This window comes from Mus caroli, unplaced genomic scaffold (genome assembly GCF_978045245.1).
Source record: "Mus caroli unplaced genomic scaffold, Mus_caroli_1 scaffold_16, whole genome shotgun sequence".
In the NCBI taxonomy this organism is placed as follows: domain Eukaryota; kingdom Metazoa; phylum Chordata; class Mammalia; order Rodentia; family Muridae; genus Mus; species Mus caroli.
In genome coordinates, this window is record NW_028227271.1 from 29,352,530 (window position 1) to 29,494,028 (window position 141,499).

A 141,499-nucleotide genomic window follows, 5' to 3' on the forward strand; every position below is an offset into this window, starting at 1 on the left:
CCTCTGGAGGAACATGTTTCCAGTCTCCATGGTAGTCCTGTGTGCTCAGTCGTTGGTACTGGATATATCAATAACTTCAATAATTAGGTCTTTTGAGTAAAACATGTCATGTCCCAGGTTGTCACTACACTCTTTCAGAAGTTAGGACAGCAATAGGCTCACATGTGCTCCAGTTTGAAAGTCACAAGAAGAAAATAAAAGACCAAGGCAGGAGGGGCTAGAGGGGAAGGCATAAGTCTTTTCTAGTAAACACACACACCCCTTGTAGCTAATTCCTAGGTGCTCAAAACAAAATAAAAAAAAATGTCTGCCCAGTGGCCCTGACCTCAAACACAACCTCCACAGACCTGAGCCTAGGTGACTCTCCATGTTCTTAGGGGACCATTAAAAACAGTATGGGGGACCCTCTGTGGTAGACAAATAAAGTTTCAAGTGTAGGGGAATCTGTGGGCTGTTGGGTGTGTGGGAAGAAGTTGATTCACATACCCAAGCTAGCTACACATATGCTCAACGCTACCGTGGCTCTAAGGATGTGTTAATGTCAGTTCTCAAAAGCAGGGCTCAAGGAAGGTGCAGTGACTAAACAGTCTAGGAAGGCCCTCTGTCTGTCTGGACAGGAGGATTATTCTTAACACAACCCCTCATTAAAAGGTTGCAGCCACTGTTATGGTCTCACAAGTAAAATGAGGTTCTGTTTCAAGCTACTCCCCAGACCGCAGGTCCCCCGAAGTTTTGGTTAGAGTTTCTGGCTTGCCCCATCCCCTTTTGGAGAGTAGGGAAGGGGAGGTGTGCCAGAAAATACATCACAATATTTTCATGTTGGTGTGTTAGGTCAAATCCTGACTGGCATCATAGAAGGGAGGCAACTTGGATCTGCGATATAGAAGACTCTACTCTCCATGGAGATTTGGGACAGTTAAAAGAAAAATCTCCCCCCAAATTCAACCTGGTTTCAACCAGGGCTATGGGGCCCCCAGTAGCTCTCGTAAAAGTTCTGGTATAGACCTTGCCCCCTTTGCTGCCTACTACTTTTCTTAGATGGAGATGAGAAATCATGTCTTGGGGTACAAACTGGCATGTTCCCTAAAAATCAAACTTATCTCATGCTAGATAGGCACTTGACACATTTAACAGTGATCCCCGAGCACCAGAGGAAGTAGTTTCGGAAGGAAGGTCTATATCCCTCAGGAAGGAAAGCCCAAAATGTCTCAGGGAAGGGACAGTGTGCAGTGTGCAGAGACAGTTTCGGTGGTGGTGGTGGTGGTGGGGGTTTCTGCAGAGGAAATAAGTCTTTCAAGAGGGCCTAAGGCAGTCATAGCAACTACCCTGGAGTTTCTCATTCAGAGGTTTGGCTGGGGACCTGAGACTAGAACCAAGCCCTAGACCCCAGCTCTTCTCAGAGGTACTCTTTCTCTCTCTCCAACAGATGGACGTCCCTCAGCCCTTCACAATGGTAGCCACTATTCTCCACACCAGTCTGACCTGCTTCAGCAGAGTGGGGCCTGCCTCTTGTTCTCCCAGGGGTAGGTAGCTTTGCATCCAGAAAGACCCTGTCTTCCTTCCTACAAAGCTTCCACCTGCCAGCTTTTGTCTGTCTATCTCAACTTATGGAGAGTCAAACTTGTTCATCAGGATTCCTGCCAAAGTCCCCAAAGCCTAGCTGTGAACGGGCCCTGAGTTCCAGAAGCACACTCAGGGACTCAGTATCCCTCATTAAAGAAACGAAAAATAAGCAATCGAAAACCTCGCCACTGATGGGTTATCTATCACACCTATTGAAGCAAGGTTGTTGGACAGGAGCCAGGCCTGTGCTGAAGCCAGCTCCAGATCATAGATTAATCCTGAGGCCCAGAGAGAGCAGGGCCAGGGACTACGTAGGGCTGTGTTTCTCTAAGACAGCTAACCTTTCTTCCATCAGCCTGCATAGCTGTTGTCTGTATACTGGGGTGGGGGTTACTGGTGATCTTTCAGATCTTCCAGTGGCAGTTGGCTTAGCCACACCCCTTCCAACTGTCATTCTGAGGGAAATTGCAGATCTAAGAGTAGACTAGTCCAAATGCCCTGGGGTAACCACAGTGATTATATGTCCTAAGACCACCTGGACAGTGTTCATTCTTTGGCCATCAGGTCCTCAAGTCAGACTTGGAGGAGCTCAGTGGAGCAAGCCAATAGCAGAGGTGCAGATATTACAGGGGCTCTAGGTAGGGTCCCCCCAGGCCATCTAAACCATGAAGCAGGTGCTGTCAAGCAGCTGTACATGTTCAAGCCTTCTAGGGGGACAAAGTCTATTCTTGAGACTGTCAGATGGGACAGAGGTTTTACAAAAGGAGCTCCCTCTTAGATCTCCTCTGGGACTATTCCAAGTAGCCCTTACTGTTTTTCAGATGACACTGACACAGATAATGTGTCTTGCCCCTGTCTAATTTCCATTGCTCCTCAACTGCTCTCAGTGTCGGTTAGGATGGAATCCTCAGGGCTGAGGTTCCCTCCTGACCTGAACACCCAGTGGCTGTTGGGAACTTGTCACTCAAGCCTTTGGGGGCTTCTGGTTGGATTTCTTGGGGGCACAATCCCCACTGAGCCTTGGGGATAGTAACTCAAAGACAGGTCTGTCTTTGAGGAGGTGTTTCATCGTAATTAAGCCCCAACTGGGGACTAATCGAGATTTTGTCATCTCAGGGAACCTTTTGAGTCTGTCCCCTGCCCCCAGACAACCAGATCTCACAGTGGGGGACTGGGGTTTCCTTCAGAAGCTTCAATAGTAGATGGCAGAAGGATCCTGAGTGGATGAGAAATACTCTCTCCCTCTTCTTCCTTAACCCTCTAGGTTCTGAACACCTGCCCTATTTTATACTCTTCTGCTGTCTCTCCCCAGTCGAGGGCAGTCTCTGGATTGCCAGGCAACAATGAGAATCTCAATAAACGTCTCCTTAGGAATGGGGTGGGAGGCAGGCGAAGGAGGGGAGACACACCTAGTGGAAGCAAAGTCTCCTTTTTCCCTCCAGGGAGCTGTTGGGAGTCCCAAGAGTGCTCCTCTACTCTTGGCTAACTCTAGCCGCCTTTCTCCCTTCCTTGAATCTTGACGCAGGCAGGGCCCAAAGTCTTCAACTTTACCCTTGGCTAGGCACAAACAGCCCCCAGTCACATTGCCTCCCTTCTTCTCAGGCTGCCCAAGGCCACCAGGCTCAAGACTTCAGGTGCTAGCAGAGCCCTGGACCAGGTCCTGTCTCTCAGTTTCCTGCCCCAAAGCCATAGGTATGGTTTTACATCTTCTGCTTGCCTTTCAAAAACCAACCAACCAACCAAACAAATCCTCACGGCTTTTTAAATTTTAAGTAGCATTTTTTGTTGTTTTGTTTTTCTGACAGTAGTAAAATAGACTCCTTTGCACTGCCCCCCCGTGAAAGTCTGGAATCACAATATCTTGGGAAAGTGGATCTTAAATTAGAATTTTGGGTCTTTGCCCCTGAGCCAGACAACATCCGTGTGATCAGTCGACATTCTGGGAGCAGGTTTCCATCATTGCCCACTGAGCATCTGTCTCTCTTTGACCCTGTGGCTATTTAAGACCTAGGAAGAATCAGTGAACAGTGATTTTTGGGCATTTCTACTTTTTAATCCTTGGACTGAATTCCTGAAAGTGGGAGTCTAGGACAAGCAGACCACGATGCCCCAGGATAAGAGAGTCTTTGACAGCAAATGACCTACACAGGTGCAAGTTGACCAGTGGGGTTCTCTGGGGCTCTTGGTGACGACTGTCATCTGTGTTATCACCCAAACTGTGTGCATGTGTGAGTAACAGGTCTTTTCCATGTTTTTCTGTTTCTTTGAGTAGCCTGGAGGTCACCTCTGCGCTGCCTTCCAGCACGCAGAAGTCTTTCTTCATCTACCAAAGACTGCTTCGCTGCAGCAGCTGCAGAGTGCACTGATATCCTGGTGGCCCTCAGAAGTTCACTGTGTGCCCAGCACTAACCCAGAGCCAGAGAGTAAAGAGACAGCTGGAGAACTCAGGTGGGAGAGGCCGAAGCACAAAGGGATGGAAAGGTGACAACAAAGGATCGAGGGGCGTGTAGGCAGTCAAGACAGAAACATTCCAGGTAATAAAACAGTTTATACCAAGCCAGTGATGGGACCCTCGTGCCCCCTTTCAAAGAACTAAAGAGGGCCGTGGCTTCCTTGAGACTGATGGGACTGTGGCTGACCACAAGAGACTTGGCAAGGAGCTGGCGCTGAGTAAACCAGGTTTCAGAAGCTGTGCAGGGGCTCTGAGGGTTTGTGGGGTTGAGGACTAGAGAGTTGAGAGAGAGGAGTTGAGAATCCCTAGATACACAGAAGGATCTGAAAAGCTGGTCTCTAGGTTCCTTGGGGTAGCCCAGCTAAGTGCAAGCTGATTGTATTAGGTTGGAGAGGAAAAAGAGTTTGCATGGGAGAAAGCACAAGCAAGGAACAGGAGGGGGAGGGTGGGTAGAAGAGATAACAGTGTCTCCTCTGTTCTCTGCAACCTCTTGTTATAGACCTATCTGCCATCTGTAGCCACACTTGACCCCCCCCCTTTTGCTCTCAGTGGCCCCCTCACCTTGGGTCACTGTCCAACCCTTACTTTAGTCTCTGTGTCTTGACCCATGTCCTCCATGTAGCCTTCTAGTCCCCTGTTTCCCTCCACTTCTATCTACCCCAGGCTCGGGAACAGTCACTTACAAATGGCTTTTGTGGCTTCCATGAAAAGATTGTAAGGGTCCAGTTTGCAAAAGAGAGAGGTTCAACATCCCTGGACCCTTTTCAAGGCCTGAGGGCAACCTCCCGCTCTAGTTTGATAGGCAGAGCTACTAAGAGGTCTAGGTGATGGAAAGAATTCAAGACAGAACAGCCTAAAGTTGCTAAGGCCAGATGTGGCATGGCCAGACAATGGCATGGCCACTGTGGCTTGGAAATCCAGAGTCAGCTCTGGCTAGGGTGGACAATAACTTAAAGCAGATGGGAGGGGCTCTAGCTGGAGTCATAGCAGGGCCAGACAGTTGGGTTATCAGGGAGAACCTTGAGGCCCCAGATGGGCAACAGACTTTTCAAAATGGGGTGATGTTAAGGCCACCAACACTGGGCCACACTCAGCCCCTGGCACTGAGCAGGATGGGGCACAAAATGGCAAATGGGCCAGAGTGGCACCAGAGGCTCTCCCCTCAGCTAGAAGGCAGGCCCTCATGCTTTTCCCCACTCACAGCCATGTTTGCCCAGCCGATCACTCTCTAGCTCTCACCTATAGTCAGTCAACACATTGCTTATCTCACAGCATCTGTTCCTTCCTGGTACCATGAGTGCACACAGTGCCAGGCCCATGGAGCATATAGGTCTGAAGGTAAACAGAGCCTTCTTTTCAGGAGAGGTAGGTGCTCAGTGGCCTCTCCGACCCCCACCCCATGCCACAGGGTTAACGGAGAAGCTATGAGAAGCCGTAGGACAGAGGTGATAAAGAAACCCCAGCCAGGCCGGAGCCAGCAGAGCTTGCAAAGAACTGCAGATAGGTGGATGGGTGGAGGAGAGTGCTCAGAACAGGGAGCCTCAGGATGCGAGGGAGTAGGCTGGGTGCTAAGAGCTTGACTAATACTTGACAGAAGCAAAAGAGGGAATTTTGGCTCACAGCTTCAGAGGTCTCAGTCTGCCAGAGTGAGGAAAGGATGGCAGAGAGGAACAGCTTGAGGACAGGGCACTGTAGGATGCTGGCACCTGCATCCTTTCTCCTTCCCTCCCTTCATTTCGTCTGGGAGGCCGGCCTATGGAATGATGCCACCCAACCTTTGGGTCAGGTCTTCTCCTCTCGACTGATCTGTTTTGGAAGCACTGGCACAGACATACCTAGAGGTGTCCTTGGCCAAACTCCCGAGTTGTTCAAAATCCTTTTAACAATGAAAGTGGGGTAGGGAGCCTGGCGTGAATGCTTTACAATAGAGTTGCAAGACCAGGGGGAAATGCCAGAGAGTGGCTCTCAGAACACTTGGGAGGTTCCCAAACTGAGCAGGGATGTGGATAGACAGCAGTGAGGTGAGCTAAAGGGGGAACTGGCTAGCTTGCTGCCTAGGGGTCTGGTATACACCCCAAATTGGCAAGGCTGGACAGATGGGACATTTGCTCAGAGTTCTGAGATGTCCCAAGCATGGGGTGAATCTGTAGCCAATACCTGCAACCAGACACTCTAGACTGTGGGCCTTAAGGCAGCCTTGGTGACACATAGAGTCCCCAGATCCCTGCACCATAAGGTACATTTATTTTAACAAGGAGAACATCTGAAGCCTATGTGTGGGTAGGATGGCTGGTTCACAGAGAAGGATCCAAGTTCTGGGGATGCCTGAAGAAAGGATTGACAGGGTAAAGGCTGCAGAGTGGGATCAGAGACCCCACCACACCCATGTTAAGTAGCTGTCTTAAAGCTGTCTTAGTCACTGTTCTATTGCTGTGAAGAGACACCATGACCAAGGCAACTCATTTGACGAGGGGCTGGCTTACAGTTTCAGAAATTTAGTCCATTATCATCATGGAGGGAAGCAGGGCTGCGTGCAGGCAGGCCTTAGAGCAGTAGCTGAGAACTTTTCATCCTGATCTATATCGAGAGAGAGAGAGAGAGAGAGAGAGAGAGAGAGAGAGAGAGAGAGAGAGAGAGAGAAGAGAGAGACTGGCATGAGTTTTTCAAAATTCACATTTCCTAAACCTTCTCAAATAGTGCCCCTCCCTGATGACTAAGAACTCAAATATTTGAGCCCATGGGGACCATTCTTATTCACCCTACCTTGTGGACCACCACAGTAGCTGAGCAGAAAAGGCTGGACCAAGGCTTTCTGAACATCACACTGCTGCCTCCAGGACCAACTGTGTTGTCTCTGGAGTAAATAAGGGGGACCCAGAAGATGCTTGAGTTGATCAAGAGAAAGGGGGTTAGGAAGGCTTGGGGAGGTTGAGAGTCTCTGTGGTCCTGTTCTGTCTCCAAGGTAGGTAAGAGATATGGATATCCTGTCCTTGCCAGGTCCTGTCTTCCAAAGAATCATTGGTTCCATTTTGGCTATGCTTGACGATGGCTCCTGCCAGCTCCTCAAAAAGATCCTCTCCCCGTAGGAAGATCAGTTGCCCATTGCCCAGGAAGGAGCAGGAGCTGGAGCTTAGTAAGTAGGGTGCAACAGTAAGTGGGAGTTAGGGGGTGGGCACACTGCTGAGGGAGGCCAAAGCCCCTTGGGATGAACAGGGGCTGAGAGCAGGTACTCACATCCGAACAGTGTGTGAATTGAGGGTCATTGAGACCCTGACTTGCTGAAGTAGGGAACTGGGCAGAACCCACTCATTTACATGTCTCCATCCCTAGGAAGGACAACTGAAATGGTGCTACCATTCCTACATCCAAGAAGTTAGGTGGCGTAGACTAGGTACCATTGCCACCCAGATGGATAGGGACCTCACAGTTTCTCTTGTGTTGTTCTTATGGCTCTAGGGGCATAAGGGGTAGCCTGTTAAGAAATAGCTATGCTTACTGAGGGTCTCAGTGCTTGGCAGGTAGATAGGCAAAAGTTTTTACTGCATGGCCAAATGTGTGTGAGCATGAGCGAAGGAATTATTGACTTCCAGTGGGTTGTGCAGTGTCTTGGTTACCAGCTCAACATAGGGTAAGTGATGCCCTCAAATGCCAACAGCAGGACCCTTTCTGCCATAACTGAACAGGGCCAAGACCAAGGCTCAGGTGAGGATCCTGTATAGCACTTCTGGTACCAGGTCCTATAGGTCATGGCTTGCAAAGGTTGAGTCTGACAAGAGCCCTATGATGAGGCAACCCTTGTGTGTGAATCAGAGTGAAGCTTTAGTTCCACTTCCATCATGACTGGCTTTGTATATCATCTTTGTAAAAACAATGGACAATGTACAAGTAACATACAGCCATCAAGAAACCTCTAGGATTTTCCTGTTGGTGAGGAAGGGGACTTTTATACATACATATGTTAGCTCTACATGGTGTTTGCAAAAATACCTGACATAAGCATAGGAGGGCCTATGTGTTTAGGCTCATTTGGTGCACAGTGGGGCTACTTCTGTAGCCATGATCTATGCTAAGCATAACAGCATGGTGGAAAGTCCGGGTGGGCAAAGCTTTTGACCAGATGGTGGCCAAGAAGCAGGGACCAAGAAGACACCCTTCCAGGGGTATTCCAGTGACAACCTTGTTCCATCCAGACTTCATCTCCCAATATCACCACCAACACTGACACCATCAGCAGCAGATAAGTTCACTCACTTAGTGGGTCAGATCCTTCATGACCATAGGGGAGACATCTGTGTGGACCAAGGCTTCAGCCCATGAGTCTTTTGGAGGGACAGATGGAAGCCATAATGGTGTGGCTCTAGACATGCCTTTCTGTTTGCACTTGGAGATAGCTACTGAGAGGGTTTTCAGAGAAGGATTCACTTCTCAGCCACATGTCTGTAGGATGCAACTGTCTTCCCTCACACATTCTTGTCTTTGTCTCACAAGTAGATAGAAAATTACAGCTCCAGGATTCACCTTCCCACCCCATTGATAATGAACGTGCCTCTTTTGGATGTTTATGGCAGTGGGAGCCCTGACTGGCTGGCAAGGTAGAGGCCTCCATGAGTCCACATAGCTCCTACCATAGATGCAGCCAACTCCTTTCCAGCTCTTCCACACTGTAGGGGATGGCCAGGTCCCAGGAAGTCTGTGGCTGATGACTGCGGAAATGCCTGCTCTTTAAGTTCTGTTTAGGCTTATAGAAGACAAACCCCATGCTGATAGTCTATTGAATGCTTACTTGCAGCTTTGTGATTTAAACATGGGCCGAGCTAGCCGTTTCATTACTGAGGCTAGGCTGGAACTATGTCAGTATGTCACTCTAAATGACCTGCAGTTGAGGTCACATTCCTGGCCTCTGTGAAGTCTCTGCTCCCAAGCCAACTGGATGAACCCTAATCCAATGCTGAGCTGGCCACCAGGCCTCCTTGATGCATCCGTGTTGACAGAAGCAAGTCTGCCTCCAGTGTCTGTCCTTTCAGTGTGCCAAGCATGGCCCTGGAAGGGCAGGTGTTAGGTGGCCCCCAAGGTGGTCCTCTGCACCCAGCTCAGGAAGGCTGCTCCTTAGGTCTTGAGGGACCGGTGGATGTGGCTTGTACTGCCCACCTCTGCTTCTGGAACCTCTACAGATAACTTGGATGTGGGGCTCTTGGGGGAGTACTTGAATATCAACCCATCCTGGGAGGACATGGTGGTCAATAAGATCAAGAACATGATGGTCATGGAGCAGGGCCAAGTACTGGACACCATCTGCCACTTCCTAGAGAAGGAAAACCAGGTATGTTCAGAGAGACTGATAGTCCCCACTGGTTGGGAAATTCACGGGGCCTGGGAGGAAGTCAAGGAACTCTGTGGAACCTGTCCCAAGCCACTACGCTGAACTCATCGATGGCCACTCCTGGACTCCCAGAGGTCTTGGTCATCTCTGAAACTCCTAACCCTCTATGGGAAGGTGTTGGCGGGCTTTGGGGAGTTTGGGTGGATGTCTTACTTCCCACCTACTGGTGGAAAGGCACAGAGTCTACCCAGGGTCCCAGGCTGTCAGGGTTGGCCAATGCATTTCCAGGCCCATGACTACTCTGAAAGCCTTCATGGCAGGGTGCTTCAGGACTGTCCACCTGGAACTTTTCTGTCCTCTAATGCCAGCTTGAGGACCACAGACAATGCCAGGAGTGTTTGAGGTCTTGGGATATATGGGGCTATTCCTGGTGCGTGACTATCAAATTAATTTTTATGACCAATATCCCTCAGCTGTTGCCCACTCCCTCTGGGCTAATCAGAGTGGAACATTCTTTGAGGGCTACAGCAGGCCTGTGTGCTTATAGAGGGAGGGTAGGGAGGCTACCAAAGCATTCATAGGCGTAGGGACTGAGAACCTAAGCTCAGGTGAGCAGGGGAAACCATTCAGTCAGAACAGAATGGGCAAATGCCCAGTAGGGTCAATCAACACAGAGGCACAATAACCAGGGACATGCCCAAATGCCAATAGGACTTTCTGTGTCTGCTAAGAATGTCAGCTTCTAAGAGTCTCAGGGCACTACCACAGAGATAGGCACAGCCAGATTTACCTACGATGGAGGCTCTGGCTCCCAGAGGGGCTTTGCCTTTGACTTTTCCCTGCCTATTTAAGAGCAGGCTGTCCTCCATCCTCTCAGGATCCTGGTAGGACTGTATCTGTTCTGCTAGTTCTAAACTCTGTATTACCCTGGAGGTTGGGTAGGGACAGGCAAGGCCTGAGTACCCGTTTTCCCACAGCTCTGGGAAAAGCCAGAGGTCTCATTCTGGAATCCCTCTGTTCAAAAGCTCCTAGAGTTTCTCAACCTGGACCCCAGGAAGGCTACTGATAAGGTCAGTGCCCCACAGGCAAACTGCAGCCGTTTCAGCCCTGTGGAAATGCTTCAGGGAGGTGACCTCCCATGCTTTGTCCCACACAGTGGGACGAGAAAGGGCTCCCTCTTGGGGATGGAGTAGCTCTGACCACACAGCCCTGCCTTGCTCAGATGGGTGTGTTTCTGAGCAGCATTAGCCTGCTCTCCACCCTACCTTGCCACAGGCCTTCTTCTTCCACCTCTACGGCATAATCCTGCGTGAGTGCCCCAGTGTGGAGAAGGTGCAGTGCCACCTGGCCAGCCTCCTGGATTTGTCCCATCAGCACTCCAGACAGCGGGAGGTGGGTTCAGCATATTGTCTTGTGTCTCTATACTAGTCCCCACCCCTCGTGCCCCACTCAACATCACTGTGGTATCATGGTATTGTGGTATTGTCTCACTGCATTGGATACTTCACCTGCTTTCCACCAGCCCAGACCCTGGGAGGCAGCCCTGGTGGAAGAACAGGTCCAAGAGAGCTGGCCGAGGACCTGTGCCGTTCACTTGTGGGCTGCCTCACAAGGGTGCTCTGGTATACAGGGCATTGCACTGGCTGTGGGCCTGGCCTCCACTAGGCACTTGGAGGAGGTGTGGGCCCTGTTGGAGCACCTGGGCCGTACCAAGTTTCTGCAATCAGTTGCTGCGACCGAGGACAGCCAGGTAGGGAGGTCCCGAGTACCGGAGCATGTTGAACAGGACAGCCCTGGGCATAGAGGGTGCCAGCTTACACATACCCATTGGTGACACTAAGACTCTTGCTTGGCCAACTTCCCTTAGGGGCTAGTGTAGGGGACACGGGATGGATGAAAGGTCTACTTTGTGCCCATGCTTCCTAGGAGACCCCCCTCCAAGACCTTAGGAGTGGAAACTATTGAGCTAAGGATCTTGAGCCAAGGAGCCTCCCATGCCATGCCTGGGCCTCAAGTTCTCAGATGTGCCCTAGTAGCTTCACTGAGCAGCTCTTCTTTCCTGGCCAGCATCCCCGTCCCCCCACTCTGCCCCGCCCTCACCCCTGTAACTGTGCTGGGAAGAATCTACAAAGTAATCCCAAAGGAAGAGGGACTCCCTTGATGAGAGGACTAGTGTCAGCCCTAGGCCTGAGCCTATGGAGGAGAGATAGTGATGGCCAGCACCCTAAGTCACTACAGGGGCTTCAACTTTCTCCTTGGCCAGAGGGAGGTGGGGGCCGGGAGGGCTGAGAAGGTGGCACCCTCCAGCCTAGCTGTCACCCACCCACAGCCATCAGACAACCTTCGATGGAAATGGGTCAGCAGCACCTCCCTGTTGTGCTATGGTCAGATAGCCAAGCATACCAAGGAGCAGATCCTGCCCTGGGTGGACAACATCGCCTCGAGGATGGTGTACTACTTCTCCTGCGGCCCCTGTGTGAGGCCTGCCCCACCTCTCCATAGAAAGGCAGGGTGGGTGGGCAGAGCACCTGGATTAACTCACAGAAGCAGTTCTCACGCATGGCATCCCTGGTGTCTGGGGAACAGAGCCCACTCGGGGTCTTCTCCTTGTACTCCTGGGTCCAGTGCTCTGGCAGGCAGGTGACTGGGATAAGACTGTGTATTTCCAGGGTAGTGAGGCTGACCCAAGGGAGAAGGGAACCCTGTACTTAGCTTCCTCAATTGGCAGAGAAGTTGTATGTGTGAGTAAGGTTGCCAAGTAAATGCGTTAGCTCTGTGTACTTGTGTATGAGGGGGTTGTGTATGTTGTATGCGTGTGGTGGGTGCCTGTGCATGTGGTGTGTGTGTGTGTGTGTGTGTTACACACCTTCCTGGTCCCCCGATTAAGGGAGGGGGGCTGCTTGGGTTGTGTGACAGGATTTTAGGGAAGTGTCCCCTGACTTGACCTTTGGGTCATCTATGGGGGACAGGATGAGATCCTGAAGTCCAGCTTCCTCTCTGCGACCATCCTGCTCACCAGATCGCTCCAGGCAGAGTACAGCTCCCAGAGGTACAAGTTCACACAGATACCAGAGCTCATCCAGTGCCTCTTGGTGAGTGGCACTGGGGTCCACACTGGGTACTCCCAAGGACCCAGGGTAACCAGCCAGAGGCAGCTGCCACACTTGCTCTTCCTCTGCCCTCCAGGGCATCCTCCAGAAAGAGCCCAACTCCCTGACCAATTTCTTACGGCAGAAGATCATACTGGTCATCATAGGCCTGAGGTAACTCACTGTCACAGGGCACGGGAAGGGAGATAGGCCAAGTCCTGAGTTTATGGTACAGTCAGTGTGTGAGGGGCTGGGGCCTGGGGCCTGGGAGGTGAGGGGCGTTAGACCAGTGGATTGCTGAGACCTTGCGTATTCTGCCTAAGAGACTACATTTGCTTTCAATCATGGCCAAGATAAATTAACACTGGCAAAACCTAAGCATTGGTCATAATTGCACACTGAACACAGTCCTGAGCATAGACTGGGCCCTAACCCAGGTTATACACGAAGCCTGGCTTTTCACCCTTGGTCCCTGATCTCACTGCTGTCTATATTTGTACATATGCTGACCTACTCATAGTGTTGATTCTGACCCCAGAAAGTGTCTAGGTTTCCCCCAAGCAAGTGCCAATGAATCAGAACAGCTCACCATAACCCGTGTTGTTAGCCCCTGCCATTGCTCTGAGCCAAGACAGTGCTTATTTTCACATTCTAATTGTGCTGACATGTTTTTTTTTCGGGGGCCCCTTGGGCCAGCATTGCACCCTAGCCTGTCACTTTGTTCTCTTGCAGTAACCTGCGGCCCAGATTCAAACCCCTTCTCAAGTCCCAGATCCTGAAGACCTGTCTGCAGAGTGTGATTATGCTTCCTCCTGCCAAGGACTCGAGGAATGACTTATTTTCAGTGGAGCAAGCCTCAGATACCACGGTGATGCCCTGGGCTTAGCATGTCTCCCTCCCAGAGGTGTGGGTTCCTGGTGTTAGGCCAGGGGTTAGCCTTGTCTGGTGATTGGCAGGAAGAGGAGCTCTGTCTGGGTGTAGATCCATCTTGCCTGGAGCACAAGCTCTCTTCAATCTTAGGAAGCCCAGGACCTTCAAGGTTTTCTGCTCAAACAGACCCTGGTCTCAGTGCTGTGCTGGCTCCATGCACAGTCTTCCTGTACTTGGTCCAAAAGCTTACTAACCAACCAACTAACTAACTAAGATGTTTTATTTGTATCTGCTAAGTATTCAGCGGCTGAGACATCAGCCAAAAATCCTCCTTGGGAAAGAGCAGGAAAGAGTGCAGAACAGCAGGCATCAGGAGAGGGGTACAGGAGAGGGGTGAGCCAAGCTGGGGAGGACATACCTGAGGGACCTGTGTGTTTGTTCACACCACCCACACCTCCCCTTAAACCAAACCCTTCAGGAAGCAGGTCTTACTGTTCCAGACACTGTCAGTGTGTGGTCTGGCCTTAAGCTGCCAGAGTTAGACCCAGGAAAGTCAATGATTCTCAGCCCTCGTGGAGGAGCTGGAGAGACCACGAGGTGGCCTGGCTATGCGACACTAGCTAGCCCTGACCTTTGCCAGGTGCTGTACAAGAAGACAGTACGTGCCCTCGACCTTCTTCTCCAGAACTTCATCTCCGAGAACCCAAGCATGGACGAGGTCTGCTTCCTCCTGCAGGTGAGGCTTGTGAGCCAGCCTGGGCTACTATGGGATGGGCAAGTGGGCAGTGTGTGTGTGTGCCTCTGTGTGTGTGCCTCTGTGTCTGTACCTGTGGTGTGAAGAGACAAAATAGATCAAGGTAGGCAGAAAAATGAGAAATATACAAAGGTAGAGATGAGAAAGATAGAGACATCGTCAGAGATATAGCAGAAGGGAAAAAGACATAAAAAACAGAAACATAGACAGATGGACAGAGATAAGGAGTCAGAGCAAGGAAGGGAGAGGGAGCGAGGAGAGGGAGAGGGAAAGAGGAGAGAGAGAGGGAGGAGAGGGAGAGGGAGGAGAGAGAGGCATCACTACCCACTTACCAACTGGAAGCAGGGTCACAATACTCCTTCCTGGCACCCCTTATGGCCTCCCTGTTACCTGTATGGGCTCACCACGTGTCTTACTTAGGGTTTTACTGCTGTGAGCAGACACCATAACCAAGGACACTCTAATAAGCACAACATTTAATTGGGGCTGAGTTAAGGGTTCAGAGATTCAGTCCATTATCAAGGTAGGAGCATGGCAGCATCTAGGCAGACATGGTGCAGGAGTAGCTGAAAGTTCTAATTTTGCATCTGAAGGCTGTTAGCAGAATACTGGCTTCCAGGCAGGTAGGGTGAAGTCCTTAAAGCCTACACCCACAGTGATACACCTACTCCAACAGGACCACACCTTCTAGTAGTGCCACTCTCTGTGCCAAGCATACACAAACCATCACATCACTCTTGAAAAATATTGTGTGGGGGAGTGAAGGGCCTTAGGACTAATACAATTGAGAAATCTCAAGAAGAAGGGCTCCACTGCATGGCCCCATATCCCTCTGCTTTGTTCCATTCTATCCTGGTGGGTGTGGGCAGGCCGGACTTCTCATTGAAGGGTAGCAGGTAGCAGCATCCTTGTCAGCCCTGGGCACCCCACAGGCCAGGAGAACACACTAGCTTCTGCTTTACAGCTAAGGAAATTGGTTTGAGTGGGCCTTGTTGGCCACTGACTCCAAGATGTAAGCCCTGGTCCCACCCTCCCCCTAGCATAGCACCAGAATAAAGCTCTGAAAGGTAGGAGCTATGCTGTTCTTTGACATCAGGTGAGGTTGGGTGTGGATTTCAGCAAGGGGGAGATGGAGGTCAGGGTGGGACTAGAGGCCTAGGCACTCTGAGATTGGCTTCTCTTTATAGCTCTGATGAGTACATCAGAGAATATGAGGGAGGCTGAGCTGAGTCACCAACAGAGTCAGAGTCTAGGTAGGAGTATGGCAGCATCCTTCAATAGTCAGACTATTGAAAATGTCTTTCAATTTGTGGTTGTACCAAGTCAACAATGCCACTGTACGTACCACTAGCCAGAGTTTCATGCTGCCCGGAAGCTTGACCTGATCCCAAGCAGTGACCCCTGGTGACCCATTCTAGTTAGATAGACTTCTCCCTGTCCTAGCCATGCTGAGCGGGAGCTTTGTCAGACCCCCGCCCCCGGGAGGGGTGGGCACATATCAATCATAGTCAGCATATATCCCTGATTGTCTGAGGCTAGTGATAGGATCAGCATCAGGGAACTGGCCCAGAACATAGGACTAAAAAGGAAGGGTCAGGTCACTGGAGCAGTTGGCCCCAGGCATCTGAAAAACTTCTGCTCAGCCCAGTGGCTGTCCCTGAAGCACCCAGGGGAGAAAGGCTCTCCCAAGTGCCAGTTCTGTGTCAGACCCAGTGGTAAGCCACTCACCTACAGAGTTTACCATGAACTCAGGGTTTCCTAAGCATTCGGAAGGTGTCATGTTTCTGCATGGTTTTGAAGTAGTATCTGGTCCTCACCCTGCCCCTCACACAGTCCCTCTCCTAGGCTTGAGGATGATGTGTGTGTGAGGCCTGGCAGCCGGGGGAAAAGGAGACAGCTGAGTCATCAGAGGACTTTGCAGTTTTGTCCCTTCCCCACCCTGAGAGCATGACAGGTTGGCCTGGTATGTGCACCGCAGCTGTGTGACCAACCATGAATATATACCAAAGCCTTAATCCCCAAAGCTCAAGCCTTAGGAGACTTTCCAGTGGCTGAACCTTTGAGATCCAGACCTGGCACAAGACCAGGAACAACATGAGAGCTTTGTGGCCTTATGTGTTCTTTCTGTGTGATATCTGTGGTGACCTTGTCATGCTGTCTATAATAAATGGGCAAACACACCAGAGTGTCCCCAAGTTGTGTACACTGTTCCAGTAAATTCAATGACCCTAAGGAAGGAGTGGCAGGGGAGGTCCCCATGGGTGTGGTAGAACACAGATTTATTGTCCTTTGGTATCTGTTGAAACCTGGTCTCCACTGTGAGGCACTTTAAAGGCTACAAGCCTAAGCTAGTATTGGGAATAAGGCAGAAAACTACATGGCTGAACCCTGGTAGCTGTGTGTGTGTGTGTGTGTGTGTGTGTGTGTGAGAGAGAGAGAGAGAGAGAGAGAGAGAGAGAGAGAGAGAGAGAGAGAAAGTACTAGGTAGAGATTGTTAGAGCACTAAGTGCTCTAACACTGAGCCCCAGCCCTCCTGTGATGGCCTTTATGAGAGGTGGGGGGGAGCTGGGAAGAAACAGGCACATATGTGTTTCCAGTCTCTGTGATGTGGTGTCCCTTAGCACCTCAGGACTGTAACCAAGGCCATCACCAAGTCCCCCAGAGCATGTGCCATTATAACCAAACAGCTTTGTAAAGTAGTCAGCTTTGAGTATTTTGTTATAGTAATGAAAGGTGGCCTAACATAATTTATAGTGGGTTGGACTGAAACATGAGCCACAGTTGGGGCTTGTGACTGGCTCCGCAGTTGGGGAAGTCTTGGGGACAGAGCCCTTAACCTGTGGGACCTGACATGGCGTGCAGGTTGATAGTATTAAAGTTTAGTTGAATTGAAGGATGCTTGTGTTTATCCTAGGATGTTTTTTAGCTGGTGCTAGCAGAATTGTGTTGGCTGTGAAGAACATGAAGGTTTCTTAGGTTTTCTCTACATCTAAGATGGTCCAAAGCTGTGAGGTACCCCAGAACTGAAGGGGTAGATTGATGGACAGGCAAGGAGGCCAGTGCTCTGGCTGGGTAGCTGTTTCCCTTCCTTCCTGGCAAGCCCTACTCAGGGCTCATCTAGAGCTGGGAGCAATGTGGTCTGTGGGCCCAGGTTCTCACCCTCTGCTCCATTCATCCCAGCACATAGAATACTGGCTGATGTCTGACAAGATCCATGAGCGCAGTCGGGCCGTCCAGTCCATCTACCTGCTTCTGCAATACGTGGTGGACTCTTTGAAGCTTGCTGTGAGTTTCCTATACCCCCAAAACCATGGGGAGCACCTGATGGGGGGAATGAAGGTCAGCATCCAGGGACATGGTCTTGCCATAGCCTGTCTCGGAGCCCTTAGGCTGGGGGCTATGACTATAGCTCAGTGGGGTGGCCTGAGGAAATCCCAAGAACAGAGACCCAACAGAGGGCAGAGACTGGAGGAGTGAAAGGGGTAGGGGCTCTGGGGAAACAGCCTGTTTCCCCAGGAAAGCTGCAGTGTGTCAGGAAGGCTGCAGTGTGGAGGAACACCATGTCTTAAACAGTCCCAGAAATAGCTGATCTGAGAGCCGGGAATGGAGAAGCTGAGAGAAAGAGAGTCACCCTGTCCCTGTGTCCTCCTTCATCTCCAGCTGCTTCACATGGAGGCATGTGGCTTAGATGGGAAGGTCCGAGACAAGCCAAGTTCCTTAGGGCAGTAGGTATCAGCTACCACCCCACGCCTCAAGGAAAACCATAAGCAGGCTTTTCATGGGCCAAGTGTGGGTAGCTCAGCACTGAGAAGAAGGGCTGCAGGATTATATGAAGCCAGCATGAACTATACAGTGAAATCATGTCAGGAAGGAGAGGGGAGAGGAAGAGGAGGGACAAAAGGAAGGAGAGGATAGGGTGACTAATTCAAGCTGAGAACTTTCAGATCTCTAGAAGTCAGACCCTCCTCATAAAGGAAGGGCAGGCAGATTGGTGGTACAGCGTTCAGAAGGCAGAAGCTACCAATGAGATAAAATGAGTGGTGGGGGCATACGTAGCTCAGTTAGTAGAGCAAGTCCAAGGCTGGAGCCCTAACACTACATGAAGTGGGTGTGATGGTGTATGTCTGCCATCGCAGAACTCGGAAGGTGGAGGCAGGGAGGCGAGCCATTCAAGTTTATCCTTGGCTACATATCGAGTTTGAGACCAGCCTGGACTATATGAGACCCCCATCTCCAAACCAAAAATGATAAAATTGACTTCATCAAAATGAGGAACTTTTGTGCACCCGGCAGCCAAAGGACACAGATAGTCATCACAGAGGACTTGTGTCCAGACAAGGTGATCAATTATAAAAAGTAAAAAGCTAGCCAGCCCTTAAAATGGGCAAGCAGATGAAAAAAAAGGGGGGGACATTGCGGAACCCATGAAAATGAATGTGCCCCCACATAACTGGTCAAAAAGGAAATGCAAATAAAACCACACAAGGTACCACTACCCACCCACTGGAAGAGTAAAATTAAGACTGGGAACAGCAAGTGTTGGCCAAGGTGTGGAGTCCCGGAAATGTCTCACCCAGCATGGGGAGTGTAGGATGTTAACACTGCCTGGCAAAAGTTTCCGCAGTTTCTTTGAAAGTTAAATAACACTTATGCCCTACATGCATAGGTCTGATCCTAGCTGCTTACCAGAGAGGAATGAAAAGTTATATCCATAAAAAGGCTTATGCAAGAACACTTATATGGTGTTATTCATACTGGAGCAGATCTGGGAGCCCTGTAGATGTCCAGCAATAATAACAGGCAAGTAACTATGGCAACACCCGCCCAGCCATTCACAGGCCTGAACTGAAGAGATACAGCTGAGAAGCCGAGTGTTGGGTGCTGTGGCTGAAGTATGGAAATTGATGAAGATGTTGGAAGATGAGTTTCGTCAGAGGGAATTATGTCTTTACCTTGAAACTGGCCCCTCTCAGGAATTGGTTACCCCTTGAGAGACCGGAAGTCTCTCTTATCATCCACACGCTGAGCTGGCACGCACTAGTGCCAAGTGTCATCCAGCGCACAGTGAGAGAGGCCCTCTCCAGAAGGCACTACCTAGTGTCTACACTACTGTGAGCTAAATAAACTGCTCTGTCAATCATCCAGCCTCAACTACTCTTACAGCAGCAGAAAGAGGATACAGACGTGGGAACCTATTCAAATTTCCAAAACTATTGAATTTTTCACTTACTTGTAACCTCTCTGTAACTACAATCTTAAATAAAAATTACCATAAAAACTGCTAAACATTCTGTAGTTTGGGTTTTGAAATATTATTGGTTTGAGACTTTATTCTGTAAAATACTCTAAATATTTTGAAATTTAATTTATGAATGGTAGAAGGGGTATTTGTTTGGGGTGGGGGTGTCTGGAAGGAAGGGTGTCCTGCAATCAGACGAGGACCTCCATCAGAGAAAGAGAACGTGGCTTTGTACTAGGGTTTCTCTCTCTCTCTCTCTCTCTCTCTCTCTCTCTCTCTCTCTCTCTCTCTCTGTGTGTGTGTGTGTGTTTAGTGCTGTGTGTGAAGTATCCCTGTATCGGGACAAGTGATGAACTTTGGATATAGACTGTGGATTAGATAACGATGCTGATGTTGAAATAGATTTTTGTGACTGTGACTGTTGCATTTGTCACTAAGTTTCCTGATTAGTATGGACTAGACAGTGGGGGTATTTGAGGTAAAATGCCTGGTGTCCCCTGTCAGAAGAAGGGAGGGGAACGGAGGGATCCAAAGCGAACAGACGGTAGCTAAGGGGAAGCACTGGCCAGAGAGCACACAGGAACCCTGAGCTATTCTTCCATGCTTGAAGTGAAAATTGAAGCTCCAGTATTGAAGATGAAATGGCTTTTAAGGTCCTCCTGCGTGTGCAGTTAGGCCTGACCAAGGTTTGATGCTAGTGAGAGCTTTACCAGAAACTGTGGGTTGGACCTTGTGAAGCTGGCTTTGGGGATCCAGGCTGGGGCAGGCTGGGGCAGGCTGGGGCTGGCTGGGACAGGCCTGGGGCAGTGAGGCCTGTTCTACTCAGGACCTAAGGGTTGGGCCTTAGAGAGGGATGAGAGGACACTGTTCTGTGCTCAGGGTTACACTCAGGGGCTCAGACCCCCCCCCCAGAAGAGAAGGGACAGTCAGGGCAGGTGGAAATGATGCTAAGGAGCCTCATGAGAGAGGACTTGAGTGAGTCTTGGGTTGGTAATGGTGTGTGGTTAGATCCTGGGCACAATACAAGTAGAGACCACAAGAGGTCCTTCTGAATAGGCACCAGCCTAGACACCTAGCACCAGCTGAGGTGGCTGCTGAGTCTGCACTTGGTGTGCTCCCTCCTGGGTGGGGCTGGCTGGCCAGGTGTGTGATGGCTGCTGCACATGCTCAGGCCGCAATGCTAGTCTGGGTGTTGGGATCTGGCAGGTAGCTGAGAGGCTCAGCCTGTGGACTTCAGAAAAAAAGCATCCTATGATACTAGGCTTCCCAGAGTGATGGATTCCCCAATGATACAAAAAAGTCCTAGGCTGACAGTAAGCAGGCTGCTCTGCTCTGTCATCCCCCAAGTCTGGAGCAGAAGCTTCAGAGGACAGCAGTGTGGACCACAGAGGGAGAAAGAGACTCTACAGATCAGGGCTGCTCCCATCCCAAGGCCCCGTCCCCAGTGCTTCACAATCCTCATCAGACCACTTTCCAAACCCACAGACACCACCAGTGTAGAATGCCCCAGCCTGGGATGGCATCAGCTTGGGTGTAACCTACTCGGGCACCAGAGACTTACCAAAGTCAAGCTCCAACAATGTGGCCCTCCAGACCTCATAGGCTGGACATTCAGAGAAGGGAACATGTGCCCTCCCCATCATCTCTGGGAGGACTGCCAGGAGGTCTCTGTCACCACTCGTCTGCACCACTTTGTCTATGGTAAAAGGAACCAAGGAAACATTGCATGGTGTGTGGCTGTGTTCCCGAACTTAAAAGAACACACAAGTGTGAGGGAAGTCGATGATGCTAAGAAACATGCGGCAACCACAAGAAAGAGTTAGAGGGACATTCTAGAACTGCAAAGGAAGCACACATCCGAGATGAAAAGCCACTGGTTCTTTTAACCAACAGCTCAACCAGCACAGAAGAAAACAGAACCGGAACCAGGACAAAGGGACAAGAAAGCCCCGAGGGACAGGACAAAAGCCCAGTGGGTGTGGAACTGTGTGGAATGCAAGCAGGATCCCGGGAGAAATGAGATGACGGAGGCAGAGGAGGTGGTGCTGCCGTGGTGGGAACTGCTCAGTTTGGGCGAGAAAGTACACACCTCCAGATAGGGATATCAAGAAATCCCAAGCAGCACACACTCAAAGGAAAACATCACAGCCCAAATTATTGAAGACCAGTGAGAAACAGGAGAATCCTAAAAGCAGCCAAGAGAAATGAATCTCAAACAACACACATGGATATATGTTGGCAAACACATACACACAGACATATAGGCATGCATAGGCATGCACACACGCACACACAAGACTACACATATCCACACAATCATGCATGTATATATATACCGGCATACATACATGCACATTATCATCATGCAGGTACATATGCACACTCTGGTAAGCCTGCATGCATACTCACGTACTAGCACACACGAGTGCACACACACACACACACACACGCACACGCATGCACATGAACATAATGCACATGCACATATGTGCCTGCAGGCACATATACATATCCACAGGCACACCTGCACACAGTCGCCTGAAGGACCCAGCCTTTTGTTAAAAACAGAAATGCCTTTTCCAGATGAGAAGACAGGTGAGGGAGGTGAAGGTCAAGTGAGACAGGAGCCCCTCTCAAGCCCTAGTCAGTGTGTCTCCTAAAGATGCTGGGGACAGGAGTGGAAGCAAGAATCGTCACAAAACAAGCCAGACCTGGCTTTGCTAATTGCCTCTCTCTCCCCAGAAAGAGGCCGTGCCGTCCATGCTGGGTCACCAAATAGGCATCCTGATTCTGCTGTGGCGGGACAAAGACAAGATCACACAGCAGCATTCTCACTTCTGTGTTTACCTGCTCATGGAGCTTGTTTTTCAGCAGAAGGGTGAGTGGGGCAGGGGCAGGGGTTCGGGAGTAGGGGCAGCGGGGAGAAGCAGCCCTCCTGAGCACAACTGTACACAGGGAAATTGGTGGAGTCTGCGCAGTGGAGTAAGATGAAGCACTTTGAAAGCAACGTGTTTAGAGAGTGGGAGATGAAGCTCTACCACCTGGTGAAGGTGAGCTTACTCAGGCAGGGCCTGGGCCTCTGATGGCCCCAGAGCACAGTGGTTAAATGGTTCCTTCCTTTCCACTCCCAGGCCTGAATAGATGGGGCCTCAGGGTCCCAGGGACCTGAGCAGGCAAGTCAGTTGGGCAGAACCAGGATGGGATGGACTTCTGCTCTTTCCAGGGAAGTTCTCTGTACCTCCCTTCCCAGCAGCCTCTGCTCAGATGGGACCTTTAAACCCACGGGGCAAAGATTCTCGCTTGTATCTCCATCTGGGGACAAGAGAAGCCAGCTTATCCTGTTCTTCTGGGGATACACTGTTCTCAGCACTGCCCCTCCCCATCCTATGTAAGCTTGACGAACATCCGTTCTCTGGACTTTCTGCCACCTCCCTGCACCCCCATAGTTTTCTCAGGCTCCATCTGCCTATTACACTGGATAGAGAAGATCAGAGCTGGGTTTGTGTCAAAGCTCCATCACTGGATGACCCTGGGTCAGTCGTCCCATTTTACTGAGCCTCAGTTGTCTTACCTTCTAAGTGAGGGTCACTTGGGTAGATGGATCCAGCTGCTCCTGAGACTGGCTGGGTCAGAAGCAGTGACACTTTACAGCATCTGGTGTCTCCTGGGCCATGCACTAGGCTGAATCTGTTGTCCTAGTGGCACCCTTCCTAAAAGAAAGCAGGTTGGGTTCCATCCTTAAGAGGTGGTGGGATAGGGAAGCAAGGCAGAGGAGGGCTAGATCTGGGCAGGAGCCGGTCATCATTCCGACACAGTCAGACTCCTTACAAGACTGTTTACCACCATTGTCCCTTGGGAAAGTCTTCAGAGAATAGGCAGCTGAGAGCTTATGGAATGCACACGTACAGCCACGGAGCAATGGCCTCAAGGTGGAGGAACTATACAGTTCATAGCAGCCTGGGGTGAGGGCAGGATGGGGCCTTTGGAACCCTGCAAACCTTTGTCCATAGCTATGACATAAGTATCTGTATACAAGACCATCATTCCCTCTATGGTAAGAGGTTGGAGGAGCCCCTGCCTGGCTTGATTTATTGCTGACCAGAGATTTCCCCCTCCCTGGCCTTTGCCTCTACATAGGTCTTCAAGGAAGACCTGACAGTGGCACAGCACACACAACTGATCCTCACGCTGGTGCACAGTCTAGGCAGTTATAATCATCTCCACTGTGACCTTGCTGCCAAGCTCCTGCTGCTGATCTGTGTGGAGCCTGGCTTCAGGAAGGAACAAGTGAGGCTGGGTGGCTGTGGCTCCCTTCAGACTGTGTGTACATGCTCATGCAAGCAAGCGCCACACCCTCTCATTCACATGCAATCACGGAGACAATGAGTGACCACCCTAGTAGCCCAGGAGTGGTGTCCCAATGAACTTCCGGCCAGGTGGCTTAGTCCAGTAGATTCCCGGCCCATCTTCTGCTGCCTCACGGGTGACCTGTGGGAGAGGGCAGCTCTAAACTGCTGTCCAGTTTGGTTTCACCAACTAAATTGAAAATTCATCCTTGGGCACTGCCAAGCCCCATCCACTTGGGTCCTCTTACAGGGTCAACCACATTGTACCCCTTGGCTTGTTCACCCTACTTTTGTTACAATAGTGATGGCAATGGGGGAGCTGAGCTATAAAGCTAAGTCCTACCAGGAACTTAGAGGGCTTTGCCCCATCTGAAGCTGCATTCCACCTTGCAGATAGCTGAGCTCTTGCAAGGCCTGTTCCAGGAACTGCCGAACATCCAGTCCAAGAGTGTCCAGCAGGCCATAAGTCAGGCCACCTTGGCTCTGGGGACCCAGCATATTCAGGAGGTGGTGGAGGTGATCTTATCCCTATGTCAGCCCTCAGAGAGGTATATCTTCCCTTGACCCAGACACCCCAATGTGGTCCTCATCCAGGCATGTGGTGGTCCACCTTTCTGGGACATAGTTTACTTAGCACACTAGGCAAGAATAGGCATTTGGGGGGTCTGTCTCTTTCTTGACTCTGAGCTATGGCCAGAGGGGCTCTGAAGGTGTTTGGGAATCAAACAGGGTTCTAGCATTGGTGTAGAAACAATCTCAGATTCCCAGTCACCAGAGACTGACCTGTACGCAGAGCCCTAGAGCAGTCAAAGGCTGTGAAGATACACAAAGATGCCCTTCCACCTATCCACAGGTCCCCCCATGGTCCCAGAGCCTCAGTGAGTCTTGATTCCACCTGCCACTCTAGATAGTCTTTCAAGAGGCAGTCTGTTGACCATGAGGCCTTATTAATTCAGAACTTGGCTAGGGGCTGCTGGCAGCAGCAGCATACTCATAAGCCTGTCGGTCCTTAGGTGGCCAGCCATATGCTAAGCACCTCATGAATATATGTATATAGTTGGCAGTGTGGTACATGGCAGGGACACTGGCTGATCTCCCAACACACAGTCTTTGACATGGAGCCAAGTACAACGAGGGACTCATGAGCTCTGCCTGGAGTGGTTCCTGGCTCTGCTAGCTTCCCTCTTCTCTTCAAACTATCTGAGTGGTGAGGGTCAGGGAGACTTGCCCCTACTTCCAAAAAAATAGTCAGGCTATATAAGGCAGCTATTTTTGGGGGGTTCTGGAGAGGCTGAGATTTGTGCAGATATCAAACAGAGCATCATAGAATATAGACCTCAGGGCCCCTCACTTACTACCCACCCCACCACCACCAGGGCTCACTGTCCCACATCCTTCTGATGGCCAGCATTCATAAAGACCTCTCTGCCGTGTTGTGCCCAGTGTTCCCAGTGGTGGCCTGGTCCCTGTCTCATCAGGTGGATCCTACCTCTGTGGAAGGCTCTGGCTGCCAATTACCAAGTGGCCCGTGATGTTATAACTCTACTCTACATAAAGCTGAAACTGCGCCCACCAAGGAGGCTCCTCCAGTCCACATATCGAGCCCGGCTGGTCTCGCTGATGGTGAGCAGCACCCTGTGCAACGTGCCACCAGCATGGTCCCCCAGGGCAGCAGCAGTCTCCAGGGCTTCAATTAACTCCTGGGGTAGGGGTGAGGCAGGCTGTGTCACCTCCAAGGGCCCCACCCTCAGGCCTTTATCACAGTCTGTAGTCATTTGTGGAGGTGGGCAATGCATTTCACTTGTGCTTAGTGAGCCTCTCACCTGGCAGGCATGACCTCAGTAGGTGTCTGAGGCACTCGCTGAGGGACCAGCCAACTGGCTACAGGCCCCTGCTGCTACTCTATATGGATGCCTCATCTTAGACCAGAGCAGAACAGAAAGTCTCACAGTGGGAAGTGGGAGAGAGCCTTGGCTGCCCTGACACAGCTCAGACATAGTGACCATGCACTGGACCACTGTTGGCTGTGGGGACAGGAACAATGAAGAGAGATGGAGGGGTGACAAGAGGCCACCAGGATCTAGGGAAGGCAGGGGGATTCCTGAAGGAGAAGGCAGGGCAGGGGTGGGACATAAGATGGCCAGCACTGATTGGGAGCCAAGGCTAGCTCTTGGACTTCCCCCAAGCTTACCCATTTATTATCTCTGCCCCATGAACTGAGACCCTCATACTCAGGGGAGGACAAAGTAGAACGTTGGGCATGGCACTGTAGGACTGGCTGGGGGATGGTTTAGAGAAAGAGCCAGGGGATTCTACAGCCAAACACAGACCAATTCCAAAGAAACTGGGCTAAATGGGACCAGCCACCAGAAACTCAGAGCCAGGAGAGGCCTTCACCAAAGAGGGTCTGAGAAAGACCTACAGTGGGAAGTGGGAGAGAGCCTTGGCTGCTCTGACACAGCTCAGACACAGTGACCATGCACTGGGCCACTGTTGGCTGTGGGGACAGGAACAATGAAGAGAGATGGAGATGTGCCCACTGGGATGGGTACTTAGAGAGACCCAGCTCATAATAAGGTGAAGCCAAGCCAAGAAAAATAGAGTCAACCTTGTGGAATCCAGGCTGAGCAAAGTCTGGAGCTCAGAGCCCAGTCCCAGAGACCGCAAGGGGTCCTAGTTGAGCCTCAGAGCTAGTGCAAGGATCTTTGGCGATTTATCCAAGGGGTCTTCATGGGAGGCCAGATGAAGGCAGCAAAGCCCAGACTAGAGTGCCTTTGTAGCTGATGTCTCTGCTCAGGGGTCCCTCTCTGTCACCCATCACAGGCTCTGGGCACCATTTATGAGCTCCTCTATACCAAGGAGTACAGGAACACAGTCTGCTGGGCCTTCTCAGGCATCCTTCTGGGCCTCCTCACAGAGCTCTACTACCTGCTGGAGGTGGGCCTAGTGCAAGGCATGTTTGACTACCAGGAAGATGATCTGGGCTCTAAGCCCATCGGGCCCTGCAGGTGAGCCAAGACATCTGTGGCCCCTCCCTTGCACTCACTGAGCATGCTGATGCTACAGACCCAAGAAGGGAAGGATTTTGAGTGGAGGTGGGATGGGTTGGAACAGAGTTCCCAAACTGTCCAGGAGGGAAGAGTCCTGAACAATGAGAGTCTTAGTAGGTAGCAGCTGACAAGTTTCAGGCACCCGTTATTCCACCCTGCCCAGGATCTGCATGGAAGCACTCAAGGGCCTCTTCTGGACCACTGAATACTGGGAAGTGTTTGCTGATGTGAAGCTGATTCAGGGCTGGGAGCTCTTCGGGCAGTTGGAAACTTTCCCAAAGGGAGTGACCCTTTTGGCCAGGTGAGCCCTTGGCTTGGGCACCCTATGCCTGGGAGTGGGTAGAATGGCAGCCCAGCCCACTCTCCATACACTGGATCCTGCACTCCAGACTCAGAATTCTGGGCAGTGCTGAGACCTAGCTGGAGAATGGAGCCCTCTGGGACTCTGTGTCTGCTTCTTACATGTGATAGGGCCATGGCTCACTATAACTGCGAGATCAAGGCTGTCTTGGGGCAGGCTCTCATCTCCCTGAAGAGCAGCGAAGAGCGAGACAACATTGTGGGCATCTGCATCATCACTGAGGTCAGCCTGTCCCCTATCTGCCCCAGTGGACTTCCCTTCCATGGTCTCTGATATAAAACATATATGTCTGACCCTTGTGTGTCAGCTATGCTTGCTGGTAGACATGTTTCTTCAGGTCTCACTTCATTCTCATGGCCTGGGGCAGGCCGATTCCTTGCCAGCTGTGGTTAGCAGGTGGACTGATGGTGCCAACCCCTGCCCAGTTTCTCAACAGCCCAGATGTCTCCCAGCACATGTCTTGGAAGACCATGTACAACTCCCTGAACCTGGGCCTTTCTAGTCGCAACCAGATGGTGCGGGCTATGAGCCTGAAGGGACTGGGCAGCACCCTGATGCACCCTAAAAAGGTGAGGGTGGAGGAACTTGAGAGATATACCCTCTGCCATCCCAGAAAGATCACAGGGAGGGCTAGGCACAAAGGAAGGGTCTGGAAGGATATCTCCTCGAAAGGTGGTAGAGAGACCATCAAACCAGGTTGGCTGTGCTTAATTGTTTCAGATGATAACTTCTGTCAGGTACCTAATATCCTACTCTTTTGAACCTCCCAGAGCAGGCCTGTTCTGATGGTCCTCATGATGTGCTAGAATGCAGCTGCAGATTTAGCCTATTCCAGACACATGGTGTGGTTTTGTCTGTTTTCCTGTCCATCATGTAGGGGAGGTGGGGAGTGGATTTGGGAACAGCCAGCTTTAGCACTCAGACCTCTGCCCCACCTGGACTGACTCAGAGATGGGTAGATCACACCTGAGTAGGGCAGGAGCTCCAGTGTCAGCCCAAAACTATGACCTGCTTCACTGGGGCAGCTGTCAGAAACTGGTCAAGGGCCCTACTGGAGGACGGTGGTCTCCCTGCAGGCAACTCTGCTAAGAATTAAGTTGATGGAGCTGTTGAACAACTTTCTACAACCTGAGTTCAAGGACCCTGCTGGCTTGATGAAGATCATGGGCCACCTCCTGCACTGTCTAAGTGCCCAGGGCATTGGAATTGTCAGCCTCAGGATCGCCCAGCACCTTCTCAGCCTGTTCACAGATGTGAGCTGGGCAGGGTATTTGGGTTGGCAGTACAGGACAAGCAGGGCTGCAGATGGAAATCAGAAACTAGTGCCTGTACTCAGAACCATCCCCAGAACCCACCTGAGAATCAAGATTCCATAGACTGCTACTAGCTGAAGTTTGTGAAGGTACCGAGTCCTGTGCTCAGGATTCTGCCTCCCAAGTTATCAGGACCAATGACTCCATATGAACTCCTCATATTGTGCAATAGGACCCAGTGATTTCAAGGGGTTGAGGAAGGATGAGCGGCCACTGGCTTGTGGGGTTAGGGACAATGACGGCTGGTCCTGAGCTGCACAGGGCCAAAGTGAGGCAACCAGGAGTCATGTGAAGAGAGGGAAGGGAGAAGCCTGGATGGTTGCATGTCTGAGCAGGAGACCTGTCTCCCCTCCCAGGAAAGGGCAGCGGTTCGGGAAGGTGCCATCTTCCTGTTTGGAGATGTCATCCACTATGGTGGCAAGAAGCTTAGGCAGAGCCTCAAGGATGTGGCTTCTCAGGCTACAGTACCCCTCCTCTTCAATATGGCTGACCCCTGCCAAGAAGTAGCTACGGTGAGTGTGCTCCAGCTCAGCTGGGGCAGCTATGAGAGCCAGGCTGAAGGAGAACAGGACTCGAGGGCTCAGCTCTCTCAATGGAGCCCAGAGTGAGGTTAGAGTTCATCTAGGTGACAGAGGACTGGGGCTGGGTTTGTAGGCCAACCCAGTAACCAGAGAAAAGGAGTGGGCTCTATCTTGGTGGTGTTGTCTCAACCACCTGCTTCAGGTTCTTCACTCACATCCCATGGGGCCCTTGGGCTGCCTCTTCTGGCTGAAGACCTCCACACCACCATCTAAAATCAGCTGCAGAAGTCCAGCATCCAGGGACTTTGTACCTCTACTTTCCCACTCCCTGTTGCTGGAATTTCCAACCCCGATAACTCCATATAATAAACACACAATCCAGTTATTATGATTATAAGCTATATGCCTAAATTGGGCAGATCCAATACTATAATAGCTTATTCCCCAGCTATAAGACCCCTTGCTACTTGCCGTTTCTCCTGGCCATATGGTTCTGGTCCATTGATGTTTCCCTCTCCTCTTCTTCCTCCATCCTCTCTCCTTCCTCTCTCGTCCTCTTCTCCTCTCTACCTGCCCTCACTCTCACACCTCCAGTCCCACCTTTCCCCTCCACAGTCCAACCACAGGCTCTAGCTTTTACTGACCAGTTAAAATGGGATGCAGGTTCACATGAGATCACCTGAGTATGTGATGGACTGTTCATTGTGGGCAGCCCCTCTTGAGGAAGCAGAATTAACATCAGAATACAAACAGCATCAGGACAATCCACTGCACTCCCCATCCAGTGGTGTGAGCATGTGCTGAACTTGGAGTGCCTACTTGTACCCTGCCTACCTAGTGGCACTACCCCAAACCAAAGGAACGTTGTGCAACTCTCCTTGAGATGGCCCTGAAATGTTAGCCATGTCATGAGGACCTTGCGTTTTATAGGCCATGCCTTTGCAAGGTACCCTGAGCTCCTGGATCCATCCCCTGCCTCTGTTTCTCCCTAGGGCTAGCCTAGTCTCTATCCACTAGCCACAGGCCAAGCTTAGCCTCTTCTGGCCCTGGAATAAGTTCCCCCAGGCTTCCAAGAGCAAGACTTTATATTTAACAATCCAAATGTAGCCCAGGCCCATATCCACTGTGGGGAGTCAGGTTCCTTCCCAAACATAGACTAAAGCTTCACCCCTCTAAGGCTGGTACTCCAAGCTGGTTTTTTTTCAGAAGGAGGCCGAGGCAGCTCTTCTGCAAGTTCTATGTGAATTAGAACAGGAAAGGCCTGGGCTGGGTGTGAGTTGCCACTTCCTCTGGTGATATGTCCCCTTCAGTGTCCCCAACAGGGGTGGTACTGTTGCAGAGACCTCTCCTTAAGGACTCTCTGGATGAGAGGGATGGTAACGGGTGGGAGCAGAGACACTCTGTTCTCCACTTACAGAAGGCCAGGTTCACGTTCCTGCGCTGTGCCATCTTGTTAAAGTGGGAGTTCCGGAAGGAGCTGTTTGGCAAGCTGGCATGGGGCCAAGGGCTGGGCGCTGCAAATGACATTTTTATCTACATGGTAAGGCCTGGGCACCTTTCCAGGGGAGGGTCTGGGCACAGAGAGGTGTGGTGGCTGCAGGATCACCTCAGACCTTTCTGAGGGGAGGTTGTGAGGAGGGGAGGAGGTCTTGATGGGGAGGGTGTTTAATTACTGGGCTTCTATGAGGAACATTTCCCTCTTCATAATGAAGGAGGGCTGGGAGTCTCCACCATGTGCCCATAGTGTCTGCCTAGTAGGGCCTCTGAGGACACAGTGCACCCTGGTGTTCAAAGTGCATATGTAAGGCAGACATACCTGAGCCTCTGAGCCCATACACTGCAGGGCCCAGGAGTGGGAGACCAGTAGTAAATGGTACCCCTTGATATCTAGTCACCAGTTTATTCTTTGGCCCCAGGAACTTCTGTTCTGCTGGGTCTAGGCTGTCAGGGCCATAATCCCGGACTCTTGAATAGGACCAGAGTCACATGGGCAAGGCAGGACAGGCCTCTCCTCAGTCTTCAGGCTTCAATAGATTCTGGTTCAGCCATTAGGGGCAAGCCTAGAATGGTGGCTGCAAAGATCTCAAGGTGATCTTTGGACAGGGTGGGGATGCTGAGCTCCCGGCCTGCTTATCCATCCCATGCAGTGCACCGTGTGGCACCTTGATGATAGTGACAGTAGAAGCATGGCCCTTGAGAGACCCAGGACTGCAGTCTCCAGCTGTTTCACATTGCCCTAACTTCAAATTTCAGGTGCAGTTAGGGCCCAGGAAACAGGAAAGGTTTATAACCTGTGGCAGGGAGGATATGAGTCTAGACAGTTAGAAATGGAAAGGCCATTGAAGGCCACGGAGCAGCAGAGTCCATAGTGACACAGGCACTGTGTCATGTCTGCAATGCATGATAACGACACCCCAACGTAAGTGCCTAGAGAAACCCCCAAAGGCAGCTTTACTCCCTCAACAGCAGAGAAGATCAGGATACAGAAGTTGCCAGTGACAGGCCTGCCTTTCCTCTTCATGACATAGGCGTTGCAGGGGACCCTGGGGGCTTATGAGTGTGGGATATAAAGCTTTTGGTTTGTGGTGAGATGGCAACCGGGCAGGGATGCACAGAGGCACCCTGGAGGGTGTCCAGGGTGAGGTTGGGAAGAGTCACACATATGGCCGCTCCTGTCCTTGGCATGGACTCCCCTCACTGGATTGAATGAAGTAACTGGGCCATCGCCACCATCTACCCTTGTCCATCCCCTAGGGGACTCAGATGCCCGCCCTCCTCTCTTCCAGGCTCTTGGGGTCCCTCAGGAAAGCCACGCCCCTGAAGTGAGGTAGCACACAGACCTTCAATATGCTCACAGGCCCTCTCTTCTCTCCTCAGCTAGAAAGCAATGTCGGCAACTACCAGCAGTTTCTCAGTCAGGCCTTGAAGTATCTGGACAGTTCCCACATGACAGTGAAGCTGGCAGCCATGAAGTTCATCGGTAGGGACTGACCCAGCAGTCTCGATCCCCATCCCCGGTATCTCCCTGCCTTGGCCGCCACAGTGGATGGTCCTGCGTCCACTGCAGGGACAGTAGTAGATTTGGTTATCGAGGGGGTGGGATGTCCCTGCGGGCCAACGCTCTGTTTTGGTGGACAACGGTTGCTGCTGCTAACCACATCCTTGACTACCCCAGGGGCATTGCTTCAGGACTATTTCAATGACCTATGCATATACTTGAGAAAGAAAGATGTGATCTTCCTTAAGAACTGTGAGCAAGCGGAGCCTCTGTACCCTCGGGGTGGCTGGGGTCTGTCTTGCCTGACACTTGCAGGAGCTTTCTGCGGGGGGAGATGCCTCTCCAGGGTGGGGGGCTTACTTTTCCCTCCAGACTGTGGGTTCACTGGTGCCCTGAGCTCTTCAGTGAGCTCCTGGTGGGACCATGTGGTCTCTGCTGCAGGTTTGGAGGCCCTCCGCCATGACTCGGACTCCAGGACCCGAAGGTTCTACCTAAACTATTGGAATGATGCCGTGGAGCTATCTTATTATGTTCAAGACTAGCTGCACCTGCGATTGTTCTTATTTTTGTCTTTGTTGAGTCCTATCTTTATTAAATGCCTCAGAGTATCTCTGGCCTCTCACCAGACATGTGCCACGCCTGCTTCTCTGCTTAATCTTAATTCCATAGGCTGTCCAGTGGGAAGGGCTCAAGACTCAGAGCTACAGAAGTTACCATAGCATTCCAATAGGCAGCAAGAATTAGGACCTTCAGAGCAGGTGCTGCCACACCCAAGAAGAGTTTAAGACTCCCAGAGCTACCTTCAGCATCCCGTTCCCCAAGCCTCACTTCTTCTCAGCCAGGCTAGTCTGTCCCACGTGCCCACTTGGCCTATTGCCTGCCTTATTCTTCTGCCGGTCTACATCCATCCTGTCCTCGGGTAGGTCTTATGTGAACCTGCTTCGTCACCTACCGCTCTCTTGTGGCCACTGAACCTCTTATATTTGCCAAGGGCCTTTGCTTAGCTTAGCTGACATCTATACCTTGGTGGAACTTCCAGACTTCTGGGGACACCCCTCTCATACTCAGCTTGACTGCTTCGCTGATGCTGTGTGGTTCCTCTGTGCATACCCATCGTCTCTGGCAAAGTCACCTTTCTCTAAGCCCATCTAAGTCCTTCAGTTATGCCCAGTGCCCTTGCCTCTCACAGTGGCATTAGGATACTGTGGAGGCTACCAGGATAGACTCAGGGTGTTCTTGGATCAAAGCCACCAGACAGTGATGAAAAACTGAATGTAGAGCCAGCCAGTGCCTTGGGCGTGGCTTTTCAAGGGCACATAGCTTCCTAAGAGATGCTCAAATGTATTGAGTGGCTCAGGCTAGAAGTGGCAAGTCACACCAGATGCTCAGAAGTTACTAGAAACTCCCATGTCCCCAAAGGGATGGGCCGTGGAAGAGGCTGAAATAAGGGGAGGCAACAGGAGTGGGGAGAAATGAGAAACAGGAAGGAGCTGAAGAGGTTCTAGGTGCCCTCTAGAGCCAGAATTTCTGAGTCAGTCCTAAATTCAGAGAAGGCCTGTCCAGCTCCAGGCCCTTCCTAGCAGGTGATGCCAGGGCCGGAGCTCTATTCACAACAGTGCACATCGACACTACAAATCTTGGTGCGGCTGAAGCACGAGGTCTTTGCAAACAACACTCAGAATGAGCAGCCAGGTTGGAGGCTGGGTGGGCCATAGGAGCCAAGAGCAGAGCGAGCATGAGGAGGGAAGCCCACAGCTAAGGGGTATGCCCACAAGAGGCTGGGCTGGGGAAAGGGAAGGTTAAGTCCCTCCAGAGCACCAGGGGACAAGTAGGGACATGAGCCTGTTGGAGGCATGGGTCGGGTAGAGGCAACTTTGACAGTGTGTGTGATAGAAGATTCCACTAAAGTACAACACTATGCCTCCCTCCACCTTGGGCACATTACAATACCTGCATTTTTATGTGTTGCTGGAAAATTCTAAAGGCTTAAAAACGGTTAAAGGCTTAAAGAGGCTTAAAGAGCCATCAGACAATGAGCTGGTATAAGAACGGTGAGGGAAGGCACTGAGAACTCCAGAGTCTCTGAGGACTGATGAGATCATGGCACTTGGGTTAGAAGACAGGCCCTGGCTCCCATAGGCTATGCTAGGCTAACTCCAAAGGCTCCTCAACGTTGCAGCACCTGTGGGGCCAGGGAACCATAGAGCCAGAGGAGCCTGTCTGGAGCAGGAGCGGGGTCAAGTCCTGTCTAACCCCAGAGATCTTGTCTCAAGAGGGGTAGAAAGTGGGATGACTCCCTCCCCTGCCTTAGACCTGTGTGTCCTGTGCACAGAGTTCTTTACCCACACCAGAGGAAGTCACATAGTCACAGGTTAAACTTCCCCTCTTCTTATAAGGTCAGGTCCAGCAAGCACCTGGAATTCCTCCTTATTCAAATGAGGAATCCTCAGTAGCCTGCCCCCCCAATGCTGTACTTCCACCCCAATAGATCCTATGTACACCAAAGGTTTAATACAGCTACCCAATAAGCCCCTACATACCCCTAAAGGTTTAATGCACTCACCCAATAGCCCCAACTCACCCCCAAAAGTTTAAAAAGCCTTTGCTCCCTGCACCCCGCCCCAGTTAAGAGAGCTTCTTCCTGAAGCCTACTCCCAAGAAGTCTGTTTCTTGTACTTACTCACTGCCTGAGGTCTCCATGATCTCCTGTCGCTCTTGCCTCACTGCCCCTCTCTGGGTCTGCTGGCTGTGGTCACAGATCACTCCGTAAGGGAAGTGGAAAGGAGTGAGAATAAGAAGCAGACACCCGTTTCCAAGAGGGAGGGACAGAGTTTCCCCTGCAGTGAGGTGCTCCCACCATATACCCTTCTCTGTACAGACAACAGGGTTAAACCACACACGGATGCCTGACAGTCACTCAGAGGCAGAAGATCCGTAGCCTCACCATAGGAGCTGAGAGCCGTCTCAGCAGATTTCGGCTCCCACTAACTTGAGATACCACAATGAACAGAACAGCAGTTAAAACAGCCATGTGGGAATCATTAGACAAGACAGACATTATCTCACCAGAAAGGGCTAAAGAGAAAAAGATGAAATCCTGAGAAACTCACCAAAACAGAAGAGATACTTAAGTCCATTATCACAAGGAGAGGGATATAAACCAAGTAACAGAAAGCAATGTAAAGAATGCAAGGTCTTGAAAATGGCTAGAAAGGAAGAGACATCTCCCCCTCCCCCTTCCCCCCCCCATCCCCAGGAATAACAGACAGCTTTGGAGCTGAGGTGATGTCAACTGGGAGAGAGTACAGTGACATTCTTAATGACTGCCCTGGAATATGAACACTAAGTTTCAAGCAGAAAGACAAAAGTGATGGAGACAGAATTATTTCAGTGTCCCTTTAGACAGGAATTGAAGGGCTGTCCACGCCCGCAGAAAACAGAACTGCCTGCTTCTCCCAGAATGCTTCACTAAAGCCAGCACAGGTTAAGATCGGCCGCACAAAGAATAGCTTCCAAGGTAGCAGGAGTCGGTGGAAAAGACTGATGTCACCTGTGGACAGATGGAGCAAACTCCAAAGGCACAAACTGTTCCTGTACTTAGGAGGTCGAGGCAGGAGGATGGTCACAAGTTTCAGGCAACCTGAGCTCCGGGGCTTCCTCAAAATGAAAATGAAAATCTACGGCAAACAAAACCAAACCAAAAAATCCTAGCAACTCAACATCCTGGGAAGTATCACCGCCACTGGGTGTGCGGCTGCTGACAGATCCATGGATGGCGTGAAGGAACCGCAGCAACAGCTATGAGGCTGGATGGTGCTGCCAGCTTGACTTGGAATCACCATGGAAACAAACTTCAGGATGTGACTGTGAAGATGTATCAGAAAGGTTTAGTGGAGGAAGAAAGACCCACCTTGAATAGGGGTGGCACCATCTGAGAACTGGGGTCCCAGACTGAACTAAAAGGAGAGAACATGCTTAGCACCAGCGCTGGGCTCTGCTTCCTTACCGTGGGTGGTAGTGTGACTGGCTAACTGCATCACACTCCTGCCTCGTGGGTCATTTCGTCCATAGTGAACTGTCTGCCTCGAACTGTGAGACTTACTAAATCCCTTCCTTCCTCAAGCTGATGTCGTCAGGTTTCTGTCACAGTGAGGAGAGAGGGAACTAATGCAGGTGGGTTACAGAAGACACAAACAAGCCCGGAGAAGCAGCAACTCCAGCAGAGGAATGGGTCAAGAACACAGGGGACAGTTTACAGAAGACCCAGGGCCAACAGATATAGGGAAAGAAACAGAAGCTTGGGGACCATGAGGGGCACTATGCCTGCAACAGAGCCCCAGATCCCTCTGCACTTCTTTGGTAAGTCAGACAGGCTGATGGCTGTTGTGGGTGAGGCTGCCAGTACATCACGGCAGAGTACAACTGGAGCACAGCCTGATGCCACATGGCCTGACGAAGACCGCAGAACATCATTGGCCGGTGGTCCAACTCCTGAGTTCTCACACCAGGCTACAGCTGGCCTGTGTGAGGCTGTGTCCATCAGGGATGCTGGTGAGATCAAGTTTGAAGTAATTGGAGAAACGGCCTGTGTGAGGCTGTGTCCATCAGGGATGCTGGTGAGATCAAGTTTGAAGTAATTGGAGAAAGCATGGGGAATGCATACACAAAACATCATGAGGCAGTGAGAGGGGTCTGATAGACAAAAATATCTCTCCTGCTGGATGCAGCTATATCCTATGTACTACACAGTTGCAAAGTGCTCTGGACTGGTCTCAGGGGTATTCCCTGGCCGATACTCAAAAGCTATCTAAAACCTAGACATAACCATCAGGTGCGGACAGTAAAAGCTCCAGGCGGAGCTACCTGTTTGTGGTCCAGCAGCTAGAGATGACTCCTCTAGGGAGTGAACGTCCCTCTGCTTCTGCGTGCTTCTGTCTGGGGCTCCAGCCTTGGGAAAGCTTGAATTGAGCAATACCAGCACTGAAGACAAAGACCTCAGAGGCAGGTGTAGGGACTGAGAGAGCAGGGGATGCCCTTGCTTTCCTGTTTTCCCTTTGCCTCTTTGGCCCCTGAACCAGGAGATGACTAGTTGCACAGATGCCTCATAGAACCAAGAATCTAAAGCTCCCGTTTGGAAAGCCAGTTCTGCGATCTAAAATTAAATAACCTATAGAGACTCTGGAAAGCCTGGACAATTGCAAGGGAAAGGACACGTGACAGATTCCAGGCCAGGCAAGGTAGGGTCCCGAGGGAGAATGTTCAAAGATTTTACACATCCCTTTGTCACCATTGCTCTAAGATGTAATGCAGTAGACAGGAAACAGAGACATTGCCACAGAACACTGATGACACATGTACTGAGGGACAGGGAAAGGACAGAAGGATCAAGCAGAAAAATGAGAACCAAACCGAGAAACAAGACAGGAAAAAAAAATATCAGACAGGATCCAGAAAAGAATCACGTAGGCAGAGCAGAAAGAAAACAGAATAATCAAACAGAAACTGGACAGAAAAAAAGCCCAAAGCAGAGGTGTTGACTGGAGACAAGCTGACGGGCAGAGCCACTAGAACCCAGGAGGAGCCTGGTGTGCCATTCCCTGAGCGTGAACAAAGGAAGAGGGGTGTGGCACAGCTCGTTGTACTGCATCCTCTTAACTTTCTTCTTGCCCAAAAGTTATCAAACTGGGAACACGGCTGGAAGGATGGCTCAGGGGTTAGAGCACCTGTTGCTTCCTCCAGGGACTCAGGTTCACTTCCTGGCCTATGCATGTGGTACACAATCATTTGTAACTTTAGTTCTAGGGGACCCAACACCCTCTTCTGAACTCTGTAGGCACAGCACACACTTAGCGCACAGACATACACACAAGCAAAACACCCACACACATAAACTAAAAATAAAGGTTAATTTGTTTTGAATTTAAAAATGAAGTTATGAGATTGTGTAGGGGTAGTGGCGGCTCACAGCTGTAATTCTAACACTTGAGCGACTGAGCCAAGAGGAGTGCCATGAGACGGGGGCCAGCCTGGACTACACAGTGGGTTCCAGGCTAACCTAGACTAAAGGATTAGAAGCTGTTTCCAACCCCCAAACCGTCAGAATGGATGTTAGAGAAAATGCAAAACTAAAACCTACCCTAGACTTTAGCAATGAGTCCTTAGGAGTCAACACGCAAAGATCACCCCTCACCCCAATGTTCGATCTCTTCACAGACGTTGCTTGGAGGAGGAAGAGGTTGGCTCCGAGCTGGGAAAAAATGGAAGAAAGAAGTTAAGAGAGAGAGAGTACTAGGCACCCTGTGTGTTGTAAGATGGTTGGAGACAGCTAGACTCACATGGTGAGGGAAGGCAGGTGATGTGGCCTCTGAGGCAGACCAACTAAATACAACCTTGACCTTCTGGTCTAGACATTACGGTCCAAGGGGTTTACCTGAAGGAGGTGAAAGCCTATGACCATACTGGAGGCGAAAAAAGAAGGCTTTTGACAACAGTTTCTTAACTTCCCCCAACCAATTTAGATGTCATCAAGATACCTCTTAGTAGCAGACTGAATTGACATGTTGTGTTCAAATAGTGAGCCATTGTTTGCTAAAACAGGCAACATGCTAAGCCACAGCAGCAGCCTTATATGCAGATTCTGAGGTCAAAACAAAACAAAACAAAATACCAGCCTAGAGTTGGGGAGATGGTGCCATGGGCAAGAACAAGGGGGTAGGGGCTGAGTTTAAATTCAGCATCCACGTGAAAGACAGGTGTGGCCATACACACACCATGGTAACTCCAGTGTTGTGGAGGCAGGCTGATCCCAGCTCTCACTAGGCAAACAGTGAGCTTAGATTTAGTGGAATAATAATAATAATAATAATAGTAATAATAATATGATATAATATAATATAATGTGGAGAGAGCGATAGAGGAAGACACTCAGAGCTCTTCCCTGGTCTCTACATTCATCTACATGCATGTGTGCACAGAAACTGAAGATGCCTGCCTGTAAAGGCTGCCAACTATGCAAGTCCAGAGACTGGAAGGCTGAGGCTAGAGGATCATTTATTCCAGGCCAGTGCGGGAAGCTTTCTGCTCCCCGGACTCAAGGCTGAGAGAAGTAGGAGATGGCTCAGTGATGGGATGTCCACCTACCAAGCATGAGGCCCTGGGTTCAGCTACAGTGTTGCAGAATTAAGGAAAACCAGGCCAGGCCCCCAGGGGAGGATTTGATGGGAAAACGAATTGGAGGCTTGGGGCACTATTCTTTGTCCTGCCCTTTGCTACAGTTACCCACACCCAACTCACAGAGAAGCACACACTTGAGCAAGCTCAATTGAACACCCCAAATGCACAGTTTACGGTATATATATATATATATATATATATATATATATATATATATACATATGAATGGTGCCCTGCTGCACTTGAATGAAATGGTGGAACTCAAGAACCTATGGTCTCGTTCATCACCATGTGTAGAGAAAGCTGTTGAGTATAGATAGCCCTGTGTAATTTGAGCTGTGTGCTTGGCTATATGTATTCTTATTAAAATAACCCATATTGAGAGAGGAAAAGAGGAAGAAGTAACAGATCGGATGCACACGTAACAACCAGATGGGCGGCTTTTAAAATGTACTTAGTGGAAAATTTTTAGATATGGGTTAAGATATAGAGCAATATTGAAATGAGCTGTACTTTGATCACTGGGCCCTTGTTATTATGTAAGGTGCTAGTGGGAGGGGACGCTTGGGAAAGGGCCACCAAACATGCCACACTCTCTTTGCACTTTTCTCTGTGCCTGGAATGGTCACCAAAACTGCAAAGAAGCCTTTAAAGAGGAGCCACACATCAACAAAATCAAATAGCTCCGTATAGGCTTGGGCAGGACTGTAGGGGCACATGGAAAACCTGGGGCTTCTCAAAGGTCAATAGTAGAAGTAGGTGGACGTGGTTAACTCAGTCTTTAACAGCAGAGAGACAGACTGAGGGAGGGAGGGGTTGGGGAGGGAGGGGTTGGGGAAGAAGGGAGGGCTTGGGGAGGAAGAGGGGAGGCAGGGAGGGAGAGAGATCAATAACAATCCAATACCTACTCACTGCAGTCTTGAAAGCTTATGTCTCATGAGACCAGCCTGGGATCCCAGCCAGTGACCTCAGATGAAGCCAACACATAGGTAGCACCTTACACTGCCAACAGAAATGAGACAATAGTGTCCCACTTGCAGAGTTATTGAATACAGGGCTGAAACAGCAGATAGAGTCCCTGGCCTCAGCCAGGGACCAGAGCAAGGTTCTGAGATCCTTGAGCTGTTGGGAGTAGTGTGTGTGTGTGTGTGTGTGTGCCTCCTTGACACAGCCTGGATCCTTGCATTCCTCAATACACACAGAGCAGCCTTTGACAGGATGGCAGGGAATTTTCCACTACGACAGTGGGAATTTTTCATATGTCTTTTGCAGTCACTGAATGGTTGAGCGGATACAAAAAAATCCCAAAAGGTTATGAGAAAAACAGCAGGAAAGAGTCTCCTGGCTGACTAGTCACTTCCGCCACCAAAGAGGAACGCCGGCTGTGTCCTTAGTAGCTGGGTGCCCTTCATTATGATTCCCTCCCACACCTTGCACCTGGACAGGGTCAGACCCCGTGGGCTGAGGGCTCCATCCTCTAAGATGCCCAGCTATAGACAGTCCTCTGGGGCTTTCAGAGCACCTGGCTCCCATCCCCTACCTCTGGCTTGCAGCCCCTTCTTAGGTGCAATACTTACTTGGAAGCCTCCTGACCTCTGCCCTTTAGGAGTCTCATGGGGGTGACAGTATGTAGGCATGGCTAGTAAACCATCAGGCAGAGCAGCAGAAGATTAGCCATCCATAAGCCAAGGAGACAGGCCTCCAGGGAAGAAGCCAGACACACCCACACCTTGATCTTGAACCACAGCCTCTAGAAAACATCTATGCCAAATAATTGTTTTGCCACCAGTGGTCAATTTAACCTTCACTGTTAGTCCTTTCTCCCTTCCTGGATGTCTCAGGAGACTGACAGTCTCCACTCCCTAGTCCTGCCGGTGGGCTTTCCTGTGAGCAGCTACCTTCCTCAGGCTGTGAAAGAACTCCCAGCTAGCAACCTTCACATTAGCCTGCCAAGGACATTCATCACCCCCAAGACTCCACAAGTCCCAGGAACCAAGTGTGTGTGTGTGTGTGTGTGTGTGTGTGTGTGTGTGTGTGTGTGTGTGTGAAAAGCAAAGACAGGAACCCGATTTTAATAGATGACAGAAGTATAGATTTGAGCCATAAAATTGACCATCTAGACTTCCTGAACATGGCAGTGACTCTACTCTGGGCTGAGAAAATGTGTATTGAATATTCATGAGAATGGTCATATCTTATGCAACAGAGCATTTGTCATACAGACCACATTCTACCGGAATGATAGTTAAATCAGGACTCACAAGTGGGGGGTGTACGCCTCTGATCCTAGCACTTGAGAGGGGTGAAAGGATCTCCTCTGATCAGGTCCAGACTACCTTGGGGTACCTAAGAAGAAACACCCTGTCAGAAAAGCAAAAAAGAAATCATAATCTGAGAGATAATGTTTTTTTTTTCTAAAACCCTACAGTTTAGAATTCTTAAAATGTGTATAAAAGAACTTGTCTACCCAAGGACAGAGTCTTGTTAAAATTAGAAGAATAATTACAACTGAATGATAAAAATAATGCGTACGGGAACCTGTAGGATGGAACTCAAGTGACACGTTGAGAGAAGCTGGTGGCCTAAGATGCTAATATTAGACACTCAGTGAGGCTACGGCTCATGTGGGAGGGATCCAACTTGAGCTGCTTGTCTGCCTTCACTACCTTGCTAAGGCAAAGAAGGAAGTGACACGCAAGGATTAGCCCAGGGACCCAGAGAGCATGCAGCTACTTCCTAAGCAAGGTGACCCAGAGAAAGCACAGTTCCCAAGTCTCCAGGCTGACAAAAGGGACCAGACATCAGCAGTTCTGAGAGCAACAAGAGGTTATTATGAGCCTGGCCAGGCAATGTGGCCAAGGTAGATTCCCAAAGACATCACATGAAATAATTGACTTAAAAAAAAAAGCCCCCAAAGTCTACACAGAGCTGTAATTACTTGCTGAGAAGGATTTGTTTAAGGGGTGCTGTGGAAGAGCGTGGGGTGGGGACAGCCTTGGGTGAAGGGTCCAGTGGGGGACTCAAGGATGAGCGGTCAGGAGGGGTCTGAAGCCAGCAGAAGCAGGAAGGGGGACGCCTGGGGTGCTTGGGAAGGGTGACTGAGTTCTCCTGTCTGATCCTGTGCTGAGCCGCCTTGGCCAGACACACTTCCTATTTGAGAGTCCATAAAAACCCCGGGCCCAGATCAGCACCGGTCTTAACTCTTGCTTTGGTCCATCTGGAAATGGAAATTGTGTGTGTGTCCCCAGCTCTATTACATATGACAGGAGACATGCTGTGGGGACGGAAGAGTAGAGAGCAGAGTCTGTCTGTACCCCACTGGCTTAATTCCACCTTTGGGTGTCCCCACCCACCCTCTTCCTTAGTTTCCTCCTTTACAAAGTAGAACAATGGTAATTAATGGCCCTCCCCTCAGGGTGCTGGAAGCTCTTACAAATATCTGCCCTTACCATCCCTCCATTTAGTTCAGCACGGGATGACCAACAAGGGAAGACTCAGTCCTCATTGACCCCTCTTGAGAGTCTCCACCAGGAGCCCACTCTCACAGGAGCCTGAGTGTCCTGTGCTCCAGGGTCCCTCTCAGCCACTATGCTGGCAAGAGCCTCCTTTGAGCCCATCTTTTTGTGTGTTTGGTTCAAGGTCCATGTCTTGAGAGAATCAGCCTGGTAGGAGGCATTTGGATAGACCAGGGGTGAGAGAGGGGTGGGGCCAGGCCGTCGAGAGGGAGGTCTTAGCAAAGTCTGGGTTGGGTGCTTGTTGCAGATGTGGAAGGACTGAGAGAAAGTCCTGGCATATGTAGAAAGAGTCACACCCCTTTGGTTGATTCACTCACCCCTACTTACCCCTGCCCAATTCACTCCTTACTCACCCCTGCCCATGTCTACCCTCCCTTTCTCCCATTCTGGTCTTTGTCCATTGGGAGTTAAGAGCCTCTGAGAGAATCCTTGAACCTCAGCAGGGCCTGGGTTGCACGAGCTGCTATGGAGGGCAGGTGGGGTGTATAAAGGTGCTAACCAGTCAGGAGTGGTCCCAGCTCCATGTCCATGGTGAACTCAGTGAAGCTTAGCCACAGAGTCCTCCTGGCTTGCAGCTCCATACTTCTGTCAGAAACCCCAGGGAGAGAGAGAGAGAACAGGAGGATGTTAATGGGGTGGCTGCCTCTAGCCTCCCCCATCCTTGAGTGAAGTACATATGGTGTTCCCAGGAAGCCATAAGGAACCCAGCAACACCTCCTCTGCTTGAGGACAGCTGTGTGTCATTGTCCCGCCCCATGTCAGCCTCCTTATACCCATCTGGTCCCATTTCCTAGTGAGTCCATAGTGGTGGTGAGGGGAAGCTCCCAGACCCTATGGGACATGTGTGGGCTCACACAGTGTCACCGAGATGAGATGACTGATGGCCCTAAGAGTTCATACTACTAAGTTCACGACTCCAGCTAGAGGCTTCTAAAGTTTCCAAACTGACCTTCCAAGTTCCACGACCCAAGAGCAGACTGCTTTAATGAATTGCCTAGTAAGCTCTGGGCACCCGGAACAAGCCAGGCTCCTAGGTCCCTGAGTCACACGGGCTCTGGAGGATACTCTGAGGGTGCAGGGCGGGAGGGAAGGTTCTGGAATCCACGTCAGAGCTTAGGAGCTTGCGTGCTGTCTTCCGTTTTGCCTAGGCCTTATTTGGAGGTGCTTCCGCTGCGTGGGGTGCTGGCTGGCACATTTGCGAGCTACTCACTCAGAGTTCCTCCTGCCTGGTTATTTTTAGGCCCTGACAAAGGGGAGCCCGAAGCTTCTCGACTACCCAAGAAGCTTTGAGTTAAAAATCTGGGGACCTGGGAGTCCTTAGGGATTTGTGGCCCCAGGAGGGGACCTGAGAATCAGAGGGGGAATGTGAGACACGGTGAAGAGTAGACGTGACCTTCTTTATCTGGTCATCCCTGGGTGGCCAGCGAGGCAGCAGAGACCACCCCTATGGGTTGCTCTGCATTCACCCAGCTCAGACCCCGATGCACAGGTGCTCTGAAGCCAAGTCTGAGATGCCTCCACCAGGACTCCTCCTCAGGAGGCTGGTTCCTCAGGACCAAGGCACTAGAAAGGATCAGAGGACTGAGCAAACCAGGACTACAGAACTTTACATCTAAGAGTATCATTACCTGGCCACCTCTGCCCATGCAAAAAAGCCAAGGGGTAGTTGAAAGTGACAGTTTCTGGGCTCTTTGGGTGTTTCATCAGCTGCCCCATAGCCTCATGGGCATTTAGAAAGCCATGGGGAGCTGGCATCTCTTCAGCCCTCATCCTCCAACACAGCCCCCACTTCCCAAGGCCATCACAGGGAGGTGAAAGCAAGCTGAAGAAGGGAAATTCCATCTAGCAGAAGATTCTGGAACAGGTCCAGGAGCCAGGGTCATCTTGTATGTTTGCCCCCAACTGGAACCAGCCCAGGGGAAGCAGGGCTCGGGGAGGAGGATGGGGTGAAGGAGAATAACAAAGGGTAGACATTTCCTGGGCAACAGGAACCCTCATGTGACAAGAGCTCAAGGCAGATGGGTTAGATGAGAAGGACGTGCTCGTAGTAAGTCTTTTTGCCAGGTTGGGGCCAGGAAGTGGAAGAAAGGTCACTGTTGAGCTTTGGCACAGAGGTTTCCAGCCTGCCTAGAGGCAAGGCATTATGGGAAATGGTAGAGCATCTCTAAGGCCCCTCTCAGCAGCGCTTGCATTAGTCACAGGTGGAAATGAGCAGACAGAAGCAGGTAAGGAGGGGCATCCTCCAGATTGTAGGGGTGTGGGTGTTGATAAGAACGCAGTACTTGCTGGCAGCTGCTCCTGCTGGCTGCACCTCCAGTTGACGCAGAAACTCATTGTCCTCATGTGTCCTTCTTCCTTCACATTCCCCAGTCCATAGGAGCCAGGAAGCAGTGAACTGTAAGACCCAAGTTCTAATCCCATCAGCATCACTACCTTACACAGAGATCACAGTAGCTACTGCTGTCTTCGGCACCACCAGGACAAATGTCAGTCACAACCATGACCACCACCACCACCACCGTCACTAGCATCACTACCACGACCATGTGGCTATTTGTTGATGTTTCACTATTGCTGTTATCAGCCTTACCAGTGTCACCATCGTCACCATCACCAGCCTCACCATTACTCCATTACCTCACTGAAATCATCGCTACTACCATGGTGGCACAACCTTCGTTATTATTGTTAACCTTACTACATCATTATCACCATCACTACTATCACAGTCACTAACACCGTCATCACTATCACCATCACCATGCTCATCACCAGTAAAATCTCCAGTTCTAGGTCTATAAACCAAACTTTCGCCACCAACGTTACCCGCCCCCAACACTGTGCCAGTCACAATGGTGACCTCCGTCGTTCCAAGTCCCACATCTCCTAAGGCAAGGTAGTTCTACTGATGGCAGGTAGAGGGTGGCAGAGAGTACTCTCAGGTTCACTTGTGACAGGTTGCTAAAAAGGGTAGCTGGGTACTGAGAGGCTAGGACAGCCAAGTCACGCAAGGAAGGCCCAGGAAGATCTCTCTAGAGGCCCAACCATCTGAGACTCCAAAGGAAAAGAGTGCCTTGTGATGGTAGCAGCAGCTAAGGATGGTGTTGGTGCCTTTAGGAAAGAGGCTCATTGGGGGAGCATTCAGGAACTGGTGCCAGGAGAGCTGAATTGCAGGCAAAGCCCTTTCTGACTTGTAGCATACCAGCAGCATCCTCCAGTTACCCTGAGACTGGTTCTTCACTATAGACAGTGTGATGGTTTGTATATGCTCCGCCTAGGGAGTGGCGCTATTAGAAGGTTTGGCCCTGTTGGAGTGGATGTGTCACTGGGTGTGGGCTATAAGACCCTCATCCTAGCTGTCTGGAACTGAATATTCCACCTTCAGATGAAGAAGTAGAACTCTCAGATCATCCTGCCTGGATAATGCCATGTTCTCGACTTGATGATAATGAACTGAACCTCTGAACCTGTAAGCCAGCCCCAATTAAATGTTGTTCTTATAAAAGTTGTTTTGGTCATGTACTGGCTGGTTTTGCGTGTCAACTTGACACAGGCTTGAGTTATCACAGAGAACTGTGGGGGAAGTGCCTCTATGAGATCCAGCTGTGGGGCATTTTCTAGGTTGGTGATCAAGGTGGGGAGGGCCCAGTGTGGGTGGTGCCATCCCTGAGCTGGTAGTCTTGGGTTCTATAAGAGAGCAAGCTGAGCAAGTCAGGGGAAGGAAGCCAGTAAGTAGCATCCCTCCATGGCCTCTGCATCAGCTCCTGCTTCCTGACCTGCTTGAGTTCCAGTCCTGACTTCCTTTGGTGATGAACAACAGTGTAGAAGTATAAGCTGAATAAACCCTTTCCTCCCCAACTTGCTTCTTGATCATGATGTTTGTGCAGGAATAGAAACCCTGACTAAGACAGGTCATGGTGTCTGTTCATAGCAAGTAAAACCCTAATGAAGACAGATGGGATCATGACCCTGCTTGCCAGGTACTCCAAAACACTAAGCCAGAGCAAAGAGACCTGACAGCGATCCATGGAAAGGCTCCTGTCCCTACAAGGGTTCTGGGCCAAGGCGACACTTGGTATGGACTCCCCTTTGGAATGTACATGGAGCCTGCTGGAGTGGGGCCCACTGGAGCAAGGCTCAGGGTGCTGATGAAGTACAGCCTTTGCTGGCCAGCTTCCTGTGCCAAAAGTAGATAGCAATTTTCGTTATGGGTATTTCTAGGAGGAGGAAGAGGAGCCAGGACTCCTAGCACAAATATCCCTCCCAAGGGAGGGCCTGCAGTGGGGGTTGGCATGGAGAGCTGCCTTTGGACACACTCTGCACTTTACAGAGCTTTGACTCCAGCAGTTGAGTCTCTCCCTTCACATGGCCGGTATGAGGGGCTAGGGTACTCTCTGCTGCTTTGTGTTTTGTTGCAGGTGGAGAGGACAGACAGGGACAGGCAGGTTACAGATGCTTGGTCACTGCATGAAGACAGTATGAGGACAGTGGTAAGTCTGAGCAGGGTTCAGCCCTCAAGACCGAGACCTGGCCCACATTCACATGCTGCCTGCATAGGCAGAGTGCTAGGACCTCAGGGCTTTCTCTACCTGTACCAATAGACCCCCTCAGCTTCTTTCATTTTGTAATAGCCAGGGCTGAGGAGGAGACTCCGGCCACTCAACTCATAGGAAGCTCTCCAATCCTGGAAGGTAGGGCCTTTGCGCACAGACTGCAGGTGCATCATGATAGCGATTCTTCAAGTGACCTGCGGTAGGCGCTGTGATGAGGCTTAGACGCCTTTCATTGCAGGACATATGCACCCGTGCATACTTGGTTCACATTAGCCATGGCATGGTCTAGGCTGGGTCTTATTTTGTTACCAAATCTCACTGAAGCATTGGTGGGATGATTGCTTTGTTGTTTGTAGTCTGTAGCTAGCTAGGGTCTATCCTGGGCTCTACATTCCATTCTCTGGCCATCTGTGGGCTTGTCCCTCCTCACTGACCATTCACCCACCCGTGTGTGTGTGTGTGTGTGTGTGTGTGTGTGTGTGTGTGTGTGCACCCAGGGGTGTGCATGGCCATCACAGTTACCTGAGCTCATTGTGGTCACTATACCAACAAGCACTATCCCTATCCTGTCTCTGCTGCGAAAAAGGATGCTGAAGAGGGGGCGGCATGTCAAAGACACAGTGAAGGAAGGAAGGAAGGGAAAAGATTTGGGTGAGGGTATAAAAGGAACCTATATGGAGCTGGATTCCTTTTCTAGCTCTTAGTACTTTGTTGGTGTCCTGTGGGCTTCATGTGTCCCTCAGGGCCAATGGTCTGCATCTGGATTCCAGTTCACACTGGGGTCTAAAGGGTTCTGCCTGCAGAGGTCCAGGTTTATGCAGTCCCAGCGTTTGGGAAAGGAGGGACCTTCTCTCCTAGCTTCCCAACCAGACTCCTTGAGTGGCTTAGACTGCCCCCTGCTGGAAGCTCTGGGAAATGCTGAAGCTGGGGTTGCAGGCATCTGGTTGATTTGTTAGGTAGTCTGACCATAGGACCACCATGGACTGGGGACAGGAAAAAGGGAGCCAGTATTGGGCCTTACAAAGTAGTAGGGCAGGCCTGTTCAAGATGGGCTAAGTGGGGCTGCTAGAACCCAGTTACAACCCATATTTTGTTTCTTTCACTATTTCAAATTGTTTTACAATTGCTACCTGTTAACTCTGTCCTTCCCAGGTGAATCAGGGGGCTAGGGAGTCAAATTAAGTCCCGCCTCAGAGGACCATATATGGAGGGCAGGCACCCAAGACAGGACAGGACAGGACAGGACAGGACAGGACAGGAGTTGCCTCCCTACCACTGAAGTGGAGCCACGCTGCTACAGGGGGGAAAAAAAGACTACAAAGCTGGGTTTTTAATTCTTTTTATTGAAGAAAAGAAAAGGAGAGAAAAAATAGATTCCCCACCCCGCTTCTTTCCAGAGTGGTCTCAGTCCTGTCCCGGGGGGTCTGGGTCAGGACCATGCTCTCTGCCTGGGTCTGAGAGGGGCCCAGGGTCCTGGAAGGGAGTGGGGGGTCTGGCTGCTTCCCAAGGGGTAGGGGTGTCTAAAAATCGGAGCCAGGCTGGTGGGCCACAGGCAGTCCTCTGCAGTGGTGGCTGAAGTGGGCATCCTGGGGACGCTGGCCACACCAGGCCTGTCCGTGTTCACAGCAGCTCGCCTGCCTGCCTGCCCGGGCTTGCCCAAGGAGGGCTGAGTCTGAGGCACCATCTGGCCTCTGGATCCCTGTGCCCGCCGGCCATGCCACCTCCTGTCCTGTGTCTGGCTCTGGTCCCAGCACCGCGGGCCCTCTGCCTGGCCGCCTCTGAGCGCCCTGAGGCCGGGGCTGGACCCGGCCCGCCACCGCGAGCGCGTCTGTGCCCGTCCTATGGCGGAGCGGGCAGAGCAGCATCCCACCTCCTGGCCCGGTGTGGGGCCACGGCCCGCCCGCTCAGACCTCGGTCTGGAGGTCAATGATGTCCTGGCCAACCAGTGGGATGGTGGCACCCGCCTTCTCCCACTCTACGCTCCGCAGCTCCAGTGGAGACGGGGGCAGTGGCTCCAGCTCCTTTTTTACCCAGGCAGGTGTCCCGTGGGGCTTGCGGAGGCTCTCCCAGGCCCTCTTGTTGGGAGTCTGCTGCTTCTCTGGCTACTCAAGGACAGCAGTGTAGTCGGGGCAGAGGAGGAAGAAGGGAGAGAATGGCTCTTAGGAAGGGATTCCCAGAGAGAACAGCAACCCACGCATCCCACAGCCTGGATCCAGGCAGTAGCTGCAGTTTCCATGATGGGGTCAGTGCTGTGGGGAAGGACAGTCTGGAACCTGCCAGACAGAGCCAGGCTTAGGATCCTCCTGCCCTGCCCTTTGCACACCTAAGAAGGGACAGCTAGCCCAGGGATGGTGGCTGGAGCAGAGCCCATGCTTCTGACCTTGCTGTCTGCGCCTGGCACCTCCTTCTCCTTCTCAGCCGCATGCTGCAGCTTCCGGTTCAGGTCCTGGAACATGTCTTGGTGTCGCTTCCGTGTGTGCATGATCTTCTGTGGGTTGGGGCCAGGAGTCCTGAGCCCGGATGGGCATCCACAGCCACCCCTTCGACCCACCTGCTGTTGGCCCCTGCCTTGAGCCCCTCTCCAATTCCCACTGCTGAAATGGCCCTAGTGCCCAGCTTCTCTGGTCAGAGAGAGGCCCCTGCACTTACCTCAAAGTCCAGTTCTGCATACCGTGATTTCCGCCGCTGCAGGAGAAAGGGGTTGTGTGCATGGGCAATGTGTTCCCTAAAACTGCCTAGACCACAAGTCCAGGCCCTCTGGCCCAACAACTGGGGAGACACCAGCCTGCCTTCAGGGGACATGCTGAGGGTGCACCAAGTACCCAGGTTGCCTGTTCCCTAGGGACCAGCCCCAGCTCTGGGTTTAGAGGGGCTGCTGAGACTGAAGGGAAACCCTTGACAATGATGGAATAAGGACGGGGTCTCTGTGAGCAGTGAGGACTCCCACCCCTGCTTCAGGCCTGTTTGCCCTTGCTCTCCCTCTGCAGTGTGGAGCTCAGGCAGGCCACACAGGTCACATGGTTGGACCCCCAACAGTAAACTCAGTGCTGGCTGCACCTAAGAGATAGAAGGCTAGATGGTGGTACATCCTAGTGTGGGGCAGGGGCTCCCTAAGGGTGCCATCCTAGCCTCTGCCCCTTGTCCTAAAGGCTGAATAAGGTACTGGGGGCGGGGTTACAAAGCACTAGGCTAACCACAGACTGTTGTGTGAAATGGGATAGATTGTAAGAAGATCCTGTCCCTGGGCTATCCTTACGCACTTCTGACATACCCAGAGCCTACAGGGCAGGGAAGTACCAGCCCTTGGCTGGGGGTCCACCCATCTCTGCCTTGGCAGACTCTAAACCATTCTCACCTCCAGGGAGCTCACTGACAAGGTAGCCACGTTCTCATTCTTGGCCCCAGCACCTGAACTGGGTCCCGGATGGGCCGCAGGCTCCCCCGTGTCCCCCAGGCTGGGAGGTGCAGGCTCAAGGGTGGGTGGTGGGGGTATGGGCTGTTGGGGTGGAGGGGGTGGTGGGGGTGGGGGTGGTGGGGGCTGGACAGGGGGCACCTCAGGGGGTGCACCACCTGGGGGCTCACGGGCAGGTGGGCTTCGGGTAGGGAAGCTGGCATCGGGTGCCATGCTAAGGTGGATGAGGCGGGTTTGGGGCATCTGGTCAATGTTGATGCTGTATTTGGGTTCCTCCTTGGGTTTGGGCCGGAGTGTGGCCGTGGCCGTGGGCAGGATCACGTAGCTCGTGTCCAGAGCCTTCTCCTGGGCTCGGCTCAGCTCGGAGTCCAGTTTCTTAAAGATGTCCCCATCGCCAATAAAAGAGGACTTGGGGGCCTTGTCCTTTTTGAGGGTGAGTGAGTGATTAGGGAAGTCAGGCAGTGGCCCACCAGGATAGCGGGGTGAACCGTGCAGGTGCAGCTTGGACACATTAGCTGGCAGGCTGTTGAAGGTGGGGGGTGGGCCCTTGGCCAGCTTCATCTTCTCCTCCTCAGGCAGTGATGGTCGCTTGAAGGTACCTGTGATAGTTGCTGTGCGGCAGGCTGCAATGTCTTTGTTCAGCACTAGTGGGGGAGCATCGGAAAAGACAGTAGATAGGAAAAGGGGATCAGAGGGGTAAGGATGGTCTGCGGCAGCAGGAGCTGACCCCAGCCAGCACTGCTGCCACCCTGGTCTCCACCCACAGCAGCCCCGACATCCACTCGAGGCTCAGGGGGCACATGGGCAGCTAAAGCTCCTTTGTCTTTTCTAATGAGGCTGGTCCACAGGGGTTTCTGCCTCCCAAGACAACCAACCAGACAGACAGTCTCTCATACAAAGCAATTCCGAAAGGCAGGTGAGGGCGCCCCCTGCTGGAAAGTGCACAGCGAGGTACTTCCAGGATAAAAGAACAGCCCCTTCTAGTTGAGCTCCCTACCCCACTGCCCTCCAGGACTTCTGCAGCACAAGAGCCCTTACAGGAGGGGAGGATGTGCTTGGCATAGGCACATCAGCTCCAAGGACCATGAGACCTAGCACAAGGACCAGGGACCTAGCACAGCAGGTTAATCTCTCTGAAGCATTCTCCTGTCTTAACTTCCCTTGTGTCTTCATAAAGACCCCTTTCCTGAAGTGTCCACCCTGCTACTTCTCTTGTGGTCCGTCTGGCATCTGGCCTGGACTCCGGCTCACCAAACATCCCATCTGTCACTTGCCCATCAACCCAGCCCCACTGGCCTGTAGAGTAACTGATTAGTTCTCACCCAAGGCAGTTGTCCACCCTGCCCTTCCTGGGTGCTCTTTCCAGAGCAGGGTCACACTCTCTTCTTAGGAAGCCTGGCCCAGGTCTGCATACTGCTTGTTCTGGTCACACCTGGCCCACCTAACCTTGGGGCTCACCAGCATCTCTTGCCATCTTATCAACTATAATCACCCACAACATTCTAGCTTCCCAGGCAGAAGGTCCCTCACCCTCCCAGCTCACCTCCAATGACATTTGGCTCTTCTATACTGTCACCCAGTATGGCAGCTTGAATAAGAACAACCCCATAGGCTAATATATTTGAACTCTTAGTCTTCGGAGAGTAGCATTTTTTGAAAGGGATTAAGAGGCATGGTCTTGTTGGAGGAAGTGCGTCACTAGGGATAGGTTTTGAGGTTTCAGAGCCTATCTCAGGCCCAGTGTGGATCGTGGTGTAGCTCTCGACTACTGCTTGTGTGCCGCAATGCTCCCCACCATGATGATGGACTAACACTCTGAAACTCTAAGCAGACCCCCAGCTAAATGCTTTCCTTTCTAAGAGCTGCCTTGGTCATGGTCTTCACAGTAATAGAACAGTGACTAAGTCACCCAGCATTGTTATCCTCCAGCCCTTCCCCAGTACCTCAGCAGTGAACTAGCCACCTTTCCTATCAATTTGTATGCAGCTCTCCAAGGATCAACACCACCTCAAAGACCTCTGTGGCCTGCACACAGCTTAGCCCAACCCCTCCCAATAGGGACTCTGCCCCACCATGGACATCTATACACAGACACCCATCGTGTTCCCACCAGCCACATTCAGCCCATAACATCACGAGGCACAGCTGGGCATAGGGAGCACAGAGCACACCACTACGGCTGGGAGAGCACCCAACCCCTAGTGCCTGGGTCATCTCTTGGGTAGGCTATAGAGCTAGATCTTTGAAGACTAAGAAAGGATTTTTCTGCCCCATGTCAAAGTCACCTCCTCCAGGAGTCTCACCCAGGAAGCAGTTGACATTCCCCAGTTGGGAACCGGACTTCGCAAAGCCAGATTGACCCCACCACAGTCAGAGACTGTCGGCCATCGCCCTAGCCCCTGGTTCACAGGTGCTATGGTTTGACGGTGGGAACGTGGGGGAGACACAGAATCCCTCCTTGACTGTGCTTCCAGGAAGCTCAGCATTAGCAGAGCGTGCGCCAGGAGCAGCTCCTTCCCCCTTGTGTTCTTCCTGCCTCCACAGTTCTTCCTGCCTCCACAGAGGTCTCCGTTCTCAAAGTACACCCCGCCCCTCCCCTACCCCAGTTTAACAACAAAGAAACAAAGACACACAGAACACGGGTGCTTGGGGGAGGGCAGGCAGGAGGCAGGTGACGACAGTGAGTGTGCAGACAGAGGAGGGGCAGGGCCGGGTCCCACACAGAGCTGGCCCATCTGCTCTGCCCTATGAGAGGAGAAGGGAGAGACAGACACATGAACAGCAACCAAAGATGGTCCCAGCCCAGCTCCACAACAGCTTTCTGGGGCTCCCTCAGTCACACCCACGGGCCTTCTGAAGCCCTTGAGAAGGAGGGGGCCCAGGCTGGGCCATGTGGCAGTAGGTGTGGGATGGGGTCGGGAAAAGCACACAGATGCTAGGAGTAAAGAAAGAAGCAGAAGGGCCGACTGGCCACCATGGCTCTCACCTGTCAGGCGCTCACCTGATCTACAGGCCAGATCCACATCCTTCTCAAAGTCGGTCTGCAAGACAGAGACCGAGGACGAGATGAGGGCAGGGCTGGTAGCAGGCGGTGCTGCAAGCTGCAGGGTGGTAGGAAAGGGACCACCAAAGCCACATCCACACCTCAGAGGTCACAAATATGCTGACAACTGTCACCAAGAATCCCAGCCCACATTATTAGTCTATGGGCCACACGGAGTGCCCATGCATCTGTATGCTTGTCTGTGCAAGCATGGGTGTGTCTGTCAGCATTCACATGCATTTGTGTGCTGTGTTTCTGTGTGTTTGTGGTGCGTCTGCCTTTTCGAGTGCAGAGGAGCACACTGTTTGAGCATGAACATATATGTTGAGAGGAGGATTGTATGACTCACAATTGAGCCAGAGTTGACCTCTATGCATTTATGTAAAGGGGCATACACACATGTTTCTCCATGCATGTGTTTGTGTCTGCCTGTATGTGCGTGCGATCAACCATGCGTGCTCTCCCTCCAAGGCATCACGGAGCAGCCGGCCTCTGCCTCTCTGGCCATGCTCCCCCAAAGCCATGCAGCCATCAGGGCTTCCAGAGCCTCTGCCATTCCATCCAAGACAGACAGCAGGGGACAGACACAGACCTGGGCCAGCACCAGCCTCCCCTAGAGCAGAGACATGGTCCCCCCTGCATCTCTGAGGACAGCAGCTGGGGAGGCCAGAGTGGTGACCCAGGACCACCTTAGAAGCTTGGGTCTACAAGACCCATCCAGAGGCCACAGGGCTCCAGGGGAGTCAGTCTGGCCTTTAATCTCAAACTGGAGGTCTTTCCCTGAAATGCAGGAGCCAAGATGCTGGGAAGGTGGCCATCTTCCCCTGAGGTCAGAGGTCAGGCCAGGAGAAACATCAAGAGGAGGAAAAACAGTGTCCCCAAATGACAAAGTACCTGTCCAGCTGACACTTGTTCCCTCTAGATGGTGGCACTGAGGCCCAAAGGGCTGGCCCTGTGTAGACACCACCTGGAGATGCTCCCCAGTACCTCACCCAGGAGGGGGGTGCTGGACACCTGGGACAACATACAGGTGATGCCAGAGGGGCATGAAGCTGGCCAGCCAACAGAGCCCAGGGCTCTGCTCAGAGGCTACTGTGCCTAGATCCCATAGTTGAAGCAGTTTGCATGGGTTAACTCACAGTTGACTTGTGCACAGTTCTGGAAGGGCCAGCTTTGAGGAAGGCAAGAATGCCCCTACCCAACTCACCAACAGCCTTTCCCAGCTCAAAACCCTGGATCAAGGATTTCAACTTGGCCTCAATTTCTCCAATTGCAAACTGAGGTCAGAATTCATCTAATAGGGCTGCCAGGGCCCAGAAGAACTCTGGGCACAGGGAGGACCTAGAGGTCCCTGGCGGGACAAGCTTGTATCTCCAGGCAGTCAGTCCTACCATGAGCTGGGCATGGCCGTTCTGGAAGGAGCCCCCTGAGTCCCCGTTGCCCTCCTCTTGTCGGTCTACCACACGGCACTTCACAGCATCCTGGACCTGAAGGAGGGAGAGCATGTCAGCAGAGAGCCATGGCCCCACACAGTACCTCTGCAAGGAGCCTCCTTGGAGCACAGTAGCACACTGTACTGGCTGGTTTTGTGTGTCAACTTGACACAGGCTGGAGTTATCACAGAGAAAAGAGCTTCAATTGAGGAAATGCCTCCAAGAGATCCAGCTGTGGGGCATTTTCTTAATTAGTGATGAAGCAGGGAGGGTCCACTGTGGGTGGTGCCATCCCTGGGCTGGTAGTCCTGGGTTCTATAAGAAAGAAAGCTGAGCAAGCCAGAGGAAGCAAGCCAGTAAGTAGCATCCCTCCATGGCCTCTGCATCAGCTCCTGCTTCCTGACCTGCTTGAGTTCCAGTCCTGACTTCCTTTGGTGATGAACAGCAATGTGGAAAAGTGTAAGCTGAATAAACCCTTTCCTCCCCAACTTGCTTCTTGGTCATGATGTTTGTGCAGGAATAGAAACCCTGACTAAGACACACCCTTTGTGGGAGAAGAGAGCATGCAAGATGAAGACATGTGGAGCTTCTGCTGCTGGGAAGGAGCTGGAGCCTCCACTGGCTGGAGGCCACTGTAAGAATGTAACCCTGAAGCAGGTACCTGGCTTCAGGGCCGGCTTGTACCCCAGAAACCTTTACTGACTGCAGGTGATGAGTTTGATCATCACGGTAGGCTGTGTGGGCATGGCTAAGGCCAGCCACAAGGCCGGCATACATCTTGGCAAGTAGAACCGAGAGGAAGTTGCCAATCACCCAGAATAATCAGCATGAAGAAGGACACAGGATCAAATATTACCTAAAATCCAGACTCTGGAGACAGCCTGCATCAAGAGCCGCACACAAAGGCTGAAGCTGTCTCTGTGTGCTCACCCTGCCCAACACAGAGTTTAACCCTTCGGCTGTTAGTCACATCTGAACTTCTTGACCAAGAGGCTTTCGACAGATCCCTAGGCTAGACCTTAGTGGGATGTTCTGCTATTCTTCTGACATCTGTCCTGCTGCCTTTCTGGGGTGCCTACTTTGAGACAGCTGGTCCTGCAGGCCTCTCCTTCCAACTGATCTTGCAGTCTTTCTTCCTATCTTATACACTAGGCAGGAGAAGCCTCCCTCTACCTGGCCTAGCTCGGAAGTTGCTGTTCTGGAGTTAGGAATGTGTAAGGTCCATGTTCCTTTCTCACAGGACACTGCTCATCTCATAGAAGGCAGAGCACTGAGAAAGGAACAGAGGACAGGAGTGTAACTTCAGAGCAGATCAGGGGCCTTAGAACCTGAGAGCAGACTTCACTTGCCTGTGGGCTGATAGCTGTGGCACCAGGTGGAGGGGCTACTGTGAACTGTGAATTCAGTGCTTAGGCAGCCGGGGCAAGTGGGCTCCAAAGCCTCGTCTCTTCCTGTGAGCTGCCGTGGTACTTGGCAGCTTCTCACAGTAGCTTCCTTCCCAGAGCAGAGTGACACATGACTGGCACAGGCAAGTGGAAGGAGGGCCTAGGCTTTGTTGTGGGGACATGTTTTGCAGCTTCGGGCAGCCCTCTTTCCCAGGGTGCTCCTCCAGAGCCTCCCTAGAGACCTCCTCCCTGGGCCTCCTCACTGCCCTGCTGGCCCAATCTTTTCTGTCACCCGAGGTTCCCACCCTAGTTCCTGCAGCTACAATCAGTTGTGTCCTCTCATAGCTCCTGCTTTTCAAGTCCCTCAACAGCATTCTAGAAGGTTCTGAAGAGAATGGAAGCAACAGGCTCTCGCTAGGTCCCAGCAGGCTCTCTTTAGGCCATAGCCATGTCCTGGCTCTGTCTGGGACAGAAGTTGGCCTACCGAGATAAGACACACTTTCATCCACAGGTCAGCCTCTCTGAGGTCGGGACAACCACCTACTTTCATTACTACCTCCTATTGGTGGCCCTCAGTACATAGCTAGATGGAAACATCATATTCTCACCTTCCAAAAGGTTCAGAAAACACCAGAAGCATCTAGCACTGTCTCCTACTCTGCCCTGTCAGCTGCAGACCTCCCACAGCTGATAAGGCATCCTGGGAAATAAGCTATCCTCCAAAGGGTGCTATTCCCAGCAACGCTGGCCACGTGATGGGCATGAGTCCACCTCGAGGGACACAGGTGGCTCCCAGACCCAGGGCGCCCACCTCTCTGCGCAGAATGCAGTGCACCATCACGATGACGAAGCCCTCCAGTGAGTCAAAGACAGCGAAGAGGATCTGGAAGAGGGCGGAGCGGCGGTCGGTGACAGCAAGCACAGCAGACATCCAGGTCAGCGCCAGCAGCGGCAGCACCACGCAGGAGCTCCACAGGGAGGCCCTGGGGATGGAGGGCATCAGGGCGGCCCCGTGGGTGCTCCACCTCTCCTGAGGACACCCCTTTCCCCCATCCCCAGGCCGGAGGGCTTGGAAGGGACCCAGCAAAGTAGAGGAGCGCTTTGGGAGAGAACTTGGACCCTGTCCGGGAGATTGACAGGAGGGAGACAGACAGGAAGGACACTGGGATGGGAGAGATGCACGGAGCAAAGCAGCCCCTGATTCCATCTTCTAGGCCCTGAGCCCTGGACCCAGAGACCCAGGGCTCCAACTGCAATGCAAGATGGCCGTGGTGGACAGGAGTCAGGGGAAAGTACTGAGAGAATGAGAGAGAGAGAAACTGTGAGGGAGAGACAGGACAGACAGTGGACAGTTGGACAAGGCCAGAGGGTCAAAGGAGAGACCAAGACAGACAGAACAGACAGAAGGGTGTTCTTCCTCTTCCGAGGCTGCAGCTGCTCTCCTGGGCCTCAGCACCCTCCTGTGGCCCCAACCTGTGAGCCACCTCTGCCATCAACCCTTAGTCTCTTCTTGGAGCATCTGGCTGGCAGAGGGAGCCTAGCAGCCTGAGCCCTCCATCAGTACCTGGCCTGCACCTACCACGGAGCTCAGGTGAGGACAATGGTGCTGCCTCAAGGCCGCGGGACAGGTAAGTGCTTGAGAACTGTGCCTTGGCCCCAGCCCCAGCACTCTTGTGGTTCCAGGAGCCACTATGGCCTGTCTGTAGCCAGGGGTGACATCGGGATCACTTCTCCCTCTTCTCTTGGGGTGGGGGGAATCATCTTGCTGTCCCCTCAAAGGAGCAGATAGGAGAAGGGGACTGGACACAGAGTGGGGTCTAGGGCAGTGGGGCTGATGGGAAAGGCTAGAGGATCTGAGGGCCCAGTTAGGCAGAGGGTCCTCCAAACTCCCACCAAACTGGAGAGTGCAGTCATGGCAGGGGTCCCCACCTCCTCACTGCCTCAGAGGCCATACAGCAGCCCTTTATCATCACCTATTCCAGGCCTACCTTTGTGCCCTCTGAAGTCATGCTAAGTTGACCCCAGGGATCATTTTGCCTGCAGCCAGAGCTATTACCACTTGGTGAACATAGTAGCTGCCAGTAGCCAGGGTACGCAGGACTAGCTCAGATCTCTGTCCGCTCACCTTCCCCAACTCAGGCCCCAGTCAGGAATCAATCTGATGACCCCAGCCTTCCCTCGATGCCCTGAAGTATGGGCTCCTAAACTGTACATCATATAGCCCCCACTTCCAGTCAACTCTCATTCCCTTCTTAGAGGGAACCCCATGTGAGGCAGGAAGACCCAGTTTCTGGATCCCTACTGACCCCACTCATAGTTTTGAAGCGGAGGAGAGAGTGGAGCCTCCCAGCACAGAGCCAGCTACTCCACCTCCCTCTCCCTTGCTGCATCAGCCAGAAGCTCTATCCTGATCCCCACCCCTGCTGTGAGCTCACCTGTCCCTGAATCTGGAACTGAAGAGAAGCAGGCTGGCCCCCTAGTAAATTACTTCCCATCACCAGCAGGAACATTCTCGGCTCTATACTGGTTCCTACCACAGCACTGGGCCCAGTAACATCTCCCCTCTCCTTCAAAGCAGACACCCTTTGATCTGGGATCCTGAAGCCTCCTGTCACCCGTGTCTGGTGTAGGAAGAGATCTTCCCAGCGGCAGAGACCCCTTGGCTTCCCACAAAATCAGCTCTGCCATTTCTCTATTTCCCCCAGGCCACCAGTTTCCAAATCATTTCCCCAGAAGCCCGGAGGAAGAGGAGCCGTAAGTTCCCTAGAGACTCGGATACCCCAAGGCAGAGGATCTCCAGGGAGGCCTGGGTGTCACCACCTCTAGCTGCTGCCTGACCTTTGGAATCCTGGCCCTCAGCTGATTGGCTCAGGTTGGAGCTGAGTTTGTCTGAAGACTGCCAATCCAAAAGTCGGGCGCTGGGGCTCACAGCAGCATGGGCCCAGCATGGGAGCAGGTCAAGCTACTTGGATGGGTCCTAAACCATACACATCTTCTTACCCAAATAGCCTTAGTTACGAAGAGTCCTGAGTTCCAGTGTCTGCTCAAGAGGGTTAGTGTTTGGGGTCTGTGCTATTGTTATTGCATGTCCTGAACAAGATGAGCTTTCGGTTGGACCTTCTATGCTGAGCTCCACCCACTCAAAACACAGCTAAGTTGTCACACCAAGTCAGGGGTCAACATACCCTTGTTCCCATGGCCATATCTTCCTGAGCTCCTACACAACACATATATCTATAGGGGATAAGACATGCATCTATACACACTTGCCCATGCCCAGTTACACGTTTGCAGGCACACACCCCCGCCCCCGCACACACACACACACACACACTCACACCGACTTTCCATTCATTCACTTGCTTACAACTTCACACTTGCATACTTTTTTCCTCATGTCTGCACACACCAGTCACTCTCACTGCCACGTGCAGCACACTGTCCACACATCCAGTCACTCTCACATATGGGAAGCTCTCTGCATAGCTGCATACTGTAAACATATCCACTCCCACACACAGGCATCATCCCTGTGCACACTGGCACATGTACACCATATGCATATCCAACCACTCTTACACATGAGCAACACTAACAGGTTCATACCCCCCAAACACTCATATGACTCACTCACATGACTCCAGCCTCTATCTACTTGTCCTATGGAGGTAGGGGGCTGTGGCTAAGCTCTGGGCCAGCATTGTTGTGGAGACTCGGAAAACAGCAGGAAGCAGTGCAGGCCCACCCCAACTGACCTTGGACTCAGTCCAATTCTGCTACCTTAGCTGGCCCACTCCTTGCCTCCCAAGTATCTTTTTTTGCTGCATAGCAAGCAGGTCTTGAATTGGGAAAGGCAAGCCCGCAGGCAGAGAGGGTGGGTAGAGGCCAGGGCCGCCTTGGAAACCCAGAGGGGACTGCAGAAATGAAAGAAGTGAAAGAAAAACATAAAAACAAATAAATGTGAGTCAGGGGGGAGCAGAGCCCACGCAGGGCTGCTCCAAGGTGGCGGCAAGGCACTAACATGGCGTTACTGGTGGCGTCGGAGTTGGCTTCGGCCGCAGAGAGGACTCCGCATTCAGCACACGTGAGGGCACGCCCGAGAGGGGGCACGGGCAGCTGACTGCAAGTGAAATCAAAGGCTGAAACAAAAGCAAACAGGTTCCCTCGGAAACGCGAGGCAAGGAGCAGAGATGGCAGCCCGAGGTTCTCGGGCATCTAAGGGACCCAAGCCGCCGAGGGCAGGGGGTAAAATGGGCAGGGCTGCCGGCTGCCAGCAGCTGCTGACTGACAGACAGCATGCCTTAATCTCAGTGTGGAGAGCAGCAAGATCTGAAGGAGGCTTTGCTACCCTTCCTCTTCCCACATAGGCACAGCAGATGTTATCATATGGGCTGCCCTCACAAGGAGAGCAGAAATAAACAGGCTGAGCTGTACCACAGCCCTGTCCAGGCATGCCCATGGGTGTGTGAGGGGGGCGTGCATGCACACAGCGGGAACACACCCCCTCATCTAGGCACTGGCCCAGGATAACCACAGCTGGGGTCTGACTCCAGCTCCCAGCTTCCCCCATCTCCTAAACCCCTGTTTACTCTGATAGGAGGGGAGATACACATGGAAGCTTGCCCTGTGGCTACTCTGATAGCAAATCAAGCAGGCTAGTGCTGGAGAGTCCTAGGAGACCTCCACATCTACAGCTTCAGCCACAGTTCAACCCACATGGTAGCTGGGTCTCAGACTCTGATGTTGAACCACTATTCTGGGATGGACAGCCAGGCTGAGGCAAGAAGCTCAGGCCCAAGCTCTCTACCATAGAGGTACTCTCAGCACACTGACAGGTCCCTAGCCCACTCAAGAGCTCTAACCAGGGCCAGAGTCCACCAGGCACCCAGGGAAGTCACGGGGCAGAAAAGGAGGAACCAGAAAAAGAAAGACAGTGAGAGACAGAGAAAGACACCAAGCAAGACAGGCACAGGGGGGAGGGGCGGGGGGAGGACCCCCACAAAGACACCAGCACACCAGCTGCAGGATGTGGAAGGCTGGACAGGGAGAACGCTGGGCAGGGCAAGGCTACCACCCCAGTTTCCTGCAACCCTTTGAATGTCCCTGAGCCGAGGCAGCAGTGACCCCCATGTCATCCCTCACTCCCAGGACAACCCACAGAGCAGGTACCTGAGTAGTGTGGGAGGAGCCTTGTCCCATCTGTCCCTAGCTATCCTCCAGTGATGAAGGCACCAGATAGGCAAGGCCTCTTGAGGTGGGATTCAGGGAACAGGGAAGAGGCGCTCCCAGCCTTGGGCCTGGGGTGCCCTCCCACCAGCCTGAGCCCAGTAGGGGGTGCTCTCTTTGAGAAATGAGCCTTACAGTTTCTGGAGACTCTGCAGGGTCCCACCTCGTTACAGGTCAGTTAGAGAAACTGAGGCACAGAGCAAAGAAGAGACCAGCCGGCTAGAAAAAGCCTTTGTATTCTATGCCCCAGTTTCCCAGCCTGTTCCGGACACCTGAACTGTCAGACTGGATTGGGGACTTAGTGGTGGGTGGGCTCTGGGTCTTTCCAGCCAAGAAGGGCAAGGTGCCAGGGCCACAGGGCCTACCCTGCCCGCTCCTTCAGCTTCTTGTCCGTGATGCCGTCCTTGGACACGAGCTTGTTGAACACCAGGATCCCGATCACCATGTTCACCTGCCGGGCAGAGGCAGGAGTGGGCCAGAGCCCATGGGTGCCTAGATCAGCAGTGACCATGCCCAGAATGTCCACAGTCTTCTAAGGGTTACTCATGTGCCCCTACAATTCAGACCCCAGTGCTGGCCAGGTGGGTCCACCCAGAGCCCTGACCTCAACGTGCCCACACCACCAACACCCCTCCCCTGGCCCCTGATGATGGTAAGCTCCTAGTTGCAGGTGAGTCCTAGGGTCACATATGGCTTCAACTGGCTAATACTGGGCACCCCTTGTTCTTGATCGCCTCCGATCCCACTGATCCTCAGCCCCATTAACAATATTCACTGGGTGCCTCCTGAGTGCTTCTTAGGGTGTCAGATGTATCTTCCAAGCTACTACCTGATTTACTGCCCAAGATAAGAATCAGTCTTAAGTTCACTGTCAGAGCCTCCATACCCTGGGACACTGGCACCTTGCCTATCTTTGATTATCTCTGCCAAGGTATAGAATAAGGGATAAGGTGTTGCTCAAATCTTTCTTCTCATCCCCACTTTGAGAGAATTCCTGAAGGCCTCTAGGTAATTACCTTTTTGTAGAAAGGTTGCCAGGACCCCAAGGCCTTGACCTGGCCCTAAGGGGCAAAGGCCAAGGTGGGGAGATACTCTTGTGCCAGAGACCATGCCCAGAGGCTCAGGGGCTGACAGTTTCCATGACTCTTCACAGTCAGGATTTCATGTGCAGGGCCTTGCTTCCTGGTGTAGCCCTGCCTCATAGCCTGCTGACCATACGGCTGGGTTGCAGGTATTCTAGGACTGCCTCCCCTCCTGCAATAGTCTCTGCTTGGCTGTCATAGGATGAGTGGTCAGGGTACAGGATCCTATGATGCCGCCCCTGGAGCCTGTTCTTAAATGACACCTGTTCTGACCCCGCAGCTACCCTCAGAGGCACTGACCAGTTATAGCCACCTGTCCTTCCATCTGATGCCTTTGAGGAATAAGAAGCAAGGATTCTGGCAGCCACCCAACTGTCTCTCCCCACCTACACACTCACCCCAGACTCGAGTCTCACACTCTGCAGGGTCAGTCACTCCTGGGCCACCTGTCTACCACACTGACTTGAGCCAAGCTCTCTGACCACCTCTCCCCCACAGAGAGGCTAAGCCAGGAGGTGACAAAGACTAAAGAGAGAGAGAGAGCATCTACTCCCATGCTGAGCTAGGCCAGTCCTGGCTCTGGGCCAGCCCCTAGCTAGAGTTCTGGCCTCCTCTCCAAATGGGCATGCCAACTGAAGAACCAGGAAAAAGCAAGGTCCCTCTGACACCAGGAAGCAAGCAGCCTCAGCTCTTGGCACCCTGGGTGCTTGCTGACAGTTGTGGTGAACATGCATGACCTGAGCCAAGTCTACTCAATCCCTGTAGCTTCAGCTATCCATCTGTCTGTCTGTCCCCACCTCCCTGTTACTCATCAAACTCACAAAGACCTCCCGGCAGGTACGTATTCAATGCCCAATACCCAGGCAAACCATGCTCATGGAGATAAGAGGATGACAGGGTACCACACTGAGTGACTGGGGCAGGGTGGCAGAGCTGCCACTGCTGGTAACCAGAGATCCCCACAGGCCACCTTAAGGGACAGGTAAGGACCCAGGGGTCCAGCCCAGGACGTAGGGGAGGGGTGGGGGTGGGTCAGTACCAGCACAACTGCAGCCGCAGGTCCCACGAAGGCATACAGAAGTCCCCCCTCCAGGGAGAGCCAGCAACTGGGGAAGAAACAAGCTGTCAGAAACCAGCAGCACCATGCCCAAGAGAGAGCAGGCAACAAGTGTGTCAGGGAGAAGTGTATGAGCCCAGCAGCCATGACAGAAATAGGGAAATTTGCACACACTTTTTTTTTTTTTTTGGTTTGGATCCTCAGGAGTCCCTTTGCAGACTGCTACCTCCACTTACAAATGGAGGTATGGCCCAGAGCAAGGCAGAAGCCCTGGGGCTCCCCTCTGCCCTCTGTGAGTGGGGCCACTTTTGGCTCTTCTCTCAGAGTCTCTGGCAGACCCTGAATGACATTAGGTTCCTGTCCTAGGTCCCTAGCTCTCCAAAGCCCCTGAACACCATCCATGATACCAGCAGATCAAACCCTAGAGCGGTGCTTCTCAATCTTTCCGATGCTGCGGCCCTTTAATACAGTTCCTCATGTTACGGTGACCCCAGCCACAAAATTACTTTGTTGCTGCTTCATAACTATAATTTTGCTAGTGTGATGAATTGTAATGCAGATATCTGATATGCGGGGTATCTGATATGTGACCCCTATGGGGGCTGAGACCCTCTGGTTGAGAATCACTGCCAGAGAGGATCCTCCGAATGCCACAGACCTGTTCCCAGCTCTGGCCTGGGCACTCTAGCCAATGCTGCTAAACACACTCCTCTTCATTCTTCAGAATGCCACTGGTGTCTTCGGCATGGCGCCAGAGCCCTGCCACCCACCTCCTGAGAGCTTCCGAGTAAGTCAGGTTTGCTCTGACCCACCCGCGGATGGTTTTAGCCACCCAGCTCCCCACTAGTGTGAGCCAGCCAACCCTGCAGGTCTCTGTTCCCCTTTCTAGCTCTATCCTGAGCCTGGGATCCTACTCTACCCGCGGAGCCCACTCTGCTTTAGATCAGCTGTTGTGGTCCCAGAGGCTTCATCTGTGAAACTGACTGACCCTTATCATGTTCACCGTATCATGCATCTGCTGTTCTCAGGGGTTTTCCTCAACACTTCACACATGGAAAGGACAACCATAGGGGCTCATGGCCACCAAGGTCACCCACTGAGGAAGCAGGAGGCTCTGAAGACCCTGGGCATTCTTCTCATCTCCCTGACCAGGCTGGACAGGACCTGAGTGCTTAGGAGTGAGAAAGCTTCCCCATGTCCCACCCTCCTCAGCCTGGCTGATACAACTCCAGCAAGACTGGGTGTGTCCTAGGTCTGCAGAACGCCATCCCACCCCCGCCCGCCCAACTTACTAGTTCATGGTGCTGTAGCCCTTGGCCTTGGTGAATCCCACAGAAATGGCCACCACCAGTGCAGGGAGCCCTAGAAGAGGAGCAGAAGAACGGGGAACAGTCCCGCCATCCCCTTTCCATGTGAGCTGAGGGACAAGCTGCATGAGGGAAGCCCCAAATGAGGGCAGTACTACAGGAAACAGGTGGACAGGGGTGGGATGGTGCAGGACTGCAGATCAGGGGGCCAGACTCGGCCTGCTACCACTCAATCTCATAGAAAGAGCATGCGTCCCAAGTACTATGAAAGGTACAGTATACTGTCATTGTCATCTGAATGCCCATGGGACCGGTTGGGCTGCATTTTCTGGCAACTTTATAAAGGAATGGAAGCTCAAAGGGAGAAGCCAGAATGGCCAATGGAGACTCTAGAAGAGGCAGAAACAAGCAAGGGCCGGGACAAAAATGCCAAGAACAGAGATAGTCCATCAATCATCTCATCCAGGCTACCCACCCCCCTGATGCTTTGCCTACCCCAGCCCACTGTATACCGTCTCTCCAACCATGTGCCCTCACTCCTGGTCACTAACCCCAGACCACAGTCCACCCTCACATCCCAACCCCAGCTTCCCCTGCTCACCCCAGCCCAGGCAGAGAAAGCGTTTGCGGACGAGCCGGCTCCGGAGGCGGCCGGTGACGGCCATGTAGGATTGCCAGGCCTCGGTGAGCACCCAGCAGAATGAGGACAGGAAGAAGAAGTGCAAGAAGGCAGCCACCAGCGTGCACACAACCTGGGTGGGCAGGGGCCAAGGGGACTGGGCAGGCGCTCGAGGGCTCTCACCCAGCCCCTACGTACATGTGGCAACAGATGGGGAAAACCTAGCTCCCGATGACTCTGAGACCAGCCAAGTTCCTGGGTGGGAAGCAACCTGGTCCTCACCCTGAGATGGCCCACTGGTGGATCCCTCCCACCCCCAGCTCCCAGCAAACTGGGCCCAGGAGCCCACTGAGAAACTCCAGTCAGGTCTATCCCTGAAGCTCAGCGGTCAGGGGGAGTCACACCCCAAGATCCACGACAAGTCACAGGCAACTGTGATTTTCTACCATGGCACACAGCAGTGTCTGGTGCTAGACCTTCTCTCTGTCTCCAACACATTAGGGTGGCACGTGAAGACCCCCCTCCCTCAAAGCTTAGCCCCTGGGTCATATTTGTCAAGACAGGAGATGGCGGTCACAGGGTAGGAGTGAGGAAGGGGTCCTAGGAAAGGCACATGGAGAGCCTTCACACTGAGCTGCCCAGCTCAAGGCAGGGCGGGGCAGGGCAGGGCAGGGCAGGGCAGGGCAGGGCAGGGCAGGGCAGGGCAGGGCAGGGCAGGAGGCTGCCTACCTTGTTGCGGGTCTGGGTCTGCCCGATGAGGATGAGAGCATTAGAGGAGATGATGGACAGGCAAAAGTTGATGAGGATAACGGACCGCTCTGAGCGAATGTACCTGTGAGAGGGGCCAGGGCCTGAGGTCAGCACCTCACAGGGACCACGGTCATGTGGCCTGCCTAAGAACCAGAGTTCCATTTCCTCCCTGAAATTACTGCCTGTCACCACCATCACCACCATCGCTACTGTCATTACGAATTCCATCACTACCACCACTACCACCATCACCACCCCAATCCTTACCACCATCATCTGCACCACCAGTATCACGTCTACCATAACCGTCACAACCTACATCACCATCATCGTCACTACCAACGGTCACCATTATCACCACCATCATCATTTCATCTGCCCCCCCCCCCACTCCCTAACTGGCCATCGGGGATGGTTCCTGTCTGCAGCTCACAGGGCACAGTGATGCCAGCAACGCTCACTGAGAAAGGTTCTTTAAACCCCAAGCTGCTTCCTGTCTGGGTCAGACTTGAATCCAGCCTCTGAGCTCCTGAGAGGCTGTGCAGAGGGAGCCCTATGGGAAGCATTCTGGATGTTCTGTCTCTGGGAAGAACACAGAGGGCACCTGATGCTAGAGGCTGCATCAGCTGCCCTCCTCCCCAGTCACATCAATCTCTTGCTGTTGCCTGCAGGCACTGACTGGCACATCAGTTTCGATTATTGGCTACCATCACACGGGGTAGAGAATTGGAATAGCCAGTCACAGGGGCCAGCCATGGCTGCACGGGGAGTCCTAGAACAGCTCTGTGTACAATGACCTTGAATGTACCTCAGTGTAAACACCTGGGTGGGACTGGATGCTGGTGAGCAGGAAGGACGCCATCCTAGTGGCTCATGCCTGTGGTTACATATACACATGTGCACTGACACACCTGTGACCTGAGTGAGCTCCTAATGCCTTAGCCATAAGAGGAGTCACACAATGCAAGTCTCCTATATACACACTTGCCTGGAGTTTAGCCAGGCTGTGCCACCCTATAACCTACACAGGGGCAGATAGGGCCTGAAGTGGACATGGGTCCTGATGATCCTTGTAGCCTTGGGATCCTGACCCCAGGGAGTTTGCAGGCCCAGGTATGAGAGTACATAGAAATACTGGGTAGCCACAGGAACCCAAGTAAGCAAAGGATAACTGTTCTATGTGCCCAGCTAGGTGTCTATCAAGGAATGTAGTCAGGTGACAATAGGAACAAGGACCTGTATATTCAACATGCCCTCCACCCCACCCCATTCTGCCTCTGTGGTCCCTGAGTGGCCCAGAAAATCAGGAACCTGGAATGGAAACAGATGTAGCATGGGACGAAGGGTTAGCTGGTCCAGAGTAGATGGTACAAGGGAGAGGGAGGGAGGGAGGGAGGGAAGGAAGACTGGATCTCTGGCTTCTGGAGGGGGCACCTACCTCCACACAGACACGTAGATGATGACCAGCATGAGCAGGGTGAGGGAAGACACGCCACAGCCCACGATGAGCGTCACAGAGGGCACGGTCACCTTATCCATGGTCTGGGGAGCAGGGGAGACAAGGAGTGAGATATGACCCATGGCAAACCAACAGAGGTCTGGCCCAGGCCCCATGTAGCCCCAGGGGTCTTGTGCCCTTCCACCCCAGTCCTCTGTCTTTCTCTGCTGGGCAGTTTATGTCTCTTGCTGAGGAAAAACCCTCACAAGTATAATGACAGTCACAGGCCACACCTGGCAATAGTCCTCACCTCCTTCATGCCACAGCCCCTCAACTCCGGGAGGGTGCACCCCACATCGCAGGTAAGGTGAGGGAGGCATAGACTCAGCCTTGCGCCCACAGTCAGCTCTGTGGCTCTGCACTGCCAGGGCCCAGGATGGTGTCCGTCCCCAGCTCCCACTATATCTAAATGGGCAGCCAGCCAACACCCATAACTCCATGGACATCCACCCCAACGTTCTTCCCCCCCCAGTTCCATTTCTCATTGCCCCGCCAAAGCTCCTCTTTTTGCCTTCCCCCTGCTCTCATGGGGTACCTTGATTCACCTCCATATCCTGATTGTCCCCTGCCTGCTTGGTTCAGTACTCCCAATCCCATGCAAAGGCCACTGGGCCGCCTTGTTTCCATCTTAGAGTCTTTGCTCCTGTTTGCTCTGCCCAAAACTCACTTTCCAACTCCACAAAACTAGGGCCTTGGCCCTTCTGATATAGCTTACTCCAGTGCAGGGGAAGGGCCCATAGGTCCCACCACTTTCTACCACATGCTCAGTACAGCCTAGAAACAGCAGGCTGGCCCTGCTCACACAAGGGAATGTTCATTGCAAATAATGACACAGACCATGGCTCATACAATAAGCCATGTGGTGCCCCAGGCCATAAGTCATGGGAGTAGGAGAGGAACCTCTGCACCACCACCCCAGCTCCTCATGCCCCCTTCTTTTCCCTCTTCCAAATGAAAAGAGGCCTGAGGAGGCCTAACTGGGCTCTACCCATGAGATATGACCCATGGCAAACCAACAGAGGTCTGGCCCAGGCCCCATGTAGCCCCAGGGGTCTTGTGCCCTTCCACCCCAGTCCTCTGTCTTTCTCTGCTGGGCAGTTTATGTCTCTTGCTGAGGAAAAACCCTCAGGGTGACACAGACAATATGCTTAACACACCCAGACACCCACCTACCTGATACACATACAGATATATATACCCCTGGTGCAAGCAGGAAGACTTCTGCTCTGGTTCTAACACCAAGCCTATTCTTTATGCCTGCTGGGCACCTATGCTCCAGCCAAACCTACTCTGGAAAGAGACTGAACTTCTGCTGCAGGAGCCCCTGGGCCTTGAAGAAGACCTGAGTGACCAGCCCTGTGTCTCTGCAACCTCAAAAGTCTCTAGCCATAATGGCAAGTGGAGCTATCACTACATCCACTACACTGAAACATTGGACGTCTTTCCCCGGGTATGAGCCCTCTAGGATCACAGTCTTATTACACTTTCCTTTACCAATGAAGAACCTGGGTCCCAGGTGAGGGGAGGCCAGGTGACAGGAACAGGTAGGGGGTGTGGTCAGCAAATATTCCAAAGCTCTGGGCAGGTCACAGTCAATTGAGCAAGTAGCTCACACCCATGCCATGACTGACTCCACTTTCGACCTCTACGGCCATCTGCCTTGTCTGCCCTCATTAGGCCTGGCAGCCACCAGACACCCCTAGCCTGCTTGCTTCTCCCAACTAGCATTCATGAAAGCCTCAGCTCTGGATTCTGTGGGGAGGGGGGCAGCAGCAATCTGTGAAGCAGGAGTGTCAAGAGAATGCCAGGTCTTATTAGGAGGGTCAGACTGGAGACCCCAAGGACAAGAAACAGACCCTAGATCCTAGAGAAAAGACAGGACCAGGTTGGCCCACTGTGGGACATCAGCTTTAGTGCCAAGCTCGGCATGCCCGAGGGCCTTTGCACAGACTGTTCCCATCGCCCATCACTGTCCTTCTGACCTTCATGTGCCTGGCTCTTCTCTTAGCTGAGGTGTCACCACCTTCTAGAGACCCTAAGAACACTCCGTCTGAACCAGCCTCAGGTTCTCTGCCTGTCGCTTTCCCTCAAGTGCTCTGGGTGACTCACCAATGGCGTGTCTCAGTTGCACGTTACACGGTTGCTGTCACTTTGCACCCTGCAAACTCCTGAGTCTCCACATGGTCTCCACACCTCGCCTCCTAAAGAGCAGCTTCCACCCCGCAATGCCAGCTTCCTCCTGTTCCTGTCTCACTGTTATCTACAGCTCTGAAATACCCACAAAGTACCCCACCTCAGAGACTAAGATACATAATAACAGTACAAATTTCCCCATTGCCCCTCACCAATAACACATACTGAGTCTTGATCCCAGTCCTATTTCCACTCTGATTCTTGATCTGGTGAATATTCTGAATACTGATATCAGGTAAACATCGAGCTTTGATCCTTGTCATAGGCTGAGCTCTGGACATAGTCACATATTGAGTCCTGACTCTGGTCACAAGTTGAACTCTGACCCTGTACATACACACTAAACCCTGATTCAGGTCACAGGTTGAGCCACAATCCTGGTCACACACTGAGCCCTGATCCCGGTTATACTCTGAACCCTGCCCCTATTCACACACTGAGCCCTGATCCTGGTTATACTCTGAACCTTGAACCTATTCACACACTGAGCCCTGATCCTGGTTATACTCTGAACCCTGACCAACCCCAGTTATGCTTTGAACCCTGTCCCTGATCATACTCTTGAGTGTAACCCTGGTTACACTCTGTTACCTGACCCTGCCATACCTGGACCTGACCCTGCTCACATACCTGCCCTCATTCTGGTCACATGCTGAGCCCTGATCCTGGTGACATACTCAGCCCTGAGTCAGGTTAAATGTTAGTACCAATCCTGGTTACTTACACACAGGACTAGGGCCTGGTCCCCTACCAGCTAAGTCTGAGGCATGTCCCAGAAGCAACGACACCAACAGCTGGCCTCACATTCTGTTTACTACGGCCAGGCTGTGTAGGGCACCATAAACACACTGCCTAGTCCATCCACAAAGCTCAGGCAGGTGGTGCACCCCACTCACAGGTGTGACTCAGAGCAGTTACTCACCTCCCACAGCCGCAGCCCAGCAGCATCTGCGCCCACACCCTGGCTCCCAGCCAGCTCCCGGCTCCTAGGTCTGTCTCCCTCATGGCATGCCTTGACCAGTTTGCAACCCTGGCTTTGAGTGCCACACACTCTACCTCCACCTCAGGCCCTTTAGATAAGAGTCCCCTGAGCCACTGTGTCTGGTATGTTGTCTCTGCCCAGGCTGAGGCACCTTCCAACTACCTGGTTCAGATAGTCTTGCTGTTGACCAGGGAGAGGAACACCTGTCTCTCTCTGCAGCCACCTATCTCAGCTTTGGCCACCGCTCTGCAGCCGGACAGGTTGTCCTTTGCTTGTTTATTCCTGCCAGGGTCTCATCTCCCCTGCTGTTCTCCGCCCTGTCTCTCCTGTCTTCCCTTCCCTTGGTATGAAGCTAAGCCCTCCCTCAAACCCTGTCTACTTTGTCTCTCCTGTCCTGTGCTCCATGTCTCTCTCACATCTCTCACATCCCTGGCAGCCCTGTGCCTTTCTCACCTAAATGGAATAGCTGCCACCCCCTACCCCTAGCTAGGCTAGTTAACTCCTGTGCACCCCCCAGGACCTCACTCCAAACCTCCTCTTTACAAACTCCTTCTAGATGCTGCTTTGGGGGAAAGAGGATCCTGCCTGCTTCCAGGTCTCCCAATCTCCCTACAGGGCACCATCAGGTTCTGCCTAAGCCCCCAGCCCTGAGCGTTCAAATGTCAGCTTGGGCCAAGTAAGCTAGCTAAAGGTCAGGAAGACCTTAGCAGGAGCACTTTCTGGTCCCTCCCTTCCAGCATCTTAAGTAGGGTCTCACCCCTACTGTAGCCAATATGGGTGATGTAGGAGGGGTAGGTAGAAAGGAAAGAAAGACCAAAAGGAGACCTGGTGGGAGGTAAACAGAAGCCACACCCACAATAGTCGTCTGCCCACCCCCACTCCCTTCTTGAGCCCCAGCACTGAACACAGACTGCTTTCCAGGGAGTCCTGCAGTTAGGAGGGCAGGTTGCTATCGCATCACACAAGTAAGGGAAAAGGCTCCAGGAGGTACCACCTGGCTCTGAACTCAGCTTCTGCTGCCTGGTTTGGGCTACAAGAGACTGGGAGATCTGAAAGGACGCCCTGCAGAGACACTGTTTTGTGACCACTGACCTGATAAGCAGAAGCCCCCAGAGCATCCATGCCACACAAAGCAGAGCTGGGGACAGTCCATCTGCTCCTCCCCGTCAGGGTGACCTCATTCTCCCTGTCCTGGGCACTTATCATGGTCAGGTCTACCTGTGAAGGCTCCACACCCAAACCCTCTGCTCCCTCCCAGCATCAGGGGCGTCACACCAGCTATGGCTGCTCCAGGGGTCCAGCTCACAACAGTAGTGCTCCTCCCTAAGGACAAAGGACCCCCTCCTTTTTACAAGGGAAACTGAGACTCGAACAGACAGAAGGCCGATCCAGGATAGTGCGGTGTGTAAGAAGCAAGCCCGTTTTTTTTCCCAGTCTTCAACTCCGATCTCCTACAGCCCAATCCTGGGCTGGAACAAAGGAAGTAGGGATATGGCCTCTGCAGTTCTCCCTGTTCTGGTCCTACTTTCATGTCCTGAGGCACAGCAACCTAGGAGCCCAGGCTAGACCTATGCTGCCCAGGTCAGCCTCTAGAAGTCCTGGAGCATGCAATAGCCATCTATATAGAAGCCACCTCTTGCACGGAGTTTCTAGGGTGGCCCCAGCCATTGCCCTTGTCTTGCCCACAGACCTTCCAATATAGGCAGTCCTGCTGAAGGATCTGCCCAGTTGGAAGGCACATGGGACCCAGACTCCCCATGGGACCTGGAACTGGCCCTTCTTGGCCTCAGATTCCATGATTATCAAAGAGTTTGGTATCAAAGAGTTTGGTAGCAGCTACTGAGGTCCTCCTGGTTCTGAGTGTCCATAAGACCCCAGCTGACATAATATGTCCTCCTTACTTTCAGAGAATAAGAGGGTGGCCAAGCATCTACATGGAGTTTGGGCTCTCAGAGAGCCAAGATCTGTCTGCCCACATCCAGGAGAGCCAAGTCCTCTCCCCAGAGTCCTTCATTCCAACCCTGGGGCCTCTTCCACAAGAGTGCTGGGCTGGGCCGGGTGCCAGGTCTCAGACCCTGTCTCTTTCCCTTCCTGGGCCAGTCTGGCCCAAGAACTCTGCAGCTCCAGTCCCTACCCCCACTCTCCTGGCCTTCTTGAGGCTGTAGGGGCAGGAAAGCCCACCAGTCTAGAGGGTTGGGCCAGCACCCAGAGCCCCAGGCAGAAAGCTGGCCTGAGATGCTGTCACCATAGAAACCAGCAGCCCCCACAAGAATCACAGGAACAAAAAAAGGAGGCCCCTGAGACCATGGGGCCTGTCTAGGGACTTGGGCCAGGCCCAGCAGCCTCAGCCACCCCCAGAACCCTGCCTGGGGACACAGCCACCTCCGCAGCTCAGGCTTCACTGGGGCGGGGGCAGGCAGAAGCGCTGTGCGAAGGAGCTCCTCTTCTCGGTTCTCTGCAAGCTAAGTGAAGGGGTCCACAGGCCCGCCTCCCAGCCCCAGCTGTAAGGTCTCCAAGGCCCTAGGCCTCCAAGGAGAGTGGAGACAGGCAGGACCCACCTGACAGTCACTTCCTGAGGGTCTCTAAACTCCACACTGCCACCCACCAGGCTCCCACTCACCATCTCCAGGACTTCAACGGGACACTGTGGCTGCCAGGCGCTGAGACCCCTGTGGGGAGCCGGGCCTGGCCCTGCGCCTCCCGCCCCCCGCGCTCATGTCCCCGCCCGCATCCCGCGCCCCAAGCCCCCCGCCGCCCGGGTCTCACCGCGTCGGCGCTGAGCTGGGCTAAGATGGCGAAGGTGGAGAGCCGGTCACACAGGCAGCGCGTCCGGAGGGCATCGAGGGGCACCGTGCGGCAGCCGCGCCACGACCAGGGCCCGAGCTGCGGGGGGGCGGAGGAGGAGGGTCTGCGGGCGGCGGGACGGGAGACAGCGTCAGCGGCGGCGCGCGGGCCCCGCGCCCGCCCGGCCCGGCCCGGCCCGCACCTGCGCCCGCCGCGCGACCGCCCCGCCGCCAGGACCCGCCGCCCCGGCGCCCATGGCCGCGCTCTGCACCGCCCGCCGCGCGCTGGAGACGCGGAGCGCGGCCCGCGGGAGCGCGAGCCGCGGGAGCGGCGGGAGGGAGGCGGGAGCTGGCCCGGGGCCCGGCCGCCCCGCCCGCCAGCTTGCCCGGCCGCGAGCCCGCGCGAGCCCGAGGCCCTGGCGCGGGGGCGCGCGAGGGGCCGCCCCGGAGTACCCCAGCCTCACAGCCCGGGGTTCCTCGGAGCTGGTGACCTTGGGATGGCTCCATCCCGCGCGGCCGCGCGGCTGCATCCTCCAGGACCGGCCGCCAGGGTATCTGCGGCTCCAAGTCCGGGACTAGCACAGCCCTCCCTGCAGGGAGCTGGCCAGCTGCTGGAAACTTCCCTCTGCGCGCTGACCCTGGCCCCTCCTGCTGCCTCCAGGCCTCCGCTGGCCCCATTTCAGTTAAGCAAAGTGCTAGTTAGCTATGTTCTGGGTGTACCAGGATCTGAAGGATTCCAGCAAACACCCCCTCCTCCTTTTTCTACCTCCCCTGGGGCCTACCAGGCAGTTCTCTAAACAGAAAGTTGCCAGCTTCCATCTTTCACCCTCTGGGCCTGGGGTTGAGCTTGCCCTACAGGAAGTGCCAGGGGCCACCTTTTTGGAACTCAGTCCTAGAAGCACCCCCCAGGATTTGGGCTAACAAGAGTCGCAGGTGGGAGTGGTCTCTTGAACCCAAGGCCAGAAAGGCTTTACCCTTTCCCAGCCCAAGGCTTTGGAGGCCAGCCAGATGTCCTCTCTGTGTACCCAGGAAGCCTTTAGGCTGTAGCTTCCATTCCTAGTCGGAACGATGGCCTGAGGCCTTTTCCAGGCCCCCTCCACAGTGCCAGCAAAGACTATAAAATCCATAGACAGGAATGGGCCTGCCTATCTACACCTGCAGTGGGTTTTCTTTGTCTGGTTGCTTTCCCTGGTGGCATTGGACAACTTCCCTGTGCACAGCCTTGACCAACACATCGCCCTGACTGCACATATATACTAAGAACAAAAAGACTAGCCATATACCTGGATTTCCACAGCACCTCTGCTGCATCCTACCTGCAGGAGCACAGTTAATTAACCCCCTTGCCTCAGTTTCCTTGTCTCTAAAGAGGGGAGGGACCCCCAACACAGTGCAGCACTGCACAACTCAGTGCCTGACTGGAATGCATGCTGGCAGCCAACAGCAGCCTCAGCTGTCAGGAGTCTAAGCCTTCCCTTAATTCCCAGTGACTCCTTTCTTCCTTCCCCCTCTTCTCAACAACGCAGTGAGTCAGGCCCAGGGAGATAGGACTCACAGCATCTGCATCTCCCTCTCGGTCCCTCTGCTCCTCAGAAAGAATTACTCCAGAGAAGCCTGACAGGTTACGGGCTAGCCTAGGGGTTGCAGCGCTGCTCTGGGCTTTGTGGGTTCCTCTCCATCCCCTATGCTGGTTAGCTCACTCTGAGATGCAGTGCACGCCAAACTACAAGGCTCCCAGCCCATGAATGCCAGGATTTGAGGCCCAAGGTTCTACCTGAGGGCCCTCTTTTTCCACAGCGAGAGCAAGAATACAGAGTAGATAGAGGAAAAGGAAAGGTCCTCCAGTGCAGAAGTTTTGCCCTCAGGAAAGCTTCTGAACCTTGAGACCCTGTCCCATCAGCATTTTGCCAGTCCCCAAAGGGCAGCCGCCATATCAACTCCAGGGAACCGAGACAACCACTACTCAAGTACCAGCCTGTTACCCTGCACAGCCAGCACTATGTGCTCCTGGTTATAGCCCAGGACAAACATATATTACCCCCACTAGAGAAGACTTCAGATCCTATTGGGAGGGACCTAGGATACAAAGAGAACAGGAAAGGAAATGTGGGCTTCCCCCAAAGCCCCTCGCTCTGAACAGTACCCCAGATTCTGCACCATCCCTAGAAGTTTTCAAAGATCACACTTGTGTGCCAGGCATGCCTCTGGCTACCTCTACCCCCCCCCCCAAGGCCCACCCTTCAGGTCAGGAGCCATGGCGTCCCGGCTTTCACGGTACCCTCTCTCAAGGTTAGGAGTGGCAAAGGAACAGTCTCACGCCACAGACGACAGACCAGACACAGAAGGCCAGCACAGACTAACAAATGTCATCAGCATGCACACATTCCAAGAAAGCCCTGTGTGCTGGGCCAGCATGCTGCTGCTGGCCTGACCACGTTGTTTGGCCATGTGGCTGGCTCTTTAGAACAAGACACTGGGATCTCAGCTATCATACCTGCCTGACGGTTGCTGGGAAGACTTCAGAGGGCAGCACCCTGAGGCAGGGTGAGGGAAACTAGGCTGGCAGCCTGGCAGCTTCCCAGACACCCTGTCGGGTCCACTGGGCGCCAGGCTGACCACTGCTGGCCACCACCTGGGAGACCGCCAGCCTGAGAGCCAGAGATGCCCAGGATCTCTGCTTTGGCACCAATTAGCTTAGCCTCCCAGGGGCAGGGGAGGACTGGCTGCCGCCTTACCCAGCTGAGGGTCACCAGGGCTAGACTGTCCAGTTCCAGGCTGTGGGAGGCAGAGAAGTTACCTGTGTGGGCTCAGAGACCCAGCCAGCCAGCCAGCCGGGCTTGGCATGGAAAGAGGGCAGAGCTAGCCTCTGTAAGTTGCCCAGACTGCCATATGGGCCCGCCTCTGCCTGCCTACCTCTCTAGTCAAGTGCCACGTGCGTTAGGAGTACCGTGGGCACCCCACGTGCAGCCCAGGGACAAGTCCTCTCCTCACCTCCCTCCCCAGCTTCCGCTCTGCTCTGAGGCACCTGTGTGTTTCATCTTCCATTCTCTGCCGCGGCCTCGGGTCAGCTTTGTAGACGCTGAAAGGAAGCTGTGGGGGTGCGGCTGACCACACAGCAAGATGGCAGCAGGGCCTAGATTCCAGCTTTTCTCCACTGCTGCCCCCCAACTGTCCCCATCTGAACCCTGGCTGAAAGTAGATCTGATCAGGCCCCTTTCAGCAACCCAGAATCCAGATGGGCCCCAAGCCAGGAGGAGAACTCAGTCTGAGAAGCCATGGAGGAGCTACCCCCAAAGCCCTGGACCACAGGCCTTTCAGCACAAGGGTGGACGTTGCCCTAGTCAGTAGACTCTTGTACTTTTGACACCCTACCTGTTGAAGGTGAGAGAAAGCCCCCTTCCCCTCTTTCATAAAAATTTGAGTTCTAACATCTGGAAGTTCTTCCCCAAGCCTGACTGAAAGCCACCCTGCTGTGAGAATCAATTGCAGCACATGCAGCAGGCATCCCTTTTTCCGCTCTCTTGCTGCTCCCACAGTGGAAGCTGTTGCCACCTGTCCTCTGGGCCTCAGAAACGTGATCTGGGTCATCCACCCAGGTCCCTATCCTGGACCAGGACTAAGGAATCTGGGACAGTCATACCTGCTCCCCCACCCCTATGTCCTGGCAACAGATCCAGAACTAGGGAAGGAGCTGGACCAGTGACACCTTTCTGGACAGAGAATAGGAAGGGATCCTAAGAAGGAGCCCCATCCTGTGTAGGTGGAGGCCTGCAGCCCTCAGACAGGTCCCAGGGTGGATCTGGATACTGCCCATCTCTCTCTATGCCACTACTGACTTTTCTCCATCATGGGAATTCTATTTGGCTCCTGCTGTGATGCCCAATGATATACATGTCACCACACATGGCCCTGGAGGCAATTCCCTGTCCCATCGCTCTACCTCTAATGACTCCCTGGCCTGATTCAACTTCCTCTACCCCAGGCACATGTCCTGACAGGTCACCGTCATCCCCTGCCTAGCAAGCATATTTGTAGGGTAGGGTATTCAATACAGACCCCAGGCAAGTAAGGCAGGAAGGAAGGATAAAGGCCCAGTAAGGCTCTGTGGATACCACTCACTTAAACTCTGTCCATGGGAAATGTGTCCATTCCCTGCCTCCCCAGCGCCTGCACCTGAACTGTTCACCTGCCCTAGCAGCTTCTGTCAGGGTGGTTGCCTCCTGTTGGCCTGGCCCTCCAAGGGGACCTGCTGGGATCTACCACCACCATCTGACTTCTGCATCCCAGCGCAGCCTCAGTCCCGCTCTCCACATGACCTCCTAAACCATCCTCTGCCCGAAGAACTTCCCGGTCTCTATCCTCACATAAATCCAAGGCCATATTGCTCCCCACAGAATTACAGGACCACTGGGGACTGACCCCAGCCTTCCAGACCTCAGCCACACTAGCCAAGAACTTTAGCTCTATGTAGCTCTCCCTAAACCTGGGAGCAGCCACAATTCCCATTGCAGCCTCCTACATCATTTCACCCTCAGCTCCAAGAGTGGAATCACAGCCCTATCCCCAGGTCCCAGGGACAGTGGAACAAGAAAGACATTCATTACCAACTGACTGCCTAGCATCCCCCCTACTGGCACCTCCAGTAGTGTCCAAAAGAGGTGGACCCAACAAATTAGGAAGACCCTGAGGGGACATCCCTGCAGCTGGCCACACACGCAGCTTCTGATCTTGCTCTCCATAGAGATTCCTGACCCTATCTAATTCGGAGCTGAGCTACCTGCTAGGCAGTGGGTAGGCAGTAACCTGTACTTGTTCAGAGAACGATAGATTTTTCAGGGCCTGTGTGTTTGAGGAACATGAGGGGACGGTATGCAGAGAGTGCATGGAGCCCACCACCCACCCACTGAGCAAGGGCCCTTACTGCATCGTGATGCCTCCCGCCAGCCCACGAGCAGGTGCTATTATAGGACTGTGCCTGTCGGGGTCCCCTTGGATCTGATGGGCTAATTCACACCCCAGTATGAATGACTCATAGGGTGTCCACCCACAGGGTATAAAACAGCCAGGAGTGGGCACAGTGCACTCCAGTGGGGGATCTTAGGCTCTGGGCAGGGGCGGGACTGAAGCTTCTGCAGTTGAGGGGTTCTCAACTGGGCCTTTGAGAATCCCTCACGAGCCAGCCTCTATCTGCACCCCAGAAATCAACTCCCCTGATCCATCTCCATCCCAGGTCCCAGCCTGTTTAGTCACACCTCCTCCATCAGGTGTGCCCATTTCCCAGAGCCATCTACCGACTTCTCACTCCACATCAAGATGGCTGCTGCTGCCTCCAGAAGACCTACTCAGATGTGCAAGCTTTGTCTTTTCTTCCCATGAGGGCCTGACCACTATGCCAAGCCTTGGGGCTATTCCACCCTGCTGCTGAGTTGGCACCCTTCCTGTGCTGTTTCTGAGACTCTAGTCCTGGCCTGGCTTTCTGAGATCCAAACACCTGGAGTCTGGTGCCCTTGACTATAAAGATGCGGCCATCCGAGCCCTTTTTTGCACCTCAGATCTGTGCAGGGCCTTTGGGGCTTCTCCTGTTCCCCCGCCCAGACGCCAGTCTCTTCTTCTCTCCAACTTAGTGCCAGACACTGCACTGGGGCTTCTGGTCTCAGGCTGTCCCCTCTATGCCTAGTGGCTCCTCTCAGGTTACCCAGGCAGGGCACATGAGTCATGGCTGTCCGTGGAACAGAGTGGGGAACCTGAGGACAGTGGACAATGGCTTCACGGTCTGGCAAAAATGACCTGTCCTGGAGAACAGGGTCCTACTGACTGCATCTGGCTCAGAAAGGTGCTTGATGCCCAACCTGAGCCTCCCTCTCTCTCCTAGGTTCTTGTCTATGGCTCCTACAGACACATCCACTGGCCTGTCACCTTCCTGTCAGTCAAGAGGCTACTGTCCAGATGCCACAGGCCTCAAACCCTATCGTTTTGATGACATCTGGGCACTGGGCACTTCTGGTATTCCCCTAGGTCCAGATGACCATACCCCATAGCCACCCTAGCCAACCTAATCTCATCTACAAGACATCTTTCCAGACTTCCTTGTGTAAACCTTCCTTTCCTACTTGTCCTATCATGTCCATATGGTCACTGTGGCTTAACTCCAAACTTATGCCATGAAGAAGGGAGATAATGCCCATAGGGGGCCTGCAAATCTTCCCAGAGCCAGTCCCCTCCCACAATACCTATACCCATCACCAAAACATTGAAAAAAAAGGCCAATAGCATCTGCAGTCAGTGTTTACCACCAGCGACATCCCCACCCCAGCATACTCCACCACCTCTACCACTGCTTTCATGTTACCAAAACCACCTCTATGATTACCACTATATCGCCACTACTGTGTCCTCATCCCTCTCCCCATGGCTACCACCACCATCACTGCTATCTCCATAGCCCTTGTCACATCACCATAGCCACCATGGCAACACTACCACCTCCACAACCACCACTGCATTACCTATATGCCGCCCCCTGCGCCCCCCACATGGTCACCACATCTCTGATCCCACCTCTATACCCACCACCTCATCACCAACACCATCCCACCTCCATAACCACTGTCATGTCATGATACCACCTCCATAGTCACTGCCGATAGTCCTTTCATGGCCACTACCATGTTCTGAGACATGCCTCCCTCTGTGACCACCATCATATAACAGCTGTCACCTCCATGGCCAGCCCCACATTGCCAGCATGCCTCTTACAGCAAGTCCATAACTCTGCCATTGTTAGTACCACATCACCAGGACCTTCAATCACCCCATGATGATCAATGCCATCGCCAACAGAAGCATTGCTGCCATTATTACTGCCATCTTGTTTTCGACACACCCCTCCGCAGCGCCATCACTTCCATCCACAACAACTATCATGATTGATGGGGCATCACTCACCACCAGCAGCAGCCTCAGATTTGCCAGTAGCAGTAGTGAAGATCACAGAGCCATGACCACCACCCAGCCATCAGCGCCTCTCACGCCACCCTATTCTCCACTGCTCCTAATCAGTGCACTAGCTCCCTCTCAACATAGACATTACCCAGCCTTCCTCCTCCCTCATCACCGCAACCTCAGGCCAGCACTGCCATCACCTACACCAGCACAGACATCATCACCATGTCCACAAGTGAGTGCATCACCCATGCTGGGACCATCTGCACCAGCCAAAGCTCCACAGCGTGGTAGCACTGCCTTGTCCAGCATGCTCTCCTTCACAGGCACCGGTGACCCCCTGCTTGCCTTAAGCACGTTACTGCCCTGCCAGCAACATCAGCCTGTCTTGAGGATGGAGATTGTCCCCAAAATTCAACAGTCTTCTTCAGCTTGATACACCCAGCACAGGATGCATGCTCCTTCCTCTGGAGCCTCAGTGTGCTCCCTGAAAGGCCAGGGCAGTAAGAGCAGACAGACAGACAGACAGCCTTCATGATTGCCTTTGCCACTACCACCTTCCTTGATGCACCTCACTGTTCCTCTGATCCAGCAGACCTGGTCACCTCCATCATTCTGACACTTCCAGGCAAGGGCCAGGAGAAGGCTCCTACACCACTCAATCCTCCCAGCTAACTGCAAAGTGCTTCCAGTGTGTCTTCCTTTCCGTGTGTCCTGCAATCTGAGAACAGGACCCACACCAATTCTACTTCTCCTAAGTCATGTCTGAGGCCAGAGAGGCTACCTAGTCTCCACATCTAAAAAGAGGTATGGTGATTATAAAAGACACACACACACACACACACACACACACACACACACACACACACACACCAGCCAGGCCTGGGCAGCCACATCCCTGCCCCATATGTTCTCTGCCCCACTCCCTTCCTTCCTCTCTTTGGACCTCTCCTTGCATCTCCACCAACTCCAATTGCACTGTGCTGGGCTTCTGTGCACCCTGTGCTGTGGCCTTGGACTCCCACACCCTCCTGCCATGGTGCACTCCAGCCAACCAGCATGCCCCACTGGCCTATGGGATAGCACTGTGTCTATGAGGCTTCTGACATCATCAACCAGGACAACAGCCCATTTCATAGGTGGAGAAAACAAGGCTCAACCTGACGGAAGCTTGCCCATGTAATCAGGTAGTGAGGCAAAGGCCTCTGGACAGGTACAGCCCAGGGGTCATTTGCAGTGGGCATTAGGAGCCCACATGCCCCACTGGCTCAGCCTTGGGAGTGGATGAGAATGTTGCAGACAAAAGCCCAGCACTCTGGGACAAGGTGAGAACCTGTAGGACAAGTGGATCCCTGGAGTGGCAAAGGATGATGGGAAAGTCCTTCAATCCCACCCCCTAACTCAAATCCTCCATCCACTCTGAAGCCCCTCTTTGTCATGCATCGAAGGAAGCAACTGTGGGCAAAGTATCAGGTAAGGCTTCTTGTAGGAAACAACAACAACAACAACAACAACAACAACAACAAAGCTCATGCTTGTAATCCCAGCTGAGGCAGAAGAAGTGCCATGAGTTCCAGGCCACCTGAGTTAGTGAATGTGATCCTGTCTCCACGAGGAAGGAAAGAAAAGAGAGGAGACAAAGGAATGTGAGGGTGGTAAGGAAGAAGGCAAGTCAGGCAGGGGCAGCTTGGTGGGGACAGCGCCACCTCACTAGCCCGAGGACCCTACAGAGTCCTGAAAGTAAGTCTTTCTGCCCCATCACAGAGTTGGGAACTGAAGCCCAGGCTTGCCTAGCCAGTGTGGGCAGAATCGAGCACTCTGTAGCTGGAAAAGGTTGGATTCTGGGATCCCAAACATCTGCAGCCCCCAGGGAAGGACTCAGCTGGTACCCAGGAGCATCCTGCTAGGTGTATTCATAGGCAAGTGTGGGGAGGGGAGCTGGGCTTTGTCCTGTGTTCAAGGAGTAAATGATGGAGTGAATGAATGAATGAATGAGTAGGTGAATTACCACTCTCCCCAGGGAGAAGGTAACCTCGTTAAGATGGGACACACTCATTTCCTGGACAACATCTGTTGCAAGGCCACTGTGTTCCTTACACAGTCAGGACCCTGCAGATAAGACCTGGTGCCTACCCCAAGGTAACACCAGAGACAGACTGCATCACTGATGGAAAGACGGGGGACAAGAAGATGGCAAAGCAGGTTCAGAGCAGATGTTCCAGCCCAACCCCAAATTCTGGATGGGGTGAGGGTCTTGTTCCTGTGTATGCCTAATGACCCTGTGCATCTCCTCCAGCTCCCCCACCCAGAGGCCCCTGTAGGAAGCCACCTTAAATTCACCCTGCCCTGCTCCTTTCTGCTTCTTTTGTCCCAGTAGGAACAAACACAATGAAGAGTGACAGGCACAAGTGGCCCTGTCAAATCTGCCTGTCATTGCTACCTGCCCTCTCCAAGGAGATGGACTTTTAAAGGGGCAGAATCGGAAGCTGGAGAGATGTCTCAGTGGTTAAGAGTACTGACTGCTTTTCCAGAAGTCCTGAGTTCAGTTCCCAGCAACCACATGGTGGCTCACAACCATCTGTAATGGGATCCCATGCCCTCTTCTGGTGTGTCTGAAGACAGCCACAGTGGACTCATAAAATAAAGGGAGAGACTCTTGGGCTGGGCAATGGTGACACACACCTTTAACACCAGAACTTGGGAGGCAGAGGTAGGCAAATCTCCAAGTTTGAGATCAGCTTGATTTACAGAGTGAGTTCTAGGTCAGACAAGGCTACACAGAGAAACCCTGTCTCAAACAAACAAACAAACAAACAAACAAACAAACAAACAAACAAAGGAGGCAGACTCCTAAGATATGCTTTTGCCAGGGTGTGCAGAGAGGGTTCCTGAACGTAGTGGGAACCCTCAAGGCTAAGGCAGGCTCTTTGGCTGTGAATCTGGCTGTCAGAGGACTGGGACAGGAGCTCTGTGAGAGAACTGGGTGAACCTAGTGGGACTTAGGAGATCCACCCAGGAAAGAATCAAGAGTTTGAAAAGGAACGCTGTGGAGATGGACAGCTCTGTCAATGCCCGAAGTCAGAGCTCAGGCCTTTCTGTATTACAAGGGTCCCACTTCCTGTGACATCTAGTCCCCTTCCAGGCACCTGCTTGTCCTCTGGATCTCATTCTCCATTCAGTCATTCACCCTGTACCCCTGCGGTCCACACCCTGCTCCTCCCCACTCCTGAGCCCCTACCTTGCTCACTCCTTGCCCAGCACTGAACTCATCCATCTCACCCTGCTTCCTGATACCCATTCCTACACATTGGTTCTCGTCCTAACAGGTGGCAAGAGACTCTGGGAATACACATGTGACTCTCACTGTCCCCCTCAATGGAGAGACACAAAGCTGGTACTTTCTGGGGATGCAGCATGGTTAGTATATTCCAACAAGGACTTATCCTCTTCCTCCCCCTCCTCCTCCTCCTGCTCCTCCTCCTCCTCTCCTCCCTCCTCCCCCTCCCTTCTCCCTCCCCCTCCCCTCCCCCTCCCCCTCCTCCTTACCTCCTCCCCCCTCCCCCTCCCCTCTCTCTCCCCCTCCTCCTCCTTCCCCTCCTCCTTTTCCTCACTTCTTATCCCAGGCTCTCACAGTCATTGGCCATGATTCTCTAGGCTGGTAGAGACAGAGCACTTGAATCCCGTTGCCAACCTAGAGTTCAAGACCCAGATCCAGTGACACAGATGACAGACATTACATAAGGATAGGGTTACATCAGAGGCTCTGAACAAATGTTTAAGGCACCTCCAGCGTGTACACTACCAGAGTCCTTGCAGGTATGTGGATATTCCTAGAGGAAAGGGAGAAAGAGGGTCTACACTGTCGGTGAGAACCTCTGGTTTGCTCTCTACATGAATGTGTCACACTATCAGCTGTTACACGTGCCTGGAAGAGAAGGTGATCCTCAAAGCATGTGTCATATATGGAATGAGTATTAACAGACATAAATGGTTCCAACGGAGCCAAGGAGCAGGACTCACCCTAGGATCAAGATCAGGGTTCAGTGAGTGATGAGGGTCAGCATCCATGTGTGACCAGGGACAGAGCTCAGTGTATGGCCAGGATCAGGGCTCAGAGTATGACCAGGATTAAGGCTCAGAACATGGACAAGGTCAGAGCTTGGAGTGTGCCCAGAGTCAGGTCTCACTGAGCTCAGGATCAGGACTCAGTGTTTGATAAGAATTAGTATTCAGTGTGTGAGCTAGATCAAGGCTCAGTGTATGAGGAGGATCCAGGCTCAGTATGTACAGTTAGGAATAAATGTATGACTAAGGTCAGAGCTCAGTGTGTAACTAAGATCAGGGCTCAGTTTGTGATGAGAGTCAGCAATTAGTGTCTGAACGGGAGCTTGGTGTGTGACTAGTGTTAAAGCTGAATCTGTGACCATGATGAGCATTTGACCAGATCTAGAGTTCAATATCCCAGGTAGGGACAGCACTCAGGTATGACCAGTGTCTGGTCTCCAGTGTCTGTCTTCCAGTTGGGGATCTGGAATCTACCCTAGATTAGCATGGTTTGGTTATGGATCACAAGTCTATCAGGTAGCTGTCACAGATGGCTATCCTCTCCCTAGTGGCCAGGCCATTCCTTGGCCCCCTGGCCTATTCTCAGCCAAGCACAGGCAAGTACAGGCCACACTGGTGGAAGTGGGCCACTGCTCTGACCCATCTAGGCCAATAGGAAAACACTCACACTCACAAGTCATTGTAAAAGTAATGGCCACACGCTATGGACCTAAGAGCCACTCAGCCTAGAGTAGAAGGATGGCTATGACTTGAAGAAGTTACAAAAGCCAGACTGTCCACCATCGAGTCCTCCTGCAGCCTCAGCTCAAGCATTCTAGATGCCTGCTCTGAGAAGCCCCCTCAATCACCACTGGGCTTCCGGCTGGTTGTAGCCTCTGGAGTCCTTATAATCTGTAAATGGGGGTGGAGGAGTGATGCCAGGATGGGCTTGTGTCTCTGCCCAGATGCAAGTCACTCAACTGAATAGGTAACACTCTCCTGGGGCCTGACCTTCCGTGGTCCAGTTCTCTAGGGCTGAGACAGAACTGGAAGGCTGAGGTCACTGCCAACAGCTGTAAAAACAGGGCAGGCAGAGGCCACACTAACTTAAAACCTCTGAGAGCTCACTAGGGTCCTTTAGCTGTCCTGATCCCACCCAATGTCAGGCAGCTGCCAGCTCCAAGGACAGGAGATGTCCGATGGGCTATAGCCTGGTGAGGGACAGTGTCCTTGACTTGTCTGGGACCTCAGAAACATTGATGGGCTCACCCCACCAGGAGGCTGGTCTTTACATTACTAGGAAGAGGGAGGGGTCTGCAAGGTGCCAGGATGGACTAAGAGGGTGAGCAGGTTAGTCGCTCTTCAGACACACCCACCACATAGAGCTTGCCAGAACCTTGTGTAGAAATCAGCCTATCCCACAACATACACACACACAGAGGCCATTATGCCCCTGCTCAAAAACTTGCCATACAAGCTGCTGTCCTGACCTCCTGTTGGTGTAGGACAGGACTTGAAACTCATTTGGACCAACTCTTCTACTGTGCACTGTCCCTCTTCCCTGGGACACAAAAAATAATAATTGGGACCTCAGGACTATCATCAGTGGTCACAGTCACCACACAATAGCTAACTGTTAGCCACCGGCACCCCTCTATCCTGCCTCCTGCTCATGCTTCCTCAGCCTCCCTAAGCCCCCCACCCCTGCCCCACCCCACCAAGCCTTCCTGCTGATGCTGCAGTTGCACCTCTCTCGGAACCTTCTTCATCTCCCATGCCAGTCACTTGGGAGACCTTCCCAGATGCCTAGGACACACCCATAATTGGGCAACCCACAGTACTTAGGCTTAAGTACTTAGGCTTGCTGCACATACTACCAGCACCTGGGACCACTTGAGTTCCCATACCACCCACCCAGGGGAAGGGGACAAGGTCTCTGTTCCTTACTTCCAACGAGATCATCCTAAATACATGCCGAAGCCAAAGGGCACACACAGCCCCACCTCCAGACCTTCCCCAAGCCTTCAACCCAAGCAAGTTCCTGGCTTCCATCATCACTATTCCAGCCTGCCACATACTTTCTTCTTCAAGAGGTCCCTCCATACATCCCTTTCATTTCACCGGGGCCTCTTATTCCAGCCCGGAGGCCCCACTCATTGACAGAGTGCCCTGGAGCAGGCTGGTGGCCACTCTGTCTTTGAAAAGGCCTGAACACAGGGCCCAGGTCATATGCTGCTAGGGATACCTGGAGCCCTTCCCTCCCCTGATTGGCTGGAGTCGCGGAGTCCTCAAACCCTGAAGCTGTCTTAGTCCACACAACTACACTCCTGATTCTTAGTGCTTGATACCTGCACCCAACCCAACACCAGGGCAGAATAGCCTGAATGCCCGACCTCAGCACCTAGCTAGGACACATCTCTCCAGCCCTCCTCTCCAAGCCATGGACTTTCCTAGGAGAATAAGGAGGGCAAGCCAGTTGGTTCTGAAGCCAGACCTGGGCAGGCAGAAAGGGAGGACCATGTAGATGTACCAGAGGCCAGAGAATGATGGTAAACCTGCCCTTCACTACCCAAGCATGCCACAAGCTCTTCCCACCATCCTAGGGCCCCAGGGCTATGAAGCCCAAAAGAACTTACCCATCTGTCTCATCCCACAGGATACAGGTCTGGTTGGTAGTGCCCTAAGAGATAAGGAAGGGAGATCAGGGCCACTGCCACATTTAGGCCCAAACTGGGTCACTGAATCCACTCATGGGGGCCCTACACATGCTATTGGTGCCATTCCTCAAAAGATTGCATTGTGTAGGGGGGGAAACCCCTAAGTTCAGAGCAGAGAGGAGTGGGTTTAAGTCAGTTAGGCCTGGCTTGACTCACTCTGTCTCTGTCTCAATCTCTGTCTCTCTGTCTCTGTCTCTCTCTGTATCTCTGTCTCTGTCTCTCTCTCTCTCCAGTGCCCAACACAAGGCTTTAGTTCCTGTCTAGACCCCATATGGTGAAGTGGTGGATGTGTCTAAAGGAGTTGGGAAGGAGGGGAAGCGGCCCTGTCGCTGTCCTTGGTCCTGGAAGCAGGACCTGAAGAGCATTGCAGGGCCCCATCCCTGTGAGAGCTACTTGGCTCAGCCCTGGAGAAAAGGGAGCCACCACAGTGGGGTCGGTCTATGCTCACAGTAGCTATAGGCCTTGAAGACTCACGAAAATCACTTGTTCCTGTTTGATAAAGGAAGGGAGCCAAGGTGCAGAGAAGGTAAACAACTCCCCCAAGGTCACAAAGGAACAAAGGACAGGTTTGAGTTCTTCCTGAGACTTCCCCCACCCTGGGCCTGAGGGCTAGGTCCTGGCACTGCCATATCATGGCTGAGTAATGCAGTTGCCTTACCCCCTTGGGGTTCTTACTCAACCCAACCGGAAGCAGAGACAGTGGGACGCAGGAGCTTCAGCTCAAGTCTTTGAAAAGTCGTACAAGAGGACTGACAGCCACTAAGGCCTCCTCATGCCCATCAAGGTATCCCTGGAGCTGGGGACCTGCCAGGGTCACACAGCAGTAGTGGCCTGGCATCCGCTCTTGGCACTGTCATCCAAGAGGCCCTGTATGATGGAGCCTGCTGGTCAGTCCTGACTCTGGCAGAAGGTGGCTCTCACATGTTCCCAGCAACTTGGGCAGGGAAGGGAACAACTCCTAGGGTTTTGGAGACCTAGTTTGGGGTAGATAACCTGTCACACAGCTCCCAGGATCTTGGGTCATGGGCACAAGAAATAGTAAGCAGATTCCCCCTGGGGATCAGAGTCTAGAGTGGAGGCATAGAGCACAGGATCGGGGTTAGGGGGCAGGTCGGAAATGGGGTAACGTTCAGCATCCACATCAACCTGCTACGTTGCCCTGGGTGCTTGAAGACTGTTTTCCTCTCTTGGGATTCAGGAGAGAACCACTTTGCTTGTGACCCCCAAAAGCTACTGCCTGAGAGGAGTGTACGGGGATGCACTCAGAACTGATGAAGGTGCCCAGGTACCCACACACGTGGGCAGCACTCACGTTGTACATGTGGGCAAACTCGATCTCCAAGGGTGTGAGCAGCGATCGAGGCGGGGGCTTCACAGTCACGGAGATGACCTTAGAGTTGAGGACAGTTGTGTTCCTGGGGGACATCAAAGCAGCAAAGGATGTCAGAGGTATGGGGTGGCACTGAGCCAGCCTTGTAGTCCAGCCCCAGTTTCAGGAAGTGCTTTGCACACCGCGCCCCCCATACCACCATGCCCAGCCTATCAATCTCTTACTGGTCACCTGTAGGAGCTCAGGCTATCCCCTTTCCAAGTCACCCACCTCTGCAGGGCCAGGAAGCTGCCCAAGTTTCGGTAGAGCACAGTCCCAACCACGAACACAGATGAATCATCAGCTTCTGGAAGGGAGCACACGTTACCCCAACCCTGCTAATGCGCACTACCCGGCGGCACCTTGCCCCAGTGGCCTCCACTGTCTCATCTATACGGTCATGTCCAAGGTCCTGACAAGAGAAGGCATGTCCCACCACAGATGCAGTGGTGCAGCTGGAATCTGGGGCAACAACCTGGACTTATATGGGGGGAAGGAACTAGCTCATCTCCTCAAGTGACCTCACAAGAGATATGGGCAGGCAGGCTACATTTCTCCCCCTGGGAAGCTGCGTCCTTGTTGCTGAGTGATCCATCCAACCCCTTGCACTCTGCTTAGCCTTCTGGTTTACTATGTTCTCCCATGGAGGGAAAGGGAGAGCTTCTAGCAAGGAGACGGCCTCGGGAATAATAAGGAGTACCTGGGATACTCCCTGTCACTGGAGACAATGGAACCCTACAAGAAAGTATCCCGGGTTGATAAGTCTCAGGTCCTAGGACCCTGGTTCTTTGCCAGCCCATTCCATTCCCAAGCCTCACCTGCTAGCCCTGTGGAAAACACACTCTTGGACACGGTGACCCTGTCCTCTGGCACCTTGGCCCAGTCTCCTGTGGCACGCCAGCCCTTCATAGGAAAGCTGATGTCGGTGGCCCCACTAGCCGGAAGCTTGTGGATGCTGAGCACTGAGGTGGGATAGGGGCGACACAAATGGAGCATCACCTACCTGGAGTGGCAGCTGAGACCAAGGCAATAGGCTTTGGTGCAAGATGGTGGCATGAGTTTCCCGAGGCTGAGGGTGGGCAGGGCCCACATGGCCAGGTGTCTGTCAGTCATGAGCTCGAATCCTGTAGACCCTAACTCCCAGGCTCTGCAGTCCCCCACTCCCATATGAGCAAAATCCCCAGAGTCTAAAGAGGGACTGTAGGAGAGAGTAGGCCAGAATTCCTACAGGAAGTCTTATCCTGAGGATTCAGATCCGACCAGGTCCTGTCTGGTCTGGTGAGTACTGAGACTCAAGCTCAGTCACTAGGGTCAGGTAACTTCTGTGAGCACAGAAAGATCCACAGGCGCTAAGCACCCATCTTGCTTCCCACTATCCCTCCAACTCACTGGGGTCATGGGTCAACTCTGAGCCCCATTCTCCAGCCTCCTCTCCCTCTATCAAGAAAGGTGGGGGTCAGGGGAGTGTGTGTGAGGTGACTGAGGTGACTGAGCTTCAGGTATTGGGTCTCTCTGTGTGGGTGAGAGAGGGACAGCAGGGGTGAAGGGGAATTTAGAGTCGTCAGGTCGGGTGTTACTCTCCTGCAGTCTAACCTGAGAAGCCTCTGCCAGGGGAACTCGTCCTTGGAGCCCTCCCAGTTCACACAAGACCAGGCTCCAACCTAGCACCGACCTCAGCAGGACGGTCCCTTCTCTACCCCAGATGACACCTTAGATCTCTCTGCTTGCCACCCTGTCTTCACTGGTCCAGTGATTGAAGGTCAAGGAGGACAGGGCTGGGAGACAGAGGGAGGGCCCTTGTAAGAGAGGTGGCTTTCCCAGCTCCCCTCCATGCTCTGTCACCCACCCCCAGCGAACACTCTACCCTTTAACCACTGCCACAGCCTGGGGTTATGTGTAAAGTTATGGAAGAGCAGTAACTGCTGAGCTCTGGGCCACACTCCCAGGCACACTCCTTGTCCTTTCTACCTTTGCTCTGTGCCACCTACTCTGCGTGGCCAGGCTCAGCAGCCTCCCCACCTGGCCCTGTCCTCCTGGGACTCTGAGGCCTTGGGAGCCCGAGGATTCTCCCATAGTGTTCTATAAGGCATCTGCTTTACCAGAGGCCATGGGCACTGGCAAACCTTCCTGTGAATGCCAGCGCTGAGCTGGTCCCTGGTGCTGAGAACCTCCCAGGAAAATGAGCATACAACCTCATTTGGCACTTGCTCTGAGCCTGTGTGCAGGGCCATTACATATGCTGAGGACGTGTGGACAGCAGACCCCTCTGGGTGTGGACATGGAGTGGAGGCATGGCTTGTCAGTGGTGACAACAAAGTGGGTGTGATGTTCCCATACAGAGTAGCCAGGAAGCCCCCTGCAGAGTCAACTCTACATAAACCCCCGGGGGACAGGAAAAAGAGGGGCATGTCCCAGGGAGAGGGGAGAAAAGGGAAGAAAGATGCTAGAAGTGGCAGAGAGCAGTGGGGTGAGATCAGACTGTGGCAGTGACCCCCAGAAAGATGGCCCTGTTGGGTGGAAGGTAGGGGGACACAGAGGCAGAAGCACACGGCTCCTTGATTCTGAGGGGGAGCAGAATCAGGGACTCAAGCCTGGGATTTTAGGGACATGCCTGCGATGGCATGTCAGGGCTTCTCTGGACCTGGGATGGCAGGCTCAGATGGACACTGGGGGCTTTGGCCCAATTGGCTTTCAGGCCTTGAAAGGATGAGGTCAGGGGCATATAGCTTGGAAAGTCATGACACTAAAGGCCCATGGAGCCTGGAGTCTTGGCTGGAGGGTCAGGTAGGCAAGAGGCCTATTGTGGAAAAGGGACACAGTTGGCCTGCAGTGCAAAGGGCCAGTCTGACCTGGTGGAGGAAAAGGTGAGAAGGAGGGCAGAGACAGGTATCTGTCTGGGCTGGAGTGGGGTCCAAGGCCAGAAAACATCAGTCTCATGCTGTAAGAGTTGGGGGCAGAGTCAGTGCTCTTGTGAATGAGCTGGAGATAGCCAGTGGAAGAGTAAAGCCAACTGCTGAAGGAGACACAGCCTGGGGGGTGGGGGGCTGGAGTCCCATCCTTAGGGGGATGCAGAGGTGGAGCCTAGATCAGGAAACATCTCAAGCACTAATATATATTTGTGAGGACAGCTACCAGCTACCCTCAGATCCACTGCCCAGTCTACATCTCCACTCATGATACAGGAAGGAGGAAACAGCAAGCCAGCAAACCTGCCCCACTGCACCTAGGCTTTGTAGAGCTGGAGGGCAGAAAAACAGCAGAGGTGGCTCTGGGGTGACAGGAGGAAGGAAACTTCAACCCCATGGGTGACTGGATCCCTGAATGTGTCCCTGGCATGAGATCTCCAGGTCCCTGCCTGAGTCTGAGGTTCCAAAAGGCTCCTGATATCACCCCTCTAAACTCGACCTAAGCCCCAGGCTACTATGCGGCTGTAGAAGAGTGTGGTGATTTCCTATCTTATAGATGAGAGGGAAAAAATAAGGCAGAGACTCTACCAAGAGTCACAGGACTGGGTCATGGAGGGACTTACCCAGATTGTCTGTCACCTGGTAGGCATCCCTCAAATCCTTCATGCGGAAGCCGATGACATCCACAAAGTCCTCCACCAGCCGAAAGAGCTCCTTGGCATTGGGGCCCATCTGAGATGGAGAGAGGCAGGGAAGCCCAAGCCGGGGAAGATGCTGTGCCGCCCTTCTTCCTTCTCCCCTCCTCTGCTACCTCCTTTTCTGGGCCCCGTGGGTCATTCCCTCGCATAGCAGGGTAGCAGGCTCCTAGCTTCTAAGTGTCCACTTGCATTTTATGGACAAGATCAGAGAAGCTGCTGAGCACACCACAGGGGATCCTAATCGGGAGCAAGGGAAAGTGTTCCAAATACTCCCAGTGAGGGTTCCTGCCCTGGGGTTTGTATGAAAGCAGGTTTGTGGTCAGCTGGAATACAAAGAGCAGATGGGGAAGACTCACCATCACCCCACCCAACCCGGGACACACCCAGTGATCTTAACACAGTTCCAGTTCTTCTCATTTACCCCCAGGGAAAAGCCACTGTACCTTTTCAGGGGTAGAGAAACAAGACCCGCAAGGTTAAGGGGCATTTTTCAAGGTCATGCAGCCAACAGGAAACAGGGTTGAGAAGACCCAGCAAGGCCCCACCATGGCTGGCCTGGGGTGTAGAGGGCCTAGAGCTGCCTGCTCCTATCCTGATCCTGTGGCTAGCACTGAGGGCGCCAGACCTCCACACATACCAGCTGTGCCTCCTCCCACTTGTCCCGGTTCTCTTCTGCCAGCAGGTTGCTGATGATCTGGACAAAGTTCTGGAATTAGAACCAGAGAAATGGAACAAGATATCAGTGCATGAGGAAGATCACAGTTGAGCCCATGGCTAGGCTAAAGGCTCAGTTTATACTAGGACCACGGCTCAACCAATGACCAAGATCAGGACTCAGTTAGTGACCAGGATTAGAGCACAGAGTGTAGACAGAAACAGATCAAAGCTCAGTATGCGATTAGAGTGAGCGTGTATATATGACCAAGGCCAGGGCTCAGTGTGTGAGCAGATTCCAGCATGATTGATTTAATCTACGGCCAGTATGACATGGGTCAAGGGGTGACCTTTGTCCAAGGACAGGACACAGACTTTCATTAAGGTCAGAGTTTGTGACCAGAATCAGGACTCAGTACATGACCTGGAACAGAAACCATCCTATGACCAGGCCGGGATCCAGTGTGTGACCATGTTTAAGGCTCATTATTATGGTGTGTGGTCACCGCCCAGTCCACACTCAACATTGGGGACTTAATCTCTGGCTGAGGTCTAGGTTGCTTCCTTTGACAGTTCCCCAAGTGGCCCCTGCTGGAGCTGTCCCTTCCCCCGCACCCCGAGCCACCTGCACATCCCCTGGAGTGGGGCTGTAGTAAGCCCTGCGGAAGATCTCTGTCATGTTCCTCAGGACATCAATGGTGGAGAGCAGGTCGCCGCTGTAGCTGGTGCCATCCTGTGAGATCTCCAGCAGTGTCTGGATGACCTCTGAGACCCCCTCCCCTGGCAGCCCCCGCTGAGCCTTTGCCAGGTGCTCTCGGGTCTGGGGAAGTAGAAAAGAGCTTCATGCTGTCACAGCCAGGTCAGGGCCAGGGACCTCCAATGCATGGAGGTTCCTACAGCCCCCAATCCAAAGCGTGTCCAAAGAGTGGGGATGGTTTCCTGGAGCCCCTGGGGTCAACCTCACCATCATCTGGATGTTCCGGTAGTCAATGGAGACACAGCGGATGTAGGTGGGCGGCTCCCAGAAGGCGATGCCCTCCTCGTCCAGCTCACAGCGGCGCAGGATGAGGCCTGGAGAAACCTCCTTTCCTCACATGACTGCTCACCAAGAAGCTCTGGGGATCCTACCCACAACCCTCAGGCAGAAGTGCTCTGTTTGGGACCCCAGGGACCTAGAAACAGGCCATGCTGACTTTGTTCCTGTGTGCCACAAACTTCAGCCCTACTCCAGATCCTGGGGGGCCTAACAAGTACCTTATCTTCAGGAACCTTGCTGTGTGAGGGTGGGATCCTCAGCCAACCAGGGGCTTCTAGGGTCAGCCAGAGCCACTCTTGGAGTCCCTTACAGTCTAGAGACCTAGGGACAGCTGTCCTCTAGACCCTGGCCATATCCTGGCACATTCACAGAACTTCAGGTGGCTTCCTGGCCCCTGGACACAGCCTTTAGGGGCCACTTGGTACCAAAAACTCAACACCCCAAAACACAAAGATCCACTCTTGGAGAAAAGAACCCCCAGAAGACTTCTGAGCAGAAGAGTAAATAAATACACGAAGACAACCACACGGGGTGTTTCAAGCCCTGTTACCAGACAGGAACCATAGGGTGGCCTGATGCAGAAGTGAGGAGAATATGGTGTAACTGTGAATGTAGAAAGAGGCCAGGGAAGAGCGCTGTGAGGGATGGGTGTTGCCTTTCTTCTGTTTCTATATGCCAGCAAGAAGGTGTAGCCAAGGATGGGGGCAGCAAGCATGGTTCTCAATACTCAGCACCCACCACCTCCCCTGCCCCTCTGGGCCGATTTACCCACTGCCCACAGCAGCCCAATGCAAAGGTTCACCCCCAAGTCCTCATGTTATAGAAGAGAAAACTGAAGCTCAGAGAAACCAAGTCACTTCCCCAAAGTAATATAGTGAAAGATAGCAGAGTCGGGGTTTGACCTGGACTCCCAACCTCCCTCCCAGAGGCCTCCCAGGTACAGAAACTACCCACATTCTATCAAAGTGACATTCAAGACCAGTGCATGAGGCTGGGCAGGCTCCTTTCCTATGGCATCCATTCTGTTTTTCTTATTCTCTGAAAGTACTGTCAGCCCCAGGGCTTACATAGGATTATAACTACTGGTGTTCAAAGGCAACGTCTCTCCTGCTGACTGCAAACCCAGGGTATGTTGATTGCTCTCTGCCTGCTTCCCCGTTATACAGGGGCAATGGTAGAAGGATCATAGAGCTGTCTATACTCAAAGAGACCTCTTGAGCAGAAGGCTTGGTATGTACCCTGCTATGCATGAACTCAGGACACAATGGTTGGCATGATGTCCTGGATGCTAGGAGCAACACGAGCTTTGGGTCTCAGACAAGGCCTATGGGGACAGCTATCCAAAGATGAAAGGAACTCTCAGACCACTACTCTTACCTGTGGCGTTGCGGGGACATCGGACTGCAGCCACCTCTCCAGCTGGGGTCTCCTTCCAGACCACGGCCCCAAAGTTGTCCTCGTCACAAATCTCATGGGGCTCTGCAAGGGGCCAGACAGTGAGGTGGACAGGGGTAAGGGGCTGTGATACTCAGTTCTTCCTGATCCTTCTGTGCCAGAATGCAGTGGGAAAGGTCTCACCAGGACATCGTTGAGCTCCACACTGTCGGTACTCGTCCTGGGGCCCCTGGCAGGCTGCTCCCCCAAAGAAAGGCCCAGAGCAGACACGCTCCCGTCGCTGGCTTCCACCTCCACACGTGACGCTGCAGCTGCCCCATGAGGCCCAGGCCTGCCATTTGCCATCCACTGCAAGGGTGGCCAAACACAGGGAACAGATGGCAGGAAGGGGAGGTAGGGCCCAGGATCAGTAGGGAAGTGGGGTCAGGGAGACATGGAGAAACAGAGACATAGGGATGGGACAGAGACAAAAGGCACAGGAGTGTTGGGCAAAGAGCCATGAGGAGACAGAGAATTGAGATCAGCGGGGGAGAGGTCTGAAATCAGCTTGACTCTGAAAAGAAGCCGGATCTCATGTACAGCTGAACCCTGTGACCTTTACTCCATGACTCCATCCTGAACCTGCTTAACACTTCACCCCACCCCACCACTCTAAACTGCAACCCTGTTGCAACCCTGCATTTTCATCCTGTATTTCGACCCCCAAACCCTACCCTGCACCCCGACCTGTCCACGCTACCCTTAACCCCACCCAACTCTACCTTTACCGCCCTGTACTTTCATCCTGACACCGTCACCTGAACTCCAACTCCATTTCCATCCTACACCAACCCCCAACGGCTACACCTCCCCAGTGGGCCCCACCCTTTGTCCCCCAGAGCCCTGAGAGGGCATCCTGACCTGGGCATTGCTGCAGGAAGCAGTCTCGAGTCTCCACCCAGTGGCCCTGGCACTCAGCGCCTCCATAGGAAGGACCATTGCACTCTCGGGTCCGCTGCTGGCGGCCTTGGGAGCAACTGGCAGAGCAGGTGCTCCAGCTGGACCATTCGTTCCAGTTTCCATCCACTGCCCGGCCCGGGGGAGGAAGGAAACACGAAACTGGTGTGAATACCCAGAACCCCAAAGCCTGGCCTGGGACACATAAGAACACCCCAGGGGCACCATGCAACAACCCACCTGGGACTACTCAGACTAGTGTGGTCTGAGGTTAACCTCTGAGCACCCTGAGATGAACCTGAGGTGGATCAAGCTGGGTCCCGCAAGCGGCAAGTGGCCTGCTGGGTCCATCTCCCACCCCACCCCCCTGCCACTCCCTCCCTCTCACCTACCAGGGCACAGAGCAATGTTGCAGAACTTGGTTTGCTTCTCAGGACCCTCACAGGGGTTGCCTCCAAACTGAGGGGGCCTGCAGGTGCGAGTGCGGTCACGGAAGCCACGGCCACAGGTGCTGGAGCAGAGGCTCCAGGGTGACCACTCATCCCAGGCTCCATGCACTATGGAGAGACAGGAAGCCACAATTGGTCCCCTTGCCCAGAAGCCCCACCCCACCACCCTTAGCCCCACCCTGGGTTCTGCCCCACCCACCTGGGCTCTGCCACACCCACGCTGGGCTCTGCCACACCCACCTGGGCTCTGCCCCATCCATCTGGAGCTCTGCCCCACCTACCTGGGCTCTACCCCACCCTCTGAGCTCTGATCCACCCATCCCGGGCTCTGGCCCACCCACCTTAGCTCTGCCACACCCACCCTGGGCTCTGCCACACCCACCTGGACTCTGCCACACCCACCTGGAGCTCTGCCACACCCACCCTGAGCTCTGCCCCACCCACCTGGAGCTCTGCCCCACCCACCTGGAGCTCTGTCCCACCCACCCTGACCTACCCATCCCAGGCTCTGTCTGCCCCACCCACCTGGACACACGGCTGAGTTGTTGCAGAGCCGCTGCTCCCTCAGAGGTCCACTGCACTGAGTACTGTACGAGGATGACACGCAGAAGCGGGTGCGGGTCTGCCATCCCTCACCGCAGGTGCTGGAGCATACGCTCCAGGGGGACCACTCCTCAGCTGCTGGGTCACCTGTGGGTCCAGTCCTGCAGCATCATGGACCTGCCGTTCCCCTTCCCGTAGGGCAGTGCCAGGTTTGGAGAACCATTGGGGAGGCAGGACCTTGTTTGGGGGCACTGGCTGGGGTTCTGTAGGTCTCAAAATGACCTACTTTCCCACTAGCTGGGCTCCACAAGGTCTGGGTTTGGCTGGGACAGGGTTCTAACTTTCCTATCAGCTCCCCTAAGCCAGTCTGCCTGGAGCAGGAGTCTGGCACAAACTAGATGAGATGCATTGTAGCCGTAAGTTACTAGAATTACTACTGGCAACTGGCGGCCATTACTGACCTGGTCCCGGAAGCCAACACTCTCCCCTCCCTGCCTTGGGGTGTGTGTAGGCCAGTCCTACCCACCCTGCCAGCTCACCAGTCTGGGGAGATGGGAACCCAAACTGCTGCAGCTCATCCCCAAACTCCTCACGTCGCCGGGCATCCGTGGACCTCAGGGACTGGCTCCGAGAGCTGCTGCGCCCAGTGGCTGTGGGATGGGCTCAGGTCAGCATCCCAGGGGGATTCCCTCTGTCCTTGGCCACAGCTGGCCACCTACTGTCACCAGAGCAGTTTAACCCCAAGGGACAGCCCCATGCAGAGCACGTTCCCTGGCACCAGCTCTCTTCTGGCCACTATGGGCCCACTCTCTAAGGCTTCTGCCTCTTCTCCTTTCAGCCTCCCGGGGTTATAGGACAACTCCACAGAGTGTCTGCTGCCTCCTCCTACCCAATATCCCATGCTTCCCTCCCTGTGAGATACACAGGGTCCTCCCCAGCCTCCTGAGAAGAGTTGTCTCCTCAGGAAAGAGCATCCAAAAAAGCAAAACAAAACCAGAAGAATGACAGTCTCATTAGAACTTGATTTAACTTTATGGAAGCAGCTAAAAAATGCATGAGGTCATTAGAAAGCCTTATTAGAGAAATACATCCCGGAGGCCTCTCCTGTTGGAGCTCACTGGCTTGACTGCAGCTTGCTTGTGCCCACTGCTTGAAGAATCGGAACCCACATCAAGCTCCTAGATCCTACCTAGTCTGGGTTAGGCAGGGCCTTCAAGGCTCCGCCTTTAAGGCACCCCTGTCCCCAACCAAGTTTTTCTCATCAAAATCCCTCCTACTTTCTTCCCCTTGACGTCCTACCCTGCCCCTTTCTGTCCCTGACTCCTCCCCGACTTGGCCCCACCCACCACTTCAGCCCCACCCTTGCCTTGCCCACTTACGACCGCAGGCCTTGCGATTGCACAGGCGACCTTCTTCCAGAACGCCCTCGCAGCCTCCGCCCTCCACACCAAGGGTGGGCAAGCAAGTGCGGGTTCGAGTTTGCAGGCCTCCCCCGCAGTCCCGCGTACATTCGCCCCACAAGGACCACAGTTTCCAGCCACCTGGGGGAACAAGAGAAGCTCAGGGCTCTGCTGTCTTTGGGGTAGGCAGAGGCCCGAATGGGTAGCTACGGGTTTTGAAAGGGTAAGGAGAAACGAGGTCTGGTAGGGGTAGACGGCAAGGTAGGGCAAGGTCATGGGAAACTTTGCCCCCAGGTCCCGACTCCCTTTAGAGAGTTGCTGTCTGCCCTGAGCCAGGAGGTCCTAGGTAGGTCTGGGATAAGTATCCACCGTGGTCCCAGGCTGACTTTTTGAGTAAATAGTCACTTCGTGCTCACCCTATGCTGCCTCTTAGTGTGAGGACTGGTGACCGATGTGTGCCACCATTCAGAAACACCTGGATCCAGCCTTTCTTTCCATGGGCGGTCAAAACCCTGAGATTGTTGCCTTCAAACCCCTGAGATTGTTTCTTGGCATTCCTATTCAGTTGAGGTCACTGCCAAGGTCTCCACATCTTCACTCCAGAGCCAGGGTAGGGAACAGCCACTCCCATTACTGGTAGCCTGAAACCTCCCTTAGACTACAGATCTGCCCACCTACTGGGCAAAGCAGGTCTAGGCCACTCTGAGCTACCAACCTGGCTGGCACGATGGTAGAAAGAGGCCCTGTCTGAGCTGAGAACTTAGAGATGGTGGGTTCCAGAATGTGCGTGGACCTGCCTGATGGCCCCATGGATCATGGACATCTCCCCGGGCCTTATCATCTGCCCAAAGAGAGCCCAAAAGAGAGGGTTTGGAAAAGACCACAGCTAGAGCTGGCCCAGCGTCCCTTGCTTGTGCTCAGATGGACCAGCAGGGGGCGCTGGGATTCCAGTGAGTGACTGGCCCTCTAGTGAGGAGCGCTCATTCTTCTGAGGTGGGTAAGACTCGGAGGGCCACCTTCCAGGTTCCTATGCCTCTTGCAGAGCCCCCAAACCTCCAACTCTGCCAAGGTGCCAAGCTAGGGAGTCAGGGTTGCAAGATCTGAGTAGTAGCTACATCATCAACACCATCTTCACCTTCACCAGAAGGTCCCACGGGTGGGGTCAAGGGCACAACTAGGGTACAAGAAAAGATACACCATGATACCCCCACCAAGACAAAGTTGAGAGCAGCAGGCAGAAAGTCTCCAGCACAGCCTCACATGCATAATAGGAAAGACAGGACAGCAGCTGTTCACAGGACAGGCCCAGGTGGCCGCTATGAGGCCGCTGGTCACATGCTTTAGTTCAGGACAAGCAGGAACAGCTCAACCAGGTCAGACTCTGGGTCTTGAACCAAATCTGATTCCTGATCTCAGCCCCACCCGCCAGCCCCAGGAAGGCCACCTGCCAGGACCAGCCATGGTTCAGCATTCTGGCCTCAGGAGTCTCACCTGCCGCAGCCATATTCCCACTGCGTGCTTCCAGACAAAGGAGCCAGGAGTCTCTGAGGCAGGCCCCAGGTGGGGTTAGGGTTCTGTATCCTGCGTGTGCCCCCTCACTGCTCCAGCCCAGCCCCCACAAGGAAGCCTGAGTGATGTGAAAACTGGCAGTGGGTGGGAGAGAGGGTGTCCAAGCTGGGCTAATCGGAGGATGCCACTCAGTTCCCATGGCAACTACTGCAGCACACAGCCTTTCAGGATAGACCCAGGTTAGGCCTCAGCTGCCAAAACACCCACTATTTCGGGGCTGGTTACCTTGGTGACCCAGGTGGTGAGGATGTGGGAGGGGGAGGGGAGAGAAGAGGTGGGGCATATCAGAAGCTGGGGGAGAGGGGACCCTGTGACTGAGGATAGATGCCCTCCTCTGGCCCAGCCCTGACTCTGGTCTCACTGAACCCTGATCCAGGTCATACACTGAGTCCTGGCTGTGGTTGTATACTACACCCTGATCCTAGACATTTACTGATTCTTCACCCTGGTCACAGACCAGCATCTGGCCCTGTACACTTGTCCCTGATCCTTGGATGCTAGGCAGAGGATCCTGGATCCTCCATTACATACTGGGCCCTGATCTCAGCCACAGACTGATTCCCCAACGTGGCCCACACTCCTTCCACTAATGAATGTTCAGAAAATGGTAACTGCTGTTTTTATTATCATTTTCATTTTTAATGTGTGTCCTCACACACAGCTGACATGATAAATGTTGGCCCAGACTGAAAGCATCCATGCCAGAGGGAGCTTTAGGAAGGAAGAAACCCGGGGCCAAAGTGAAGGGCACAAGGGGACACAGAGGTGCGTCTGGGCTGGGTGGGCACAAGGGGGCAGTGAAGGAGCAGGCAGGGCTCAGGGGTGGGCTGCCCCTCCAGGCCCGGAAAGAAGCTGTCATTCTTCCTAGCTCAATGCTTCCTCTGTCTGGCGGCCTCATTTCCATCTCATTACAGGCATGAATAGAGCCAATTATCGGCCAGGCAGGCCGGCCACCCAAGAGGGAGGGTGTGTACTGAAGAGGCTCTGGTACTCTTCCCACCCTAATGCCCTGGCTTGAGGGTGGTGGGTTCCCCTGATCCTGCACCCCAAGTGGGCTGAAATGGGGAGAAGAAAGGAGATCCCTCCTCCCCCAGCCAGTCTCTCCCCAGTTCCCGGGATACCCTTTGGAGGAGGGGAATCATGCACTTCCAACTTCGTCCAGCAGAGGGATCCCTACTCCAGCAGGTCGAACAGCAGAGCTTTCCTGCACATTGCCACTTGGCTCACCAGACACTCATGGCAGATCCAGGGACAGTCCTGGCCCAGAGGGCTAGCAAGACCCCTGCCCCCACCCCTACCCGCCCCCCCAGGACCCAGCTGGAGCAGGACTGTCACAAAGTACTTAGACACTGGTCCCAACAGCTGAGTCTGGAGCTCCTGGACCAGGAACAAGGGAGACACTACGGGTACAAGCAAAGGCTGCGGAGGAACCTGTCCCTGCAGCCCTTCACTGGGCAGATCTTGATTCAGCCAGCTGCAAGCTGCCAGCAACTGTCAGGGTTGGCAGGGAACAGCACTCAGATCCCAGGGTAGATTGAGAGAGCAGTTACCAAGTCTACTGTCGACTGTGCAGCCCTGGCCTCCCTGATCCCCCATAGCCACACAGCCCCCTTAGGCAGACTCTACAAACAAGTACTGTCCCAACCCCAATTCTCAGGGGTGGGAAACAAGGCACTAAGACGAGCAAGCAAGCCACATCTGTAGGAAATTGCTGTGGCTGGGTGTTCCCTGTCCTGAGATGGGGCCTATTTAAAGGCTCAAAACATTTAGTCTATGCTGGGGACCTTAGACAAGTGGCCTCTGTCCTCAGTTAGCAGAGTGGGTGGCAGAGGCTGCTGACCTTCCTCCCATCATCGTGGGAGGCATGACCCGAGTTCAGGTCACAAGGACTTCTTGCCCCTGTCCAAGCAGGTGCAGTTCTGGCACAGAGCTGAGGCGGGTGACACAGTCTGAGCTAAGGCACATGGGGATTTCCCTGTGGGTGATGGCACTCACCACACCCAGCATTTCCACAGGATCCTGTCCTGTCCTCTCCTTCTGGGAGAGTTGTCTATGATGTGCACTTAAGCCTGCTTTCTATATTTTTCTAAAATGTGTGTGTGCATGTGCACATGAACACACATACAGCCAAGATGGCAACAGAATCTTCATAGTGGACCTTCGTACCTCTCTATTACCCTTGTCACCCCTACAAACTCCAATGAAGCCCAAACCACGCCTAGAGGCTCTCCCTAGGCCCAGCCTCTACTTCTACACACTGCCTCACCTCCTCTTGGGTATATTGAGGGACTGAGATGCACAGAGTTTGGGGGAATCCCTGGCCAAGGAGGACCAGGGCTGCAGGCACAGTCTAGTCTTTAGGAAGTCATGAGCCCCTGGGCATTCCAGGGCCCCTAGGCTGGTATAGCATATGCACACACCCTGTCTCAACCAGGAGACTCAACCCAGCCTTCCACCTCAGGCAAGTGCACATGGACACATTTAGCAATGCATACACACTAGGGCTCAAATATATGCTGGAATGCACACCCACAGCAACACTCACAGGAATACACTCACACGAACATATACATCCAAGGATACTCACAGGGAAACACAGGTACACAGTCATGGGAACAAATGGGAAGCACAGGACACACTCACAGGGACAAACTCAGAGAGATACACAAGGGCTCATGGGCCACACTCACAGCAGCACACGATGACACACAGAGACACGCAAGAACACACAGAGACACACTCACAGACTCCCAGGAACTCCCAGGCCCCACCCCCCAGAATCCTGCTTTTTCATTATCTTACATGTCATTTCTGCAATAATATTCTTTAATTAAAACATGAATATTTAAAGCAGCCCTTGAGAAAAAATGATTCATCTCACCAGCGGCAGAGACATGAGAGAGATGGAGGAGGAAACAGAGAGACAGGGAGTTGGGGCAGTGCATGACAAGGGTTGGTGCCAGGGCCTGGCAGCCTTAGAAGACTAGGCAGCAGGGACAGTTGCCCTAGCCTAGAATCCAACGTGTGACACAGCCATGTGGCACTTGGACAGGCCTTGTGTGGAGGGCAGGGCTGAAATCGGGCCACACACTCAGTGGGATTCCTGCTGACTCCATCTCAGCTGGACATTGCCTGACTTAGGAGGGAATGGGTGCCCAAGTTTGCATGCTCCCAGAAGACAGTGAGGGCAAAGGCCCTGGGCACAGAGCTCAGCAGGCAAGAGCGGAGAGTCAGCTGCACAACCTGACTCAGCATGAAGAGTTGCCTAACTTGCGTCCTTAGCCACTGCCACCACCGAGGCAGAGCTCAATGCATAGAATGTCACCGGGTAGTCTGCAGTTAGTCTATCTCTTACAAGCTATGTGACCTACTACCTCTGGCCCGATTTCACAAGCATGTGCTGAGTGCCTTCTTTAAGCCCAGTCCGCCACACTTGGGAAGCATCAGTGAATGGGGTGTGCCTAGTGTCTGTGTTGCTCACATATTAACATAGGCGGTGAGTAAGAGGCCCACTGGAGGAGTTGTACGGCATGTTTGAAAGTGATACTTGTCAGGGAAGGCAGAAAGGGAAAAGGTGTTTTACTGGGCAGGACACACAATGCTACAGAGGAGAGCCTAGGGAGGGGTTAAGGAGGGATCTTCAGGAGGCAGAGCAACTGTGAAAAGATGACCAGGGCAGGAACAGCGTCTGCTGGGGCCTGACTCATGGCCATAGGAAGCAGGAACTCACCTCTAGGTGACACTTCTAGAACAAAGCCTGCACTCAGTGACAGCCATTGCTGTCACTGTTGGGCTCCTTCCCCTCCCACGGCCAGGAAGTGAGAGTCTGCATGCAGGATGCAGGCACCTGATGTGAGCTGAGTGGTCAGTCTACCCTACATATAAGAACGCATCCTCTGCCTCATATGCTGGGGCCTAGTCCTTGTGTTCTCCAAACTATCTTCCAATAGACCAGCAGCCAAGCAAGTCAAACAGACGGAGCCCACCCTCGTTACACATACACATACTCACCATGCACACACAAGCCTACATGCTCAGTGCCGGGTACATACATACCTGGCATATATACATACACCCACAGACACATATACAGTCACAATGTGCTGCATGAACACCCACGTGTTCACACATGTACACATATAAATTTTTTTGGCGTATTACTAGGAGTCTGCCTAGCAATAAACAAAGACATATGTGGGCTCACACAATGCTGGCATACATACATGAGAGTATACACATATAACTGCAAGACACTGCAAACACAATAATCAAATCAGTATACCCACTGGGTTTTCATGTGTTATACATGTGAACATGTGATTACATGAACACATGTGCAAAATACACTTTATATATGTATTCATATATGGGTGTAGCCACCATACACATATGTATACATGCACATACGTGTGCACAAAGTGCACCCTACCATACACACATGTACAATTCATACATGTACATTCATGCACACACACCTCCTCCCACCTGCCTCTGAGTACTACCTGCCAACACTGTCAGAATCCATATACTGACCTGATGCTCAAACTGCCCAAGCTCAACCTGTACACACCCCAGCCTCTGTCTGCCTCTGCTCCTAGGTCCCCAGAGTGGGCCTAGCAATAAACAAGAACACCAACCCTTCGCCATTGGCTGCTTCACCCCACTCTTACTCTCACAGAGACAGAAGAAGGCATTCTCAGGCCCCCAGAGAGGAGAACTGAGGGGCTGGGCTGGCCTAGAAACACAGGTGAGCCAGGGTCAGACCCAAGACTCCGAAGTGGGGTTCCAAGGCCGATGTTCTAGCCTGGGCCTGTACGCATTCACCAGGGGCCAGGGTTATGCTCACATACCCTACGACCTGGGTCACACACGTCTCAGCCTCTAGTTCTACTCTGCCCTTAGAATCGTCCTTAAGAAGCTGCATCTGCAGTCCTGCTTCCTCTGTCCCACATGGATGTCCTCATTCCTGATGGGGCCAGGCTTGCTCTTCCTGCCTCCACACCCACACCCTTTCATCCACAGTCCATCAGTTGCACCAAAACCTCTCCTCCTCCTCCTCCTCCCTCCTCCCTCCTCCCTCCTCCTTCCCACTACAAATGACCAGGCCAATAACAGCCTCCTCCCCATCCAGGTTCCCGTGAGGAGCCCCAGTATATTACTCCTTTGCACCAAGCCCTCCCAAAGTCCTTCTGTTCTCAAGGTCATGTAAACACTCCACAGAGAAACCTGGTCACTTCATGGCTCCCGCAGCAAAGGCGCTCACATACTCATTCCTCGGGAAATAAATGCAGCTACACACTGCCCCCGGCCCCATAGCACACAAGCACCTCCATTTGGTGCCTCCAGCATCTATCATGCCAGCCCTGAAGGCCTTGGCTGCTGGCAGCTGGGCCAAGGGGTTTGGAGCAACATCCAGCAGCTCCCTGGCACAGTAGCTGCCCCAATATTCCACTGAGGTCAAGCTGCTGCCCAGGGGGTGTGACTGTGGCCCCAGTCAGAAACAAATAAAATCAAGGTGGCTGTGCAACCCCAAGAATCATTTTGCAGATGTAGGAACCACGGCTCAAGGCAGTTAGATGATGGGGAGTGGCAGAGTATGGTACGGTACATGGCCAGGTCTGCTTGTGACAGCTGGCCCCATCCTCCTGCATCTTCCCACCCCATCTCTCTATTCTTCCAGGGTTCCCTTTGGGCTCACTCCCATTCCTGTCACACAATGAAACCTGCCTTTGTCAAGGTCACAATGACCTCCAGCCTAAATGCCAGGAAGGCTGGTCCTCCACCCTTTCTTCCCATCACAATGACAGAATGTTCAGAATTTCGTCTGAGGACCCTGAAGAGGTCGGCTCAGCTTCGGTCTCACAGAGATCCAGACCTGGGACCTGTCATAGGGCCTTGACCAGAAATGTGCCTGGGGTTGGAAAATTCCTTTGCAGCCTGAATGGCCTCGTGGCCTCTGACACGCTTAAGGCTGAGGGATGCCCTATGGGCATCAGCATCCCACTCTAGATCTCCTGGCATCAGGTCCTCAGTCAGGCCTTGCCTTGGCCCTACACACCATCAATGAATAGACTTGTCTTCTTATTCCCCAACGTCCCCTTGATGTTGACTCAACTCGTTTCTCCAGCTCAAATCTTGGAGGGCCCTACCTCTGCTCTCCTCCAGGTCACGCAGCAGGCAGGGCCTACCTCTTGTTACAGATACGACACTCATAAAGACACACTGATAGCACCATGACCAGTCATCAACCCCTTGCATCCCCATCAGGCCTGGACCCTGCCATCCTGAGGCCATTGTCCTCAGGTCTCCAGCCCATGAGTAAAGGCAATGGTTTTCTCATCACAGGGCTTCTGGGTGTCCTTGATACCCTGGCTCTGCCTGGGAGGGCTACATACTGTTGGGTAGCGTGTCTTCTTCCTGTGGTCACTGGCCAAGGATGGCATTGTGTCCCTGCTCTCACTATCACACCTCAGTGGCAGCTGCTGTAGACATGCTACACTGAGCTCCAAAACCTTACCTCCTGGCAACAGCCCTGTGAGTACTCTGTCTATGCGTGCTCCCATGGGGAGGTGCTGACCTCCACTTTAGTCCCCAGATACCAGGTACTGTACCCTAGGGATGCTGGAAAATGTCGTTGTTGAAGATTAGTGTCCTCCCATGTGGAAGATTTAAACCGAGGAAGTGGCTTGGGGAAACTGGCTACTGATCCTTTCTTCCCTCCCTCCCTCACATGCCACACCCTATGTGGGCTGGGCTTTCTATCCTGGGAACGAAGAGCCATTGGCAATTTGAATTCTACACATGGTCTCTCAACCCGGATGACAAAAAGAGATGCCCCAACAGACCCCAGCCTCGGGGACTGCACTCTCCCTCACGCTCTCATTTCATCTGCTGCAGAACTGTACAAGGTTCTCTGGATTCCACTCACCTGCTGAGCCGTGCCCACCCCGGTCCTGGGTCAGGCTGGTGAGGCAGTTCTCAGGGCCACCAGCTACGCCGTCCCTCAAGCAGACGTCCCCACGGGGGACCAAGGGGCTGGAAGCAGGGTCTCCAACATCTCCACCCAGGCAGGCGCAGGGAGTCTGCATGATGCCACAGGGGTGTGAGCTGCGGCTGCCGGCTAGACAGGCATCCAGCCAGCGACACAGCATCTGACAGGCAGCATGGCTGGGGTTGCGATTGCCCACCACCAGGTACTCCACGGAGAAGTCGTCACTAGAGCTGGGGAACTCGCCCTGGGGTCCGAGGTCACCGTCTTGGGGTGGCTGTTGGCGTTGCATCTGTAGAAACTGTTTGCTGGCCTGTAGAAAGGCGAGGGGTGCAGAGGGATCGCAGAGCCGCAGAACTTCGTCAAAGCTCTCCACACCCAGGTAGGTGCGTGTGGATTCCAAGAAAGAGTCGAACTGGTAGGTACGAACTCGGCCGGGGCCGCGGCAGGGTGCAGGTGCCTTGGCCACCTTCATGTAGAGCGTGTAACGACGAGGGTCCGGGTTGCGAAGGGTCCAAGAGCAGCGTGAAGCGTTGGCCGGAAATACAGCAGCCGCCGAGAAGTAGCCGAAGAACTTTCCCTGCACCAACGTGGTGCACTGCTCTGTCCCAGGCCCTATGTCTGCCCCAGAGGCAGCGCGCGCCCAGCGCCCCAGTAGCAATAGTAACAGTAGGAGTGGAGCAAGGATCCAGATGGGGCCCGGGGCAGCAGCCTGGCCCCTCATCCTAGCTCGCGGGGCCGCTGGGGTTCCGCGGGCTGGGCAGGCAAGTGCAGGCCAGGCCTTGACATGCCAGGGTCCGGCAGCAGGCAGGGCCGTCCAGGGCAGTGAGCCAGAGGCAGGGGCTGGGTGAAGGCAAGGTGGGGGCAGGGCAGGGTTTCAGGAGACAGTGGGAGCAGCGATAACTCCTAAAGTCCAGGCTCCTGGTGTTTGCCTGTGGTTTCCAATGGTAACTGAAAGAAAAAAAAATGGTCTCAGTGGCTTAAAGAGGCAGTCACTTAGTAGGTCTAGTGAGGCATGAGGCTTTGCACAGTACAGCACTGTCTCTGTCCACCCGCTTCTCTGTCTCTGCCAGTGGTCCAACCCAAGGGACCTCCTCCTCTCCCTTCCTGAGTAAAGACCTTTATGCCTGCCATGTCTGGTTAATTATGGGCCCTGAATTTGCTCACTCTCTCTGGGCCTTTAGGAGTAGGAGCCTGGCTCCCTCAGACCCTCTCTTGACCTTCCCTTCCAGCTCAGTGGCCTTTTTCCTTCTTGAAAATCTGTCAATCATACAGGCATGGAAGCAGGCAGGAGGGAAGAGAGAGGTCACCATGGTATTTCCCAGGGCTCCCAAGAGACCTCATACCTTTCCATAAACCTGGACCCGGTACTGACTGTCATCAAAGGAGGCAGGATGCAGCCCTGGAGGTGAAGGGCGTGCGTGGTGTTGCTATGACAGCACCCACTACCTGTTTCTCATGCATGGCCGTCCCTGCTCCATGCACTACAGCTGGGACTTCCCTTCCTCACTCTCCTATCTGCCTCGTGTGCTCTCACCTTACTTCTAGCTCTGTGTGGCTACATGGTTACCCCACATCTCATAATGAGGAAGCTGCCACACAGAGAACACATGGCTTCCTCAAGGTCATAAAGGTGGGTAAGAAAACATAACCTAAATCCTGGACTGGCCATGACCTAGTGTCTCTGGGGAAAACCTTCCATCCACAACACTGGCACCACGAGGTGATTCCTCGTGCACCCCTGAAGGAAAAAAAAACTTGAGAGCTAGTCTGGACTCAGAATGAGGCATGCCACCCAGCCCAGGACTCACTCTGTAGACCAGACTGGCCTCAAACTCAGAAATCTGCCTGCCTCTGCCTCCCAAGTGCTGGGATTAAAGGCGTGCACTACCACCGCCCAGCCCTGCCTTGTTAGAGACATCAGTTTCCCCACTGCCCCTCCACAGCTGAACCAGTAGGGGAGGAAGGGAGGTCCTTGCCAGGCTCCTTCCTTGCCCTCTCAGCCTCTGGGTGCAGATTCTTGTTGCCCCTGCTGACTCTGTGTATGTAACAGCTTGCCCCACCCAGGGACTCTCCGTGTCCTGCAGCCTGGGCCCAACTGACTAGCAGTTCAAAGATCAGTCACTGCTCTGTTCCATGCTGGTGTCTTTCCTGGACTGCCCCCTGAGCAGGCAGCAGCCTCCAGGCTCAGCCCCAACCAGAGTGGAGGTTTCTCAGGTGATGGAAGCCAGGATGCTTGAAGCTGGACAATCCTCACAGAGCCTCTGTTTGTGCCTCATAACCATGGTAACCCCACGCACCCTGGGAAGCCCTCTCTGTGTCTCCTCTCTCTACTTCTGCCACTGTAAACACCGTTAGGGGTGACCTCTGATGTGACCTCACAGAGCCACCCTGACCACCCTCCCTATTACAGAACCAGAGAAGCCATGGCTTGAGTCCTGCAGTCTGCTGAGTCCTTTACTCAGTTGTTCCTGATACCAGTCCCTCAGCAGAGCCCCAGCCAGGGGTGTGCATCCCCACTATGAAAAGCAGGGGTCAGCCCCAGGCCCAGGGCAATGCTGGTAAGGTCTACAGGAAACATTTAGCCAAGCCTGGTACAACTGCCCATGCCATCACGATTCCACCCCCAGGGCCAGCCAACCTCACTCTGTCTCATTCATGGTACCTAGAAAGCCCAGGGCATCTTGGGATGGCTGTGATCTCCAAATCTTTTTTTATGCCTTTTACCAAAGGGTATACATAGCTTGAAAGGAACACTGGTTCCTGGGCTCTCTCCTCACAGGAGGGCATTGACTTTGGAACCCCCATCTCCAGAGCTGAGGTCAGATACAATCACTGGCCCCTGGGCCTCTAGTATCCCATTTGGAAAGTGGGCATGGCCTGGGATATATTCTGAGATCCCAACCTAGCCAGGCAGTGTGGGGTATCAGTGGTGTCCATAGAGCCCAGTGACGCTGGGCTCTAAGGGTCAGCATGGTGAGAAACATAGGTAAACTCAGCTTGAGTTTTTGGAAGGACAGTACATGGTACATGTTGCTCTATGCCGACATTCTGTCATTGCTACAGAGAGCCTAAGGGATCCACTTCACAGACAGCCAATAAGGTCCCAAGAAGATCCTACCCTTGTCCTTACTTTGCCACCATCCCAGGACCCCAGGGCACTAGCTGAGCACGGGCCCTCCCAGTGTCCCTGCCGGCCAGATTCTTGTCATCGGTCAACTCCTGTAAGATGGCCAACTACTCCTTGAGTACTGGCCAAGGACAAAGGTTCCCAGTGTCTGTTCCAGGGACAGGAGGTGGCCATGGAGGCCAGAGGCAGTACAGCCACAGAGCTGTCCCTTAAATGAGCCACCAGACATCCAAGGACTCATTTACAGGCTAGGGACCAAAAGAGGATACATAGGAGGCAGGAAGCAAAGGACGGTTAAGATAGGGGAAACATCCTGGTTATTAAGGATGTAGGAGGTCACAGCGAGAGAGATGGAAAAAGAGGCAGGTGGGAGCAATGTCCCATGTCCTCTCAGGAGCCCTTACCCTCGGAAAACTCCAAAGCCTTCAACAAACACCACCTATGGAGTCCTCAAACAGGGTCCCTAAAACTCCCATGGGGGACATAGGGCCACCAAGGGAGGGAGGTTCCTGCCTCTTCCCTCTAAAGCAGTGGTTCTCAGCCTTCCTAATGCTACAATCCCTTTAGTATGGATCCTCATATTGTGGTGACCCCCAGTCATAAAATCATTTCATTTTGACTTCATAGTGACTGTAATGTAAATATCGGACATGCAGGAAATCTATATGCAAGCCCCTCCCGAGGGGCCGTGACCCACAGGTTGAGAACCATGACTCTAAAGCCTCTCAGACTTGAGCTTGCCTCATTCTCAGCCTTGGAAAAGTCACTGCCGGCCCAAGGGCATCACAGCCAACACAAGAGAGAGCCATAGCAGGGCCTGGCTGTACTCTGTTGCTAGGTAGGACTAGGAAAAAGTCTGGATGTCAGCACGCTGGGCCTCTGCCTACACTCCAGTCTGTCCCCAGGGGCCTCTGCACCCACTTGCCTGGCTCCTCCCACAAGTCCTTTCTTATCTTTCTCAGCCCAAGCAAGTCCTCTGCATGGGACTCAACAGAGATGGGCTCCCTGCTGGCAGGGGCGAGGTCAAGCTCACCCTAAGGCTGGCATCTTGGAAGGCAGAGCCCAAGTGGGGCTCTGAGACTATGCTGTAGCTCAGGCCTCATCTGATCTTTCTGTGGCTTTAGAGGACACAGTGGCAGAGAGAGAGAGAGAGAGAGAGGTAGGATTGGGGTGAGGGAGACCTTTCTCAGCAGGGACAGAGGGTCACAGGCAGTGGATGCTGGCTGGGGAAGTGAAGGCAGCTGGTGTCCCTCACTGAGACGGGGAGGTGGAGCAGTCATGTGTCCTTTGTGTGACTGTATTTACATGTGTCTGTGCAAGCCCTGTCTACACACATGACTATGTTTATGTAAACATGGGCAAGGTGTGTTTATGCAATGTGCTAAGGAACCCAGCCTCAGAGGCATGCACACTGGGCGGTCCAGAGGGGGCTGAGCCAGTCAAGCTGGGAACATTGGAATCACCTGGGCAGCAAGTTTCAGAACACCTTGGTGGCCAGGAGTTGGGCTACAAGGGCAGCTGAATCCTATGCTCACCCACAGGAAGTGGCCCTGCAGCCCCTCTAGCATGCACACAGATCCTCTGCCCTGTGTAGCCTGTGTCCCTTCCCTCTGCCACAGCTAGTACACAGGCTGTTCCTTGAGAGGGTACCTGGGGTCCCCAGGGCTGCACCAGGCTCACTATGTTCCACACCTCCCAAGGCCGTGCTTTATACTTCCCAGGTGAATGCCTGGTGGCCTTTGCAGGAGCGCAACAGCCTCATTTTCCCAGAGATGTTCCAAGCATCTGTCAGGAACCCTGAAAGGAACTGCAGCCTGGCCTGTCGTGGGCTTCCCACATAGTTTTAGAGCCTATAAGCTTCAAGACAGGCTAGAGATGGTTCGTGTCTCCTACTCCCAAGTGTTGAGGGACTCTCAGGTTAAATGTTCCAAACCCAATATGAGGCTGTCACCGGCTCTCTCTCTCTGAGAAAAGTGGAGACTACCTTGACCTCCCAAACCAAAGGCCACTTCTCCAGGTCTGAGTAACACTGGGCAGTATATATGCCTGCTACCCACTCTGGTTCCCAGAAGAAGGGTCCAATTTGTACCAGATCTTCCACTGGCCCCCCCTTTCCTCCCAATCTTTCCCAAGGCCCAATTGTTCTACTTCCAGGAAGCTCTTCCTACTGTCTAGCCGTCACTGTTCTGCAGAGAAGGCTGGCTACAGGACAAGACATCTTCTATGGCCCCCAGAGAAGCCTCAGGGGGTAGGAGAGGTGGCAGGGTGTCAATGGGGAGGTCCCACTGAAGGAATTCATAGAAGCTTCAGCAAGTGGAGTGAGTAGCAGGAATCAGGAAAGGAGAACTGGGAAGGGGTGACTTGGCTCCCTGAGCGCCACCTGCAGGCAAGAATAAGCATAGCACCTCATGACCCTAGATTCAAGTCTTTGGGGAGTGGGGTGATGGTGGTGGTGGCAGCTAACTGCTCTGGTCCAAAGACCAGAGGTTCCCACCTTGATCCACCCCAGCCTAAGAAGCAACCAGTCCAGTGCAAACAACACACACACACACACACACACACACACACACACACACAGAGCAATCGGGCTCAGTGACAGTAACTTGGCTTCCACATCACGTTCCAGAAGTATGGAGGGGAATGCTATCAGAGATTCCTCTCCAGCCTCAGTGTGTCCATCTCTTCTCAAGACCCTGCGGTAGCCCATATCAACAGATCAAACAGGGGCCTGGGCCTGGTGTTCCCTCCCTGCCCCAGGCTCCCAATGGCATCCTAGACACCAGTCACAAAAGCCACTCTGTAATCCTGCTGCATCCGAACAGTGCCTGCCTGTGTGCTAGATGAGGCTGCAATGGGGGAGGGGCAGGCGCCCTGGGCACCAAGGACTGCCTAGGAGACGGGGAAAGGCCGGGGGTGTCCCTCTTGCTCACAATGCTTTCTCTACCCCTGCTCCAATGGGTCTCCCAAGCCTCAGTCACCAATTGCAGAGGTGACCCTGCAACCTGCCTATGGATCCCTAGTGGGGTCTCTGATATAGGCTCAAGGCAACCTGTGTGAAGCCCTCAGACAAAGGGTCAGAGGCCCATCTGTGAAAGGCCTTCCAGGAGGTACAAAAGCAAAGAAGAGGGAGTAACTGCATGGGTTGCTTCCCAGCCATGGCCTCAGGCCTACCTGCTTGGTGTAGTGTGGGCCAGCAAGGCCCCTTGAGGCTCCACACTTAACAGGGAGGTGAGGTGGTCCATGCCTCAATCCCACAAGAGACATGGGATAGAAGAGCCTGGAATAGAGGTAGGAACCACTAAGGGGATGTTGGTTGGAAAGCATGCTGAACTGCCAGCAGGAAGGGTCAGAGAGAACATGGGACTGCCCTGGCAGTATCCAGAGGCGCTCTGTCTGTGCCCTGCTCCTCTTTAGGCCAGTGCATAATCTGCCTTGGCTTAGACGTCCCAGAGAAGGCAGCACAGCAATTGCCTCCACCACAGGGAAGCCGAGCAGAGCATCGGCTCCAGGTCCCTTGAGAAGAAAAAGGCTGTTGTCCCTTATTATCCCACCCCACTGCCTATTGTACCTTGACCCCTGCATCACTGCCCTCCTTTCTGGGTAATATCCATCACCCCAACCCTCCTGGCACTAAAGGCATGCCATATGCCCCACTCTCTTGGCCTGTGCTCATACCATGCCTTCTTCCTGCTGCTCAGACCCAAGAAATCCAGGGCAGGTCTGAGGCCATGGCAGACAAGCAGGGCTCCTCCTGGCAGAGCTCAGGAGCTAGGTAGAAGAAAAGGGGGAGGGTGTTCCTGAGCCAAGACCTTTGGCAAGTCTCTTAGTGGCCACTCCTTTCCAGCTGCAACAGGACTCACCATAAGCCAGTGCTCAGTTGGGGAAGTAACAGAGGAGAGCAGGCCCCACCCCAGCTGCTACCAAGGGCATCTAGGAGCATCTTGCTTGGGAGGGCGAGGCAGGAGAAGACAGGGCATGTTCTGCAGGTGGGCATGTGTACACCTGTGCTGAGCACTTTTGCAGAGCTGACTGTCGGCTGGGACATTGAAGGGCATGTGGAGTGACAGAAAGGTAGAAGAAGGACTCCAAGGTATGGCCTTGGAATTCCCCAGGTCATGTGAGGGCCTGGACTCTTGTGGCTGACCTTGATAAGCTCAGATGTGGGGATACTGAGGGAAGGGTACAAAGTTCCAGGCCTACCCACTGACATCCATGCCCAGACTTCTCCATGCCCCTGAACACGTAGTAGGCCAGAAGTCACTGCATAGAAACCTGGGCATGCTTGTTGGCACTGTGACTTTAGACAAGCGACTGTTCTGCCATGCCAGGTGGATGGGGGTGGGGGTGGGGAATGGTCAAAGTGAGGTTGCTAGGGAATGGGCATACAGAGTGCCCAAAATAGGAGTGGAAGACCAGGCGAGGTGCACCGACCTCTGGGAACTCATTAGGTGTTTCAAAAATCTGAGTGGAAATGAATATGGTGTCAGTGCTGGGGAGATGGTCCCCTGAGCCTGTGTCCTGCCTATCTCCTATATGTTCCTGCCACCTAGCCTGAGACCCAACCCCCATGCAGTCCAGGTTACCATGCCGGTAGCTCTGGCAGCATTATCCCGTGACCATGGTGCACTGAGCCCCAGAGCACACAACTTTGGCCCAGCACACCACAGACTTTTGTGCACACCTGGGTTCCTTGCACCTGCCCAGGGGTCAGTCTCTCATGGATCGTTTAGTATACTGTGTTTGCACACTTGGACTTACATACAATGCTGCGTGCCTACTGTGTGTGTGTGGTAGCACATGCACAATACTACATGTACACTGCACACACAATACTCTCCCACAAGCAGGCTCACATACTCGTAACTCAGAGAGCAAGCATATACTGTCAGCACAAATATCCATCCATCCATCCATCCATCCATCCATCCATCCTCATATATACTGTAGGAGCACCCTCACACTCAGAACTGTGTGACTCATACCCTACCTGTGGGGTACACACACACACACACATGCACACACACTAATGCATAGGCAGTCACTTTTTGGAAGAACAGCTTTCAACTGCTGATCTTTTGAGGGACAAGTGACATGCTGTTTCAGCCAGGTGGATTCTAGGGAACTGAGAGGCAGGGTTGGGCCATACAAGGAGCCCTGACAGAGGATGGCTTCAAGGAAGAGACAGCAGCTACAAGCCCTATAGCAGCAAGAATCGGGGGAGGGGTGCATACAGCACTCCTGACCTATTGTGGACCCACAGACCTTCTGGGAGTGGTAAAATAGGCGGTAGACAAGTTGGGGGCCTCAAACAGTTCTGAAGGAGGGGATTGAGTGGTGATGGTATGGGACAATGAGGGGCACTTGTGTATGGGCATGAGATGGTAGGGCTGATGGGTGGGGTGAGAAGAACCTCAGAGACCAATAAGATGCCAGCTGGTGATGTTGGTAAGGAGGGAGGGAAGGGTACAAGGGGGTGAGTATGTATATGGACTGTAGAGTGGAAATCGCCATCGCCTGACTGTCCGAGGGTGCAGGAGGCCAGAGGCATGACCTTCCCCAGACTGGATAATCTTGGAGCAAGTGACATGGGTCTTCCCAACGACCAGGACAGCCCCTGAAACCTGGAGCACATCCCCACACCCCACCGTGTACATATGTGGACACACATGGGCACATGTGACCTATGTTCCACTTGCCGTGTGCTTCCACTGACATGAGTCCCAGTGAGCACACAGTAGGTACAGGGTTTGGGCAGTGGTATGTGAGCCCTTTATGTGATATGTCTGTCCGTTGCATGCTGGCACATGGGCTACCTCGGGTCATATGTTTACCTATACCTTCTGTGCCACACAGTATGGCTGGCCCATACAACAGAGCATACATTCTGTCTCCTGATTGGTGTCCCTGAGATATACTACCCAAAGTGACATCCACCACCTCTTTGGTAGGTCTATCGGCCCAAGTGACCAGTCCTGTCTATGGCCCTCAGGTGCTTTCTAGCTTCCAGAGTACAGCCCAAAGCCCTTAGGGTTCTAGGGTTCTGTCTGTGCCTCACCATCCTGTCCAGTTTCTGACTAGTCCTCATACCTGCATTCATTCTCCCAGGGCTTTTGGACTGTTGTTCCTCAACTGCCTTACCTTGTTTCAAGGCCCTTAAGTCTTGGCCCTCCTGGAACTCTCCTAGGAGGATCTACACCTTTGGGCTATCTCAGCCCCTGGGATATGTCAGGCCCCTGTTTTATATTCTCATTAACCCAAGAATTTGGGGGGGTGTGCGTGTGTGGGAGGGACTTTGCCCAACCCTATATATACTTTCAGCATGTTTGTAAGATGGGCACCTCCAGTGTTTGTTGTACAACACTTCCTCTCTGTGTATGTGGGCAGTGCGCAGGGTCCTACAGGCTCCGAGTTTACCCTGAATTCACAGGTCTATGACGTGGTGCAGCTGCACCCCAGGCATCACAAGGGCCATGAACTTTCAGGCACGGGGTGGGTGGGGGAAGGGTTACAGAACCGGTCAGGTTATAGAACCCCTCAGGTTGACAGAGTCTTCCCCTTACTCAGGGAGGAAGGTGCTAGAGTCTTTTCCATGCAGTGGAAGTACAACCCAAACATGTGGAAGGCTGCACACTTGTACACATATGTTTAGGGCCTGCAGATTGTTCCATAAGCACGTGCATTCATTGGCACGTATGTACACGTGCCCACAAACACACAGTCACGCTTGTGCGTTGCACACCTAGGCAAGGCGAGTTTGGGAGAGGGTGATGCAGGCTCGGTCTGAGACACCAGATGCGTCACTGGCTCTGGTAGCAGGAGCCAAGGGACAAGAGAGGGCGGCTAGGGGTTGCCCAAGATGGGGCCTGGAGCGCGGGTCTGCAGCGGAGGAGACGGAAGGGGCGGGCAGGGCCGGCGCGGCGCGGCGCGGCGCAGCGCAGCGCAGCTCGGGCGCCCTCTCTTGGTCGTCCGCAGCAGCGCGCCGAGCCCTCCCGCCCTCCACCACCGCAGCCCGGCGCCGGTCGCTTGGGCCTGGAGCCCGCGGCATCCCCTGGGGACCGACTCCGCGTCCCCAGACCCGCTCTGGGAGGCAGAACTGGGCCAGGCGGGCAGCCAGAGACGAGGGCGCCATGGGAAGCTGCCCAGGCCCCTGCCGCTCGCCGGGCCCTGCCTGGGGCCCGCTGCTCCCTGGCCTAACCGCTATGTCCGCAGGCGCAGAGCCGCCTCGGAATCCAGCCGGCCTGGACGCCGCAGACCCAGCACATTGCGGACCCCGAACGTCGGTTCTCCAGATGAGCGCGAGGGGTCGGGGCTGCAAACGTTCCAAGAGCATAAAGCGCGTTCCCATTTCGCGGTCTCAGCTACCGAGGCCCAAGAGCCTATGAGCAAAGGAAGGGGTCTCGGAGGGCTCAGCAAGTTGGCGGCAGCCCCTCCATGGCTCAAGGTCCATAGGAGTGCGGTATGAAGCCGAAGGCGACAAAATCGCCTCCTCTCCGCCCCCGCGCAGGATCGAGGCAGGGACAAGCGTCCTTCTCTCCCGACCCGAGGCAGCAAAGTCCCTGGTCGCTCTCCGGGCGCATCGCGTGTCCGCGGGCCCTGGCACATCCCTTGGCCTTGGGGGCTTTGCTCCGGCCTCAAGGGCTATGGAGCTACCCCGCCGGTTTCCAGTCCCCCGATTGAGGCGCAACAAGTCTGAAGGCAGTGCGGAACAGCTGATATCAAGGGGAGAGGGAGGGCGTAGGGCCCCTGTGCCGGGCGCCAGGCGCTCCGGGATCTCCGAACTCGCGCCATGTCCACCTCTCGGGACCCGGAGCCCGCAGGCAGGCTTGCGGGACTGACTCGGCGGGCAACCCACACCCCCTTCCAAGGCCCCAAGTCTGCGCGCGCGGGGACGCGCCCAGGAGCCCCTGCCCCCTCCTTCGCTTGCTTGACCTTGCTTGGGTACTCAAAGCCAGACCCTACGGCACCCCGGCGGCGTCCGAGAGCAGAGTTTTGAGGCCACCCGCGGTTGAGAAAGGAGCAGCTACCTCCTCGAACCCCTTGCTGCTGCGGCTGCTGCAAGGGTCTCAGAGAAATGGAAGGCTTGAAGGTTCTGGGAGATGTTACATTCGCTTTCTCCGATCCCAAATACGGGATACCGCCTATCAGATAAAGAAAAAGGACCCCAGCCTCTCTCCCCACGCCTCTGCCTGCTGTTTCTGTCCCTGCAGTAGCTCCCACCAGGGGCGTGTGTTTATGGCTCCAGAGCACAGAGGGTCTCCTTGGGCCCCCAGGGTGCAGACGCGCAGACCTCCCAACCCCCTCCTCAACACGTATGCCGAGCGGCTCCTCTGGGGCGGGAGTGCGCGCCCCGTGCCCACCCACGCGTCTTCATGCCTTTCAACTCCCTCCGAGTTGCCGCTAAGGAATCTGCGCCCCAGACCCAGGGGAGAGGAACGTACTGGGGACTTCAGGGAGGGAAGGGGAGCGGAAGGAGTGGACTAGGGCTGGACTAGTCTTAGCCCAGTCCGCGCGCTCCGAGAGAAACTTGGGAGCCCAAAATAAAAGTGGAAAGGGCAAGGGTGCCCAACAGGCCCGAGAGGGTGCCAGGCTGGTGCAGCCCTCTGGTTGTCTGGGAGTGACCAAGCAGGAGCCACCGCGGCCAGGCGGAGGGACTCAAGCACAGAGCCGCAGCCTCCGACCAACCCTCAAGCCACCTAGCTTCGCTGCGATTCTCCATTCAGCTGCCCACCTCCCCGGGGGCAGGGATAATTTCTGTTCTGCTTAGGCTGCACAGAGGACCAGAGCAAAGGGCTCCAGGCCGGATCCCCGAGCCCTCAGAATTTCAGGAGGGGGCGGGGGCCATGCTCATTCCTAGAGGAAACGGCACGCAGCTCCGAAAGAGCTCAGCGGCAGCGGAGGCTGGTGGCCTCTGCCCACTGGAGAAACGCAACCAGGAGTGTTCGGTGCCCAGCCCCGCTGCCTCGGTCGGAGAGGGCAGCGGGCCGACCCAAAGTTCAGGGCAGCCTATCTGCGCCGCCTGTCCAACCGAACAGGAAAGAACACCGGGAAGGAATGAGCTAGGGCGTATGCGCGTGTCAGTTGTGATGGTGGGGGCGCGAGGACAGCCCTTTTTCCGAATTTGGAGATAAGCCTCCGGGGGTCTCCTCTGCCATTGTCGGGTCTGTAGGTGAGAGCTGTGACGGGAAGTCTGGGGGCTTTTCTGCCCGCCTCCAGCTCTGTGTTGGGGGTGGGGGTGAGATGCAGCCGGGCCCTATAATATATGTAACGGGCTCTGGGTAAGATCAGGGAATGGGGGACACACCGGATTGTCTCTCGCGAGCCTCCTTGGGCCGGCATAGGGAGCCAGGTGGGGCTCCCTCAGACCCCTGCTAGCATCTCTGTGTCGGAACACCACGGGAACGCCTTCCCCAGCGCGCCCTGGGTCTGTGGGGGTAATAGAGCAGGGGGTCCTTCTCTGACTGAGCCTGCCAGGTTGGCCCAGCTCTGCCTGGTAAGGATGAGGGGGAGGTGAGGAGCACCAGGAAGCCTCTCCCACGTCCAGGGCGCCCCCTCCTCAGCCCGCCCAATGCGGGATCGCAGGGACCTGCCAGATTCCATTGCCGCCGCTAGAAGAGGAAGGGGGCTGGGGGAATGGGGCTTGGAGGTGGGGGGGGGGCTTTCAAACTCCCGAGCTCCAAGCCTAATCCTGAGAGCTGCGAAGCCCCAAACGGCGAAGTTAGGAAGTCCGGGAGGCCACCCCTCCTCCGACCCCCTCCCAGAGCGAGACGCCCCCTTTCGCCGCGCCCCCACCCCCTTCGGAGCCGTTCTTACCTTCCCCAGCAGCAGAGGCCCCACGGGCGAGCAAGGACTTGATCCAGCGACTCGCAAAGCCCCCGGAGCGCACCGCGTCGCCAGCGGCCGAGCCGCGCGCCCGATCCGAGCTGGGGCTACTGTCGCTGCCGCCCCCGACTCGCTTTGGGCCCCGCCGAGACGTTCCCAAGAGCGCACCCGCGGGCGCTCTCAAGCTCCTCCCCACCCCCTGCCTGGCGGAGCCCCCCGGACGCCAGAAGGGTCCGGATGCCCTGGCTGCGGGCTGTGCTGGGCGCGCGGGCCCGGAGCCTGGCCAGGACGCGGCGCGGACGCCTGTGCCGCCGGCTCGCCCGCTCAGCTCGCTCTGCCGGGGCCGCCGCCAACGCCGCGCCCGCCGCCGCCGCCGCCACCACCGCCTGCGCCCGCCGCTCCCTCTCCGGCCGCGCCGCCGCTCCGGTCCTCTCGCCTGCCCGGCTCTTCTCGCCTTTTTTCCCTTCCTGAGGAGGGGGGGGGGGGGGAGCGGAGCGGAGCCGGGGGCGGGGCGGCGCGGGCAGAAGGAGGAGGAGGCCGAGGACGCGGAGAAGGAGGAGGAGAGAGGCAAGCTGCTCCCCCGCCCGGCTGCCGGCGCTCCCCAATCTCTCGCTCTCTGAAACTGGATCCCGAATCGGGAGCCAGAGACTGCATTACGGATTACATCAGGCTTTATAGAGCTTCCAGATCACACATTAGAGGGGGAGCGCGAGCGGGGGGCGGGTTGGGAGGAGGGGAGCGGGATCACGGAGAAGGGGTGCGACGCTCAGGCGAGCGCACCTAAGACAGCCGACTCCTGCCCCACGCAGCAGGAAAGCCAAGAGTTGGGACTGTGCTCTCCTCCAGGAGCAGGGGAGTGGCTGCATCTGGGTGACAAGTGGTGGACCAACAAACGGATGGTTGGAGAAGAGGAGTTAAGGGCTGTGCACAGACCCATAGGTGTGTGGGTGGTGGAGGCAGGTGAATGTAGGTAGAGGCTGTCGGGAGGGTTGATGGATGGACAGGTAGCCGTCAGGGTCAGGGTCGGTGGAATTGCGGAGGCGGGTGAGCAGGACTGGAAGAAAGTGGATTTGGTGGGTGGCACCATGGGGAGGGCTACATAGATGGGTGGGCCACGCAGATGGAAGGATGATGCATGCATAGGTGGATGAGTGGGTGGGTGGGTTGGATGAGTGATGGGTAAAGAGATGGAGTCAGAGGCAGGGACTGGGGCCCTTCCAGGGAGAGCAGGGGTGGGGCACTGAACCACTTCATTTGGGCCTGACCGGTCTAGACTTTCTGTCCTGTGATGTTGAGTGAGAGAAGGGGAGCCCGCCAGGGACAGAGTCAAAGGGGGGTGGGTTTTAAAGTGTCCCTGCCTGCCGGTTTCCATCCATGGGTGGAGATAGACCTCAGTTGCTTTGCCTTCCGTCATAAGATCCCTGGTTCCTCCTCTGTTAGGGACCCAAAGGGGTGCCTCTCTCTATCAGGTATGTTCACCCATACATCCCAGGACAACAATGAATGTGACCCAACACATATGTAGGTCACAATGCCATGTTTCAATGTCAAAAGATTTGACACTCTAGGTCTAGGCTGACAGCAAGAGTCCTGGAAACCCTGGCCTCAGGAAAGTTGCCTTGTGTCCTTTTCCACCAGGATGCTTCTGCATCAGGCCCCTTGCTCCTGTTTCACAATTTGTGGTCCGCCCTGAACTCAAGACCTTTTGTACAGGGCCCACTACTTTGCACACTTTAGCAGACCGCTGGCAGTACCATTGCTACCCAAGGACACATGGGGTCCGGATGTTTGCATCTCTCTTCGGAGGCCACTGTCAACAACAATACAAACTCACAGCCACTGTTAGCACTCTCCCTGCCAGGTGTCAGGACCCACACTGCTGTCCTGTAACTCCCACTAAAAACATCTGATCAGTTCCATCAACATCACAGTCAGCCTACACCTCTCTCTCTCTCTCTCTCTCTCTCTCTCTCTCTCTCTCTCTCTCTCTCTCTGTGTGTGTGTGTGTGTGTGTGTGTGTTGGGAAGCACCTCAAGCCAATTAGGTACCCAGGCACTGAACATGGTACTCTACATACCAGTTACTCCTGCAAGGCTTCACCTTGCAGTGTGTCCTGAGGGACCGAGAGCAGGACCACACTAAAGTCCAGCAAGGTCCTTCCCAGACCATCCTATCGTCGTACCCCGTTCACTTAGGCTTCTTGAGAAATGCCATTATTCCCAAGGTATTTGAAATCCCAGAAAGGAGGCAGCATACCTGCCAGGAGACCTCTCACGACCCTCATCTGCTCCTGCTGGGCCTCTGAATCTTCCAGCCCCTGGAGTTTAGTTAGCCCTGCTTTGGCCTTTTTTAGCTGCAGTAGCAGCCTGTGGTCACCAGGGGGCCTCTGATATCAGGCCAAGAGACAGCTGAGCAGCAGCGAGGCTGAGTCAGGATCCAAGCACTTTCCACACTTGTTTCTTGCTGATAAGAGAAGGCAGCAGAAATCCCTGGCAGGGATGGGGGATCTGACCTGGAGGCTCTTGGGGCAAGGCTGAGACCTGCTTGACCTGGGACAGCAGGGCAAAGAGGGGATATCCTTCTGGAGGATAAGGGGCTAATCGTTCCTCTCCCTGTGTGGGAACTCATTCTTGCCCCACTGACTGCTGCTCTCAGCAGTTTTCCCTCACCCAAGTTTCTGATTCAGAGTCCAGACAGTGCAAGGTAAGATCTCAATGGGAGCACCCTTATATCTTTGCAGACAAGAGCAATGTCAGGGACCGCCAAGTCCTGAATGCCACCTGAATGCCAACTCCAGGAATGCCACCCTGAAGCAGCCACACGCCAAGTCAACCACAGCCTCAGTTGTCCTGGTCCCCCTGTGAGCCCCCTCCACAAGACACAAGTAACTTGAAACAATTCCTCCAGCCAAATTGCTTCAGGATCCTACAACTTTAAACCAGGGCGTTTGCCACCAGTAGCTGTAGTTTACAACCAGTAGCTTTTCTCCCAATACCCACACTAGCCTAGATCCACCAGGCACCATTCTATACCCAAATCTGTTTCCTTCCAAGTATACAGCCCTTGCTGAGAAGCCTTGAGTGGTCTACTGAGCAAGCCCCAAGTGGCTGGATCCCAACCACGAGTCTCATAAAGCCAGAGAGAATGAGACTCTTAGCTTGAAAACAGACTACGGCCACAGTTAAACTCAGCCATGACATTGAACTCACCAACCAGAAACTCTACCCCAACCTAAACTCTGTGACCCTAGTCGGCCTGAGCCATGATTCTATAATGATCTCATTACGCACTGGAGCAATAATAATGCCTCCAGTAAGCTTTGCAGTTAGGGCAGAGTGCTTCCATTCTAAAACTCAGCAGATGCAAGGCCCTCCCCTCCACCAGCTCCGCCCCACCTTCCACCAATACCCTAACTCTCACCTAGCTCCCCTCTAATACCACTGCACTGTGAAAATGCCAAGATGGAGGAACTGATGCTAAGAGCAGGTTTTCTTTAGCTCCCTCGTCAACGAGGCTCTGAATTCTGAGACTCTCCTAGGAAGCCTCATTGGCCTCCTTATGTGGCCCCTGGTGTTTCACAGATACCTCTGCCTCAGCCCAGCCATCAGCCAAGTCATAGTTTGCAACCTCCTTGGTCTTGCTGCTCAAGTGACTCTGTTCTTGCCTGGGTCCAGAGAAAGATGGTGATAGACCTTCCAGGTCCTATGCCTTGAGGCCATCCAGGGCTAATGGCAGCCAAGGCATGCCCAGCCCTCTCTGTTTCTGTGATGCACCTCAGAATTCCTTCATCATCTCTGGTACCACCAATCTACCGCATGGACAGACTGGGGCCTCAAGGGTACTTTGTGGATACCATCCCTACTCAGGGCAAGCAGTTCCCTAGAGTTGATCACCTCACAACCCACCATCCCAGGGCGCTGGGCCAGATGTGTGGAGACAGAGTCTGGCCTTTGTAGCCCTCTCCCCCCATGTCCCCCTTTTCCCAAATTTCCCTCCTTGGATCCCAGGGTGACGAAGGGCAGAGAAGGCTTGGCCTTTGGGTCCCCAGCATCAAGGGAAGCATCTTAAACGTAGTCCTACTGTGATGGTGGCAGAGCCTGGTGTCCACTCTGTCTGGCTTGCCCCACGTGCCACAGTGGCTAGAAACTGGAAATGTCACTTGTGGCCTGAGGATAGAAATTCATTATTTTTTCTGTCATTAAGTTCATTTAAATGTAAAAAGGCTCCCGTGTCACATAGCTGGTGCCTGCTGTACTAGACTGGTGTTCTGGCTGGGACTGGGGCTGGGGCTACCATACCCCCTCCTCACAGGCTACAGGATAGAGTGCCTGACATTTGTCCTTATCTCTATCAACCCTGTGATTTCAGGTGGCTGAGCAGGCGCATCCCCAACTCTCTTTCCCTTTCCCACCCAGACCACCAGGTAAGGGTACGATACCTTCCTGAGTCCTACAGCAGGCTGGGCTGTGTCCTAGCTTCTCTGTCTTCTGGCCCTGTGAGTTCAGGAGTATTTCTCACTTTATCTGTGCTTTATCTGCCTCATCTGCAAACAACAACAGTAGTGATGCCCCCCAACCACCCCATGTGATCTACGACAGGCCCAAGTGAGCACATGGGTTCTCTGGTCCAAGTCGGGGCGGGGCCAGGGAGATGCTTCAGATACCCACAGGGCTCTGGTTGGTCCACGAAACCTTCCTGTACATCAGAGATTCTGAAATCTGAGGCTCTCCTTCTAGGAAGCCTCACTGGTCTCCCTTATGTGGCCCCGGGGTGTTTCACAGATTCTTCTCTCTCAGTCCACCCACCAGAGAGGTCAGATTCTGCAACCTCCCTGATACGCCTGCCCTCCAGTGACTCAGTACAGTCTGCAGAGCTATACCCTTTTGTCTGTCCCTCTGAGCAGCAGACATATCTACAGCCATTGGCCTCAGTCCACTAGCTCTTCTAACTAATCCAGACTCCCTGCCCCCACTCACTTCCAGAGTCTGGGAATTGTGTCTGCCCTTTTGGTTAATGCCCAGCATCATGGGACACCCCCTTGGGAGACTGGACCAGCTATGTGAGTGATCCCTAAACAGGGAAGTGAGCAAAAAGCCCTCCCCCCACCCCCATCCCAGGGCTCTAGCTTTTTGTGGCCCTGGCCCTCAGGATCTGATCCTGTATGACCCAAGGATCCTATGCAGTCTTGCATGGATAATGCCCTCTTCCTTCTCTGTGCAAGACTCAGGGGAAGCCATGTCTTCCTGCCCCAAGTCCTGGGACAACTGTCTGACCTTATAGATTCAGGGCTCATGTAGGGTACCAGGCTTGGAAAGATTCAATCAGGATATGTGCTTCTAAATGTGCCTCAGCTGGGTCACTCAAGCACTGGTTTGCTAGGAGAGAAGACTAGAAAGTTCTGTTTGAGCTTCAGGGAAGCATGGCTAATCCTGACCAGGACTCCTTCCAGTCCACATCTGTTCACTGGCCAGCTGCTCTCACCAAGCTGAGGAGGGTTACATTTCCTTGCACACTGGAAAAGGCTCAGGGAGGGAAAGGTGCCTGAGACCCATAGTGGCTTCCTACTGGCCAGGACTCTTGACAGGTTATTAGGGAAGAAGTCAAAGGAAGAGGCATTGGGTGAACACTTGTTGGAGGGAAGAGATGGGGGTTGGTGATGGGAGCGGGGGGGGGGGGGGACAGATGCTTTGAGTTATTTCTCAATTGGCCACTGGCAAGGGCTTTAAAGCTAATTGCCTTTTCAAAAGACCCTGCCCAGACCAGGGGTCCCTAGGGAATGGACCCTCTCCACAGGACCAGGGCTATAGATCTTTGTAGAAGTGCCCTTCCCAAAGGGGCTCAGAATATAACCCGAGTGATCCCTGCCCACGCCTTAGGACCTGCTCTACCTGCCCCGAGGAGCTCAAGCTATTTCTGACCACTCCCTGTTACAGCTCTCAGAGTGCAAACCAGGTGTGATCAGCGGGTTTTCCCAACACCCCTTCAGGGCCTAGGAATATTGAATGCAGGTCAGGGAGAAGCAAGGTGGCACCAGCCAGGCTGTGGAGGTGGCAAACCCCTAAGTCTCCTGGAGAGGAGGTCCCCTGAGGCCATAATGGCTCCTACAAATGGTGAGGCCTAGACATATATTCTGGAAGGTTCTTCAGCAGTTTCTCTGGTCTTCTGGGTTGTTCTCTACCCCACTCTGTCCTCACACAGATAGGAGAGGTGGCAGGGCAAGGCCCCCATCCAGAGTGGGTAGTTCGGCTAAAGAGGGGATGACTGCCCAAGGTCACACAGCCAGGGTCTAGGATAGACTCCAGAGCCTGAGTCACGTTCCAGACCTGTGAAGGAGGTCATCAAGACTAATAGGGCAGAAAGGGAAGGAGGTGACATGTCCCAGGGAGAGCATGAGGCACTTCAGAGAGCTGTGTGTGCATGCATGCGTGTGTGTGTGTGTGTGTGTGTGTGTGTGTGTGTGTGTGTGTATTGCTAGTAATGGAACCCAGGGCTTCATGTATGCTTGGCAGGTATTCTACAACTGAGCCAAATCTCCAGATCCCTAGAGAGAGCTCTGGCCTTTTTACCGTCTGAGTCTGGGCACTGGGCACATACTTATCCCTGGTTATTTACCGATCTCTGTCCGTAGATTCAGCTCCAATCCACTAGCAGTGCCTTGGTTCTGAGTGTGTGCTGATCCCTACTCTCACACTGAGCCCTAACTTCTCATCACTGACTGAGAGGTCATTGAGTACATACTGATCCCAGATCTCTGCTTATATACGTGCCCTCAATTTCCGACTGATTTATAAAGCTGGGCACATATTTAGGAGCATTAATCAAGCCCTGAATCTAGGTTAGTCACTGGCCCAGGATCTATGATCATAGACTAAGTCCTGGTCCTCCTTTCACTGATGCCTGAAGATGAGCGCCGACTGTGGTCATAAAGTTTATCAAACCTCTTTTGGGCCTGGAGTCTTGCCCACGTTAGCCAACTTCCTACCCTGGTTCCTAAGGCTTCAAGACATCTGCACACAGTTGCCTCAGCTGCCCCTTCAGGCCCCATATCTGGACTTAGTGAGCCCCCAGGAATACAGAATGCCAAGCTGGCTCTCATTGGAAGGGGTTTAGGCATTTAATAAACAGCACAGTGAAAAATCAATACAGGCAGGCAGACAGATCTAGGAGCCAACGGGAGCAGGCTGGAGGTGGGCCTGACTGGCTCTGTGTGCTCACCTGCTCAGCTTTGGCATTGCATTGGCTTCCTGTATGTGGACCATCAGTTAGCCTGTCTTGGGCAGAGGCCATGCTCCTACCTTCCATGCCTCCTGCCCTTTTCAGTCCCCTCCGCCCCCATTGTCACAGCTGCACAATCTTCACCTATACAGTGACCTCAGTTGTCATCAGAAGATTATCAACACTACAGGGGTAGCCACATGGTTCCTCATACCCTAGGCTGAGTGCTACCCCTACAGTTCACCAAGAGGGTACATTTTCTTCAGCTATCCTAGACAGGAACTGGTCTGGACATCCCAGATCCTAACACAGCCTCTGATATCAGGCTTGGGGATATGACATTGTAAGGATGGGGTCCCAGAGCCATCTGTGAGAGGCTGGGTCAGATAAGTGCCCCTCCACCCCAGCCCTTACAGGCAGCTTTTATCCCTCAGCAGACCTGTGATTATCTGTTCCTGTCTACCACTCCCTGCCCCCACAAGGTGGCCTGTGTTGAGGTAACCTAGGATCTCACCAGGGCCCTTCCATGTACCAATGACCCTGACACTGTAGCACCAGTAATATATAGATAGCACCCCATAGTGTCTCTCATTTGTCCCTGTTAGAGAAAGGAAAATTAAGACTAGATTGTGATAAGAAGAGTGAGGCTGGGTGGTGGAATAGCTTTAGGTGCTGGGGTTGAGTCTTGAACCTCTGCCTCCCCTACACAGCCCTCTCCTTCCTTCCCACATTTACCAGGGAGGCCTCTCCTCGAACTGGACTTAAAGTGGTATGTGAACATATCTTCAGGGATACCTGGGGGAAGAGAGAACCCATTAGAGGCCCAGCACAGCTGGAATGTCCCTGTAAAGGCACAGCTTGGGTGAGCTCCCCTGTGAGGACCAGAGCCCAATGCTCAAATTCGCATCCATTCCTTTGTGGTGACCCTCTGCCCTCTTCTCTTTATTAGAGGCAGGATAGGGGGACCTAAGATTCAAATAACTGACATTTCTAAGACAAACACAAAAAACCAGGGGACCCCAGTGCTTCCCTGTGGACCTCAGTGCCACACTTGTCTCTGGGTAGTTGTATGGCGGTGGCATCTCACCTTCCCATCACCTCTAGGGCACAGGTGCAGGGTTTTCTGTGTGCACACCACTTGCTTCTTAGGGACAGAGCCAGGGGAATACAGCGCCTGGAAGGACAGGCCTGTAGCAGGCAGGGGTAGAGAGGTGAAGGGCTGAGCTTCACTGTGCTGAGGCCCCCAAGGACATGGCTTTACTTTGAAATGGGTTATTGAGATGAGTTTGAAAGGAAGAAAGGAAACTGACAGGCTCCGGAAAGCCTGTGAGCAGATGGAACAAACACTGAACTGAGGTAGCTGCAAGTTGAGGCTCACCAAAGATCAGCAGGAGGGAGAAGTGTGTGGAATGACTCTTCCCTACAGCCCAGCCTCACAATTGGAGCCTTGACCTTGGACTGCCCACCTACAGGACTATGAGGCAGTGAGGTTCTACAGTTTGAGTTCTCCAGTGTGTGGGTCTGTTATCCTGGGAGTTAACACAGAGCTTCTACCTACCAATCTCATTGGTTGTAAGGGGGTGCATGACCAATGGTGGCCCATCTCATGAGAGAGTTACTCCTTTGACTGGGTCAAACCTGATTCATCCATGAGTGAGCATTCTGGTTAAACAGTCGACTAAGTGTGAGGTACCCCTTGCTCCAGGAGGCCAGAGGGCCCAGAAATACCTCCCTACTCAAGAACAAGAAGGTACTTGATGAGAGAGCTGAGCTACCAGAAGTTTGGGTAGCATATTATGAGGGGCATAATTTCAGTCACAGAGAAGGGAGCTATGCTGTTTGTAGGAAACCAGATGCAACCAGAAGAAACAATAGCAAACGAATGAAGCCAGTCTGAGACAACTGTGTTGTTTCCTCTCATCTGTGGGCATTACTTTATGGATTCATAAAATCATATATGTGTAGATTACATGACAGTAGGAGCAAAATTGGAGAACAAAGAGCCCTAGAGGGAAGGAGAAGGCATATATAGGGAGGGGAGCTGGCTACTGGCAGAATGGGCTCCAATTTCAGAATACAGGTGCGTGAAAATGGTCTTCCATAACCCAGAATAATCAATTCAAATACATTGGAAAAATTAAAAGTTTTCTGCAAAAGGCACAGGGTTAAGAGAGAATAAAGAGACTCACAGACTCAGGGAGAGGGTGTGGGGGGGAGACATCTCTGATAAGATCTACTGGGGACGTAAGGATGACATAGCCAATTCTTAAACTCAAGAGTAAGAAAATGATATGACAATGAGCAAGAATGAAGAGTTGCACCATGGGAAAAAGACATACAGCTGGGAAATAAGCAAAACAAGCAAACAACAACAACAATAAAACAAACAAAACAACAACAAAGTAACCACAGAAGCAGATGTCAGCTGCACAGCGCTGCACACAGCACTAGGAAGGCGGGCTCATCAGGGTGGCCATGGGCTCTAGAACAGCCTAGTCTACACAGCTAACTGCAAGTCAGTGGAGGGTACTTTGGAGACCTGACCTTAAAGAGGGATGGGGAGGGGGTGTCAGTGTCAAGTCAGTGACCTTGGGGAACTGAGGCAGAGCTGAAGGAAAGACTATGAACCTGGGAGAAAATCCACCTTTAGGAAGAGTGTCACCAAGTGTGGTCCAGGATGTGAGTCAACCTCAGCAGTTACTAGTGACAATGCAGAACAGCAAAGCTACTATGAAGAGCTGGTAGTTCGCTGCAGAAAAGAACCTTCTCTCTACCCAGCAATGGTGCTCGTTGGTACATACCCACAGGACTTGGGGACGTACATTCACACTGACCTGGACGCGCATGTGTAGTAGCAGCTCGAACCATAATGGCTCAAACTTGGAAGCTATCAAGATGTCCTGCGGTAGGCAAGTGAGCCGATGCTGCTGCACAGAGATAATGGAATAGTGGTCAACACTGAGAAGGGGCTAAGAAGCCATGAGAAGACCCCGAGGAATCTTAGCACACGTTGCTAAGCGAAGGAAGCCAGTGGAAAAGGTTACAGACTGTGCATGCAATCTTAACCCTTCAATGTCATGGAAAAGGGAAAATCATGAACACAGCGTGGATATAAGTGGCTGCCACTGGCTGGGGCAGGAAATAATGACTAGGTAAGCATAGTAGGCTAGCAAGATTGTTCCACATGGTAGAATGGTATATACAAGTCTTTAAATATGTGTCCAAACTTAGAAGGCCCAGCATCCAGCTTTAGCCCAGGTCCATATAATCTTGGTTGACTAATCTAGTGAATGAGCTACCCACATACAAGATGTAAATACAAAGGGAAGTTGGGGCTGGAAAGATGGCTCAGCAGCTAAGAGCATTTATCGCCATGACAGAGAACTTGGGTTCAATTCCTAGCACCCACATAGCAGCTTAAACTCCAGTTCCAGGGAATCCTATGTTTTTTGACTTCTACAGGTACTGCAAACACATAGTACATATATACACCTGGGCACACACAAACACATGTTACACATAAAATAATACATCTTTTAAAATGAGAGAACATAATAATAAAAAATAACAGGGGAAATGTAGGTTAAGAGACAAAGGGAGCAGGTGGAAACTTGCCCCGTCAGATCAAAATTTCTGGAAGTTAAAATCACTCTACAGAAAAAAATCTATTTAACAAAACAAAACAAACAAACAAACACCCAGCATAACACAAAGGACAAGAGAAATGGCTCAGCAGTTAAGGGTGCTCACTGCTTTTGTGGAGAGTCTGTGTCAAGAAACACACAGCTGCCTGCCTGCAATTCCAGTTCCAGGGGATCCAACAATGCTCTCTTCTGGCCTTTACAGGCTGGGTTCTGCGCTCTCTCTCTCTCTCTCTCTCTCTCTCTCTCTCTCTCTCTCTCTCTCTCTCTCCCTCCCACCCCTTCTCTCTCTCTCTCTCCTTCCCCTCCCTCTCCTCTCCCCACACATTACATACATACATACATACATACATACATACATACATACATTCAAACACACAGACAGACAGACAGACAGACAGACAGACAGACAGACAGACAGACAGGATCAAGGTGTGCTGGCACAGATCTGCAAACCCAGTACTTGTGAGGCTGAGGCAGGAGGATCACAAGATCAAGTCCTGGCTACAAACAGACCTATTTAAGAAAGAAAGAAAGAAAGAAAGAAAGAAAGAAAGAAAGAAAGAAAGAAAGAAAGAAAGAAAGAAAGAAAGAAAGACAGAGAGAGACAGACAGAGAGAGACAGAGAGAGACAGAGACAGAGAGAGAGAGACAGAGAGACAGAGAGACAGAGAGACAGAGAGACAGAGAGACAGAGAGAGGGAGGGAGGGAGGGAGGGAGAAAGGAAGGAAGGGAGGAAGGAAGGAAGGAAGGAAGGAAGGAAGGAAGGAAGGAAGGAAGGAAGGAAGGAAGGAAGGAAAATATGAAAGGTATTTTGCAGGCCCCAGAGAGGCCCCAGCTAAAAATCTTTCAGGGCAAATCACCATCTTCCTTGTATCCCGTGTCACCGTCTCCCTTGTGTCCCGTGTCACCGTCTCCCTTGTGTCCCGTGCCCTGGCATGGCATTCTGGGGAAGAAGGCTCCTTTTCCTTATGAGGAGTGTGTGGTCTTGGCCTCTATAGCTCCAGGACTTTCAAGTTGGAGGTGGGGCTGTGGGGTGGGACCTCATGAGGTGGCATCACCTCTGTTTGCCCCATCAGAGATTCCACTGTTATAGATAATATGAGACCTCTGAGGACACTGGCAAGGGAGGGAGACTGGAGGAGTGAGAAAAGACATAGAGATCAGCAAGGAGAGAGGTGGTAAGAGAGGAGAAGGAGGAGGAAGCAGAAGAGGAAGAGGAGGAGGAAGAGGAGGGCACACTAGAGACAATGAAGAGCAGCTTGGACATCTGTGAAGACAGCTGATGGGCCAAGCACCAAGGTTTCAAAGCCCTTTATTTCCTCCTACTACATTCCCAGTCCCTCAGACGCCTACCAGAGTCAGAACAGCCCTTTCCAAAGGACTCTGCTGATCTCTCAAAGGACTACAGAAAATTTGCATGTTCATTTGCATATTGTTTGCATTCCAGTCAATGGCAGAATCAATCTTCCAGATTCTGAGGTTGATTCCTGGAACCACAGTCTCCCAAGACCCACAGCTGTGCAGCTGCTAGGAGAGGCTGAGGAAGGGCGTGGCTGGGCACAGTGAAAGCCCAGAGCCTTGACATGGCACTTTTGGACTTACAGAGCACATGTAGACATTTCCAGTGATTCCACTCTCAGAACATGGACAGTAGAGAGGTTGGGGAGTATAATCTCCTTCTAAAGGTGGGGAAACTGAGGTTCAAAAGTAACATATCAGTGCCCAAGGTCACATGAGAATCAGCTAGCCTGGCAACCCTCTCATGTTTTAGAGCAGCAGTTCTCAGCCCATGGGTTCTGACTCCCACAAGGAGTCGAATATCAGATATCTATATCATAATTCATAACAGTAGCACAATTACAGGTATGAAGAGGCATGAAATAATGTTATGTTGGGGGTCACAACATGAGGAACTGTATTAAAGAGTTGCGGCATTAGGAAGGTTGAGAATCACTGTTCTAGACCAAGCTGCCAAGTAGGCCATACAGACCCCCAGAGAGGTGGTACAGCTCTCTGCTCATAGCTTTCTGAAGAACATGGCGGTGGTTTAGGTGGTGGTGATGGTGGTGGTGGTGGTGATGGTGGTGGTGGTGGTGATGGTGGTGGTGGTAGTGGTATTGGTGATAATGGTCATGGTGGTCATAGTGACAATGTGGTGATGAAGATGGTGGTCATGGTGACAGTGTGGTGATGAAGGTGGTGGCCATGGTGACAGTGTGGTGATAATGATTTAGGTGGTGGTGTTGATGGTGGTAGTTTTGATTGTGATAGTGGGGATAAATGATAGTAATAATTATAGTAATAGTGGTGCTGGTGATGGTAGTGGGAATGACGACTTTGGTTTTGAAAATATTAAATACAGTGACCCTTCCTGGTTGAGTGAGCCAGGGAGCTCAAACAGGAGTCCGATGCTCTTCTATATGCCTACAGAGATACTTTCTTAAGCTCCATAGACTCTTGTACTTGAATGCTTAGCCCATTGGGAGTGGCACTATTAGGAGGTGTGGTATTGTTGGAAATGTGTCAACTGTGTGGGCAGGTTTGAAGTGTCAGATGCTTAAGCCCAGGCTCGGTGGCATGCAGTTCTTTTTCCTGCCACCTTCAGACCAAGATGTAGAACTCTCAGTTCCTTCTCCAGCACCATGTCTGCCTGCATCTGCCATGCTCCCTCCTTGATGATAATGGTTTAAGCTGTTAAAACTGTAAGCCATCCCCAATGACATGTTTTCTTTGATAAGAGTTGCTATGATCATGGCGTCTCCTCACAGCAATAGAAACACTAAGACCGTATTGTTCTCCAGTCTGATGGCTCCTGCTAAGTGCTATGCTTACATGTCCCTTGGTAGATGCCTAGCTAGGCAGGAATGCCCTTACTTCTGCATTTGTCACAGCCCTTGGCACAGAGCTGGACCAGATCATCTGATTTAGCAACTATAGAGAAGTTGGTAAATGGATAAGAACAGATCCAGGCAAGACAGGCAGACAGGGGCTAGACACTCCAACCTAAACCCTTAGGATCCCCCATTTCTGTGCAGCCATCTCCTACCATCTCCCATGTCACACTGGCCCAGAGCCAAAGCCTTCTGCTTTCCTCTCCATCAACTAAAACCAAGCCCAAGTAGTGGAGCTGGGTTCCACAGATCCTCAGAGCCTCTAGATATCTGCCTATACTTAGCCCACTCTGAGCCAAAACTCACACAGCCTGGGGTCAGGGATGCCCATGTGTACAAGCATGCAAAGGTGCACACAATAGCTCACACATACATTCATATATGCACACAAATGTGCATGCAGGTGAGAGGATGGTCTGTATCATACACGTCTTCTGCCCTACAGGGTCCTTCTCACCTGCAATACCTCACGAGTCTTGAATGCTTTGCATCTCTGAAGGGCTGGGATGGGTGCTGCCTTAGCCTATGACTCCCAGAGAGGGAGCTCTGGATGCAGCAAGGTCTTGTTGAGACTGAGGTAGCCAAGTTCTCTGAGCAGTTGGAGGCTCAGCAGCACATGGAGAGAAACAAGGCTTTTGTCCTTTCAAGGAGTATTGATGGAGAGATAGGACATCCCTGGGTATCATCTGCCTGAGTCATTTGAACCAAGCCCAGGAATATATCCTTCCAGATTTCCTACTACACCTTAGGGTCCCAGGATGATCTTCCTCTTAAAGGAAACCTGCATTATCCACCTGCCAAGGCTCAGGAGTGTGCTGTTACAGAATGCAGTTCTCCAGATGTGAAGATTGTGAAGATGTGCCTGCTTGCCACGGGTTCATTCCCATCAGACATTCCCTCATAGAAGAAGTTCTTCCCAGCTATTTGTATGCAATGCTTCCCTAACTGGGGGTGGCCTGAGTCTGTGGAGGTTTTAGGGTATATAGGCCAAGGGAAGTTAATTGAGATGGGATTCCATCTAGATAGCTATGGGGAAGCCATCATTGATGCTGGGCAAAGACCTTCCAGGGCAGTTGCATCAACCCATGTATCTGCATATATCCTTTTACCCAGACTTGTAAGTAAGCCCAATAACTAAGGGGTAAATTAGGATGGAGTTGTACTTGAGTTTGTTGTTGGAATCTCATATGGAGGAGGTAGACATTGGTGTCTCTCCAGGGAAGACATTCTCACAACTCCGGATCAGTAAATACAAAATCTCCTTTGATGCTTACACAAATATTTCAACTCTCCTGAAAAGCAAGTAGGTTGCAGAGCCCACCTCCCACTTTGCATCGAAACCTCAGGGTTTCCAGTGTCGGGTCTCTCTTCCTGCTGCCTTTGACTATGGCTCTGTGTTCCTTCTTTGCATCTTCCTTATGCTGCACATCAGTCTGAATAGCACAAGGAGGAGTCTTCAGGCTCCTAAGAACCACTGTCATGGGTGTCCGGATCACACCCCTTCCACACGGTGCTTTTGCAGTCTCTGCTTTATAGGAAGATATATTTCTGGCACAGTTTTGGCTCCATGCTTACTCATTCTTGTGGCTGAATAGTAATCCTCTGTGGGGATGCATACTGAGTCTTTCACCCAGATCAGCCCCTGAATGGCGTTCTTGCACGTTCAACATCACCAGTTTCTCCATAAACACAGTACGTGATTATAGGTGGTACACTGGGAATGGATGGGTCTGTGTGGCCAGGTTCCACTTCTGCCTCTCTCCCTAGAGCTCACAACACTACACCCCCATCCACATCTATATCGCATCTATATGGGGGTTCTCTGATATTCAAAAGTGCTGGGTGTAAGGGCTTGCGTACCTTAGATTTGTGGAGATTGACAACACTCCATCAGGAGGTCACATGACTATGACTCCACATCTGAAAATTGCTGTATCCTACTGTAACCAACCCTGCCAGAGGGTGTGGACATGTATCTTGCTGCCCCCTTCATCAGCTTATGCCCACCTGATATTCCTCTTGATCTCAGAAGCTGATAGGGACAGGAAGCAGGGTAAGGTAAGCAGACCATAATTAATGTCCATGCTGAAGATGCGATTAGTGGAGGTCAGGGCCTGGCCTAGGTGCAACCTGATGTAAGATATACTGATGCACATCAGTGGAGACAGCAACCCTGTTCATTCAGAGAGAAGGATGCCTGCATGCTCCCCAGCCCAGGCCCTTGGGACTTGAAGACGTTGAATGACTACCTTCCTCCATGCTTCATTTCTGAACTTCCAAGGCACTCCTCACTTGGCCAGCCACACCCAGAGTACATAAATGAATGAATGAGGAGCACAAGAATGCAAAGGGCAGCCATCAAAGACTTCACTCCAAGGTGAGCCTTCACATAGTTGGGGGTTCAAATCTGTTGGCAGGGTGTTCACGTTACCCTTTAGGTAAGGTGTGTGACTGCAGGTATAACAGACGGAGTCTCAGGCCTCTTCTAGAAAAGACCCTTCAGGTTTTCAGAGCCAGGCTTGACCAGGTGACCCAGGATGGGAGCTTCAGCTTTTCTGTCCCTGCATGGCAGGTCTTCAATTCTCCAGCCTGTGCATTAAAGCTCATGTCCAAGTCAAAGGTTAGGTCCATTGACGGTGTGTGTGTGTGTGTGTGTGTGTGTGTGTGTGTGTGTATGTCCGTCTGTCTGTGACAGGAGGGACACGGGCCTCTATGGAGGATGTGGCTGTCAGCAGTGACCTCTGGGATAGAATGAGGAACAGTTTCCTGGGTTCATTCTGCTGGGGAAAAGGAAGGGGTTAGGAGGATATCCTACCACCTGAATAGCCTGAGTCTATTACAGAGCTTCTGACACACTCGTGGAGAGTGTTTCTTCCTCCCTACCCCAACCAGAACCTGACTGAATACAGGAAGGAGAGAAAGAACAGACCATCTGGGGACCAGGCTCAGGCCAGAAACCATCTGCCTCAGGCCCATGGTCTCAGACCTCTCTTCCTGTGTCCACTGACAGAAGAGTGCAAGGCGAGTGGGTCTGGAGATGGCGCTAACACTCACACCCAGAGGGGCCTGTTGGAGAGTGAGGACTGCTGTCTGCCAGATTGAATTAGGCGCCTTGAAATTAAAAATACATATTTATTTTAACAGGTTGGGATGTTTGGAGGGAGAGAAAAAGGAAGGGTAGATGGAATATTACAAATTAGATAATTAAGCAGCAGAGCAGAGCCGAAACGGGAGTGAGGGGGGCTCAAATTATGAATTCCCCACACCATGCCAATTTAGAGGGGAAAAAAAAGAAATTCAAAGCAAAGAGGAAAAAAATAAATAAACAGTCCTCAAAGCCCAACTCAGCCAGCCTGAGCAGCTCCCATTACTATTTATTTAGAGAATTAGCAAGGAGGAGCTAGATGCAGATAAGCCAGCTTGTGTAGTCTAGGGGTGGGGACTGCATGCCCACTGGTAGCCACAGAGCTGGGATGCCAAGCCCTGACTAGGCAGGGCCGTCCCAGGCCTCAAGAGCTTCGAGGGCAGCTACAGGCAGGTGAGTATGAGCCCATGCAGGGAGGGGCAAGGCTGAGGAGGAATATGCTGGCTGCTGATGCTCATAGAAGCCATGAGGGCAACATGGGAGTGGGGGGACAGTACCATGGCCTATGGCCTGGTTCTGGTACTTGAGGATAACAGAAATAGACTTTGGTGCTGGTGGTCCTTGATTCCAGCTGGACAACTAAAAAAGTGAAAATGGCTGGGTGTTGGGAAGTGTCAAACCACGGTGAAGAAGTTACAGTGATCAGGCACAGACCTGCATCCAAGGCACACAGCTGTGTGAAGAGCCAGTGCACAGTGTTATCTGGCCAATTCCAATTGTAACCCTTCAAGGTCAGGGGCCAAGTTAATCCCCACAGTTCTCTGAGCATCTCTTTCCTTAAGGTCTTACTCTCAGTAAGTCCCATTTAGGAATGAATACCAGGATCTGTGGGTGGTGGGGATGTGGCAGGTTGACTCAGTAAGGGGGTGAGATGGGGAGTTGTATAGGACTTTGGGAAGGGGACCAAAGAGGGTGATGTCTGGAGGATGTTGGGTGGGGAATTGTGTTGTGCCCAGAGCATCAGAAGCCCTATAGGAAGGATAAAGTCTATAAGGACAGCATGCCAGAGCATGTGTGCCCTTGTGTACAAAGGCACAGTCTCACACACCCACACATGCCCTGCATCCCCAACATCACACCCTGTGTGGACTCCCTGCAGAACCTGGAGGGGACAGGGAGGAAATGTGGGTCAGGAGCTGGGGCTCAGCTTGCGTAACTGGGCCCCCTCTGGGCTGACCTCTTTAATACCTGTAGTGATGGAGACCTGTGGGTCCCAGATTTAGATGGCGTGAAGAACAGCAGCTCTCCAGCCCTTAGAAGGTGGGAAAGGTCACTGCCTACAAAGAAAAGGAGAACAGGACATGAGGCCGGATCCACCCATTCCCATCTGCTGTCTATGGCCGAGGAGGAACTGTCTATTCTCTTAGGCTGAGCTGAGGCTGCTTGGTTTAACCCTCACCCCTCACTCCCCACCCAACACAACTGATGTCCCTTGTGATGGTTTGTACATGCTCAGCTCAGGGAGTGGCACTATTAGGAGGTGTGTCCTTGTTGGAGTAGGTGTGTCACCGTAGGTGTGGGCTTGAGATCCTTACCTTAGCTGCCTGGGTGGGAATCAGTATACTGCTAGCAGCCTTCAGATGAAGATGTAGAACTCTCAGCTCCTCCAGCACCATGTCTGCCTAGATGCTGCCATGCACCCACCTTGATGATAATTGACTGAACCTCTGAACCTGTAAGCCAGCCCCAATTAAATTTTGTCCTTTATAAGACTTTTCTCGATCATGGTGTCTATTCACAGCAGTAAAACCTTAACTAAGACATCCCTCAAATGTCAGGTAACCTGAGCAGTAGACTTGCTGGGAAATGATCTGGCCAATGTGGGTCTGGCTTTCTTTGGAAAGGTCTTTTCACAGAGATCCACACTGGGTCTGAGGTCCCCTTGAGCTCCATCTGATCTATTTTAGAGACAGATAGATAATCAAGATCCTGACCCCAAACCAAGGTTACCACACCAGAGAGTCTCCAGGACTTTGATAAGAGAGTTAGGCTACTGTAAGATTCCAGGAATGCCTGTGGGCTAACCCGTTCTTGACATATCAACTTGGGGCTCTGGATGTCTTGGGTCAGAGTCAAACAGAGGAGCAGGGCAACTCCTCAGAAGTGGGTAGTTGAGGGCTGGGCAGCACTGTGAACTGAGGACACACCCCTACTCACCCTCACCTATCCCAAGTGACCTCTGGTCTTCCTAGAGTCGGAGAGGGAGGCAGGAGAAGAGTTGAGATAGCATGGTGGTTAAAGCCCAAGGCAAGATCTAGGACCTTTGCTGCTGGCCTTAAAGGCTCTTCTCCATCTCCATTCAGCTAGTCTCTCTCCATCAATCTGGGCTCTCATTCATCTCCTGCCCCCTACGCCCAGTGCTTCAGTCTCTGATGAACTGGTAGAGAAGAAGGTTGTACTGTCATGTGACTTCATATGCACCGTGTATGTGTGTGTGTGTGTATCACATGTACATGTGGGCTCACACATACACACTCACAATTATGTGCCACTCATGAATGTATATGTACCTTACTGTATATGAGTACATCAATGAGTATGTGTATGTGGATACTGCATGGACATGCATACATGTGAAACACGTAGCATGCATATAGTATGCACATAGGTCATACATGATCACATCGATATGTATTATGTGCCATGGGTCTGTGGACCCTTTATGTGTGGACTTAGCATGTGCATATCCAGAGGGGCTGTAGACAAGGTGACCTGTCCTAAGGAGCATAAGGGCTACATTGTGTCACTCATGATTCCAGGGCAGGAGCAAATAAGCTGCTACCTGAGAATATTAAATTGGGCGAAACCGGGGCGAGTAAGGTGCCCCAGCTTGGGACCCTGGGGCTGCCAGATGCCAAGTCCTGTTGCACAATGTACAATCATACCAGACCCCACGGGAACTGAGGCCCTGCCCCATGACGCAGAGGCTCCTGCTGTCATACACTTGGCATATCTCCTCTATATAGAAAGTCATCTATGTGTATCCAGCCTCCTTTCCCTCCGCAGGTCCCTCAAACGAGGACAGGACCACGAAGCAGGGCATACCTCACAGCACATCTGTCTTTGGCCTCTTACAGAAACCCAGGTGAAGGAAGCTCACCACCAAGGGAGCAGATTGGCGCTGAGAATGGAAGGACCAGGCTGCTGTAGACCTCAGGCGAGGAGTGCTGGCTCTCTGACTGCTGCTTGAGGTCTCTCTTGGCTCTGCACCAACCTCATGCTTTGACTTGTCTTCGTGGAAGCTCTCTTCCTGGAGCACAGTGACTCCAGTAACCTTGTGTTTCACCAGCAGGCCAAGGTCTTTACTCATCTCGTGTCTTGTGCCTCATGGTTCATCAAGACTTCTGGAGCTCTGGCTGTGTGGTTTCTCCTTGGGCCACCAGGAAATAGCAGGGAATAGAAAAAGCTCATGCTGCTCTTGAAGTTTGTTTCGTTGGTTGGTTTTTCGAGACAGGGTTTCTCTGTATAGCCCTGGCTGTCTTGGAACTCACTTTGTAGACCAGGCTGGCCTCAAACTCAGAAATCCGCCTGCCTCTGCCTCCCGAGTGCTGGGATTAAAGGCGTGCGCCACCACGCCCGTTTCTGCTCTTGACATTTACCTCCCATTGTCACTGGTCAGCTGCAAGGTAGGCTGGGAGGCAATGTATTTGTTCTAGAAGTTTCTTACCCAAGTTATATCCGTGATAAGGAGGGCCACCAGGTAGTGAGTTTAAGCAATTCTTGCTGCAAGACAGGGAGGCCTTAGTGGAGATCATCAATTTGCAGCTAGGTCTCCACACCCAACTCTAGTTTCTGCTAAGAGTGTCAGGTTCTGAGGTGACCCAAATATCTTCCATCTCTGTCAACCCAGTCTGGTGAGGTGAAGTTGAGCTTGGATCTAGGGTAGAGGGCAGCAAAGGGCTCAGGGACATGGGGATGTGGGACTAATACTGAGGATGCTAATAATCACTATGGATGCTTTGGGTCACAGAAGATCGACACTCGGGATCACTGAAAAAAGCTCAAGGTCACCGTGGATGTTTGGAATTGCTATAGACACTTGGGGTCACTGCAGACACGTGAGGTTGGAGTCATTGCAGGAGGTCGTGGGCACAGTGAATACTCAGGTCATTGGGGGAAGC

At 53.1% G+C, this 141,499-nt stretch overlaps 2 protein-coding genes across 11 annotated transcripts; one reads left to right on the forward strand and one right to left on the reverse strand.

Annotated features, from left to right (window-relative positions):
- The first annotated feature begins 2,054 nt into the window (after positions 1-2,054).
- On the forward strand, positions 2,055-32,495 carry LOC110310900 (maestro heat-like repeat family member 5). Of its 7 annotated transcripts, none has more exons than XM_021184058.3 (29): positions 2,055-2,177; positions 3,166-3,255; positions 3,836-4,097; positions 7,013-7,148; positions 9,187-9,335; positions 10,313-10,405; positions 10,611-10,727; positions 10,966-11,085; positions 11,665-11,811; positions 12,305-12,427; positions 12,522-12,598; positions 13,157-13,292; positions 13,935-14,030; positions 17,229-17,333; positions 22,030-22,165; positions 22,243-22,337; positions 23,425-23,574; positions 24,027-24,181; positions 25,112-25,256; positions 26,457-26,641; positions 26,847-26,984; positions 27,155-27,266; positions 27,470-27,613; positions 28,121-28,297; positions 28,714-28,869; positions 30,296-30,418; positions 31,756-31,858; positions 32,054-32,128; positions 32,318-32,495. In XM_021184058.3, the coding sequence occupies exons 4-29, from the start codon at positions 7,061-7,063 to the stop codon at positions 32,416-32,418; spliced, it is 3,246 nt and encodes a 1,081-aa protein (XP_021039717.1). In that variant the 5' UTR covers positions 2,055-2,177; positions 3,166-3,255; positions 3,836-4,097; positions 7,013-7,060; the 3' UTR covers positions 32,419-32,495. The 7 variants fall into 7 exon arrangements, with proteins under 7 accessions (XP_021039717.1, XP_021039716.1, XP_021039720.1 ...); XM_021184057.1 differs by lacking the exon at positions 2,055-2,177 and adding an exon at positions 2,523-2,607; XM_021184061.1 differs by lacking the exons at positions 2,055-2,177; positions 32,054-32,128 and adding an exon at positions 2,523-2,607.
- A 15,951-nt stretch (positions 32,496-48,446) lies between these two features.
- Positions 48,447-120,820, reverse strand: Adgrb1 (adhesion G protein-coupled receptor B1). 4 transcript variants are annotated; one of them, XM_085832031.1, is made up of 32 exons: positions 120,474-120,820; positions 107,474-108,484; positions 98,956-99,117; positions 98,116-98,226; positions 97,559-97,723; positions 96,977-97,141; positions 96,549-96,713; positions 95,832-95,996; positions 95,631-95,732; positions 94,182-94,288; positions 93,843-94,037; positions 93,201-93,269; positions 92,489-92,597; positions 89,778-89,921; positions 89,191-89,266; positions 88,903-89,005; positions 87,510-87,553; positions 73,871-74,012; positions 67,870-67,973; positions 66,411-66,513; positions 65,664-65,814; positions 65,048-65,117; positions 63,738-63,804; positions 61,982-62,067; positions 60,412-60,510; positions 57,202-57,373; positions 54,964-55,059; positions 53,516-53,570; positions 50,473-51,173; positions 49,767-49,802; positions 49,498-49,605; positions 48,447-49,219 (listed from the first exon to the last, which is right to left on the reverse strand). In XM_085832031.1, the coding sequence occupies exons 2-32, from the start codon at positions 108,255-108,257 to the stop codon at positions 49,022-49,024; spliced, it is 4,854 nt and encodes a 1,617-aa protein (XP_085688157.1). In that variant the 5' UTR covers positions 108,258-108,484; positions 120,474-120,820; the 3' UTR covers positions 48,447-49,021. The 4 variants fall into 4 exon arrangements, with proteins under 4 accessions (XP_085688157.1, XP_085688155.1, XP_029325890.1 ...); XM_085832029.1 differs by lacking the exon at positions 60,412-60,510 and having other exon boundaries at positions 53,531-53,570; XM_029470030.2 differs by lacking the exon at positions 60,412-60,510.
- Positions 120,821-141,499: the final 20,679 nt, after the last annotated feature.

Excerpts from the sequence above, each read along its gene's own strand:
- Adgrb1 (XM_085832031.1), bottom strand. The coding sequence starts at position 108,257 with ATGAGGGGCCAGGCTGCTGCCCCGGGCCCCATCTGGATCCTTGCTCCA. Across the intron at positions 89,922-92,488 it reads CCAGGTGACAGACAATCTGG|TGCTCAGCATCCACAAGCTT; the intron begins GTAAGTCCCTCC and ends ATCCCACCTCAG. Across the intron at positions 57,374-60,411 it reads GACGCCACCAGTAACGCCAT|GGCCTCCCTGTGGAGCTCCT; the intron begins GTTAGTGCCTTG and ends CTCCATCCCCAG.
- LOC110310900 (XM_021184058.3), top strand. The coding sequence starts at position 7,061 with ATGGCTCCTGCCAGCTCCTCAAAAAGATCCTCTCCCCGTAGGAAGATC. Across the intron at positions 17,334-22,029 it reads TGGACTCTTTGAAGCTTGCT|AAAGAGGCCGTGCCGTCCAT; the intron begins GTGAGTTTCCTA and ends CTCTCTCCCCAG. Across the intron at positions 28,298-28,713 it reads TTCTCAGCCTGTTCACAGAT|GAAAGGGCAGCGGTTCGGGA; the intron begins GTGAGCTGGGCA and ends CTCCCCTCCCAG.